The sequence below is a fragment of the Canis lupus genome, chromosome 18, assembly GCF_003254725.2.
Source record: "Canis lupus dingo isolate Sandy chromosome 18, ASM325472v2, whole genome shotgun sequence".
Classification (NCBI taxonomy): Eukaryota; Metazoa; Chordata; class Mammalia; order Carnivora; family Canidae; genus Canis; species Canis lupus.
Genome location: NC_064260.1, coordinates 53,492,865 through 53,637,043, shown reverse-complemented (window position 1 = coordinate 53,637,043; position 144,179 = coordinate 53,492,865). Strand labels below are relative to the sequence as shown.

The following is a 144,179-nucleotide window of genomic DNA, read 5'->3' as shown; positions in this document are numbered from 1 at the left end:
ACAGAGAGAGATGGAGAGACAGAGAGACAGAGAGCACAGGCAGGGGGAGCAGCAGAGGGAGAGCGAGCTTGGTGTGGGACCCTGAGATCATGACCTGAGCCAAAGGCAGACACTTAACTGACTGAGCCACCTAGGAGCCCCCAGACTCCACTTCTTGATGGGAAGATCATGTCATATTACAAGGCTATAGTTGCAGAGTGGGTCGCGGGAAGGATTTGTGGTCATATTCACTGTCAACCACAGTGTCTTAGTCTGTGCAGACTGCTGTAACAAAATACCATAGACTGTGTGGTTTTAATAATAGGAATTTGTTTCTCACAGATTTGGAGGCTGGAAAGTCCAATGTCAGAATGGTAGATTCACTGTCTGGTAAGGACTCACTTCCTGGCTTGTAGACAGCTACCTTCTCTCTATGGGCTTACGTGGCCTTTCTTCAGTGTGTGCACTGAGGGAGGCAGATATCCCTATCTTCTTCGTGCTATAATCCCATCATGAGGGCCCCACCCTCATGACCTCATCTAAACTTAATTATCTCCTGAAGGCCCCACCTCCAAATACCATCACAATGAGAGTTAGAGCTTCAAACATATGAGTTTAGGGAGGATACAAACTGACACACAACATACAGGAACCAAGGAGGACATCCATATGTGGAGATAGAGTGATATAGTAGTTTCCAGAGGCTGCTGTAACAAAACACCATGAACTGCATGGCTTAAAACAATAGGAATTTTTTCTCTTATAATTTTGAAGGTCAGGAGTCTGAGATCAAGGCGTCATAGGGCCACACTGCCTCTGGAGGCTTTAGGACAGAATGAGTTCTTTGCCTCTTCCTGGTGCTCCCTGACTTTTGGCCACATCACTCTGTTCTCGGCTTCATGGTCACATTGTCAATCTTCTCCTCTACTTCCAGTGAAAATAAATTCAGGATACTTGTCATTGAATTTAGGGCCCACCTAGATAATCTAGATAAGCCCTTACTCCCAAAACCCTTAACTGAATCACATCTTTTGTCATATGAGGGAAGAGTAAGTCTTACCATATAAGGCAATAGTCACAGGTTTTAAGTCACAGGATGTAGACCTATCTTTCTGGGCACCATTCAGTTCACTACAAGTGGGTTTCAGAAAACTGGATTTATCTTGTTAAATTTTGTAAAGATGGAAAAAGAGGGTATAGGTGGGTGAGTGAGCAGGCACCAGGAGATTTCAAGGGGGGAGAAAGTTTGTCAGGGAGCCACTGGAAGGCTTTGTGAATGTGAATGTGATTCGGGAACTTTCCTCAATGGAGGAAAGCACACAGACTCAAAATGCATGCTTCATCATTTTACTGAAATTGCCTATGCTGCCCAGTACATCCTATATCATGAGAAAAGAAGTCTAAACTTTGGTCACCAAAATATACATTCCAGATCCTTCCACAAACTCAGATTCCCATGGAACCTATTCTATTAGTCACTTACTACTGTGGAGCAAATTGCCCCCAAACTTAGTGGCTTAAAATAACACATTTATTAGCTCACGGTTTCTGTGGGTCAGGATTCTGGTGGACCTGGCTTAGCTGGATACCTTGGGTTCAAGGTCTGTTATGAAGATGCAGCCAAGCTGCTGGCTAGGGATAGGGTCTCATCCGAAGGCTCTACTGGGGACAGGGGATTTGATTCCATGTGGTTGTTTTCAGGTCTCCATCCCTCACTATGTGGGCCTCTCCTCATAGCAACCTCACAATATGGCAGCTGGCTTCCTCCATAGTGAGTGAGAGAGAGATAGAGACATAGACTCAAGATGGAAGCTGTAGCTTTTTTATTATTTATTTATTTTTAAAGATTTTATTTATTTATTTGAGATACAGAGAGAGTGAGAGCAGAGGGCAGAGGGAGAGGGAGAAACAGACTTTGTGCTGAGTGTGATGCAAGGCTTGATCCCAGGACCCCAAGATCATGACCTGAGCCAAAGTTAGATGCTTAAGTGATTGAACCACCCAGGCAACCCTCTATAGCCTTTTTATAACCTAATCTCAGAAATGACAGCGTATCACTTTTGCTGCTTTCTGTTTAACCCAAATATTAAAAAACTAATGTTTATGTTCCTGAATCATCAATTAAACTGACCTCAATGCCTCTGCAAGACATTGAGTTAGACTGGATTATCCTCTCCTCCCTTTGCTTTTGTAGATGAGGAAGGACTTCGAGAAGTTAAAACTGTTTCTGAAGTAAATGTAGTCAGTAAGCCAGCATTTAAACCCAGGTCTGCTCAGTTCCCTACCCTAGATGTGCCCTTTCTATTGGGCTGTGATACTTCTTGAGGCGAGACTGGATTTTATCTAGAACCCTCAACTGCCTATTTGTCATCAGCTTCTTCTCTACTCACTTGACTGGGTATCAATCTACTGGGGCTGTTGTAACAAAGTACTGCAAGCTGTGTGGCTTGGAACAACAGAAATCATCTCATGGTGCTGGAGGCTATGAGGCCAAAATAGGAGTATCAGCAGGGTTAATTTCTTCTTAGAAAGAGTCTGTTCTATCCCTCTGGGCTTGTGGTGGCCCCAGGCATTCCTTGGCTTCTAGATGTGTCACCCACTCCTCCATCCTCACCTGACATCCTCCCTGTGTGTCTGTTTCTTCTTATGAGGATGCCACTTGTGCTGGGTTAGGGCCCCACCCTATTCCAGTATGGCCTCATCTTAACTAAATATGTCTGTAAAGACCCTCTTTCTTTCTTTTTTTTTTTGTATGTGTTTTTTTATTGGAGTTCGATTTGCCAACATATAGTATAACACCCAGTGCTCATCCTGTCAAGTGTCCCCCTCAGTGCCTGTCACCCAGTCACCCTGTCACCCTGCCCACCTTCCCTTCCACTACCTCTTGTTCATTTCCCAGAGTTAGGAGTCTCTCTTGTTCTGAATGACCCTCTTTCCAAATAAAGACACATTCTGAGGTCATTGGGGCTGAGACTTCCACATATCTTTTGGGTGGGGAGACACAACTCAAGCCATAACAGACTTTGAACAGAACTGAAAAGAATTTAAGACATTTGGACTCATTAAGAAAATTACTTTCATTTGACCTAATGACAGGAGGTATTTGAAGTTTTTCATTCAGCTTTATGTTTTTAAAAACTTTTGACTCCAAGGTGTGCCTAAATAGGTTAAAAGAGCTTCCAATTTCAGTTGCAGGAGGCATTTAATTGGGCTGCCATATGGGCGGATCAATTCACCTGGACTCTTCTTTGCCCTCTGGTATGAGACAAGGGCCCAGGGGCTGGAGGGGTATTTCCTTCAGCAAGGGTTCCTATCACAGAATCCTGAGCTGTTGACTGGGGCTGGGAGGAGAGGATGTCCTTAGGACACATGGGGAGGGTTTGTTCCGCAGCATCTTTAAAGTCTCTTGGGCCGTGGCGTTTTTGGATGAGGGCCAGAGGGACAGAAGCCCCTGCACAAGTGGAGGGTACTGGAACCCCGTGGAAGCTGGCTCATCTTACTCTGCTCCAGGCCAGGCGCCATATAGGCACATGCAGCAAAAATAAGCAGTTCTGGAAGAAGGCTTATCTGGCTTTGCCTGCTCTTGGATCAAGAATCATCTTGGTGTTAGGTGGGATCCACTCACTCTAGTCACCTGGAGAGTTCTTTGGATTGGGATTTTATTAAGAGAACAAGAGAATATATTGAGAGTGATGGGGGCACTGGCCTGAAATGAGAACTAGGCAAAAATCTTGGATTTCTCTCCCTTTCTCTCAGCTCCTCCCCATCTAATCAATCCACCAGCAATGCTATTGGCTTCACATCCACAGTGAAGCCCTATCCTTCCACTTCTTCTGTCCTTTACTGCTTCCTTCCTAATCCAAGTCATCTTCCTCCCTCCTCTGGACCTCTGCTATAATCTTCCGACTGGTCTTCCTGCCCCCATCCTTGCTCCCTGCAGTCCAGTATCCACCAAGCAGCTAGAGTGGAGTTTTAGAAACTTGATTCCAACCATGTAGCCCCTGCTTTAAAACGTCTACTCACTACTCTTGACCTCTAAAGTCCTACACAAACTGGTCCCTGTTAATCCTCATCTGACACCACTTGTATTAATTTATTTCTTATTGTGTTGACGCACGATGAACAAAACTTTTAGAATTCAAAAAAAAAAAAAAAAAAAAGAAGTGAGTTTTATTGGAGCTCAAGTGAGGACAGCTCCCCAGGGATATACAACCTGTACAAAGGAGTGTGCTCCGCAGAAGGAATGTGTCATACAGGGTTACATATGTTTTTTGTTACCTCAAGAGTTAAAAATCATTATGATGAAGGGCATTTCAGAAAACTTGAGACATTTGAGATCTATCTATCTATCTATGTATCTATCTATGTATCTATCTATCTATCTATCTATCTATCTATATATATATATATAGAGAGAGAAATGTATCTTATGCTTTTAGTTTGAGCATGGTTTTAGTATGTGCAGGTCTCAGAGGTGTGGAATGGAACTCAGGGAGGTTTTTTTTTCTCCCCGAGTTCTCTAGTTTGAAATGTTTCTTTTAGGTTATTTGCTAAGCTAACAGATGTACAATGTGTGCTCAGAGCAGAAAGAGAGCCCATGCTTTGAAGTTTGGTGAAGTCATTCTGGCCTTGGTTAAAGGATAGCTTTCCTGGGAGCCCAGGAGCAGATCCCACAAACATTAAAAGTTGAAGATTTCCTTTGTCCCTGGTCATCATCTCTGTTACTTCCCCCGTCTACTCCTCCCCTCATTAGAATGTAAATCTGAGAGCAAGCAGCTTATCTGCGTGTTGATCACAAGACAGAGAACTGTGCCTGGTGTCCTGTGGGTGCTCAGCCAACATGTTTACAGGGCAGATGACATAAATGAATTTAGGCGAGGAACCATGGTAATTCTGTACTTAGTTTTGACATTCGCTTTTGGTCCTTTCTCCTGAAGAAGTGGTAAAAGTGCTGAGCCAGGTGGTAGAGGGCATTATCAGGGTTCTTCTAGGTTCCGGCTGATATCCTTTTAGGTATCCCGATAATGGAATGCTAACTGACCAGTTATTGTATCCCCACAATGTTCTCGTTCCACACTGACCCTTGGTGCCCGGGTTCATTTTCACAGGATGTCCTGGGGCCAGAGCAGTGCCTCAACCATTACATCAAACACCAGATCTCTCCACTAGAGGGCAACAGCACAGTGTGAAGAGTTTGGGATCTGAAGGCCTTCCTGTTTGCATCTCTTTCCTTCCAGGTGAGGTTCTAGAATGCAAGACAGAGGAAGGATTCCTTTTGGATCATGATGATGAAGGAAGGCAACAGCGTGGCGATAGCAGAAGAGCAAGATGGAGCCAGTGGCAATGTAACAATATGACATATAACATGATGGTTCAGAATTAGGGGTTTTTCTATGTTTTGTTTTGTTTTGTTATGGAGGTGGGCCACCTAGGTTCAAAAGTGGGAGAGGAGAGGGCATATCTCTTCTCTTTGAAGACAGCCTAGAAGTTATGCACTATTTCTTCTCACATCTCATTGTCCAGAAAACACTGCTGCTAAGGATTCACATGGCCACACTTTTCTGCAAGGCAGGATTTTTAGCATTTTTCCCTGAATGGCCAAAATTCTGTAGTATGTAAGAGGGGGAAAATGGATATTGGAGGCTTACTGCCAGTTTTGACCACAAGTCAACCAGCTGAGGTTAAAGAAGCAATCTGGGTAACAAATGGGCTGATTTTTAGTTAGAGCAATGAAATGATTTTTAGTTAGAGCAGGAGACTCCCGAGGTGATTCAGATCCAAGACACTAGTTATTAGGCTTAGCTTCCTTCATTGTTTGCAGTTTAATGTGTTACATCAGGTAGATTTTTGGATTTTACAACCTGGATCCTTCATCATCCCTGCCCCATGTTCTTTTGGAATCCTCTTAGCCTGGCATCCTGTTGTTATGATTATGCAGAACTGGTCTGTTAGCATTATTTAAATCTCTTATTTGTCCACTTAGCATCTTATTATATGTTAGTAAAGACACATGGAAATTTCATCTCCTAGGGCATGAACGATGAAGCCATCCACGTTGATGTACATGGTAGGTATTTATCCTTTCTGATGGCTGAGTAATATTCCATGGTATATATAATCATCACTAAAGGCAAGGGAAACAACAGCAGAGATGAGCTATTGAGACTTCATCAAGATAAAAAGCTCCTGTACAGCAAAGGAAACAGTCAACCAAACTAAAAAGTCACCTACATAATGGGAGAAGATATTTGCAAATGACATATCAAATAAAGGGCTAGTATTCAAGGTCTATAAAGAAGTTATCAAACTCAACACCCAAAAACAAATAATCCAGTCAAAATTGGGCAGAAGACATGAACAGACATTTCTTCAAAGAAGACATCTGACAGACATGAAGAAACATTCCACATCACTTGTCATCAGAGAAATACAAATCAAACCCACAACGAGGTATCACTTTACACCAATTAGAATGGCTAAAATGAACAAAACAGGAATCAACAAGTGTTGGCGAGGATGTGGAAAAAAGGGAACCCTCTTACACTGTTAGTGGGAAAGCAAGCTGGCACAAACATTCTGGAAAATGGTATGGAGATTCTTCAAGAAGTTAAAAATAGAGCTACCCTACGACCCAGCAATTGTACTACTACGTATTTATCCAAGGATACAGATATAGTGAAATGAAGGGGCACCTGCAACCCAATGTTCGTAGCAACAATGTCCACAATAGCCAGACTGTGGAAGGAGCCATGATGTCCATGGGCAGATGAATGGATGAAGAAGTTGAGCATCTTTTCATGTGACCGTTGGCCATCTGGTTATCTTCTGCAAAAAAAATGCCTATTTGTTCTTCTGCCTATTTTTTAATTGGATTTTTTCTTTTTTCTATTGAGTTGTGTGAGTTCCTTCTACATTTTGGAAATTAACCCCTTATCAGATATATGATTTACAAATATTTTCTCCCAGTCTGTAGATTGTCTTTTCATTTTGTTGACTATTTCTTTTGTTTCACAGAAGCTTTTTAGGTTGACATAGTCTCACTACATAGTGATGATGGTTACACAACTTTGTGAATGTACTTTGTGACACTGAATGTACACTTTTAAATGATTAACATGGTTATTTTTTTAAAGATTTTATTTATTTATTCATGAGAGACACAGAGAGAGAGGCAGAGACATAGGCAGAGGGAGAAACAGGCTCCCCGCAGGGAAGCCCGATGTGGGACTCAATCCCAGGACCCCGGGATCACGACCTAAGCCGAAGGCAGACGCTCAACCACTGAGCCACTCAGGTGCCCAACATGGTTAATTTTATGTTACACATATTTCACTGCAGTGAAGGATAATCACTACACATACAAGCATACATTAATACATCACATTTAGGAGCCTAGTAACAATGAGTTTGGCTTAAGAAATTTATCCTCTCTCAACAAGATGAGATCTTCAAAAATCTTCAGATGTTGGAAGTTATCAGACACATGAGAAGAACAATGATCCTTACTATATCTAAGTAAAAACAAGATTAAAAATATTTGCAGGAATAAGAAAACTATAAAATAGCATAATTATGAAAAAAGTAGGGCTTTTAGAAGTGAAAAATATAAATGATGTATTTGGCAGCAGATTGGATTCAGAGTTCTCTGAGATCTTAGTGAAAAATAATGAGCCATCTGAAGGATACAGGAAGAAAACTGTATTAGTTAAGTTGAACTCTAGCAGTTCTAACAAAATTTTCGAATTCAAGAGATTTAATATTATAAAATTTTTTCTTGCTCACTCATAAAGTCAGTACTGTAGGTTAGGCAGCTTTCCCTGACAGCTCTCCTCAATTAAAGATCTGGACTTCTTTCTATGAATGACTTTGACATCTTTGAGTCTTTTTCTTTCTTTTCTCTAGACAGGTGGTGTGTGTGTGTGTGTGTGTGTGTGCAAGCAAATACACTTTTTTCAGTAAGAAATTTGAAAATAGTCTGGGGTTGTAATAGATATTATTAATATGATTTATAATTAATTTCATTTTATAAATTTATTTAAATAGGTTTTGGGGCATCCAAACTAGACATAAAGCTTTCAAAAATGATGTCTGGCATTTTTGCTTCAAAACACTAGAAAAATCACTTGGCTGATACTAATGGTTAAAAAAATAGTCTCTAAATGTTGAAAATAAAGAGACTTTCAAGATGCTATGTTCTATTCATTGCAGGTGTGGATAGAATTAATTCTCAACAAATGAAAAGACAAACTGGATGTAATCATTTTAGATTTTTCTTTCTTAGCATTGGATTTCAAAATACTTGGGACATCTGGCTATGTGCTGTGTCAGAATTTTGTTTAGATAATTTCCATGAAGATCTAGTTAAAATAATCTTGAAATGAATTTGCAAAATTACTATCATTATCATGCTACTTATTAACTTGTATTTCAACATCAGTTTCTCCAATGCTTTCTGTACTTGACCATCAGTCAATTATATGTATAAATTCAACAATGTATGATTAAAGATAAACAAAATGCCAAGCAATCCAAACCATCACCATCACTGGCAATTCAGCTGAGTGAGAAATCCAGTAAGTTGTGATTGCACTCATCTGATCTTGACCAACTGCTCTAGTTTATTAGGCGGAATTCTTTTTGTTACATTAAATAAAAAAACAAACACTTTAAAGCTATTGTGTTAATTAAGACAGAGGAAAATTAAAACGGGTTTCCAGTTTTAGATAAGATTTGAAACTAGTATGTCCTATTGGTATTATTTCTCAACTCCGCCCTTAAAGTGGACTAAGAAGTGTAAGTAAGAGAGGTAGGTTCATGGATAAACGAACCAATTAAACCCAATAAATCTCCCAATAAAACCTGGGAGAAACTCTTGAGGAGGCAAGGTGGCTGAATTACAGAGCATGAGTGTATAAATTCGCAGGCAAGTGCATGAATAGGCTCTGCCCAAGAAGAAGACACATATTATTTAGGGTGGATCGTTTCCCTGTCTCCACATCGTATCCTTCCCACCAGCTTTGTTGAGGTATAATTGACATGTAAAATTGTGTAAGCTAAAGGTGCAAAGTGTGATGATTGGGTATATGTATACATTGTTAAATGTTTATCCCAATAAGATAAATCTCATCTTGTTGAGAGAGGATAAATTTCTTAAGTTAACATATTCTCTACATAATCACTGTTGTGTAATTACTCTTCTTCTGATGAGAACATTAAAGCTGTACTCTCATAGCAATTTTCAAGTATATAATACAGTATAGTCATCATGCTGTACCTTGCTTGGATCCTTGGGATTTATTTTATAACTGGAAGTTTGCATCCTTTGACCACATCTTCTCATTTCATTCCACACCACCCCCCACTGCTGGCAATCATCTTCTGCTTTCTGTTTCTGAGATCAACATTTTTAGATTCCACATATAAATGAGATTATATAGTATTTATCTTCCTCTGTGACTTATTTCACTTTTGTAATGCTCTCAAGGTCCACTGTATTATCACAAATGGCAGGATATCTTTATTTTTTATGGCTAAATAATATTCCATTACATGCACATGCACACACACACACAGATACTATATATATATTTTTTATCTATTTACCCATCACTGGACACTTAGGCTGTTTCCATGTATTGGCTATTGTGAGTAAGGCTGCAGTAAACAGTATACAAATATCTTTTCAAGATAGTGATTTGATCTCCTCTGGTTATATATTCAAAAGTGAGATTTCTGGATCATGTAGTAGTTCTGTTTCACATTTTTTGAGGAACCTTTATACTGTTTTCCATAGTGACTGCCCCAGTTTATATTCCCAACAATAGTACAAAAGTGATCCCTTTTCTCCACATCCTTACCAGCATTTATTATAGCTTGTCTTTTTGAAAATAGCCATTCCAGGAGGTGTGAGTGATATCTCATTGTGGCTTTGATTTGAGTTTCCCTGATGATGAGTGATGTTGAGCTTTTTTTTTTTGTATACTTTTTGGCCACATTTATGTTTTCTCTGGAAAAATGTCTACTTGTGTCCTCTGCCCATTTTTAATAGGATTGTTGTGGTTGTTTGCTACTCAATTGTATAAGACTCATATATTTTGGATACTAATCCCTTGTTAGATGTGTGGTTTTCAAATCTCTTCTTCCAGCCAACCAAGAGTTTGCTTTTTCACTTTGTTGATTGTTTCTTTTGCCGTTCAGAACCTTTAGGGGATCCCTGGGTGGCTCAGTGGTTTAGCACCTGCCTTCGGCCCAGGGCGTGATCCTGGAGTCCCGGGATCGAGTCACACATCGGGCTCCCTGCATGGAGCCTGCTCCTCCCTCTGCCTGTGTCTCTGCCCGCCCCCCTCCTCTCTCTGTGTCTCTCATGAATAAATAAATAAAATCTTTAAAAAAAGAACCTCTATAGTTTGATAGAATCCTACTTGTTGATTTTTTTCTTTTGTTGCTCATGCTTTTAGTATCATATCCAAAGACCATTGTCAAGGAGCTTTCCTCCTCTTTTCTTCTAGCTAATGTAATCAAATAGAGATAGGTCATACTGGATTAGGGTAGGCCCTAATCCAATGACTGGTGTCCTTATGAGAAGAGAGAAATTTGGGACATAGAAGCACATTGGAAAAATACCATGTGGGGACGCCTGGGTGGCTTAGTGGTTGAGCATCTGCCTTCTGCTCAGGATGTGATCCTGGAGTCCTGGGACTGAGTTCCACATTGGGCTCCCCCCGGGGGAACCTGCTTCTCCCTCTGCCTCTCTCTCTCTATTTCATGAATAAGTAAGTAAAATCTTAAAAAAAAATTACCATGTGATGTTGGTGGTTGAGAGGGCTGTGTCTACAAGCCAAAGAAATAAAAAAATTGCCAGCAACAACCAGAGGCAATGGATGATTCTCTCTTAGAGACTTCAGAAGGAGTATGGCCCTGCTGACACCTTGAATTGGACTTCTAGTCTCTAAAATTGTGAGAGAACAAATTTCTCTGGTGTTAAGCCACCAAGTTTGTAATACTTTATTATGGAAATTGTAGGAAACTAACACAACCTTTTCTCTTTCCCTAGAGCCAGCTCTAGTCATTCTCTCTGCATCCCACATTCTAAACAGTGACTTCTGCCAGAAATTCAAATGCCCAGTCTCTCTCTCCCACCTTTGAACCTTCAAACAACCTGCTTCTCTTAGCTGAGTAAGGTTACCCCACCAACTCTCAATACTTCAGTAACTGACAAATATCTTTCAAGTGTCATCTTAAACATACGTTTTTCCAGGAAGCCATCCAGGCTCTGTAGATTATATTAGGAACCCTACTACATTACCATTTTAGAATCCATCTGTCATGTAGCACAATGATTCCTAACTCTGGCATATTTCATTTTCCTAGGTAAATTTCAAAAATTCAAATCCTTGAGCCCATGCCCAGTTTCTTATTCAAATGATATCACTCGTTGATGTTTGGGAAGATCCCATTCAGATGAAGGAGCTGCCACTGGAGATGGAGGAAATAGTGACACTTCTTCAGAGGGAAGGGAAACAAAAGCAAGAATGAATGATTGGGACTTCATCAAGATAAAAAACTTCGGGCAGCCCAGGTGGCCCAGCAGTTTAGCACCGCCTTTAGCCCTGATCCTGGAGACCTGGGATGGAGTCCCACGTCAGGCTCCCTGCATGGAGCCTGCTTCTTCCTCTGGCTGTGTCTCTGCCTCTCTCTCTCTCTCTCTCATTAATAAATAAATAAAATATATAAAAAAGATAAAAAAAATTTCTGCAGAGCAAAGGAAAATGTCAATAAAACTAAAAGGCAACCTACAGAATGGGAGAAGTTATTTGCAAATGACATATCTGATAAAGGGTTATTATTCAAGATATATAAGTAACTTATCAAGCTGAACACCTAAAAACCAAATAATCCGTTAAGAAATGGGCAGAAGACATGAATAGACATTGTTTCCAAAGAAGACATCCAGATGGCCAACAGACATGAAAAGATGCTCAATATCACTCATTATCAGGGAAATACAAATCAGAACCATGATGAGATTCCATCTAACACCTGTCAGAATGGCTAAAATTAACAACACAGGAAACAACAGGTGTTGGTGAGGATGTGGAGAAAGGGGAACCCTCTTACACTGTTGTTGGGAATGCAGACTGGTGCAGCCACTCTGGAAAACAGTATGGAGGTTCCTCAAAAAAGTTAAAAATAGACCTACTTTGTGACTCAGCAATTGCACTACTAGGTATTTACCTAAGGATACAAAAATATAGATTCAAAGAGGCACATGCACCTTGATGTTTTTGGAGCATTATTAACGATAGCCAAATTATGAAAAGAGCTAAATTTCCACTGACTGATGAATGGATAAAGATGTAATATATAAAACATATATATATATATATATATATATATATATATGAATATTACTTAGCTTTAAAAAGAATGAAATCTTGCTATTTACAATGACCTGGATAGAGCTAGAGAGTATTATGCTAAGAGAAATAAATTGGGCAGAGAAAGACAAATACCACATGACTGCACCCATGTGTGGAAGGAAAAAAGAGGGAAGCAAACCATAAGACTCTTAACAATAGAGAATAAACTGAGGGTTGATGCAGGGAGGTAAGTGGGGGATGGACATTAAGGAAGGCCTCGTTTTGAGATTTAGGTGTTAGATGTAAGTGATGAATCACTAAATTCTGCTCCTGAAACCAATATTACACAATTATGTTAACTAACTAGAAATAAAATTAAAAATCGGAGGGGAAAAAAGGAACACAGTGATATACAGAATATGTTGAGTGTCCTTAATGGTCTCCTGGTCCATCACCAGAGAAAGAGTTAATCAGAAGTGCCATGTATGATGTATTCTCAGCGTGCTGTAGAAGAGTTAGACAGTGTTTAAGGCTACTGAGTAAATGGCATAAGGCAAGAAGTCTTAATTTTACCAACATCAGTGTAGAACATCTTAGCACTTTCCACTTCATACTATATTGAATTAGTGGTTTATTTCTTTGTTTAAAAATATTCCTTTTTTTTTCTTTGTTTAAAAATATTCTTGCCTTAGTTGTGTGATGGGCAGAGGCTGAAAAAATTTTGAGGAGGATGATATGAAAAGTGGAAATTGGGCAGCCTGGGTGACTCAGCAGTTTAGCGCCACCTTCAGCTCAGGGTGTGATCCTGGAGGCCCGGTATCGAATCCCACGTTGGGCTCCCTGCATGGAGCCTGCTTCTCTGCCTGTCTCTCTCTCTCTCTGTCTCTCTCTCTCTCTGTCTCTCATGAATAAATAAATAAAATCTTTTTTTTAAAAGAAAAGTGAAATTGCCTTCAGTATTAGTTGAAATATGGATGTTAATGAGACTTCTGGTGAGGACTGAGCATGTGAAGAACATGGTGGGAAAAACCTGTGTCATCTTAGAAAACTCCTACTTTCTTATAAACAGACTTTGATAGGAATGTAGCCAGACTCAGAATGGAATGAAGAACATGTTACCAGAAATGGAAGGGAAGGGGATCCTTCATGTGTGGCGTCAGAAAGCTTAGTGGAGTTGTGTCCCACGGTTATGTGGAAGCAGTATTTGTAAGTGACAGACTTGGGTATATCAATGAGGGGATGTCCAGGCAAAATGTTTAAGGTACTTGCTGTTTTCTTTTTGTTGCTCATAATAATGAGGGGGTTGGGGGTGGGAGGGAGAGAGAGAGAGAGAGAGAGAGAGAGAGAGAGAGAGAGACTGACTTAATCACAGAGGAGCCAGGTCTTGATAACTATGGACATTCTCAGCCTATCTAGATTGAAAAAGATGCTGAAGTTAGGAAATTCACAGTGAGAAAACTTTTGTTCCTGCCTTGGAAGACCCACAAGGCCAGAGTTGGAGCAGATAGCTACAGAAAGGAGAGACCTGCATGAAGAGATAGCTCTAGAGATCTGCATAGGATCCATCACAAGTATTCAGCGGAGGGCCCCACAAGGATTCAGCTCTCTCTCCCCCTCTCTGTGTCTCTCATGAATAAATAAATAAAATCTTAAAAAAAGAAGAAAAATCAAGCATCTAAGTGAATAAAATCATTAAATAAAAAATTACTAGGCAAACAAATAAGCCAGAGCAGATGACCTTTAATGAGAAAAGTCACTGAAGAAGCAGTCACCTGAATAGTCTAATTCATCTCTTAAAGATGTGAAATTTGTAGTTTAAAAAACTCCTCTTATTCTTTTAAAAAAAGAATACAAAACAGGGGCATCTGGGTGCCTCAGTCAGTTAAGTGCCTGACTCTTGATGTCAGTTCAGGTCTTGATCTCAGGGTTGTGAGTTTGAGCCCATGCTCCCCAGCCTGGAGCCTAATTAAGGAAAAAAAAAAAAAAAGACAAAACAAAATGTAACAAGGCAACTCTATGGGGCCAGATATATTCACTGGTGAATTTTACAAAAAACAAAACAAACAAACAAACAAAAAACCCCCAAAAAACAAAAAACAACAAAAAGTAAAGAAGAAATAATTTCAAGTCTATACAAATTCTCACAGAGGGGAAAACACTTTGAAATGAATTCTGTGAAGCCAGAATTACTGATACAAAAACAAGATGAACATATTGCAAGAAAAGGAAGTTGCAGAGCAATACCTCATGAATGTTCATACAGAATATCTCAATAGAATTTAAGAAAAGAATATCCAGCATTGTGCAAAAATAATACATCATGATGGAGTGGAGGTTATCCCAGAGTCACAAAGGTGCTTTAACATTTGAAAATGAAGCAGTACTATTTGCATATTAGGACACTAAAAAAGAAAAAAAAATCATTTCAACATACCTGGCAAATTACATTTGTTTCTGATAAAAACTTTGAACCATGGTAGGAATAAAAGGGAGTTCTTCAAACTGATAAAGGGAACCTACAGAAAATTTACGAATATCATAGTAAATACTGAAAGCTCCCCACCCCCCACCCCACAAAGATCAGGAATAAGGTAAGGATTTCATTTTTTAAAAAAATTTTTCTTTCTTTCTTTTCTTTTTTTTTTTTTTTTTAAGATTTTATTTATTTATTTGAGAGAGAGTGAATGAGCATGAGCCTGGGGAGGGCCAGAGGGAGAGGGAGAAACAGGCTCCCCACTGAGCAGGGAGCCCAACACCAGGCTCAATTCTAGAACTCTAAGATCATGACCTGGGCAGAAGGCAGATGCTTAACCAACTGAGCCACCCAGGTGCACCAAGGCAAGAATTTCTACTCTCACTTCTATTCTATATTGTGCTGGTGTTTCCTACCAGAGCAATAAGGCAAAGAAAAGAAAGGGCATCTGGAATGAAAAACTATTGGTGGGTGAGCAGAACTAGCATAGTGGGTTGTACAGGTTCAGGGTTTGCTGAGTGAATAAAGATTGTATTGAAGCTTTTTTTTTTTTTTTTTTTGCATATGTATTGAAGCTTTTGATAAGAATTTCACATTATAGGGTGCCTGGGTGGCTCAGTCGGTTAGGTGCCCAGCTCTTGGTTTCAGCTTAGGTCATGATCTCATGGGTCTTGATCTCTGAGATCAAGCCCCACCTTGGGCTCTGCACTTAGTGGGGAATCCGCTTGAAGATTCTCTCCCTCCCCCTCTCCCCCCACTCTGTCTCTCTCTGTAAAACATAAATCTTAAAAAAAGAATGTCACATTACTTTTTTAAAAATTATATTTTAGGGGATCCCTGGGTGGCGCAGCGGTTTGGCGCCTGCCTTTGGCCCAGGGCGCGATCCTGGAGACCCGGGATCGAATCCCACATCGGGCTCCCGGTGCATGGAGCCTGCTTCTCCCTCTGCCTATGTCTCTGCCTGTCTCTCTCTCTCTCTGTGTGACTATCATAAATAAATAATAAAAAAAAAATAAAAATTATATTTTAAATTTTTACTTATTTTTTTAAAAAAGATTTTTATTTATTTATTCATGAGAGACACAGAGAAAGAAGCAGAGACACAGGCAGAGGGAGAAGCAGGCTCTATGCAGGGAGCCGGATGTGGGACTCGATCCTAGGATCCCAGGACCCCAGGATCCACAACCTGAGCCAAAGGCAGACGCTCAATCACTGAGCCCAGGAGTCCCACTTTTTTTTTCAGCTCTATCCCATACTTCGCTTTCTACTTCCCTCAGTAACATCTGAGTGACCATATTGTACTTCACCCATTCTGAGAATGAACAGCATATTTAAGTCTTTGCAGCTTGGTAAATGAAAAATCTTTTTTTTAAAAAGATTTTATTTATTTATGAGAGACACACAGAGAGAGAGAGGCAGAGACACAGACAGAGGGAGAAGCAGGCTCCATGCAGGGAGCCTGACGTGGGACTCGATCCCGGGTCTTCAGGATAAGGCCCTGGGCTGAAGGTGGCACTAAACCGCTGAGCCACCTGGGCTGCCCGGCATTTCATTTTAATGTATATTTCTCTTATCACTATTAAATTTGAACATCTTTTCACATGATCATTATTTGTGTGGTTTTTCCTTCCTGAAAATTATTTGTTCTTGCTCTTTGTTCACTTTTTGTGTTGAAGTAGGATTTTATTTGTAATGATATTTATTAAATATGTACACATACATATCCTTTTACATTTTAAAATCATTTATTGTGTTAATTGGCCTTTAATACTTGATAGTATTCATACTATTTTTAAAAAGATTTTATTTTATTCATGAGAGACACACAGAGAGAGGCAGAGACATAGGCAGAGGAAGAAGCAGGCTCCATGTGGGGGGCCCGATGTGGGACTGGATCCCAGGACCCCAGGATCACACCCTGAGCCAAAGGTAGACGCTCAAACACTAAGCCACCAAGGCATCCCAGCGTTTATACTATTTTAAAACAATTCACGTTGTTTAAAATACAAATCCAGAGAGAATGCAAAGGAAAAGCAATGCAATTTTGTAAGTTTATTTATATAGAGCTAAGTAATACTGTTTATTGCATAATCTTTTAATTTGTAAATAATTTTGGGCCTAAAATTTTATATATTAAATGTTTATGCATACTTGGGTGTGTTTCTGGAATAATTTTGATTTGTGGTTGTCGCTGTTACTGTTGTGATGATTGCAGTTTTACAACGAAGTCTTCCATATGCTTCATCATATACTAGCCAGCTCCACTATTACCTTGTGGTGCTCCTTTTCTAAATCTTTATTTTGGTTATTATTAATTTCCAGATGAATCTGGAATGATTTTTGCAACTTCTTTCCAAAACCATGCAGTCGTTTGGTTGAAGTACTTACACTCATAGTTTATTTGGGAAAAATGGATATATTTAGTGCTACATTTTAAATAGTATCCATCTGTCTACTATATTTTTGGTTAGTATTTCAGGTATAAAGCTGCAGTCTTGATTTTTTACCCCTTATTTGCTCTGATTTTGATTAGCTCTTGGGAACACTTTATTTTTTTATTTTAACTTTAAAATTTTTTCATGTTTAACAATCTTTAATTCAAATGTGAAAGTTCAATACAAGCCATTTGTAGCGCTTGGGACTTGTTTTTTTAAAAAATAAGAATGGAGGAATGCAGCAGAATGATCTTTCCACTTTTTCTTCAGAACTTTCAAGGAAAGGAGAGATTATGGGGCCATAAAGATACATTTAGTCATACCCACCTTTTCCCATGTCTTTCACCCATTCCATAATCTTAATACATACTCCTGAAGGAAGATTTATAGTTCTGCTTGCTTACGTAATCATTTAAAAATACTTAGCACCAGCTTGCTTCCTATAATGCAAACAAGTCAAATCATGAAACTACTTAAATATGAATGTCTTCTTCTTTTTTAAAAGATTTTATTTATTTATTCATGAGAGACACACAGAGAAAGGCAGAGGGAGAAGCAGGCTCCATGCAGGGAGCCTGACGTGGGACTTGATCCCAGGCCCTGGGCTGAAGGTGGCGCTAAACTGCTGAGCCACCCAGGCTGCCCTGACTGTCTTCTTTTTAAAACAAGGGGATACTTATTTGTAGAAAGCAATACACCTTAAAATTGGGTTACTTTCATGTAAGAATCCTCCTGGTTTCTCTTGAATCTTTACTGCTGTGAAAAAGAAATCTAAGAAAGAAAAATAGAACAAGACAAACAAACAAAAAACCAAAGATCTAAAATAAATGTACATGTGCTACATGCCCGAAGACCAGCTGATCCTCTGCCTGCCAGCTTTGTAACCCAAGAGGCCTTGATACCTGGGCATACCTGAGAAGACAGCTCTGAGCATTGCTATTATCAACACTGTCTCTTCAGATCTTTGACCAATGATCTCTTAGAAAAATCAAAGGGACAATTAAAAGTTTTAAGGGCATTTTCTTACATTTCCTCATTTCAAATTCTGTTTCCCATTTTCTTTTTTTTTTTTGTATATTTTTTTATTGGAGTTCGATTTGCCAAAATATAGTAATAACACACAGTGCTCATCCCATCAAGTGCCCCACTGAGTGCCCATCACTCAGTCACCTCATCCCCACCCCCCCCAATCCCCTTTTACTACCCCTTATTCGTTTCCCAGAGTTAGGTGTCTCTCATGTTCTGTCACCCTCTCTGATATTTCTCACTCACTTTCTCTCCTTTCCCCTTTAATCCCTTTCACTATTTTTTATATTCCCCTTATGAATGAAACATATAATGTTTTGTCCTTCTCTGACTGAGTTACTTCACTCAGCATAATACCCTCCAGTTCCATCCACCTTGAAGCAAATGGTGCGTATTCGTCATTTCTGATGGCTGAATAATATTCCATTGTATATCACTTGCCATCAGGGAAATACAAATCAAAACCACAATGAGATACCACCTCACACCATTGAGAATGGTGAAAATTAACAAGACAGGAAACAACAAATGTTGGAGAGATGTGGAGAAAGGGGAACCCTCTTGCATTGTTGGTGGGAATGTGAACTGGTGCAGCCACTCTGGAAAACTATGTGGAGGTTCCTCAAAGTGTTTCCCATTTTCTTAATTTCTCTCTCTTCTCCAAACTTCCATTACTCATGGCAGAAAATTTAGCTAAATTTCACAGTTACCCCAACAAGATACACTATCATTTTTACAAGAAGGATCTTCTTCTATGCTCTAGTTCCTGCATTCTTTCTTGCCTGAAGCAATGATCAGGTTTGTACCTATGAGACAATCTCATTCCCTTCCCCATAATTTATCAGACCCCCTTTGGGCTGATGGGTGATAAAACTATAGGGATGATAACGAGGCATACAGTCTTAGCAGATTGATGAAAAAAAAAAACATTAGGAGCCTCTGTTTCCTATGTGAGAGGGGCAGGAAGTATGCATCATTCACAATAGGATTAGTTTTGGCCTTTTCTAACTAAACTTACCATTGGTAGGTGGTCTGTAGGGTCTAGAGAGCCTCAAGAGGAGTGTGACACCATTGTGAGCAGGGATGAAGGTGCTACTGAGTTAAAGGACATGAACACAATTGGAAATAGCCCAGGTCTGGGCCAGCATGAAGAACAGAGGGTTCCAAATGGTCCTTTGCCTTCCCTATCACAAAGCTACAGCACACAGCCTCTCTGGAGCAGCTAGAGGGTTTACTGACCCCTTTTCTACATTCTGGAAGAGGCTGATTTCTGGTTTTAGGAAAGAGGATGACAAGACCAGCGAGGATGGAGGAAGACTCCATAGATGATCCAGGGCAAAGAGGGGAGCCAGAGTTGCCCCACACCCATTGACCATTACACTGCTTTTTTGAAGCTGTTAATCTCAGGGTGAAGATAATAATACAAAGAAAATATTGTAAAAATCTGTCCATGTAAGTTCTTATTTACCATTTCCTTATCGGGGGTCAATACAGCAGAGCTGTTAAACACTTGTGCTTTGACATCAAGCCCTAAGTTTCACCTCTATTGTTTCCTAAACTGTTCAATAGTATCATGGAAGTAACTGCTCCAAACCTTGGTTTCATTGTTACTAAAATAGGGATATCCATCTCATAAGTAATGTAGAGTGGTTTTCAAGGTTAAATGAGATGGTGGCCTTAAAGGATTTGGTACAGTGTTGGCTGTCAGTTGCTGTCTTAATTTCTATTGTAATTCATTCTTCTGATACCTAAGCATTCTATTTTATCCCTACAATAATTGTCAATTAGTTTAGGAAATCCTATTTATTGACTGATCAATAGAAAAAGATATATTTATAAATATTTATTTATATATAATACATATTATATATACACAATGGAATATTACTCACCCATCAAAAATAATGAAATCTTGCCATTTGCAGTGACATGCATAGAGCTAGAGTGTATTATGCTAAGCAAAAGGAGTCAATTGGAGAAAAACAGTACCATATAATTTCACTCATATGTGGAATCTAAGAAATAAAACAGATGAACATAGGGGAAAGGGAAAAAAAAAAGAGAGGGAAACAAACCATTAGAGACTCTTAGTGATAGAGAACAAACTGAGGGCTGGTGGAGAGAGGTGGTTGGGAGATGGGCTGGTTGGGTGATGGGTGGTAAGGAGTGCACTTGTGATAAGCACTGAGTGTTGTATGTAAGTGGTAAGTGATGAATCAGTAAATTCTACTCCTGGAAAGCAATACTACACTATACGTTAACTAACTAGAATTTAAAATAAAAACTTGAAGGAAAAAAAGAAAATTCTGTTTTGAAACCAGACAGATGATCTATTAGTTCATGTACCCTATCATGGTGGGCATGAGTTCCATCTGGTGGATGGCAGAACTGGCGAGATCCACAGCCACAGAGGTAGCACTAATTTCCAACACTGCTGAAATGTGGTGAAGGGTCTGTATTTCTGAAGAGAGGGAGACCAGTGAGATCCAGAACATTTTGGCTGAACAAATCTGTCAATCTCCAAATAACTGTGAAAAGATCGTATTGAAAAGGTTTGCAAGTGTGAAACACAATAAACAAACTGCAACATGCTAGACCTTATGGAATGGCTAATAAGCTGGGAAAGTGCTGTAGAAATAACTTTTGGTTTCAACAATGAATGAAAAGATCTAAACCAATCTCTTTGTGAATTTGAGTAATGCCAGTGAAAGAATGGGTAGAGAGCATCAGGAAATATTTATGTATTCTGTCTAATATTTTGTGTACTTTCTGTAGGACATAAAACTATATAGAGATAATAAGTGAAGAGATTATGATCTACGCCTTAAGCTGTTTAGAATCAAGTGTGAAGGGGCGCCTGGGTGGCTCAGTGGTTGAGCATCTACCTTCAGCTCAGCGTGTGATCCCAGTCCGGGGATCGATTCCTACATCAGGCTCCCTGCGAGGAGCTTGCTTCTCCCTGTGTCTGTGTCTCTGCCTCTCTCTGTGTGTCTCTCATGAATAAATGGATAAAATCTTTGTTTTGTTTTTTTGTATATTTTTTACTGGAGTTCGATTTGCCAACATATAGTATAACACCCAGTGCTCATCCTGTCATGTGCCCCAGTCAGTGCCCGTCACCCAGTCACCCCGTCCCCCCTCCCACCTTCCCTTCCACTACCCCTTGTTCATTTCCCAGAGTTAAGAGTCTCATGTTTTGTCACTCTCTCTGACTTTTCTCACTCTCATTTTCTCTCCTTTCTCCTTTAATCCCTTTCACTATTTTTTTACATTCTCTGTATAAGTTAAACCATAAAATGTTTGTCCTTCTCTGATTGAGTTACTTCACTCAACATAATACCCTCCAGTTCCATCCACATCAAAGCAAATGGTGGATATTCGTCATTTCTAATGGGTAATATTCCATTGTATGTGTGTGTATATATATATATCCTCTTTATTCATTCATCTTTCTATGGACACCAAGACTCTTTCCACAGTTTGGCTATTGTGGATATTGCTGCTATAAACATTGGGGTGTAGGTGTCCTTGCACTTTACTGCATCTCTATCTTTGGGGTAAGTCTCCAGTAGTGCAATTGCTGGGTCATAAGGTAGCTCTATTTTTAACTCTTTGAGGAACCTCCACACAGTTTTCCAAAGTGGTTGTACCAGCTCACATTCCCACCAACAGTGCAAGAGGGTTCCCCTTTCTCCACATCCTCTCCAACATTTGTTGTTTCCTGTCTTGTTAATTTTCCCCATTCTCATTGGGGTGAGGTGGTATCTCATTGTGGTTTTGATTTGTACTTCCCTGATGGCCAGTGATGCAGAGCATTTTCTTATGCGCTTGTTGGCCATGTGTATGTCTTCTTTGGTGAAATTTCTGTTTATGTCATTTGCAAATATCTTCTCCCATTCTGTAGGTTGTCTTTCAGTTTTGTTGACTGTTTCTTTTGCTGTGCAGAAGCTTTTATCTTGATTAAGTCCCAATAGTTCAATTTGCTTTTGTTTCCCTTGCCTTCATAGATGTATCTTGCAAGCAGTTGTTGTGGCCAAGTTAAAAAAGGGTGTTGCCTGTGTTCTCCTCTAGGATTTTGATGGATTCTTGTCTCACATTTAGATCTTTCATCCATTTTGAGTGTATCTTTGTGTATGGTCCAGTTTCATTCTTCTGCACATGGCTGTCCAATTTTCCCAGCACCATTTATTGAAGGGACTGTCCTTTTTTCCAGTGGATAGTCTTTCCTGCTTTGTCAAATATTAGTTGACCATAGAGTTGAGGGGCCATTTCTGGGTTCTCTATTCTGTTCCATTGATCTATGTGTCTGTTTTTGTGCCAGTACCACACTGTCTTTATGATCATAGCTTTGTAGTACAACTTGAAATCTGGCATTGTGATGCCCCTGGCTCTGGTTTTCTTTTTCAATATTCCTCTGGCTATTTGGGGTCTTTTCTGATTCTACATAAATCTTAAGATGACTTGTTCCAACTCTCTGAAGAAAGTCTATGGTATTTTGATAGGGATTGCACTGAATGTGTAAATTGCCCTGGGTACCATTGACATTTTCACAATATTAATTGTTGCAATCCATGAGCATGGAGTATTTTTCCATCTCTTTATGTCTTCCTCAATGTCCTTCAGAAGTGTTCTGTTAAAAAAAAAGTGTTCTGTAGTTTTTAGGGTATAGATCCTTTACCTCTTTGGTTTATTCCTGGGTATCTTAAGCTTTTGGGTGTAATTGTAATGGGACTGACTCCTTAATTTCTGTAGTTTTTAGGGTATAGATCCTTTACCTCTTTGGTTTATTCCTGGGTATCTTAAGCTTTTGGGTGTAATTGTAATGGGACTGACTCCTTAATTTCTCTTTCTTCAGTCTCATTGTTAGTGTATAGAAATGCTGCTGATTTCTGGGCATAGATTTTGTATCCTGCCACACCGCCAAATTGCTGCATGAGTTCCAACAACCTGGGGGTGGAGTCTTTTGGGTTTTCTTTTTTTTTTTTTTTTTTTTTTTTTTTTTTTTTTTTTTTTTTTTAATTTTTATTTATTTATGATAGTCACAGAGAGAGAGAGAGAGAGGCAGAGACACAGGCAGAGGGAGAAGCAGGCTCCATGCACCGGGAGCCTGACGTGGGATTCGATCCCAGGTCTCCAGGATCGCGCCCTGGGCCAAAGGCAGGCGCTAAACCACTGCGCCACCCAGGGATCCCTCTTTTGGGTTTTCTATGTACGGTATCATGTCATCTGTGAAGAGGGAGAGTTTGACTTCTTCTTTGCCAATTTGAATGCCTTTAGGGGAAAGGATCTCAGTTTTTCCCCTTTAAGAATGATATTTGCTGTGGGCTTTTCATAGATGGCTTTTATGATGCTGAGGAATGTTCCCTCTATCCCTACACTCTGAAGAGTTTTGATCAGGAATGGATGCTGTATTTTGTCAAATGCTTTCTCTTCATCTATTGAGAGGATCATATGGTTCTTGTTTTTCTCTTGTTGATGTGATCTATCACATTGATTATTTTACGAGTGTTGAACCACCCTTGCATCCCAGGGATAAATCCTACTTGGTCATGGTGAATAATCTTCTTAATGTACTATTGTATCCTGTTGGCTAGTATCTTCTTTTTTTTTTATGGCTAGTATCTTCTTGAGAATTTTTGCATCCATGTTCATCAGGGATATTGGTCTATAATTCTCCTTTTTGGTGGAGTCTTTGTCTGGTTTTGGAATTAAGGTGATGCTGGCCTCATAAAATGAGTTTGGAAGTATTCCGTCCCTTTCCATCCTTCGGAAAGCTTTAGTAGAATAGGTTGTTTAAATGTTTGATAGAATTCCCCTGGGAAGCCATCTGGCCCTGGACTTTTGTGTCTTGGGAGGTTTTTGATGACTGCTTCAATTTTCTTGCTGGTTATAAGCCTGTTCAGGTTTTCTATTTCTTCCTGTTCCAGTTTTGGTAATTTGTGGTTTTTAGAAGTGTGTCCATTTCTTCTAGATTGCCTAATGTATTGGCATATAGCTGCTTATAATATTTTTTTTTAAATAAAAAACTGGCAGATTTGTTCCATAGGGGACCATTTTCAAGAAACTAAAGGTGAAGGTGGGAGAGGGGAGGTTTCCACCCTCTTTCCTTTCTCCCTCATCTTATTTTCCCCAGGTGGACTCCAAAACCTACCCAAATTAAAAACCAAAAAACTGAGGTACCTAAAAGTTATAGCATCTTAATTCCTCATAGAAAAGGGGAAGGAGCCAAAGGGAAGGGAGCTCCCTGGGATGGGGGTGGGGTGAGGGAGATGCCCCCAGCCTGGTGGGATATCCCCTTACATAGCTGCCCAAAAGGGGACAAGCTCTGGGTGCAGCATTTAAAAACTTCCCATACTGTTTGTCCTTCTCCGATTGACTTACTTCACATTATATGTTCTCATTCATTTGGGGAATATAAATAATAGTGAAAGAGAATATAAGGGAAGGGAGAAGAAGTGTGTGGGAAATATCAGAAAGGGAGACAGAACATAAAGACTCCTAACTCTGGGAAACGAACTAGGGGTTGTGGAAGGGGAGGAGGGAGGGGGTGGGGGTGAAGGGGTGACGGGCACTGAGGGGGGCACTTGATGGGATGAGCACTGGGTGTTATTCTGTAAGTTGGCAAAGTGAACACCAATAAAAAATAAATTTATTATAAAAAATAAATAAAAATAAAGTCTATGTCTGAGAAAAATAAATAAATAAAAACTTCCTATACCCCAATTTTATCAAAATGAAAGAGAAGCAAAATTTCCCTTCTCCCCCAAAACCTAAATATATACATTTTTTCCTTAAAAAAAAATTGAAGGCATTAAGCGTTAAAGTGAATCTAGAACAAGGGAATGTGGAATTCCCTCCTTCCCTCCCCCTTACTGTGGGGTCACTTGGTACATCACCAACAGAGGATCCAGCCCCAAGGGATGGCAAAGGGGAAGGACCAAAGGGAGCAAAGGGTGGGGTTCTCCCTAGCCAATCAGCAGCCAGTATGGCTGTGACCCTGGGGGGAGACCAAGGAAGCCACACCCCTTGATTTTCCAAGTAGGAGGTGAGTGGGGGAGATGCATTCCTGTGTGGTATTTAGCCAATTCCAAGTCGAGTTGAGGCAGAGAAAGCGGGTGACAGCGAGGTGTGCAGAAAGGAGATACAGGATCTTCTGAGGCCCTGTGGTCAAGGGGAACCCGGCTTCCTCAGCTCCTGGACAAATGCTTCAATGATCTCTTTTTTTCCTGTTTTCAGTTCCTTCCTCACTTCTTCCAGAAGCTCCTGTTTCACTCTCTCCACTCGTCACTGGAGCTGGGAGTGGAGGGGTGGGCCTCAGAAGTGGTCAGGAAGAAGAGGACTTCATCCTTGGCAAGGTTGTGCTGTTCTTCTCCCAGGGTCTCCGCACAGATTTACTCTGGGCTGGGACTGGGACTCTGGCCTCTGGCCTCTGGCCTCTGGCCTCTGGCTCCTCACTGGCAAATTCATCCTTGGGGGTTTCTTCCCAACTTGTGTGGCTTTTCTTCTCCCGGCCAGCATGGCGTTCATCTCTTCCATTGGCCCCCCGCCCGTGCTACGAGTGCTCTCTGCTTTAGGGGCTGAGGGCCCCCCTGAGGCCTCCTCTTGCTTGCTGACTTTCCTGAGTTTGGCTTCCGCAATGGCTGCTGCAAGGCCGGGGGCCCCGTTCCCCCACCCCTGGGGCCTTGTGCTGTGGGAAGAGGGGACGCAGGCGGTGGGCCTGCCCCTGCTCTGTGCCCTGCCACGGAGCCTCCTGAGAGGGACATACCAAGGGAGGAGGAGGAGGTCCTGGAGGGGGGCGTGATCCCCCAGCTGGGTGAGCAGGAGACCCTCCTGCATTGGAGACTTGGCGCTCCAGGTGCTCTGGCGGGCTGGCTGCTGCCTTTTCTGCTGCTCCATCTCCTCTGAGGCAAGACCGTTCTGGACAGACCAGGTGGAAGGTGCCACAGGTGGCGGGGGTGGTGGAGGCTCCCCTCCTTCCAAAGTCTCAAGGGCACTGGTTATGGCTGCTGCGGACTGTGCATCATCCTCCTTGCTCCCAAAGTTGAGGCCCCAGACCTGGCGGGTGTTGCACCACCTATGGAAGGTGGGGGTGGCCTGGTTGTACTTGATACCCCAGACAATGGCACAGTTGATGACCACCTGCTGGTCTGGCTGCACCTTCCTGCCCACAACCTGGAAAGAATTGGCTGTGGTGTTGTGGTATATCTGGATGCACTGAAACCCTGGGGGACCCGTTCCTGTCAGCAGCCATCACTTGTTGCTGTCATCCTAAAGCATCACAGTGGCCCAACTGGAGCAGACTACTCTCACTTTACCAACAACTTCTCCATTTCTTCACATTCTGCTCAATTGGGGAGAGGGGTGTGAAAAGGATCCTCTGGTTAAGCATAGATTCTCTCAAATTTCCTCCCTTAAATGCTACCCCCCCCCCCATAATACGTTTTTAAAATCGTTTGTATTTCCTTGGTATTGGTTGTGGTCTCTCCTCTTTCATTAATGATTTTATTAATTTGAGTCTTTTTTCTTTTTAATTAGGTTGGCTAATGGTTTATCTACCTTATTAATGCTTTCAAAAAACCAACTCCTGGTTTTGTTGATCTGTTCTACAGTTCTTCTGGTCTCTATTTCATTGAGTTCTGCTCAAATCTTTATTATTTCTCGTCTTCTGCTTGTTGTAGGTTTTATTTGCTGTTCTTTCTCCAGTTCCTTTAGGTGCAAGGTCAGCTTGTGTATTTGAGGTTTTTTTTCCAATTTTTTGAGGGATGCCTGTACTGTGATGTATTTCCCTCTTAGGACTGCTTTTGCTGTATCCCAAAGATTTTGAATGGTTGTATCTTCATTTTCATTAGTTTCCATGAATCTTTTTAATTCTTCTCCAATTTCCTGGTTGACCCATTCATCTTTCAGTAGGGTACTCTTTAACCTCCACATGTTTGAGTTTCTTCCAAATTTCTTCTTGTGATTGAGTTCTAGTTTCAAAGCATTGTGGTCTGAAAATATGCAGGAGACAATCCCAATCTTCTGGTATCAATTGAGACCTCATTTGTGACCCAGGATGTGGTCTATTCTGGAGAAAGTTCCATGTGCACTTGAGAAGAATGTGTATTCAGTTGCGTTCAGATAGAAAGTTCTGTATATATCTGTGCAATCCATCTGGTCCAGTGTATCATTAAAGACCCTTGTTTCTTCGGTGATGTGCTTAGAATATATGTCATTTGCAGAAAGTGCCATGTTGAGGTCTCCTACTATTAGTGTATTATTATCTAAGTATATCTTTTTAAAAAAAGATTCTTTATTTATTTATTAGAGAGAGAGAGAGAGAGAGAGAGAGGCAGAGACACAGGTAGAGGGAGAAGCAGGCTCCATGCAGGGAGCCTGATGTGAGACTCGATCCTGGGTCTCCAGGATCAGGCCCCAGGGGTGAAGGCAGCACTAAACCACTGAGCCACCCAGGCTGTCCTCTAAGTATATCTTTACTTTGGTTATTAATTGATATATTGGTTATTGATTGATATACTTGACAGCTCCCACATTAGTGGCATAAATATTCATGATTGTTAGGTCTTCTTGTTGGATAGACCCTTAAGTATGATATAGTGTCCCTCTTCATCTCTTACTACAGTCTTTGGGATAAGCTTTAATTTTTCTGATATGAGGATTGCTATCCCAGTTTTCCTTTGAGGATGATTTGAATGGTAAATGGTTCTCCACCCTTTCATTTTCAGGCTGGAGGTGTCCTTAGGTCTAAAATGAGTCTCTTGTAGACAGCAAATAGATGGATCTTGCTTTTTTAACCAGTCCGAATCCCTGCGTCTTTTGATGGGATCATTTAGCCCATTCACGTTCAGAGTAACTATTGAAATATATGAATTTAGTGTTATTGTAATACATATTCAGTCCCTGTTTTGTGGACTATTTCTTTGGGCTTTGTCTTTCTTTTACAGGGTCCCCCTTAATATTTCTTGCAGAGCTGGTTTGGTGGTCACATATTCTTTCAGTGTCTGCCTATCTTGGAAGCTCTTTATCTCTCCTTCTACTCTGAATGAGAGCCTTGCTTGATAAAGTATTCTTGGCTGCATGTTCTTCTCATTTAGGACCCTGAATATATCCTGCCAGCCCTTTATGGCCTGCCAGGTCTCTTGGAGAGGTTTGCTGTTAGTCTAATATTTCTCCCCATATAAGTTAAGAATCTCTTATCTCTCACTGCTTTAAGGATTTTCTCTTTATCTTTGGAATTTGCAAGTTTCACTATTAAATGTCAAGGTGTTGAACGGTTTTTATTGATTTTTTGGAGGGACCACTCTATCTCCTGGATCTGAATGCTTGTTTCCCTCTCCAAATTAGGGAAATTCTTAGCTATGATTATATGATTATATGATTATATTATATTCTTAGCATTCAAATATGCTTCCTGGCCCTCTGTTCCTCTCGGCGTTTTCTGGAACCCCAATTATACGTAGATTCTTCCTTCTGAGGCTATCATTTATTTCCCTTAACCTTTCCTTATGGTCTTTTAATTGTTTTTCTCTTTTTTCCTCAGCTTCCTTCCTTGCCATCAACTTGTCTTCTATGTTTCTCACTCTTCCAACTTATTAATCCTCATCGTTAGGACCTCCAGTTTCAATTGCATCTCATGAAGTTAATTTTTAATTTTGGCCTGATTAGATCTAAATTCTGCAGTCATGAAGTCTCTTGAATCCTTTATGCTTTTTTTTCTAGAGCCACCAGTAGCTTTATGATTGTGCTTCTGAATTGGCTTTCTGACATCAAATTGTAATCCATATTCTGTAACTCTGTGGCAGAGAGTACTGTTTCTGATTCTCTTTTGTGGTGAGTTCTTCCTTCTAGTCATTTTTCTCAGTCCAGAGTGGCTGTATGAGCAGGCTAAATCAAGACTATCAACCACGACCTAAGTAAATTTCACCCTAGATGATTCTGATGAGTCCTAGAGGGTGATCCTCTTGGTTCTGAATGTATTAAGTTCTGTATGTTAGAAGATGCTCAGTCCCAAATTTATATAAACCAGAAATACTTGTAGAAAGCCCTCACATTGATCACCAAAACATAAATGAGATAAAAGAGGGGGGCAGAATGGGAATGAAAAGAGAATATAATGTCACAGAATGAACCAGCACAGTATACCACTTGGTTCTGGGTGCATGCTCGTCATGTTTTAGAAATATTAACTTCCACCCTTGTAAAAACAAAATGAGGCAGAGAAAACAAAAAATACAAAACAAAACAAAAAATCTCATATATCTCCCAAAATTAAATTGAGTATGTTGAAGGGAATCCAGAAGTGGGAAATATATCTCAGACATGTAATTGTAGAAATATGAAAATCAAAGATGAAGAAATTTGAAAATGAAGAGGTAGGGATCCCTGGGTGGCGCAGCGGTTTGGCGCCTGCCTTTGGCCCAGGGCGCGATCCTGGAGACCCAGGATCGAATCCCACGTCAGGCTCCCGGTGCATGGAGCCTGCTTCTCCCTCTGCCTGTGTCTCTGCCTCTCTCTCTGTGTGTGACTATCATAAATAAATAAAAATTAAAAAAAAAAAGAAAATGAAGAGGTAACAAAATATTGTAGTTGAGATGGGAAAAAAGAAAAAATATTGGAAATTTTTAGTCTAATATAAAACAAGCTGTACTGAAAAAAAGGAAAAAAAAAGGGGGGGGAGAGGTACCTTCTAGTTCTATATACTATAAATCCCTTGACTTCCCCTGGAGCTTTCCAGTGTTGCTTGCTCAAGAACTTGCTCTTCCCCTGTCCTTCCAACTGACCTTCTGGGGGAGGGGCCTGCTGTGCTGATTCTCAGGTGTGTGCACCTGGGGGAGCTGCCCTGTGCCTCCCCCGCCCCCCTGCCAGGTGCCGGGCTCAGTGGGAGCTGTTTATCCCGTGAGGCCCCTGTTCCCTGGCGGCCCGGCTCCATCCCAGGCACAGGGTGACACCAGGAGGAACAACCACACTGGCGGCAGCCGGCCTTCCAGCTCTGGAGTCAGCTCCCGCAGTCACTGCCGCAGTCTCCCAGTCCGCACTGGCCTGGATGCTCCGGGGGCGGGGTGCTGATCTGCACGGCTCGGGGGCGCCCTGCGGCAGGAGGGTCCTCGCTGCCCTGTGTCCTCCTGGCCTCCGCTTGCCCCGGGGGTGAGCATAGGATCCTCGCGGTGCCCCTCCCCCACTTGATTCATTTTTATTTAATTCTTTTCCGCCTTCCTACCTTGCAAGAAGCCAAAACCCTTCTCTCTGTAGCGTTCCAGCTGTTCTCTCTTTAAATCTCAGGTCGAAATCGTAGGTGTTCAGGATGATTTGGAAGTTATCTAGGTAAGTTGGTGGGACCAGGTGAGTTGAGGACCCCTAATCTAATGCCATCTTGCCCTGCCCCCCTTAATGGATAAAATCTTAAAAAAAAGAATCAAGTGTGTAGGAGCAATTTTTGACTAGGGACAGGTATCATATGGTGGTAAAAGGACTGGACTTTTCGGGAGTGTACAGTGTGAAGAGAAACAAGCTCTAGAGTAATAATTCAGTATTAAAGGAACCAGCATTAGGAATTCTGTTTGGAAATAATGTCATCCTGGGAACCAGGGATGGGTACATGAACAATATCTGGCTTATTTGATGACCCATATTATTTGTTGTCAAAAGAGCAGCATATCAAGATGTGAGGGCAAAAACTCCAAAGAGAAACTGGAGCAGAAAAATATTGCTCCCAAGTGCTGTAGGATTTCTAAGACAAGTCTTAGAGTTGATGACAACACCGGCTCAAGTGGTTTATGGTCAGTATTCAAGAAAGACGTTCATCCTGTTTTATAAAACTTAAAAATAAAACCGGCAGTTATTTTATCAGCAAGAATGGGTTTGCTCAAGAATAGCAGAGGATTGCAATCTGGGATAAGCAAGCTCTGGCAAAACTATAGGGAAATCCAACAAATAAAGGAGAAGAATGTTATTTTCTGGAGAAAGAAGAGGAAGTTGAGAGAGGCTGTTTAGAACGAAGTCCATTGAAGAGAAGCAAGAATTCAGGGTGACGATAGTTTCTCATTGGCTGAGTTGCAGAGGTGGTCAGTTTCTTATAGAAGATGCCATGTACATCTTTCCCTGTTGGGGCCTGTAACTGGTGATTCTTTCCTGTTGAGATTCTTCTGTTAGGGGATCTGTAATTGACACTGAGCAGTACAGGTCCCCCTTCCAGCCTTCCCTTCTAGCAGCCTGAGTCCACTTTAGTGAGGGTTCCCTTTATTAAGTTTCACTGAACTTTTATTTTTAATGCAACAATTTTAAATTAGCATAAAATTAGTATGGAATATCATGTTAAAATATGCTCTTTATGGTTATAATTTCTACTGAGGCTGTGAGAAAAGAGATGGCAAATACATACATATTCTAGTGAAGTTATAAAACCACCCATGCAGAAAAAAGTAATATGAGATCTGAGCTCATCACTCAACTGGATGGTATAAAGTGCTGAAAATGATAGGGCTAGATATTGAAAGTTAGGAATATCTTTACAGAGGTTCAGCATTGTGTGATTCTTTTTCTTTTGCTTCCCAGTATGGAGGCCTTCTTAACCTTAATTTGAGTGAGTGAAACGTCAAGGATACTGTAGGGGAGAGCTTGATATTTGTTTCCTGGCTTTAAGAGTACACTGGCATTACATTTCTGAGTAATAAGAGCTAGAATCAATTGGCTCTTAGATTGAACTGGCATCTAACTATATTTCCAGTGACATAGGCAAGGATGCATGGATTTGCTATTAGGTTAGTTTAGGCTTCCTATGGAGGGGAGAGCTAGTCTGGAGTCATTTTAATTTCTGTGTGAGAAGAGGGAAGGGGAAAGGGAGTTGGAGTGGGCAAGGTGACCAATAATAGGGCACTACATAGACAAATTTGCAGGGTTTAGAGGGAAGATGTATGCAAAAAATGCAGAGGAAAATGCATTTTTTACAAGGTAGGAGATGGGATAAAATGCCAAATGGTCCCAATGGAAAGCTCTAGAGAGCCTACATAAAAGTACCCCAAGGAAAGGAATCTGCTTTGACTGTTCGTCATGTCCAGCTTCTGACATTTACCAATACTCACACCTGTCCTTCCCATCAACTCTTCTTTCCCAAACGCTGAGTATGTGGAATTCAGAACCCTAGCCCATAAATTAGAGGGGTGGAGAGGCAGCACAGCACAACTAAATGTAGAAATAATCAACAGTATTTTTCCCCATTGCCTTATTAAACTCCAAGGCTTCCAAGGGAGGCCCAAGCTAGAAAGATAGTGAAGCCAAAACTCCGAACAAAGGCCTTAGGTTTAATTTTTATTCTTGGCTGAAATATATTAGTTACTAAAATGAGGCTATTCTTGTGAGCACAAGGATGGGGGATTTTTATTACTGAATATAGCTTGTCAGAGGTTTCATCCAGAGATAGGGAAAGAAACAGCAAGTTTAAGATGAAGGGTTAGGAGGTATGAGGTGAGGATTATGCTTTTTTAATATGACTATCTGTATTTGATTATGTAATATGAATTATTGTGATAACTGTCACTGAAAAATTTAAGTAAAAAGAACATGTTTTAGAAAAATACATAGACTATGATAGAATTTACACAAACATTTTTTATAAATATGAACAAATACTGCATATTACTTATGCATAAATATCCATGTAGAAAGGAAAGGTATAATTGAAGGTTTAGGAGTAATTAAAAAAATGATATGCTAGTTTTAGAGGAAACCTGCCTCAACATAATAAATGCCATATAGGGCATTGTACTCAATGGTGAAAACTAAGAGCTTTTCCCCTAAGGTCAGGAATAAGACAAGGATGTCCACTCTGGCCTCTTTTACTCAACATAGACTGGAACTCTTAGCCACAGCAATAATACAAGAAAAAGGAATAAAAAGCATCCAAATTGGTAAGGAAGAAGTAAAACTTTCACTATTTGCAGATCACATGATAATATTTATAGAAAACCCTAAAGACTCCACTAAAAAACTACTAGAACTGATAAATGAATTCAGTAAGGTCACAGGATACAAAGTTTTTGTACAGAAATCTGTTGCATTTCTATACACTAATAATGAAGAAGCAGAAAGAGAAATTAAGAAAACAATCCCATTTATAATTACACCGAAGATAATAAAATACCTTGGAACAAACTTAACCAAGGAGGTTAAAGACCTGTACTCTGATAACTATAAAACACTGATGAGGGGCAGCCCAGGTGGCTCAGCGGTTTAGCGCTGCCTTCAGTCTAGGGCCTAATCCTGGAGACCCAAGATTGAGTCCCAAGACAGGCTCCCTGCATGGAGCCTGCTTCTTCCTCTGCCTGTGTCTCTGCCTCTCTCTCTCTCTCTCTCTCTCTCTCTGTCTCTCATGAATAAATGAATAAAATCTTAAAAAAAACCCCAAAAAACACTGATGAAATAAATTGAAGATGACACAAACAAATGGAAAGATATTCCATGCTCATGGATTGGAAGAACAAATATTGTTAAAAAGTCCACACTATCCAAAGCAATCTATAGATTTAATGCAATCCCCATCAGATTACCAACGGCATTTTCGCAGAACTAGAAAAAACGATCTTAAAATTTGTATGGAACCATGAAAGACTCTGAATTGCTAAAGCAATCTTGAAAAAGAAAAACAAAGATTGTGGTATCACAATTCCAGATTTCAAGTTACACTACAAAGCTATAGTAATCAAAACAGTATGGTACTGGCACAAAAACAGACACAAATGGTGCAGCCACTCTGGAAAACTGTGTGGAGCTTCCTCAAAGAGTTAAAAATAGATCTGCTCTATGACCCAGCAATTGCACTGTTGGGGATTTACCCTAAAGATTCAGATGCAATGAAACGCCAGGACACCTGCACCCGGATGTTTCTAGCAGCAATGTCCACAATAGCCAAACTGTGGAGGGAGCCTCGGTGTCCATCGAAAGATGAATGGATAAAGATGTGGTTTATGTATACAATGGAATATTCCTCAGCCATTAGAAACGACAAATACCCATCATTTGCTTCAACGTGGATGGAACTGGAGGGTATTATGCTGAGTGAAGTAAGTCAATTGGAGAAGGACAAACAGTGTATGTTCTCATTCATTAGGGGAATATAAATAATAGTGAAAGGGAAGATAAGGGAAGGGAGAAGAAATGTGTGGGAAATATCAGAAAGGGAGACAGAGCATAGAGACTCCTAACTCTGGGAGGGGGTGGTGGAAGGGGAGGATGGCGGGGGGTGGGGGTGAATGGGTGACGGGCACTGGGGGGGGCACTTGACGGGATGAGCACTGGGTGTTATTCTGTATGTTGGTAAATTGAACACCAATAAAAAATAAATAAATAAAAAACCAGACACATAGATCAATAGCACAGAACAGACACCCCAGAAATAAACCCACAATTATCTGGTCAGTTAATCTTTGACAAAGGAGGTAAGAATATGAAATGGGAAAAAGACAGTTTCTTCAACACATAGTGTTGGGAAAATTGGATAGCAACATGCAAAAGACTGAAACTGGACCACTTTTTTTTTTTTTTGGACCACTTTCTTACACCATACGTAAAAATAAACTCAAAATGGATTAAGGACCTAAATGTGATACTGAAACCATAAAAATCCTAGAAGAGGGCAAAGGCAATGATTTCTCTGACATCAGCTGTAACATTTTTCTAGCTATCTCTCCTGAAGCAAGAGAAACAAAAACACAAATAATCATTGGGACTACATCAAAATAAAAAGCTTCTGCATAGCAAAGGAAACTGTCAACAGAACTGAAAGACAACCTACTGAATGAGAGAAGATATCTGTAAATGACATGTCCCATAAGGGGTTAGTATGCAAAATATATAAAGAACTGATATAACTCAACACCCAAAAAACAAAAAATCTAATTAAAAAATAGGCAAAAGATATAAGCAGACATTTTTTCCCAAAGAAGACATCTAGATAATCAGACACATAAAAAGGTGCTCAGCATCACTCATCATCAGGGAAATACAAATCAAAACCACAATGGTATATCATCTCACACCTGTCAGAATGGCTAAAACAAAAAACAGAAGAAACAAGTGTTGGTGAGGATGTGGAGAAAAAGAAACCCTCATGTACTTTTGGTGGGGGAATCCAAATTGGTGTAGATACTATGGAAAACAGTATAGAGGTTCCTCAAAAATTAAAAAATAGAACTACCCTATGATTCAGTAATCACACTGGTGAGTATTTACCCAGAGAATATGAAAACACTAATTTGAAAGGATATATGCATCCCTGCCTTTATTGAAGTATTATTTAAAATAGCCAAACTATGGAAGCAGTCCAAGGTGTCCACTGATGGGCGAATGGATAGAGAAGATGTGGTATATATACATAACATATTATTCAGCCATAAAAGAGAACAAAATCTTGCCATTTGCAACAATGTGGATGAATTTAGAGGGTATAGTTGTAAGCAAAACAAGCCAGTCAGAGACAAATACTATATAATTTGACTTATCTGTGGAACTTAAGAAACAAAACAAATGAACAGGGGGAAAAAAAAAAAGATAAACCAAAAATGGACTTTTAACTATAGAGAACAGAGGATCACCAGAGGTGAAGAAAGTCAGTGGGGAATGAGTGATATAGGTGAAGAGGATTAAGAAGAAACTCATCTTGATTAATATATGGAATTTTGGAATCACTATATTGTACTCCTGAAATTGATATTACACTATATGCTAGCAACACTGGAATTAAAATTTTAAGAAAGTTAATCATCACCAAATGAAGCTTATGTCACAAAAGACCGCACTTTTTTTTTTTTTTTACAGTTTGGGTGTACGGAATAAATCAAAAGGCAATACTTTGATCTGGACTGCATCCAACACCTCCTGCATGGTAGATTCCATAAACTGCAGCAACAAAAATAACAATAAGGCTTTATGAGATGCTAGTAAAGTAACAGGTACGGTGGTTAAGTGTTAGAAAAAGAGATGAACAAGTCATTCCCTATCCTCAAGTCAATTTCCATCTAGTGGGAAACATCATTAAACTATCTTCTGTGAGGAGAGTTACAAAAAGCCTAGGGAGAACTGGGAACTTGGAGGAATTAACAGGAACAAGGCCAGTTTAAATACTGAGCTAGTGAAAGGTTAAAGAGCATTGTCAAGATGATTTACACTATAAATTGGAACCAATGGCAAGGTATTTGTTTAAGGGTCCCAGGTTTCTTTCCTACCCAGAGGGCATGAAAGAATTTGTTCTTCCCTTGTTGGAATGGGGAGTTTGTCTTCCTAAGTCAACGACTTTCCTGAAAACTGGTCCGCTTGATGATTTCATTCAGAGCAATCTTCTAGGTATGCCAGGTGATCTGTTTCCGTTCATGATTGGAGTATACAGGGTAGAAGGCAGAGGGAAAATCAGAGGTAGGTTGTTGGATATGATTTGTGCCTATCCAGATGCTATGAAAAGTGAAGTATATTGGTTGGAAAGGATTTGGTTTTAGAGTTGAACAAATCTGGCTTGGCATTTATTTCATCCCTACCACTTGATAGGTCACTTTATACCCCAGAGCCTCAGTTTCCTTATCATTAAAAAAAAAAAAATGAGATGAGTACCTTTCTCACAGCGGGTATCTAAGGATTACCTGAAGTCACACATATAAATCTGAAATATACCCAGCAGAGGGGGTAAGTACATATTTTTTTTCTCAAAATAATATTATTTCTTATACCAAACCTACAGTGATTCAGTGCAGGGGATGTCACACACTTCCTGTACAGCTCCAGAAAGGAAATATTTTAGGTGGGCAGGCAATAGTTTCTGTCACAATAGCTTAATTATGATATTGTAGCACAATAGCAGCCATGGACAGTACATGAACAATATACATGGATGTAGCTATGTTCTGATAAAATTTTACTCACAAAAACAAGTGTTAGTTTGGATTTGGCCCCCAGGTCATAATTTTTTAATCCCCGATTTCATGGATGCTGTTGTATGCTGCTCAGACTTCCCACTTAGGACTTAGGCGTTCAAAGTTTCCCACTTCTGGGGATGTTGCTGGCTGATGGCTCTCAGTTGTGGCCCTCTCTGGGTTGTAGTAGCTTTCAAAAATAATGAAATGCTTAGGAATAAACTTAATATTTAGTACCATGCTGGTACACTGTTGGTATGTTAGTGGTTTTAAATTAATGACTGAGAGAGTGGTTGAATAAGCCATGATCTGGCTTCCAGGCATGAGGAGAGAACTTAAAAAAAAAAAAAAAAGACTTCTTAGAGACTTTCTATTCAGGCACAATCTTAGTACTTTCTGATAAGGAGATTGTAAGTGACAAAAAGGACTTTTATGTATTTGTTCCATCTTATGTATTTAGATGTGCCATATAATGTTTTATAGAATAGCATTTGGCTTATATTTGCTCCTCAATAAGTATTTATTAAATTACTGAATATTAAATACATGAAGGCTAAAACCATGTTCTTGAATTCACCATGCTATCTTCTGTGTTGTGAATTTTTTAAAGATTTTAAGTAATCTCTACACCCAACATGGCACTTAAACTTACATGCTCCAGCGACTGAGCCAGCCAGGTGCCCCAAATTGCCCTTCCTTTTATTGACTTTTAAATTTCCCCTTAATAGGACCATGAATTAGTGAAGTAGTGAGAAATGAGTTGTGTTTTGAATATATGAATAGGATCTGTTTATTTATGATTTATATATATGTTTATATTTATATATATAATTTATCATTACATGAATAGGACCTGTTTATTTAAATAATTAAGGTCACTTCTGCTGCCAGTGAATTGCAATATCTAGGTCCAAATTCATGACAAAGGTAAGATACATTTGTTTTCAATGCTTCTCCATAGGGAACTAGGACAAAGATGTGAGACCTCATCACAGTATTCTGGTTCTGACCCGATCGTCACCATAGAAAACCAGACTAATGTGATTGTCAGGTCATGTCTTCATCTCATCTCAATAACCAACCCCCTTTCTAGATCACCTCAATGGTCAGGGGCTCCTTAATGTTTTGTTTTCCATTTATGTGTGCAACTCTTCTAGGTTCCTTAGCTTTCGTCTAGCTGATTGGTAATAATCAGCCACCTTGCAGAATGCACCAGCCTCTTTTTTTTTTTTTACTTCAAAAAAAATTTTTTATTGGAGTTCAATTTGCCAACATACAGCATGACACCCAGTGTTCATCCCGCCAAGTGTCCCCCTCAGTGCTCATCCCCCAGTCACCCCAACCCCCTGCCCACCTCCCCTTCCACTACCCCTTGTTCATTTCCCAGAGTTAGGTGTCTCTAGCATCAGCCTCTTGAAGAAAGAAGATGACACGAGGGAAATAAACAATTATCTTTCACATAACCTTTAACTTTAGGTTCCTTTCTCCTTTCATCTACTACAGACCAATGCCCAGGCTTTAGTCTTGGATAGAAACTTATGTTCTCATTAGGAAAAACAAATTGACAGCAGGAAAATATTGGAGACGTCCTCAGGCAGTATAGGGGATAATTAAGTATGATTAGGATTGCCAACTGTGGAGTCAGTCAGATCAACACCACCACTTATCTCCAGATAAGAGTTATCAAAAAGCACACAGGGCATCTGAGTGGCTCAGTGGCTGAGCATCTGCCTTTGGCTCAGGTCATGATCCCGGGGTCCTGTGGTTGAGTCGTGCATCAGACTCCCTGCAGGAAGCTGCTTCTCCCTCTGCCTAGTCTCTGTCTCTCTCTGTGTGTCTCTCATGAATAAAAAAAATAAAAATAAAGCACATAATGGTGGATTTTGAGGGAGTCTTATTTTTATAGGTCCCTTTCAAGGACATAAGAGGAGTCTTAGGAAATTGTATTCATAATTTGTATCATTTCTTTCTTATAGGAGGGCCTCCAAATTATGGTAAGTTTCTGCCCTACAAACTTTGGACTTACGTTTCTATCATGTATATTGGAAACTTCCTGCATGAGCAAATTACTTGTCCTGTGTCTATCGAGGTGTTGAGGATTGAGGCTTCTCTTCTGCCATCTTATTGACATCTACTCAGCTATATTTATTCAAATATAGTTTCTATACTTTGCTCTCTCCTTCTGGGACTCCCATTATGTGTATATTGATACATTTGATGGGTCCCACCAGTATCTGAAGCTCTGTTCAATTTTCTTCATTCTTTTTTTTTTTAAATTCCTTGAACAGGATAATTTCAATTGATCTCTTTAAATTCACTGTTTATTTTGTGCCTGCTCATATCTGCTTTTGAGACCCTCTAGTGAATTTTTCACCATAGCTATACATTTCGACTCCAAATTCTTCTTATTTTTTTAAACATTTATTTGTTCATGAGAGACACACATGAGAGACAGAGAGAGAGAGAGAGAGAGAGGCAGAGGAAGAGGCAGGCTCCTCACAGGGAGCCCAATGTGGGACTCCATCCTAGATCCCAGGATCATGCCCTGAGCTCAACCACTGAGCCACCCAGGAAGATGCTCAACCACTGAGCCACCCAGGTGCCCAGATGCAAAACTTCTTAACAAAATACAACAGTGTGTTCAACAGTGTATTAATTCAATGGTGTACTAAAAGGATTATTCATCACAATTAAGTGGTAATTATTCCAGGGATGCAAGGATGTTTTAATATTCACAAATCAATCAAATCCACTGCATTAACAAAATTAAGGAATCTTTGGGATAGTTTGATGTACAACCAAGATTTAGTAATAAAAAAATGTATGGTATTGGAACAAAAATAGATACATGAACCAATGGAACAGAACAGAGAGCTCAATAGTAAAGCTTATATGGTCAACTGATCTATGACAAAAAAGGCAAGAATGTACAATTGTAAAGAGAAAGTCTCTTCAAGAAATAGTGTTGGAAAAACTGGACAGCTACATACAAAAGAATAATGGGCATTAAGGAGGGCACATGATGTGATGAGCACTAGGTGTTACACTATTATGTTGGCAAATTGAACTTAAAAGAAGAAAAAAAGAAAAATATTGATAAAATCAATTATATTAAAATGAAAAAGACCCCAGAATAGACCCCAAAAGAATAAAACTGAACGACTTTCTTATACCATTCACAAAAATAAACTCAAAATGAATTAAAGACTTAAATGTAAGACCTGGCAGCATAAAATTGCTTAAAGAAACCATAGGTGGTTTTGTTTCTTAAATTCTACATATGAGTGAAATTGTATGATATTTGTCCTTCTCTATTTCGCTTCACATAATACACTGTAGTTCCATTCACAGTGTTGCAAATGGCAAGATTTCATTCTTTTTGATGGCTGAGTAATATTCCATTATATATATATAATATTCATATATATATATCTCACATCTAAGAAATAAAATTGATGAATATAGGGTAAAAGAAGGAAAAATAAAATAAGCTAAAAATAGAGGCAAACCATAAGAGACTCTTAACTATAGAGAAGATATGGAGTTGTTGGAGCATGTAGTGGGTGAGGGGATGCAGTAACTGGGTGATGGGCTTTAAGGAGGGCACTTGATGTAATGAGCACTGAGTGTTCTATGAATCACTAAATTCCTCCACCCCTGAAACTAATAATACACTCTATGTTGACTTACTTAAACTTGAATAAAATAATAAAAAAAAGAAAACGGTAATCTCTTGGACTTTGGTCTCAGCAATATTTTTCTGGATCTGTCCCTTCAGGCAAGGGAAACAAAGGCAAAAATAAGCTATTGAGGCTACATCAAACTAAAAACCTTTTGTTGTTGGTGTTTTTTTTTTTTTAGGATTTTATTTACTTATTCATGGAAGACACACAGAGAGAGAGAGAGAGAGAGAGAGAGAGAGAGAGAGAGAGAAGTAGAGACACAGGCAGAGGGAGAAGCAGGCTCTCTGCAAGGAGCCCAACCTGGGACTCCATTCGATCCTGGGTCTCCAGGATCACATCCCGGGCTGAAGGTGGCGCTAAACCGCTGAGCCACCCAGGCTGCCCTTAAAAACCTTCCGTACAGTGAAGGAAACCATCAACAAAATGAAAAGACAACCTACTGAATGGGAGAAGATATTTGCAAATGATATATCCAATTAGGAATTAATATCCAAAATATATAAAGAACTCATAAAACTCAACACCAAAGGACTCCATAAACAATCCACTTAAAATGGGCATAGGACCTGAAAAGGCGTTTTTCCAGAGGGCATACAGATGGCTAAGAGACACATTAAAAGATGCTCAACATCATTAATTATCAGGGAAGTGGAAATTAAACCACAATGATATCTCCTCACACTAGTCAGAATAGCTAGTATCAGAAAGACGAGAAATAACAAGTGTTGGTGAAGATACGGAGAAAAGGGAACCCTCATGCACTGTTGGTGAGAATGTAAACTGGAGCTGCCACTATGTAAAACACTACTGAGTTATTTTTTAACTTAAAAAGTTACTGTATTATACACCTGAAACTAATATAAGGGTGTATGTTAACTAATTGGAGTTAAAGACTTAAAAAAACAGAAAAAATTAAAAATGGAATTACCATATGACCCAGTAATTCCACTTCTGGGCAAGGCTAATATTTTATGGCTAATATTCCATAAAGGCTAATTTTAATTTTGTTGATGTTTCCTTCACTGTACAAAAGGTTTTTAGTTTGATGTAGCCTCAATAGCTTTTTTTTTTTTTGAAGACCAACACATTATATTTACACAAACCAGGCCACCTGGCAATCACCCAATCAGCTATTTATGAAGACCTAGAAAACCCAGACAAATACAATCACTAGCAGGGGCAGCAAGCAGGGGAGACAAGAACCCAGGATCAGACACACATCACCCAATGTGTTCTACTGCATCTTCCCCATTTCAATACAGTGAGGTAGGTTTGTGGTGATCTCCCAGCATATTAAATAAAACCTTTTATCCTTTAGCTACCACGACACTAATCACTGCTGCAGCAGGGCAGGACACTTGCTCTGGGCACACTGCAAAGAAGCCATGGCTTATGGTCTCTTTGGACGCCAACAAGAAAAGCCCAGAATTTATAAAGGTTAAGAAAGTTAGCCTTTGCTTCATACACCACATCCCTGGGCAGCTCAAGATGGGTTCCAGAGTTACTATTCTTAAACCTATCCTTACTAACTCATCTTTAAAAAACATGCGTGCGTGCGAGCACACACACACACACACACACACACACACACACACACACACACCCTGTTGTGCATGGCAGGCCAAGCCCAATCCAGAGAAGGACAGATCTGGTATGTAAAGTGAGTACCATGCCCTGGGATTAGAAGTCTAGAACAGGAATCCCTTATTACACATATAGACAACCCTCGACTAATCCTGGCTTCCCCTCTGCACCTTTCAGCTGGTGCGGCCTCTCCTAACGTTACTTCCTGTACTAGCTTTTCCTGTTCAGACCAATTTCCAATATTCCAGTAGAAGGAGATCAAGTCATGGGGCAACTGAGTTAAAACCTCATCTCCCATGGAACACTGAAGATAGAGGGGTTTCAAGAGAACACTATGGCAGAAAAGCCAGCTCTAATTGGCAAAAATGAGGCAGTTCAATAGGCTATGCACTCCAAATAGTTGTTCTCCCTGGTGATAAAACAAAAAAGTATTCCTGCTGTGCAGACCTGGAGCTGCTGCTGACTTATCCCTGAGATTGCTCAGTGCTCAGGGAGAACACAGTGCAGGAACGAGGGCCTTAAGATTAAAATACAAAAGCCAGAATATTTATATTATGAAAAAAAAGTTAAAATACACAAGATACGTTATTCGCACACAGCTAGTGCAGTCGGCATCCTGGAAAAAGTGGGGCCCAAGGTGCGGTTGTCCAATGGGGCAAATAAATAAAATCCTATCGGCCCTGAATGGGGTGGGATTAAGCTTAGGAGCAGGAGGTCTGTAGCTATTACCCTCAACAATCCCTGTGGCTACTGTCACAATCCATTGCTTGGGACAGTCCTCAGCACCCTATCCCAAGAGTGGGTTATGAGACAAGATGTGGAAAAACCCTGCCTTACCCCTTAGAGATTCCCTCTCCACAGGATATAGTGGTTCGTGGGTTGGGCCCATCAATCTGGTTTCATGCTTCATCTCTACACTCTGGCATGGGAAAAATTATTATTACATGTCCTTTTTTGAAAGGAAAACAACTTCCCTATCCAGGCCACTTTCAAAAGCTGGAGATCTGAGGGTGGAGACTCAGGTAAAGCACATGGGGAGGGATTTTCTCTAGAACCCTCACAAATATTTGGTTAGAGCACAGTTGTAGTTCATTTGCCTCATCCCTTGACCCCTACCCTGCCAAGAGGGAAGAGGGGGTGATGTTGTGGGACCCTGGCCTGAGATATATGGCAGAGCCAGCTGCTCCCTACCCTCACTTTTCCTCACTTTTCTCCACTCTGCTGATTGATGCCTCCTCCTCCAAACTTCCTGATCACAAAAGAATTGCCCCACCCACTGCAGCTCAATTCTGGGCCTCTGGGAGTAGGGCAGGGCTATGGATCTCTTCTTCTTCCTCCCTGAAAGTAGGCTGGCTCTCCTCTCCCTGTGAGCTGGGGGCCTGCTGGGCCTTCAGTGGACACGAGGCCACCATACGGCTGATGCTCTCGCAGAAGTGGCACTTCTTGGGCTGGGGTGGCAGCTTGCGTTCCTCGGCATGGTGGTCTAGACCTCCACAGTTGTAGCACCTGTCTCCCTTTGATCTGTGCGTCTGCATGTTGTTCCCTTTGGGCCACCTCTCACTCCCAATACAAAATACCCCACCAGGCCGGGTCACCCGGATAGAGTCTAAGCCTTTAGCAGACTTCTTAAAGGTGAACTCCACCCTCTCCCTCCTTCAGGCTCCGGGAGCCCTCCAGGTGCAGCTCTGGTGCACAAAGACATCCACGGGGTGGGGGGTGGGGGTCAAGCGCGGCCCCAGCGAACCCCATGCGCACGTTGAACCACCTGCAGATGCCGGCACCCGCCCGGTGCAGCAGCTGCGGCTCCTCTGCCACCGGGGCGGTGTCCTCCTGCCTCCTCCTGCGCCTTGGCGCAGCCACCTGCAAACTGCTGGTTTGACACAGAGCCCATGGGGGTCGACTGAGCCCGCAGCCCCGGGCCCCTGGTCGGGTGGCTGCTGGCTCCAGCTGAGTGGAGGCCTCAATAGCCATTTTTGCCTTTATTTCCCTTGCCTGAAGGGACAGATCCAGAAAAATATTGCTGGATCAATATTAGAGGCATATATTAGGCAATTATAGGCATATTATCAGGCAATTTTATATGCCTAATTAGGCACAAAAGTGGAATATTAGCCATAAAAGAGAATGAGATCTTGCCATTTATGACAACATGGATGGATCTAGATGGTATAATGCTAAGTTAAATATTAAGTTAAAGCTAAAGCTAAGTTAAATAAGTCAGACAGGAAAAGACAAATACTATATGGTTTTACTTATATGTGAAATCTAAAGATAAAACAATGAACAAATAAAAAAAGATAGAAATCAGAAATACCAGAGAATAAACTGGTAGATGCCAGAGGAGAGGAAGGTAAAGGATTGGTGAAATAGGTGAAAGGGATTAAGAGGTGTAAATTTCCAGTTTAGAATAAATAAGCCATGAGGATGAAAAATACAGCATAGGGAATATAGTCAATAACGTTGTAATAATTTTGTGTGGTGACAGATGGTAGTTACATTTATTTATTTTATTTTTTATTAGTTTCAGAAGTAGAATTTAGTGATTCATCAGTTGCCTATAACATTCAGTGCTTATTACATCAAGTGCTGTCCTTGATGCCATCACCTCAAATATCCCTTCCCCTCACTTGATAACTACTTTTATTCTGGTGAGCATCTCATAGTGTATAGAACTGTCAAGTCACTATATTGTACTCCTGAAACTAATATAATATTATATGTCAACTATACTTCAATAAAAAAAGACCTAAGAGAAAGAGATTTGTACCTAGGTCTGTGTTACCAAGATAAAGACTAAACTTATTTGAAAGGAATGTGGGGTTACAATAAATCCAAGTTGCAGATAGATTGCATAAGAGCCCCTCAGCTATGTCTGGGTTTAAAGGTTTTGAGGAATATGTTTCAGCTTAAAAAGAAGATAATCCCAAAAGCAGTCCTTTCAGTGCAGGAACTGATAGAAAATTCACAGTGGAGAGACAAAGAATAAGGGAAAAAAGGGAAGATAAATAAAAAGAAGAAAATTCTATATTGTCAAGGAGTGGCCGGAAAGGGATGCATTCTGGAGTTAGCTTGGACAAAATCACATGAACTGATACAAGATTCCTGGTAATATTAACATATGGACAAACCTTAGTTTTGGATATTTGCTCTGAAACATTCGTTGATTTAGTAGTATATTTAAGTCATTCTAAGTCTTGTAAAATGTGTTACTTTTTGAGTATTTTTACTATATATATTATATTAGTGTGTTTGTTTGGGATAGGGGCAGCTAGGTGGCTCAGTGGTTGAGTGCCTGCCTTCTCCCAGGGTGTGATCCTGGAGTCCTGGGATTGAGTCCCACACTGGGGTCCCTGTAGGGAGCCTGCTTCTCCCTCTGCCTACGTCTCTGCCTCTCTCTGTGTGTCTCTCATAACTAAATAAATAAAATCTTAAAAAAAAAAAAGAACTTGGGATAGAATAGAATTGTCTTTTTTATGTTTATTTTTTTATTTTTAAGAACTTTAAAAAATATTTATTTATTTATTTTAGGCGGGGAGGGGCAGAGGGAGAGAGAGTCCCAGGAAGACTCTTCGCTAAGTGTGGAGCATGACACAGGACTTGATCTCATGACCCCGATATCTGGACCCCAGCCAAAACCAAGAGTTGGATGCTTAACTGATTTTGCCACTCAGATGCCTCTAGAATTTGCTTTTTCAAAAGGGCTATGATTGGGGACATGATGGAAAGGCAATCATTGGAAAACTGAGAAATAAAACTACAGTAACTATAACAAGAGTCTATATGTCCTAAATAAACTCTCATGGATCAGAGGGAAGGATAATTAGGTGTGTGTATTTTTAGAGAGACACTGTGATAGAGGATACATAACATTATACATTTACCCCTAAGACTGTACAACACAAAGACTGTGCCTATTAAACTGTCAACTTATTCAATAAGGTATCAGTGTTGGTCTGTGAATTGTAACAGATGTACCATACTAATGTAAGACATTAATAATAATATGGGCAAGTATGAACGAGAGGGGAATGAGAACTCTGTATTTTCTACTTAATATTTCTGTGAACCTAAAATTGTTCTAAAAATTAAAGTCTATTAGTAAAAAAAGTTCTCATGGTAAAGGGACATGCATCAAGAGATATTATGTAATAGATATCCCTATTAGAGATAGGGATGGTGTTAGGACTGTCACTATCGTCTCCTACTCAATTATCCTTCCAATCCAGCTATCACATCTCCATTATATTATATCCCTTATTAAACATTTCATTGAAGTTTATTTAGCAGGAGTCTGAATACTGAGGAAAGTGGTATAGACTGGCTTAGAGGCTAGACTCTGATCCAAAGATCTACATAGATAATATTTATTTATTTATTTTTTCTTTTTTTTTCATAGATAATATTTAATTGTGATCAACTAAGAGGTCATAATTTTCAGCTAAGACTACCAGATGGCATTGGGCTGAAGGACCAATAAAGTACCCTAGTGCCCTCATGTGTGACAGCAATGTTTATCTACCTCTTTCAGAGGCAGGAAGACTCAGGAAGTCTCAAACTTCTCATTCTCTCAAGCCATGTCATTTTAGGTTCTTAATATTATTTGCTTTTATGGTTACAAATATTACCTATTAAAGCCATTTCACAAAGATCAGCAGTGAGGTGACAGGTACAATATCTTACCATACCATCTGTGCCACATTGCTACAGAACCCACGGATTGTGCAATGATGATTACTTATTGTACATGTGTGCCTGCTTTGCAGGTAGGCAGTGATGACCAGGCTGGAAGTATCCACAACCATTGATCTTATTGGTCTAGGTAGTTCATAACATTGTAGGTACTTTCTGCCTCAAAATCCCATCCTCTCCCTCCATTGAACTAACTCCTAGTCATAAACCTTGTATCCTGGCGTTAGCTTTGAAAATCCTTCCCTGAAGAAGATATTTGCAAATGACATATCAGAGAAAGGGCTAGTATCTAAGATCTATAAAGAACTTCTTCAACTTAACAGCAAAGAAATAAACAATCCAATCATGAAATGGGCAAAAGACATAAACAGAAATTTCACCAGAGAAGACATACACCTGGCCAACAAGCACATGAGAAAATGCTCCACATCACTTGCCATCAGGGAAATACAAATCAAAACCACAATGAGATACCACCTCACCCCAGTGAGAATGGGGAAAATTAACAAGGCAGGAAACAACAAACGTTGGAGAGGATGTGGAGAAAAGGGAACCCTCTTGCACTGTTGGTGGGAACGTGACCTGGTGCCGCCACTCTGGAAAACTGTGTGGAGGTTCCTCAAAGAGTTAAAAATAGACCTGCCCTACAACCCAGCAATTGCACCACTGGGGATTTACCCCAAAGATAGAGATGCAGTGAAATGCCAAGACACCTGCACCCCAATGTTTATAGCAACGATGTCCACAATAGCCAAACTGTGGAAGGAGCTTTGGTGTCCATCGACAGATGAATGGATCAAGAAGATGTGGTCTATGTATACAATGGAATATTCCTCAGCCATTAGAAACGACGAATACCCACCATTTGCTTTGATGTGGATGGAACTGGAAGGTATTATGCTGAGTGAAATAAGTCAGTTGGAGAAGGAAAAACATTATGTGGTTTCATTCATTCGGGGAATATAAAAAATAGTAAAAGGGATTAAAGGGAAAATGAGTGGGAAATATCAGTGAGGGTGACAGAACATGAGAGACTCCTAATTCTGGGAAACGAACAAGGGGTAGTGGAAAGGGAGGTGGGCAGGGGGATGGGGTGACTGGGTGATGAGGGGGGGAACTTGACGGGATGAGCACTATATGTTGGTAAATACTATATGTTGGCAAATCAAACTCCAATAAAAAAATATTCAAGGGATCCCTGGGTGGCGCAGCGGTTTGGCGCCTGCCTTTGGCCCGGGGCGGGATCCTGGAGATTCAGGATCGAATCCCACGTCGGGCTCCCGGTGCATGGAGCCTGCTTCTCCCTCTGCCTGTGTCTCTGCCTCTCTCTCTCTCACTGTGTGCCTATCATAAATAAATAAAAAAAAAAATTAAAAAAAAAATACTAAAAAAAAAAAATATTCAAAAAAAGGAAAGAAAATCCCTCCTTGAAACTTCTTTGAATCCGATTTAGATGTCTTTTTCTGTTTCTTTTAGTACAATATAATGAAGACATTTGTCACACCATACTATAATTTATCAAGCACCCTTATTATGTTGTGGCTCCCTAGAGTCAGAGACAGAGGTTAGCACATAGCACAATGCAGAACCTATAGTTAGAGCTCAGTAAACATTTCTAAAATAAAAGAGTGAATACAACAGCTGATAAGAAAAAAAGTTAGGTAACACTCACCTGTCTGAAAAATGGTCATATATCAGACTTCCCAGCAGCACCCTCTCCATAAATAGGAATTGAGTCACTGACTTTAGTAACTGAGATTCACATGCCAGGTCCCACTGGAAGAGAAGGAAAGCAGCACAGCAGTTATAGAAGAGCTTAAACTTTTTAGTTGACCTCGACTCCAAACTCCTACATGTAATGAATGTGATCCTTTCCCATATGGTCCTGCCTTCCTCTCCAACCATTCTTCCCTGGTGTCTCACAGCTAAAATACTGAGCTTACTTTAATACTTCAAGGAGGCTGGTTCATTCTCTTGTGCCTCGTATCCTCAGAATGATCTGCATCCATATGTCTGTATATCTTTATTCATTTTCCTCTTACACCACCAATTCCCTTTGTTGCATTAACTTACATGCATTCTTCCAGTACTGCCTCAAACTATTTTTTCAGGAAACCTACCCTCCTTCTATAGGTAATACAGAGGCTCTGCCTTTGACTTCACTTAGCAGTCCGTATTCAACTACTACAGTAACTCTTAACTTTGGCCACACATCAAATCACTTGAAAAGCTTCAAAAATACTGATGCCTGGACCCTTCACCCAGAAATTCTGATTTGCTTTACTCTGGAAACCAGTTTTCAGTGAGTATTGAGAACCACTGACCTGGTGTAGCGTTGCTTTTTAAATTATAGGTCTCTTTCACTATCTTGAATGATGTAATAGCAGGTTATAGATGGGTTATTGTTGTTGTTGTTGTTGTTTTGTTTTGTTTTTTGCTTGTTAACCTTGATACCCATACTCTTGGATGTCATAGTGTAGATAAGCAATTACTGTCTGCTGAAGGAATGAAGAAAAGGTGCACTGCAGGGTCTATGTGGGAACTAAACACATAAGGCAAGTCTACCTTTTGTGTTGACTCTGAACACTTCTATCATATAAGTGGAAAATGTAAACAGGACCTCTTACCCCAATCATGATGGTGAAGGAGAAGGAGCTTTCGTTGTATACCCAACTGTCCACACAGGGCTCTGTGTCTGGTTCACTTATGTTGGGGAAGGTCCCATTCAGGAGAAGGAGCTGCCACTGGGGACGGATGAAGCGACTACATTTCTCTGGCCTCAAGTTTGAGTCCAGTGGGATGGAGATTCTCAAGAGGGCATCTTGGCTATGGATCCTAGTGCTGTTAGCAGTGACAGTGTCATTGTCAAGGATGTGGACCCAGCAGCAGTGACCAGAGATAGCTGCAGTGAAGTTCTCTAATAGAACATGAGGGTACACTATGAGGTTGGAGATACAAAGGAAAACCATCAGAAGGATCTGGAATCTTCCCAGGCCTCCAACTTGATCCAGGATGTCCTGAAAGGCCACTGAGGCTGAAGAGTTGATCACCAAGAGAAGGCACAATGACTTTACTGAAATAAGTCCAAAGGAAGAAAATATTTCCTTTCATTACATCACACTAAGTGCATCCTGATCCTGACCCCACTTTCTCCTTAGTGGGTCCTGACTGACCAAAACAGAAAAGCAGCAGGAGGACTTGTCCTCAAATCTTTTGAGGCAGCTAGATTCAATAAAGTCACAAATATAATTATTGGGCAAAACACTTTGACTACTAAATTTGCTTAAAATACTGCTCAGTGAATGCCCATGACCTCATAGGCTCCTGAGAAGTCAGTAGACTTTAGGTGGAAATACACCTGTTCAATAAGCTGCTACTATTTTCAGAAAAGGAAGGAATGTATGGAGATTCAAAGGTGAACTGCTTTGTGATGTTTCTGTGCAAAGAGAGTACAGAGAAAGCATTTTTCTTCATTAAGACTGAATTTTAGGGATGCCTGGGTGGCTCAGTGGTTGAGCGTCTGCCTTTGGCTTAGGGAGTGGTCCTGGAGTCCCGGGATCGAGTCCCACATTGGGCTTCCTGCATGGAGCCTGCTTCTTCTCCTGCCTGTGTTTCTGGCTCTCTCTGTGTGTCTCTCATGAATAGATAAATAAATTCTTAAAAAAAAAAAAAAGACTGAATTTTGGTTAAAGGTTAATTTAGAACCAACCTTAGTTAAAGTAAAGCAAACTGGAATGTTGTGAATAAATGCTAACTTTTGGTAACTGAAGTTCTGCTTTAGCTAAGATCATACCATAACAGTGATTTTAAGCTTTTCAAAATAAGAAAATTTCAAAATAGAGGAAGGAAATAATATTTTTCTGTAACAGTTTATTTTACTAGATTTATTGAGTCATCCAAATACCATTTGGGGGACGCTTGGGTGACTCAGTGGTTGAGCATCTGCCTTCAGCTCAGGTGGTGATCTGGGGTCCTGGGATTGAGTTCCGCATCAGGCTCCCCACCTGGAGCCTGCTTCTCTGTGTGCCTATGTCTCTGCCTCTCTATGTGTCTCTCATGAATAAATAAATAAAATATTTTTTTTTGGAAAAAAAACACAACATATACCATTTGGGACCAACTTTCCTTAAATAAATAAAACAATGTCATGTGTTTATATGTATATTATATATTTATTTATGCTTATAAATGAAACATGAGGTCAATGTTTCAAGTTCTCATAGTCCAGTTAATAAGAGACAGGTACATAAGTACACTGCAATGTCATAAGATAATTATAAGGAACACACACAATGTGCTGTGGAAGAGTTAAAAAAAACAATGTTTAATGATTCCCAGGGAGGTTCCATGGGCCAAGGAAATGATCTTTATGGAAGTGAACTTTTAACTACTCTTGAAGGAAGATTCTTGAGACAATAAAGCAGTGGGTGAATGTTTGGAAAAAAGTTTCTAACCAAGGGAATAATAAGCTCACAATTATAGCAAGAAGTAAGTAATATTTGTGCCCTTACAAGATATTTAAAAGTTAGAAGCTAAAGAAATACAGGGAAATAATGGGAGAAGGTAGGTTTGTTTGTTTGTTTGTTTATTTATTTAAATAGGTTCCATGCTGGGTGTGGAGCTTGAACTCATGACTCTGAGGTCAAGTTTGAAATTCAATATATTTGGATAAATTCACATACTAGTGTGAAGCCACAATCCTACCAACAGTTCCATCATCTCAGAATTGTTTTGTTTTCATTCTTCAGTCGAGGTATCCCCTAGCCTTCACTTCTCCACTATAAATTTTGTTAAGAATTAATTTTGTTTGTTTGTTGCTGGAAATAGTATATGTGAGATTCATGTATATTTTTGTTTGTATCAGTATTTTATTTCTTTTTTTGCTGAATAGTATTATATAGTGTGGATGGGAAAATACTTGCAAATCATGTATCTGATAATGGGCTAATAATCAAAATATATAAGGAACTTAGACAACTCAATAGCAACCCCCCGCAAATAACCCAATTTAAAAATGAGCAAAAACCTGAATAAACATTTCTTCAAAGAAGACATAGAAGTAGATAGCAGGTGTATGAAAAGTTGCACAACATCACTAATCACCAGGGAAATGCAAATCAAAACCACAATGAGATATCATTTCAACACTTGCTAGAATGGTTAAAATAAAACACAAGAAGTAACAAGTATTGATGAGGATGTGGAGAAAAAGGAATGCTCATGCACTGTTAGTGGGAATGCAAACTGGTGCAGCTGCCCTAGAAAACAGTGTAGAGATTCCTCAAAAAATTAAAATTGGACTACCATATGATCCAGTAACTCTACTACCGTTTAAATTACTCAGCAATCAGGAAGGATGAATATTTACCATTTACATCGATATGGATGGAACTGGAGAGTAATAGTCTGAGTGAAATAAGTCAATCAAGAGAAAGACAATTAAAGACCACTATCATATGGTTTCACTCATATGTGGAATATAAGAAAGAGCACAGAGGATCCTAGGGGAAGAGAGGGAAAACTGAATGGGAAGTCATGAGAGAGGGAGACAAACCATGAGAGACTCTTAACTCTAAAAAACAAACTGAGGGTTGCTGGAGAGGAGGTGGCGGGGGTGGGGGGGTGGGGGATGGGTAATTGAGTGATGGGGATTAAGGAAAAAAGAAACAAACAAATACTCTTGAATATACAGAACCATGTGTTATTTGCCAGAGGGGAAGTGGGATAGAGATATCACTACATATCTATCAGAAGAACTAAAATAAAACATAATGAGAACATCAAATGGTATTAAGGATGCAGAAAAACTGGAACATTCATATACTGCTTGTAGGAGTGTAAAATTGGACAGACATGCTGGAGAGCAGTTTGGTAGTTTTTTATAAAACTAAACATGTGGTTACTATTCCCCAACAATTTCACTTTAAGAAATAATATACACCCTCCAGTTCCATCCATGTCGAAGCAAATGGTGGGTATTTGCTTTTTCTAATGGCTGAGTAATATTCATATATATATATATATATATCACATCTTCTTTATCTGTCAGGTATGTCAATCAGAGAAGGACAATCATCATATGGTTTCACTCATACGGGGAATATAAGAAATAGTGAAAGAGATTATAAGGGAAAGGAGGGGAAATGAGTAGGAAAAACTAGAGAGGGCAACAAAACATGAGAGACTCCTAACTCTGGGAAATGAACAAAGGGTAGTGGAAGGGGAGGCAGGTGGGGGGAATGGGGTAACTGGGTGACAGGCACTGAGGAGGGCACTTGATGGGAGCACTGGGTGTTATACTATATGTTGGCAAATTGAACTTCAATAAAAAAAAGAAATAATATACACTTAATATGTGACTTAGCAATAGCACTTTGGGGAATTTGCTCCAGAGAAATGAAAAATTATTTCCACCCTGAAACCTACACATGCCTGTTAATAGCAGCTTTATTTATCAGTCAAAAATTAGAAACAGGAGTTAGCATCAGATAATAGGCAGACAGATATGCCTTAGTATGAAGTGTGAGATCTGTAGGAACTTGTGAACTGGCAACAATTCCTCTTAGATCTGGTTGAGGAAAACCAGGAGAGTGCTGATTTGGGCAGATATCCATAGATGAGAGAGCCTTTGTAGAAGTCCAGTCTTCCCAAAGGGAAATTCTAATGCAAACAAAACAAAACAAAACAAAATATATGAGTTTGGATGCAGTGGAGAATGTAAGAGGAACTGTGCAGAACTCTGCTAATGAAGCTGCTTCTCTCACACAGCATCCAGAATATTGAGGCATGAATTTCATGAAGAGGGTGAGGGAGATCAGGAAGAGGTAGATAAGAATATCAAAGGGCATTAAAAGGATACAGTTCCTACTAGCTGCTTTCAGCTCCAGGGGAATCCTGCCCCATAAGCCACTGGGAGAACATCACCCAAGGATCTCCCTCTTGGCCTTGGCTACCTCCCAGTGCCCCAAGTACTAAACCCATATCTCCTCAATTATGATGCCAACTGCTTGTGTGGCAGAAGAGTAAGCTCTGGTAAATGGGAGTACCCTCAGAAAATAGGCCAGGGCAACAAGCAAGAGAGAATCCATAAAATTCAGCTGTAGTGTCACTTTCAGGAAAACAAAATAGAGGTTTCCAGCAGCCAACCTGGTATGTTTGAAAAACCAGAGAAGACATAATGAGCTTAAGAATTCTGCCACAGAAAGAAGCAAGAAATGTGTGACAGATGTATCCATATAAGGTGGGAGATATAAGCAGGACCAATGGAAATATCTCCCACCAAGAGATAATAAATAAAGATTTGAGGTGTCTACTAATTGAAATTTGAAAATAGCAGTGCAAAACTTCAATGAACTTGAAGAGTCAAGAAACATGTTATCACCAGAAGATCAGAATGATTCTCCAGTACTAGAATTCAAAGGCAAAATTTTGCAAGTTTCCTTATGAAGAACTCAAAGTAGCTGTTTTGAGGAAATTCAATGAGCTGAAAGCAAACACAGAAAGACAATTCAACAAAATCAGTAAAACAATACATGAACAAAATGAGAAATGTAACAAAGAGACAGGAATGATTTAAAAAGAACAATACAGAAATTCTGAAGCTGAAATATTCAATGGATAAAATGAAAACTGCAATAGAGAGCAACTGCAGCAGAATAGATCAAACAGAAGACAGAATTAGTGAGACAAAAGATAGGAACCTTGAAAACCCAGGCAGAGGAGAACAATAGAAGAATGAAAAAGTCTTTCATACAGGAAGACTATATGATCTATAGGGCACCATCAAATGTACAAATACTAGAATAATTGGAGTTCCAGAAAGAGTAGAGGGAGAAAAAGAGGCAGAAGCCTATTTAAATAATTGGTAGCTGAGAACTTTCTAAATCTTAGGAGAGACTTGGACATCCAGGTTCACGAAGCTAATAGATCACTCAAACATTTCAATTCAAACTACCTTCTCAAGATGTGTTATAATGAAGTTGTCAGCAATCAAAGATAAAAGTGAATTCTAAAAGTATTAAGAGAGAAAAAAGAAGATTTTAACTTACAAAGAAACCTTCTTTAGGCTATCAACAGATTTTTCAGCATAAACCTTACAGGACAGGATAAAGTAGAATGATATAGTCAAAGTGTTGAAAGGAAAGAAAGCCAAATAAGGATATTCTATCTGGCAAAGTTGACCTTCAGATGTGAAAAAGAAATAGAGACTTATACAGAGAAACAAAGGCTGAGGCAATCTATTATCACTAGACCTACCTTCAAAGGAATACTGAAAGGAATTTTTCAAGCAGAAATGAGAAGATGCTTTTAGCAACATGGAAACATACAAAGCTGTTATCCATTTAAAATGGACTGCTTTATCCATAAGATATTTTATGTAAGCCTCATGGTAGCCACAAATCAAAAACTATAGTATAATCACAAAAGATAAAGAGAGGGGAATCAGAGATTACTACCATGGAAAATGATAGGAAAGAAGGAAGAAAGAGAGGCTAAAAAAAACCAACTGTGGAAATACAAAATAGCCAGAAAATAATTAATAAAATTGAATTAATAAGTCCTAATACCAGCAATTACACTAAATATAAGTGGAATAGATTCATCAATTAAAAGGCATGGATAAAAACCAAGACCTAACTATATTTTACCTACCAGACACTTACTTCAGTTCAAAATGAAGAAATGGAAAAAAGATATTCCATGCAAATGGAAACCAAAAGAAAGAAATATAGCTATACTTATTTCAGGCAAAACAGACTTTGAACCAAAAAGGGTAACAAGAGACAAATATATATGATGATATAGGGGTCAAGCTCATCAAGAAAATATAATAATTGTAAATATATATGCACCCAACATCAGAGCAACTAAATAATAAAACTGAATGCAATCCCAATTAAATTCCAATGGCATTTTCCACAGAAATAGAAAATACAATCTTATAATTCATATGGAACCAAAAGGACCCTAAATAGCCAAAGAAATGCTGAGGAAGAACAAAGCTGGTGGCATCACACTTCCTAATATCAAACTATACTACAAAGAGAGGGTAATTAAATTAGTATGGTACTGGCACAAAAACGGACACATAGTGACCGTGGAATAGAATAAAGTCCCCAGAAACAAGCTCTCTTACACACACGGTCAACTAATACTTGACAAGGAAACCGAGAATACTCAATGGTGGAAGATAGTCTCTTCAACAAATGGTGCTAAATAACCAAGTGCAGAAAAATGAATGGACCCATATGCCACTCACAAAAATTAACTTAAAATGGGGCAGAGATTTAAATATAAGACCTGATAATTTAATACTTTTAGAAGAGATCATAGAGAGGAATCTCCTTGACAAAGATCTTTGGCAATGATTATTCGGATATGACAACAAAAGTACAAACGCATAAGCAAAAATAAACAAGTAGGACTACTCTAACAATTTTCTTCACAGCAAAAGAAACATTAAACAAGATGAAAAGGCAACATATGGAATAGGAGAAAATATATTGGATAAAACATTAATATCCAAAATATGTAACGAACTCATATAGCTCAATAACAAAAAAAAATTGAAAATAGGCACAAGTACTAAGCGGACATTTTTATTTTTTAAAAAGATTTTATTTATTTATTCATGAGAGAGAGAGAGAGAAAGGCAGAGACACAAGCAGAGGGACAAGCAGGCGCCATGCAGGGAGCCCGACCTGGGACTCAATCCCTGGTCTTCAGGATCACGCCCTGGGCGGAAGGTGGCGCTAAACCGCTGAGCCACCAGGGCTGCCCAAAGCAGATATTTTAAAAAGATACTCAAATGCCCAACAAGTACTGAAAAGATGTTCTACATCACTAATCATCAGAGAAATGCAAATTGAAACTACTATGGGATATCATCTCACACTTGCTAGAATGGCAATGATCAAGACGACAAGCTATAAACGCTGGTGAGGTGGGAGAGAAAAGGGAACCCTTGTACACTGTTGGTAGCAATGTAAATTGGTGCAGCTACAATGGAAAACAATATGGAAGTTCCTCAGAAAGTTAAAAATAAAACTACCATATCCAGCAATCCCACTTCTGGGCGTATATCCAGAAGAAATGAGATCAGGATATTGAAAAGATGTCTGCACTCCTATGTTTATTGCAGCATGATTCAAACAGCCAAGATATAGGAAAACCTAATTATTCATCAATGGATGAATGAATAAACAGATGTGGTATATATATCAATGGAATATGAGAAAGAAGAAAATTCTACCATTTGACAATATGGATGAATTTTGAGGACATTATGCTAAGTGATATTTCAGAGAATGGGTAGCTGTTGTGTATAACTTGTACGTTAAATCTAAAACAGCCAAACTCTTAGAAACCGAGACTGAAATGGTGATTATCAGGGGTTGGGTGATGGAGGAATTGGAGAGATGTTGTTTAAGGGTACAAACTTGCAAGTAGTAGATAAGTTCTGGAGCTCTAATGTACATTCAAGTGATTATAGCAAATACTGTGTTATAAATTTTTTAAATTTAAATTCAATTAGCTAATATTTAAATTCAGTTAGCCAAACATCATTAGTTTCAAAAATAGAGTGCAGTAATTTATCAGTTGCATGTAACACCCAGTGCTCCTCACATCATGTGGTCTCTTTAATGGCCATCACTTAGTTATCCCATCCCCCCAGCCACCTCCCCTCCAGCAACCCTCTGTTTTCTAGAGGTTTGTCTCCCTCTCTCATGACTTCTCATTCAGTTTTCCCTCCCTTGCCCTATGATCCTCTATGCTGTTTCTTATATTCCACATATGAGTGAAACCATATGATAATTTTCTTTCTCTGATTGACTTATTTTGCTCAGTATAATATCCTCCAGTTCCATCCATGTCAATGTAAATAGTAAATATTCATCCTTTCTGATGGCTGAGTGATATTCCATATATATATAAAATATCTTCTTTATCCATTCATCTGTTGGTAGACAGAAGAAGCTGGATTTTAAATGTTCCCAACATGAATAAGTAATCATAATTTTATGACATGAATGAGATGGTAATCATTTTGCAATATATAAATGTATCAAATCAACATGATCTACATCTTAAACTTATACAGTATTATATGTCAATTACATATCAATAAAAGACAAATAAATAAATAAAAACTAGAAACAATCCAGATGACCTTCACCAGGTAAATGGTTAAACCAAATTTTGTATATACATTCTATGTATTTAGCATTAAAAAGAAGCCAGTGCTGATATACATAGCATTTCTTGTAAGGCAGGTTTAGTGATGTTGACACCTCTCAGCTTTTGTTATTTTTGGAAAGTCTTTATCTCTTTAATTTCTGAAGGACGGTTTTTCTGAGTACAGTGTTCTTGGTAAATATTTTTCTTATTTTTTATTTATTTAAAAGATTTTATTTATTTGAGAGACAGAGAAAGATATGGAGAAAGCACAAGCAAGGAGAGGAGCAGAGGGAGAGGGAGAAGCAGACTCTCGGCTGAGCAGGAAGCCAGGTGCAGGGCTCCATCCCATAACCTTGAGATCATGACCTGACCTGAAGGCAGATGCTTAACCTACTGAGCCACTCAGGTGTCCTGGGTAATACTTTTCTTTCATTATTTTGAGTATATCATCTTACTCTCTGGCCTGCAGGGTTTCAGTTTAGGTTTCTGGTCATAGTGCTATGACAGCTCCATTGTATGTGATTAGTCACTTTTCTCTTGCTTTCAAAATTCTCTGTGTTTGACTCTCAACAATTTCTTCTTGGTTTTTAATTTTTAATTTTATTTACTTATTATTTATTTAAATTCAGTTTGCCAACATATAGTATAACACCCCGTGCTCATCCTATCAAGTGCCCTCCTTAGTGCCTGTCACCCAGTCACCCATCCGCCCCCCGTTTCTGCAACCCTTTGTTTGTTTACTTTCAACAATTTCATTATAATGTGTCTCAATGAAGCTTTTTTTTTAGGTTTAACCTATCTGGGGTCTTCTGGATCTCATGAATCTGACATTCATTTCTCTCCTCAGGTTTGGGACATTTTCATAATTATTTCTTTAAATTAACTTTTTCCCTTTTCTCTTCCCCTTCTTGGTTTCCCATACATATATATTACTTCCTTGATTGTTTACCGTAAGTCTCATAGGCTTTCTTTACCCTTTTCCATTCTTTTTTCTTTTTTGACTGGACTCACTTTCTAGTTCATTGATTCTTCTGCATGGTTGAGCCTTCTACTGAAATTTTCTATTTAATTCTTTAGTTTACTCATTATATTTTTTGGCTCTAGGATTTCTGTTTGGTTTCTTTGGTGGTTCCTATTTCTTTTTTTTTTTTTATGATAGTCACAGAGAGAGAGAGAGAGAGGCAGAGACACAGGCAGAGGGAGAAGCAGGCTCCAGGCACCGGGAGCCCGACGTGGGATTCGACCCCGGGTCTCCAGGATCGCGCCCTGGGCCAAAGGCAGGCGCCAAACCGCTGCGCCACCCAGGGATCCCTGGTTCCTATTTCTTCATTGAATTTCTTCTCTTCCAGATTTATAGGTTTACTTTGGCAAGTTTACTCTGCCAATCAGCTCAGCTTGTGGTACTGGATGGGTCAGTTGATAGCACACGTGGGCAGGTGGGGCCTGTTATTGGGATCTCTAGTTGACAAGACCACTGACTATTCTCTGAGGTTGGGACAGGGCTTCTTCTGGTTGGGTTCCACAGTTGGGCTGGCCTGCTTGTTGGACTCCACCTATAAGTGGAGATGCTGTATGGCCTCCCTATTTGGTGAGGTAGCTGGATTTACTGTGATCAGGTGAGGTCACTGGCTGGGTTCTGCAATCATCTCTGGTTGACTGAGGTCACAGACTGTTCTTTGGCAGGATGGTGCCACTCATTAGACTTTATGTTTGAGCAGGGCTCCAAGATGAGTTGCACAATTGCTCCTGATTGTTGGGATCTTAGGCAGTCCTCTGCAACTGGATGGTGTTGTTGGGTGGACTCTATTCAAGTGGACCACAGGCAGAGCTTCACAGTTGGATGAGGCCTCAGGCTGTGCTCTATGATTAAGCACTGCTGTAGGCTGTGCCCAAAGTTGATTGGGTTTGGAGGCTAGAATTCATGATCAAACAGGCCATTGACTTTGTTTGGTCTACTGCTAGGCAAGGTTGCTGGCTAAGTCTCTGGTTGGGGAAGGGTCGCTAGGTGTATCCCATAGTTGGATGGGATTAGAGGCTGTGTGCCATGGTTGGGCAGGTTTGAAGTCTGGGCCTCCTTGGTGAGTGAGGCTAAGGGCTATGCTCCACAATTGGGTGGGGTCACTAGATAAGGCCTACATGAGGCAAAGCCATAGGCTGGCTCTGCTGTTGTATGGAGTGTTTGTCTGTGCCCTGTGGTACCATAGTTAGGGCTTTGAAGTTGCCTAGAGTCCCTGGTTACCTCAGGCCAGAGGTTATTCTTAGCAGTTGAGAAAAACTTGGTCTTTTATCCCTGTTCAAATGGATGGGGTCCATGGCTATCTGGGTTCCCTTGCAAGGCTTCCTGGTTGATGGGAATGGAGGCTACACCCAGCAGTTGGGCAGAACTGTGAATTTGCTTCCCTGCCTGGGAAGGGCCACATAATCAGCTCCATAGCTGGTATAGTTTGTTAGCTGGAACCCAAATCAGGCAGAACTGCCAACTGATCTCCCTGTCAAGATGGAACCACCAGCTCAACTCTGCAGATGGGTAGAGCCCCTGAGTGGGTTCTCTTCTTGGTGCTGCTGCAAGTATGCAAGTAGGAATGTGTTCTGTCAAGATATATGCACCATTAAGTATTTACTCAAAGGATACAAAGATACAGATTCAAAGGGGCACATGCACCCCAATGTTTATAGCAGCATTATCAATAATGCCAAGCTATGGAAAGAGCCCAAATGTCCATTGACTGATGAATGGATAAAGAAGATGTGGTATGGGGTGCCTGGATGGTTTAGTTGGTCAAATGGTTGCCTTTGGATCAAGTCATGATCCTAGGGTCCTGGGATTGAGTCCTGCATTGGGCTTCCAGTTCAGTGGGGAGTCTGCTTCTTCCTCTTCCTCTGCTCTCGCTCCCACCTCTCTCTAGTAAATAAATTTAAAAAAATCTTAAAAGAAAAAGAAAAAGTAATATTATATATATATAATATTACTCAGCAATAAAGTAGAATGAAATCTTGCTATTTGCAATGATGTGGATGGAGCTAGAATGTATTATGCTAAGCAAAATAAGCCAACCAGAGTAAGACAAATCTCATACGATCTCACTCACATGTGGAATTTAAGAAACAAAAAAGATGAATGTATGGAAAGGAGAGAGAGAGAGAGAGAGAGAGAGAGAAGCAAACCATTAGAGATTCTTAACTATAGAGAGAAAACTGAGGGTTAATGGAGGGAGGTGGGCAGGGGTTAAATGGGTGTTGGGTGTTAAGGAGGGCATTTGATGTAATGAACATCGGATATTATTAAATTGTACTCCTGAAACCAATACTACATATGTTAACTAACTAGAATTTTTTAAAATTTTATTTATTTATTTATTTATTTATTTTTAAAATTTTTTTTAATTTTTATTTATTTATGATAGTCACAGAGAGAGAGAGAGAGGCAGAGACACAAGCAGAGGGAGAAGCAGGCTCCATGCACCGGGAGCCCGACGTGGGACTCGATCCCGGGTCTCCAGGATCACGCCCTGGGCCAAAGGCAGGCGCTAAACCACTGCGCCACCCAGGGATCCCCCAAAATTTTATTTATTTATTCATGATAGACACACACACACACAGAGGCAGAGACACAGGCAGAAGGAGAAGCAGACTTCATGCAGGAAGCCCGACATGGGACTTGATTCCGGGACTCCAGGATCACGCCCCAGGCTGAAGGCAGGCGTTAAACCACTGAGCCACCCAGGGATCACTACTAACTAGAATTTAAATAAAAATTTAGAAAAAAAAAATAAAAGATCTAAGCACTGGTTAATGTAAGTGCTGCCCCTTCATCATCTCCATCTGATTCCCAGTGGTTGAGCCCTGCAGTTTTCCCCAGTAATCTCCATTAGGTGAGATCTGACTGGGCCTTCTGGGAAGCAACTCCCATTGCTGAGGGAACTGATGTCTAGCTTGAGTTCTCTTTTTTTTTCACTGGAGACACTGTAGGCTCAGGATGGAGGCTTCTCTGTGTGGTGTTGTGCTTGCGTGGAGGAGGGGCAATATGACCAGAGTGTAGCCACTCCTCTTGCTCTTGTAATGTGATCCTGTCAGTCCCCATGCTTCAGCCTCACCTCTGGTTCTGGGATTTTCACAATGTTGTCTTTCTATGGACAGTTGTTAGAGCTGGTCTTCTTTTGAGGTGAACTGAAGGTAGGAACAACCTACATTACCATCTTGATGATATCACTTCCCCATGTTATTCTTTGTATACAACAGTTTTTAATTAGCAGAAATTGAAAAAAAGTAGTTCAGAAGTTGTCAAAGGTAGAAAAGAAAATGACAGGAGCAGGAGGGAGGTGAGTATACTTATAATAGTACACGAGGGACGCCAGTGGAGATAGAACTGTTTGGTATTTTGATTGAGGTGGTGGGGACACTAAGCTGCACATATGATAAAAACCATATAGTACTAAATAGAGAGAGACACACACACAAGTACAGGTATGACTGAGGAAACCTAATAAGATCAGTGGATTTATTTTTATTTATTTATTCATGAGAGACACACAGAGAGAGGCAGATATGTAGGCAGAGGGAGAAGCAGGCCCTTCTCAGGGAGCCTGATGCAAGACTTGATCCCAGGACCCTGGGATCATGCCCTGAGCCAAAGGCAGATGCCCAACCACTGAGCCACCCAGGCATCCCAGACCAGTGGATTTTATAAGTATCAATATCCCAATTATGATATTGTGCTATAGTTTGGGGGAACTATTACTATTACTATTACTATTGGGGGAAATGAGGAGAATTGCACAGGGATCCTCCTTATTTCTTAAAACTGCATGTGACTCTACAATAATCTCAATAAATAGTTCTTTTTAAAAAATGTTTTATGTATTTATTTGACAGAGAAAGAAAAAGCCAGAGAGCACAAGCAAGGGAAACGGCAAAGGGAAGGAGAGAAGCAGGCTTCCTGCTTGATCCCAGGACCCTGAGATCATGACCTGAGCTGAAGGCAGACGCTTAAACAACTGAGCCACCCAGACACCCCTCAATAAACATTTCAGTTAAAAAATACCTAAATGATTAGAAGTTTATACCACAAAAATTGTAGGCGCAAGAAACTTGGAATTGCTATATCAGCATGAGAAAGACATGTTTGGCAAGGAACACTATCAGAGACAGAACAAGAGGCCTTGTTCATAATGATGATATCACCAATTAAGGACTCTAAACATGAGCACAGAAAAGATCCTCAAATATATTAGGTAACTGAATAAATAAACCTGAGAAAATAAACTCTTGCATGGGCTTACTACATCCTTCCTCTTACCACATCCAATTCACATTGCAAGGAAATCTAAAGTCATCACAAGCTCCTGGTGTGATTTAAACAGAAGTGCAATATCAGTCACCAAAAGGTAGTAATTGCACCACTTTCTACTTTGTTCTAATTAAAAATAAAAGGTTGTATTTCTTAATTATTTTAATCTAAATTCAGCACCAAACAAGATAAACACTTGCTTTTTGTTCTTTCCACAGAAAAATCACACAGCCATTCACTTTTTGTCTCTCAAAGTCCATATCCTGGAAATGATTGAAGACTGCATGGCAAGTTTATTTTAGTTTATTTGGAGAGTTATGTACATGCCAAAGTCCAGTGCTCTTTCAGAAGATCACTTAGGACAAGCACATTTGGAGATTAAAATTTTAAACAGATTTCTTTGTCAACAGAAGTATTTCTGGTAAATAATTTTCTCTCTGACTTTACTAAAAAATTAACACCTCCTGATTCCAGTAGGACTGGGAATACTGCTTCCACTGCTCTGTTGCAGGAATGATTGATAAGAAACTGGCATGAGGTCAGCTTGACTTATTGTGAATTAATAGAAGGAAACAATTTTCTCCCTTTGAACTTATCTCCATAAAGTCTCCTCTTGAGGATCACCTGTTTGTACTCAATGGCCTTTCAGGAGCTCCTAGATCAAGTTGGTGACCTGGGGAAATACCAGATCCTTCAGATGGTTTTAATTTTTCCCACTTTGATGATGCTATTATGTCAAATATTTTTGGAGAACTTCACTGCAGCCATTCCTGGTCATCGCTGCTGGGTGAACATCCTTGACAATGACACAGTTTCTGACAATGATACTGAGATCCTCAGTCCTGATGCCCTCCTGAGAATCTCCATCCCAATGGACTCAGACTTGAGGCCGGATAAATGTCACCGCTTTATCCATCCCCAGTGGCAGCTTCTTCATGTGAATGGAACCTTCACCAACATGACTGAGCCAGACAAAGAGACCTGTCTGGATGGCTGGGTGTATGACCAAAGTTCCTTCCCCTCCACCATCATTACTGAGGTAAGAGGCCTCATTTACCTCTTGTGAGTACTAGGTGTGGGCGTTTATTTATATATGGAATTTATTTTCTTTTCTTTTAAAATATTTTACTTATTTATTTGACAGAGAGAGCAGAGCAAGTGGGCCATCAAAAGCAGGGGAAACAACAGGGGGAGAAGGAGAAACAGGCTCCCTATTGAGCAGGGAGCCTGACATGGGGCTTGATCCCAGAACCTGGAGATCATGACCTGAGCTGAAGGCAGATGCCTAACCAACTGAGCCACTCAGGCACTCAGGTGTGTAGAATAACAGGATAAACATAGTTCAAGTCTTCGTTTTTTTGTTTTTTGTTTTTTAGATTTTATTTATTTATTCATGAGAGACACAGAGAGAGGCAGAGACATAGACAGCTGGGGAAGCAGGCGCCCCATAGGGAGCCCGATGTGGGACTTGATCCCTGGATCCAGGATCATGCCCTGAGCCAAAGTCAGACGCTCAACTGCTGAGCCACCCAGGTGTCTCAAGTCTTCAGTTATTGTGTAGATTCTGTAGTTAGCTCTCTTTCATTCTTTCAGCAAATAGTGATTGCTTTATCTTTTTTTTAATTTAAATTTTAGTTAGTTAACATATAGTGTAATATTGGTTTCTGGAGTAGAATTCAGTGATTTATCACTTACATACAGTACCCAGTGCTCATCACAAGTGCCCTCCTTAACCCTCATCTTCCTTCTAGCCCATCCCCCATCCACCTCCCTCTATCAACCCTCAGTTTGTTTTCTATAGTTGTCACTTATGGCTCGTTTCCCTAGCTCTCTTTTTTCTTTCTACCTTTCCCATATGTTCATCTGTTTTGTTTCTTAAATTACATATATAAGTGAGATCATATGGTATTTGCCTTCATAACTTCTAAGCACTTACATTGAATTGGAGGCTAGTGAAATCAACTAACTAGACATGAATTCCACTAAATATAATGTGAATGCTGATGATTAGACAAGTAAGTACTTGATATAATGTGTGCAAAGTTATTTTTTGGTCACTTGTTCTCAATCTAGTTGCAAATTGGAAATGCCTGTATTAATTAAAAAGAAAAATCTCCATGCCCTGACTACTTCTCAGAGAAGAAAATCAGGTGTTTTGATCCAGGTAGGAAATGCAGGCATCAGTATTTTAGAAAATCTCTTCAGTGTTTTTAGTGTGTGGCAAAGATTGAGAACCACTGAGGTATGAAGTGCTAAGTGAATATAAGATTGGCCCTAAAATAACCTAGAAGATTTAGTTGAGGATTTCTAAAGAAAGTCATGCTTAAATTGAGACTTGAGTGATAAAGGTAAGTAAATGTAGGAAAGGGGAGGCTGTCCACTGATGGCTTTTACAGTATGTGACACTGAAGGATTTTAAGCTGCTGTAAAATTCCTCTGTGCTGGTTTTCTTCTCTTCCAGTGGGACCTAGTATGTAGTTATCAGTCACAGAAATCAGTTGTTCAATTCCTATTCATGACTGGAATGCTGGTGGGAGGACTCATAGGTGGTAATCTCTCAGACAGGTGAGTGCTCAGACAGAGACAGCAGACCAGATCACTGCTGCCCTTATTCTATGGTGTTTTCATAGCTTATGATTAAGTCTTTCATGAAGAAGTTTTTTTTTTTTTTTAAGATTTTGTTTATTCATGAGAGACAGAGAGAGAGGCAGAGACACAGGCAGAGGAAGAAGCAAGCTCCAGGCAGGAAGCCCGATGTGGGACTCGATCCCAGAACTCCAGGACCATGCCCCGGGCTGAAGGCAGGCGTTAAACCACTAAGCCACCCAGGGATCCCCCATGAAGAAGTCTTTATTGAGTTCCAATATGAAATTTATACTGTTGTGGGTTTCCTTGGTTCCCATGGAGCTAGAGATGGAAGTGGAAAATTAGTCTGTATGATTAAAATGCCACTTTAGTGCCACACATATCTCTGTACAGGACACAGAAATGACATCTCCATAAGACCTGTGGACATTTCAGAACAGTATTTATCAGGAGGTACCATAATACTTCATTTAGAGAGATAAGGAGTTACCTATGGGCAGGGAGAGAAAGATACTCCAGGACAGGGGGTTCAGCTTGTTTAAAGACACAGATATAGAGAATAACATTGAAAGCCTTCACCAGGGCTTCTGTGTTAAGTCCCTATGGACCCAGTGAGTTAAGTGCTTGTTAGTTTTCAGACTGATCATCATACTGTGGTTTCCCCACTGTAATTAGTAGACATTTGTGTAAAACCTGGGTACATAATGAGGTGGTATTGAAGTTACATGAAGAAATAATTGTGGCTAAATATGGCTGATTTTGTAAAAAAAAAAAAAAAAAGGCGGAGGTGGGTAGTGAGGTTTTTTAGAGGTAAATTTTTGCAAGCATATAAAGTAATGTAAAGACCTCAGGTGTCATAATTTGTACTGTGAGAAGTTTGGGGTATCCTGTGCCTGACAATGCCCATCCTGAAGTAGGCAGACAACCATGGCAGGCACACACTTAGGTCTCCCATGGAGGAAATGGGAGACTTAGAGTATCCCTTATTATTTATTAGCCTAACTTCATCTAATATTTCAGCTGGATATTGAGAGCTTTAAATGTAATTCATAAAATATTACAAGGTCAAAGTGTTGATATTGGGGACACCTGGATGGCTCCGTGGTTGAGTATCTGCCTTTGGCTCAGGGCCTGATCCCAGGATTCTGGAGTCGAGTCCTGCCTCGGGCTCCTTGCAGGGAGCCTCCTTCTGCCTCTGCCTTTGTCTCTGCCTCTCTCTGTGTGTCTCTCATGAATAAATAAATAAAAACTTTAAAAAATAAAGTTGATATTGACCAAACTTTTGACTGAGTCCTTTTTGATGATTCACCATAAAATGCTGGTTGATGAGTTTATATGTGCATAGGGTAGTAGGTGTGTGTGTGTGTGTGTGTGTGTGTGTGTGTGTGTGTGTGGAGGGGAAGTGCTTGACACGATAAGAGAGTACAAAATTTGACAGAGGACTGAGCCTTACAGCTAAACATAGATAAAAAGCTTCTGAACAATGGTATTGGCACCAAAAGCACAGGCAATGAAAGCAAAAATAGACTGTTGAGACTACACCAAACTAAAAAGCTTCTGAATAACAATGGAAGCAATCAGTAAAGTAAAAAGAAAATCTACAGAATGGGAAAAATATCTGCAATCCATATATTTGATAAAGGGTTAATATCCAGAATATCTAGGAAACCACTACAATCAAGAGCAAAAACAAAAACAAAACAAATAACTTGATTTAAAAAATGGGCAAAGGAACTCAACAGCTATTTCTCCAAAGAAGACATGGAAATAGGCAACAGGTGCCTAATGAAAAGGTGCTTAATATTGCTGACCATCAGGGAAACGGAACTAATAAACTTATAACCGTTTGAATGGTTATTATATCCAAAAATTTGTTGCCAAGACCAGTCAATGTCAAGAGCTTTTTCCCTGTTGTTTTTCCCCCACTAAGAGTTTTATGATTTCAAGTCTAATGCTTAGGTCTTTAATCCATTTTGAGTTAATTTTTGTAAGTGGTATAGATAGGGGTTGAATTTCTTTCTTGTGCATGTAATTATCCAGTTTACCCAGTATCACTATTGAAGAGAATATATTATCCCATTTTGTATTACTGCCTCCTTTATCAAATATTAGTTGACCATATTACTGAATTTTTAGATTCGTTTTAACAATTTTTTTTTGTTGAGTATTAAGGATTTTCACTCTATAAGATCATATCATCTGCAAACAGACAATTCTACATTTCCAATTTTATATCTTTTATTGATTTTTTTTCTTGCCTAATTGCTCAGGCTGGGACTTCCAGTGCTATGTTGAATAGGAGTGGTGCAAGTGGGTACCCTCGTCCTGAACTTAAAGGAGAATTTTTCAGCCTTTTGCTATTGAGTATAATGTTAGCTATGGAGTTGCCATATATAGCTTTTATTTATTTAATAGGTTTTGGTATGTTGTGTTACCATTTTTATTTGTTTCAAGATTTTGTTTATTTTTCTCTTGATTTCTTCTTTGACTCATTGGCTTTCCAGTTGTTTAATTTCCATAAATTTGTGAATTTTCCCTTTTTTTTTTTTTGTAATTATTTCTAGTTTCATTCCATTGTGGTTACAAAAGACACTTGATATAATTTCAATCTTCTTAAATTTGCTAAGGTATTTTCTTGACCTAACTGTCTTGAGAGTTTCCATGTGCACTTGAGGAAAATGTGTATTCTGTTGTTGGATGAATGTTCTATGTGTATTTATTGTAGTCTTTTTTTTGTAGTCATTTTTTTCTAAAGTACAGTTCAAGTCCAGTGTTCCCTTATTGACTACAGTCTCGATTTTTTAATTGTTGAAAACGAGGTTACTAGTTTTGTGTTTTTGTCTGTTTCTCCCTTCAGATCTGTTAGTATTTGCTTAATATATTTAGGTGCTCTTATGTTAGGTACATGTTTATTTATGATTGATATTTCTTGTTGGCGATGAGCCCTTTATAATTAATATAATAACATTCTGTGTATCTTCTTTTTTTTAAAGATTTTATTTATTTATTTAACAGAAAGAGAGAGCACAAGTGGGGGTGGGCAGTAGGCAGAGGAAGAGGGAGAAGTAGAATCCCCATGAGCAGAGAGCCATATGAGGGGCTTGATCCCAGGATCCTGGGATCATGACCTGAGCTGAAGGCAGACACTTAAGTGACTGAACCAATCAGGTGCCCCTGTCTCTTGTTTTTTTTTAATTCGAGAATTCAATTCATTTGTATTTAGAGTAATTATTGATGGGTAAAACTTACTAATTCCATCTTATTAATTATTTTCTGGCTGTTTTGTTATTCCTTATTCCTTTCTTCCTCTTTTGCTGTCTTCCTTTGTGAATTGATCATATTCCTTAGTGGTATACTTTGATTCCCTTCTCTATCCTTTGTGAATCTAATGTAGCTTTTTGTTTGTGGCTACTTTGGGGGTTACAAAAATACAGATATAACAGTTTATTTTATACTTATAACACCTTAAGTTCATTCACATACAAAAACTCTACCTTTTACTTCCTCTCATCTATGTTTTTGTTGTTAAGAGTTCTTTTTTTAAAAATATATTTTATTTATTTATTTATGAGAGACACAGAGAGAGAGAGGCAGAAACACAGGCAGAGGGAGAAGCAGGCTCCATGCAGGGAGCTGGATGTGGGACTCGATCCTGGGTCGAGTGTGTAAATAATTACACATCCTGTGTAAATAATTACACATCCTGGATGTGGGATCACGCCCTGGGCCAAAGGCGGTGCTAAACTGCTGAGCCACCGGGCTGCCCCAATTGTTAAGTGTTCTTATAAAAAGTAATATATAAGATAATGAAAGAAACCTTTGGCAGTTAATCTATATGGCATAGGTTGTAGTGATGATTTAACAGGTATATACTTATTTCCAAATTCTAGTTGTAAACATTAATTATGTACAGATTTTGTATGCTATAACAGAAAAGCAAAAAATTAAATAATTTATAGGCACTAAGTCTGCTCTTTGATCTGGAGTGCCATTGTTTCTAAGTCCTCTTAGCTGACAGAACAAGGAAATGCATGTGTGTATTCTATCCCATGTATATAAACATGTGTATAAATATTTCTACATGGAACCATCCGTGTGTATATTAATATACACGAGTTGATGCTGATGTTTCCAATTCTAATTCATTACTATAATGTCCATTCTAGCCTCCTTCCCTTGCTTATCTGTGAATTCCTTCTCCAAAAGTGAAAAACCTGTGTTCCACCAAGCACCATCCACATAGTCATTTGCTCAATTTTAGTATACATGTGCATCAGCATCAAAATTGTTAACCTGTATCCTCCTTGGGAAACAACTTTATCAACTAGATTATAGGGCTTATGTGTAGTTTCTTTAGTCTCATATATTTTACACATTTCAAAAAATCATCTAGAATGCTATTGATGTTGGCATCAATTCAAACCATATTGTTTTAAATTTGGAATATTAAATGTCATCACCATGGTAACCACAAAGAGCATATCTCACAATATACACAAAAGGAAACAAGAAGAGCCTCAAAGTGGTTCATAACAAAAAATCAGCCAAATGTAAATGAAGGCAGCAATGGAAGAAATGAATGATGGAAAGGGTGTAAGACATACAAAACCCCCAGCAAAATGGCGGAAGTAGTTCCTTATAAAAAACTAATTTAAATAAGAATAGATAAAATCCTAACAAAAGGCAGATTAGCACAATGGAAAAACAAAACATGATCCAGACACAATAAAACATGGTGCAACCATATGCTTTGTACAAGAGACTCATTTTAGATCTACACATATAGATTCAGAGTGAAAGGATGCAAAGAGATATTCCTTAAAAAATAGTAATCAGAAGAGAACTTGGTTGGTTATAATAATAGACAAGATAGACTAATCAAAAGTTGTTGCAAGAGACAAGGACATTATATACTGATACAAGGGTCAGTTCATCAAGCTATAACAATTATAACCATATATGCATCAAAGAACCCCCCCATATATGTAACGATCATTGGCATAATTGGAGGGCAAATTAATTCTCTAGTAGTAGTTGAAAACTTCAATGCCTCAGTTTTATTTTTTTTTGTGTATTCTAATTTTAATTAAACAAAGCAGATTGAATATTATGTATATTGTGACATCTTTTTAAAAAGAATAATTAATACATAACATGTACTAAAAAATGCACAGACAAAAAACAAGAACTGCATTATAACTTTAATACCAGTTGTCATAGAAAGAGAGAAATACCAAAGGATTTTACTTTCCATGCCCTATATTTGTGTACCTATATTTTTATTTTATTAAAAATTTTTAAAATTTAAATTCAATTCGCCAATATATAGTATAACACCCAGTGCTCATCCCATCAAGTGCCCTCCTCAACGCCCATCACCCAGTTACCACAACCCCCCACCCACCTCCCCTTCTGCAACTCTTTGTTTCTCGGAGTTAGGAGTTTCTTATGGTTTGTCTTCCTCTCTAAGTTTTCCCGCTCAGTTCCCCTCCTTTCCCTTATAGTCCCTTTCACTATTTCTTATATTCCACGTATGAGTGAAACCATATGATGATTGTCCTTCTCTGATTGATTTATTTCACTCAGCATAATACCCTCCAGTTTCTCGGTTTTAATAATGGAGTAAACATCTAAGCAGAAGAACAGTAAGGAGATAGAGGACTTGAACATAAACTAGCAGGGTTAACAGACATGTGCAGAACCCTTTACCCGACAACAGCAGAAGACACACATTTTTCAGGTGTACATGGCATTTTTAGACCCGACTGCATTATTAAGGCTCAAAACAAGGAATCAATGGATTTCAAAAGATCAAAATTATACAAAATATTTTCTCTGATTACAATAGAGTGAAACTAGAAATCAATAGGAGAAGCAAAACTGGAAAATTTACAAATGCATGGAAATTAAACAGCACACTTACAGACAACCAATGGATCAAAGAAATCACAAAGGGAATTAGAAAACACTCAGAGATAAATTTAATTTAAAAAATTCAACATGGCAAAACATATGGGATATAGTAAAGTCAATGCTCAGTGGGAAACTTATAGCTATAAATACCTACATTAAAGAGAAAAATATGGGTAACATGTCAGCATGAGGACAGAATAGGAGATCCGCAGCCTTATCCCCATATAGAAACAATGATTTAGCAGTCATCCACAGACAAAAATGCCTCTGTGGGAATCTGGGGATTTAGATCAGAGGTTTCAAAAGCTTGGTGGAGGCCAGATTTGAGAAAGGCAGCCTTAAGAAAGCAGACCTACATTCTAGTAGCAGGCCCACTGATCATAGTCTTGGCTGTGGACCTGAAAGGAGCCTGCCTCCTACAGATCCAGTTCCAACCCAAACTTTTCTGTGACCCTGCCACAAGCCCCATTCATCAAAGGATCCAGGAACTGCCATTCTCATTGGTGACCCTGATTATAGACCCACTGATCCAGGCCTTACTGTAAACCTTGAAGCAGCCCTGTGACCCTGTACACCAAGGTTCAGGGATATTGCCAGTCCAGAGACCTTGCAGGAGCCACACCAGCCCATACCACCAGTAGAAGGTGCACTAACTGGGCCTGACCTTGGACCCCACAGTGGCCACATGGCCCAGCTCCAGCCTCACCCAACCATGATCCCAGAGGCAGTCCCATCAGTCTGGAGACTCAGGAGGAGAAGGTCTTTTCCTGCCAAAACCAGTCTATAGAGTCAAGAAGTGTCTGCTCCTTCAAATGCAGAGACACCAATGCAAGGCTATAAGATCATGAAGAATCAGGCAAACATGACACTGCCAAAGGAAACTAATAAAGCCCCAGTAACTGCCCTTGAAGAAATGGAGATCCATCAACTTCTTGAGAAAGAATTCAAAATAATTATCTTAAAGAAGCTCAGTGAAATACAAAAAAGCACAGATGGACAACTAAATGAAACCAGGAAAAACAGTACATGGACAAAAGGAGAAGTGTAATAAAGAAACAAAAAAAAACATGAAAAAAGAACCAAATAGAAATCCTGGAACTGAAGAATACAGTAACTGAACTGAAAATTCAATAGAGAGCTTCAACATCAGACTTGATCACACAGAACAAAAAATAAGTGAACTCCAGGAGAGGTATTGTGAAATTATCCAGTTAGAGGAACAGAAAGAAAACAAAATTGAAAAAGTTCAGAAAGCATATGAGACTTATGGGACAAAATCCAGTGAGATAATGTATGTATTATGGGTGCCCTAAAAGAAGAAGAAAGAAGAAGGAGAAGGAGAAGGAGAAGGAGAAGGAGAAGGAGAGGAAAAAGAAGAAAAAGAAGAAGAAAAAGAAAGAAAGAGAAAGAAAAGAGCAGAAAGCTTATTTAAAGAAATATCTGAGAACTCCCCAAATCTTGGTTGAGAAATGGACATCTCGATTTGTGAAGCCATACAGTTCCCAAATAGGTAGAACCCAAAAGGGTCTATGCCAAGTCCTGTAGAACCAAATAATCAAATAATCAAAACTTAAAGAGAGAATTTGTAAAACAGCAAGAAGAAAGTCATTTGTCAAATACAAAGGAGCTCCCAGAACACTTTTAGTAGATTTCTCAGAAACCCCACAGTCCAGAAAAGAGTGGGATGATGTATTCAAGATATTGAAAGAAAAACCTGCCAACCAAGAAGAGTTTCTCTGGCAAAATTGTCTCTTTATAACATATGATTTCACTCAAATGTAGAATTTAGGAAACAAAACAAATGAACAAAGGGGAAAAAAAAGAGATAAACCAAAAATCACACTCTTATTGGTAGAGAACAAACTGATGGTTACCAGAATGGGGGATGGGTGCAGGGATGGATGAAATAGGTGATGGGGATGAAGGACTACACTTGTTATGATGAGCACTGACTAATGTATAGAATTGGTGAATGACTCTATTGTACACCTGAAGCTAACATAACACTCTATAACTGACACAAATATATTGGAATTAAAAAAGTTAAAAATGAATAAATGAATGAATGAATGAGAGATAAAACAAATAAAATCTGGGAAAAAAAGAATGAGAGAGAAATAAAGACTTTTGTAGACAAAAACTGAGGGAATTCGTCATCACCACTAGAATTGCCTAACAAGAAGGGATTTCTTCAAGTTGAAACAAAAGGGCATTAAACAACAGTCTAAAGTTTATAAAAGGGTTGGGGGGGGGGTTCTGGTCCAGGATGGTGACATAGGAAGACCTTGAATTCACCCCATTGGAACACACCAAAGTGCACCTATATACAGAACAATATCTCCTGAAGAACTGAAGGCCACTGAAGAAGACAGAGAAAGCAGCAGAGAACAAGAGAGATAGAGACATGGTAACAAAGGGAACCTCCAGCCCCACACTGACAGAAAGAATAGTGCTGAAGGACAGGGAAGAGCTTTCTCTATCCTCCAGCACAGAAGGAAAAAAAAGGCAACTAATATTACGCTGTATGGTAACCAACTGGAATTTAAAGAAAAACTTGAAAAAATAATTTAAAAAATAAAAGAGCAGCTAGCATAAAAAAAAGAGAGAGAGAGAGACAGCAGTAGACTTTCACCAGCTAAATGGAGGAGGAGCTCCAGGAACACTTTCCAGGTCAGAGGGACTGGAGAGTGACATGGTTTAGTGCTGCCCATCCACCTTAAAAGCCCAGACCAGTGCAGGGTCTGGATGCCATCACTGACTTGCTGGCTTGCTGCCTCAGAAAGCCCTGGGTCCACAGGCCCATGCTGGGGTGGAGTTGGGGTACAGAAAATGAGCTGATGGAGCTAGGGTAAAGAAAATGAGCTGCAGGTTTTTGTTTTTTGTTTTCTTTCTCCTTTTATTCTTTTCACCCTCCCTCCCTCCTTTATTTCTTACTTTCATTTATTTTTTCCTTCTTTTCTCTTTGAAAAGCCATGGTTTAAGAAAACAACTAGCATATCAAAGAGCCAGCCCTAGAACTTTGCCAAACACAGCGGAGGGGAGCTGCTAGAATGGTCTCCACTGTCCACACTTCCCCTTCCACCTTAGCAGAGAGTACAGTCTGGGCACACTAACTGACATGCTATCTCAGTGAGACCTGGGTCCATAGCCCACATCAGCCCCAAGAATCCCACCAAGGTGGCCACAGGGCAGTGCACACTGGGACGCTCCTGGTTAGTGCTCACTATAACCCCAGCCTTTGTGCCAAGGGAACACAGGAGCAAAGTGCCCCAGAACACTCCAGGCCCATACCACCTTGGCTTCAGTTGGCTTGCTAGGATATCCCTGGTGCAGAGCACTCTAGAATCTGTCAGCTGATGTATGTTTCAGATTCAGCTGCCCTGCTGGGGTGCCCCCTGCATGCAGTGCCCAGGGAATCCCAGGCCCATGCTTGCATCAGTTTCAGCCATCCTGCCAGGGTGCCTCTTGTATGGAGTGCCCCAGAACACTCCCACCCACACTGTTCTCAGCTCCAGTCACCTGGCCAGGCGTTCCCTGCACTGAGCACCTTCAGACTCCCTGGTTTGCACCCAATTAAGCTTCAGCTCTCCTGCCAGGTTGCCCTCTGTGTGAAGAGCCATGGGATAACCTGGCCCACATACCACATCAACTCCAGCCACCCTGTCAAGACACTCCCTGCACAGCATGCTCGAGACACCCTGGTTTGTACCCATTTCAGCTTCAGCTGTCCTACTAGGGTGCCCTCAACACATAGAACCCCATGTTGCATCTACTTCAGCTTTAGCTGTTTTGAAAGGGTGCTTGCTATGTGGAAAATCCCAGGACCCTCAGCCCACACCAGCCACAGGTCCAGGTAGCCAGCAAAAGTCACCAGGCATCTGGTGACAATCTACACTGGGGACAACCACACACAAGGTTATTCCTTCAAGTTGAGGAGAAGTAGCTCTTCTGCCAAATCTATAAAGACAAACACAACAAGTCAAGCAAAAATAGGGGGACAGAAATAGATGCTCTAAAAGAAAAAACAAGAAACAAACCTCAGAAAAAGAACAAAATTAAATGGAAATAAGTAATATGCTTGATAAATAATTTAAAGTAATGATAGTAAAGATAGAGATTGGAGAGAAGAGTGGAAGAACTCAGTGATACTTTCAACAAAGAGATAGAAAAAATAAAAAAAGAAGCAGCCAGAGCTGAATAATACAATAATTGAAATAAAAAACACTTCGAGGGAATCAGTAGTAGATTAGTGGGTCAGAATATATCAGTGATCTGGAAGACAGAATAATGGAAAGGACTCAAGCTGAACAGCCAAAGGGCAAAATAATTTTTTAAAAATGAGGATAGGTTGGGGCACCTGAGTAGCTCAGTCAGTTAAAGTGTCTGTCTCTTGATTTCAGCTCAGGTCAGGATCTTAGGGTTGTGAGGTTGAGCCCCATGTCATGGTCCATGCTGGGCGCGGAGACTGCTTAAGTTTCTCTCTCTCTCTCTCCCTCTCTAAAGAGAAAAGAAAAAAAAAGGGGGGGGGATTAGGGAAGACCTAAATAAATGGAAAGGTATCCCATGTTAATGAAGTAGGAAGATGTAATATTATCAATAACTCAGTAGTACTTAATGCAATCTATAATTTCAGTGAAATCCCTATCAAATTCCAACATTTTTTTTTCAGAAATAGAAAAGCTGAATCAGATTCATGTGAAATTGTGAGGGGCTCCAAACAGTCAAACAATGTTGAAAAAGAAGTATAAATTCAGAGGACTTATGCTCTCTGGTTTCAGAATTACTCAAGCTACAGTGACTAATTACTATGGTATCAGCATATGGATAGAAATACAAACCTATGTAGTAGAACTGAGAGTCCAGAAGTAAACTCATTCATTTATAGCCAACTGACTTTTGAACAAGAGTGTCAAAAACCATTCAGTGTAGGAAAGAACAGGCTTTTTAGCAAATGGTGTTGAACAACTAAATTTTCACACAAAATAGAATGAGGTTTACCCCTACCTGATATTCTACACAAAAGTTAACTCAAAATGAATCATAATTTATAAAACTCTTAAAAGAAAGCATAGAAGTAAATTTTCATGATCTTGTATTTGGCAATGATTCTTGGACCCCAAACCCACAAACAACGAAAGAAAAATAGGTAGATCAGATTTCATAACAATGAACATTATCAGTATCAAGAACGTTGAAAGAAAACCTATAAATGGGTGAAAATATTTGAAAATCACATATCTGACAAGGGCTTAATATCTAGAACATATAAAGAACTCCTACAACTCAACAACAAGATGATAAACCATCAAAAATCAGCAAAGGACTTGAATAGATATGTGGAGAAATTGAAGCACTTGTGCATTGATGGTGAGAATAGAAAGTGATGCAGCCACTATGGAAAACAGTTTGGCAGATCCCCAAAGATCTAAACAGAATTGCCATATGAACCAACAATCCCAGTCCTAGGTTTATACTTTAAAAAATGGAAAACAGGGACTTCAACAGGTAGTTGTACATTGGTGTTCATGAAAGCATTACTTATAATAGCCAAAGGTGAAACAATCCAAGTATCCATCAACAGATTAATGGATAAACAAAATATGGATATATACCCAATGGAATATTATTCATCCAGAGGAAATAATGGCACATGGTACAACACGAATAAACCTCAAAACAATTATGCTAAATGAAATAAGACAGGTACAGAAGGACCAATGTATGCATTGCCTTCTATGAAATATCTAGATCTGGCAAATAAATGGAGACAGAAGGTAGATTAGAGATTATTAGAAGGATAAGAGTGAAGGGTAGAATGAGGAGTTATTGCTTACAGAGTTACAGAGTTTTTGTCTGGGGTAGATTAAAATGTTTTGGAAATAGTAGTGATGATCGTGAAACATGATGAATATAATTAACTAAGATGAATTGTACATTTACAAGTGATTAAAATAGCAAATTTTGTATTATATTATATATATCTTATCACAGTAAATATATTCAAAACTGTCTCCAACTATTATTGTGAATTATATATCTAATTTTGTCAATTTTGTTTCATGTGTTTTTGTAATTTTGTTGAGTTTATATACATTTGACATTTTAAGCATTATTCCTGGAAAAGTATTCTATTTTGAAATTTATTCTACTTGATATTAATATAAAGACTCCAGGGAAAGCAGAGTGGGGTGGGGGTGGGGATCTTTCCTGTATTCAGAAAGAATACATCTTTCTGAAAGTTTGCTTAATCCAAACATGATTCCTAAAAAAAGAAAACAAACAAACAAACAAACAAAAACCCAAACAAACATGATTCCTAACTAGTACAGTGGGTTTGGTCTTGCTTTTTAAAAAAATAACTGCTGGGATCCCTGGGTGGCGCAGCGGTTTGGCGCCTGCCTTTGGCCCAGGGCGCGATCCTGGAGACCCGGGATCGAATCCCACATCGGGCTCCCGGTGCATGGAGCCTGCTTCTCCCTCTGCCTATGTCTCTGCCTCTCCCTCTCTCTCTCTGTGACTATCATAAATAAATAAAAATTAAAAAAATAAAATAAAATAAAATAAAAAAATAACTGCTTAGCAACTATTTATCAAGTCACTGAGTACATTCTCATGTGTAAGAAATGATTACGGATGAATTCTTAACAATTTAACCGTTTATATTCGAAAAACACACAAATTACCCTGTCCAACGATCAACCCAAGATGGGCCTTTTTAGCACAGCTTTTCTGAGCTAACTAATCTTCCTTTTTTTTTTTTTTTTGGTATATTTTTCATTGGAGTTCGATTTGCCAACATATAGCATATCACCCAGTGCTCATCCGGTCAAGTGCCCCCCTCAGTGCCCATCATCCAGTCACCCCAACCCCCCCCACCTTCCCTTCCACTACCCCTTGTTCATTTCCCAGAGTTGGGAGTCTCTCATGTTCTGTCACCCTCCCTGCTTTCCCTGAGCAGCGCTTTGGTGTCATGCCCTCAATTTCCAGCATATATCGTTCTCAGAAAATAGTTGTAGGTAGTGGGAGGGGCCTGGCCAGGGTGACCCCGCTGGAGCCACCTCTGTCAGCAACATGTTCAAGGTAATTCGGAGGTCTGTGGGGCCAGCCAGCCTGAGTCTGCTCACCTTTAAAGTCTATGCGTCACCTAAAAGGGACTCACCTCACAAAACTTCTGTGAAGGTTAATGAACTTTCACTCTACTCGGTTCCTGAGGGTCAATCTAAATATGTGGAGGAGCCAAGGACCCAGCTTGAAGAAAGCATTTCACATCTCCGACATTATTGGGAGCCATATACAAGTTGGTGTCAGGAAATGTACTCACAAACAAAGCCCAAGATGCAGAGCTTGGTTCAATGGGGGTTAGACAGCTATGAATATCTCCAAAATGCACCTCCTGGGTTTTTTCCAAGACTTGGTGTTACTGGTTTTGCTGGCATTGTTTGACTTCTTTTGGCTAGAGGGTCAAAAATAAAGAAGCTGGTGTATCCACCTGGGTTCATGGGACTAGCTGCCTCTCTTTATTATCCACAACAAGCCATTGTATTTGTCCAGGTCAGTGGGGAGAAATTACATGACTGGGGTTTACAAGGATACATAGTCGTAGAAGATTTGTGGAAGGAGAACTTTCAAAAGCCAGGAAATGTGAAGAATTCACCTGGAAATAAGTAGAATGCTCCATGCTCTGCCCATTTTAATCAGTTATAGGTAAACATTGGAAACTCCACGCATTATCTACAGAAAAATGGCAGAGAAGTCAGTACTGAATGTAGTAAATTGGCTTTCTTCTTCAGGAAAAACTATACCAGGCTTCTTTGTTATCTTGGGTGATGCCATACTACCAGTGAACTAATCGGAAATCCTTTCACCTAGAGATAATGTCCAGCATTAGAACTCCTGGTTCTCATGTTGCTATTTATGTACATAATTAAAAGTCTGAATTAAAAAAAAAGAAAATAGTTGTATTTTTCAGCATTCCATATATATAAGGCCCCAGGCCTCCAAATATCTGTAACAATATACCCATGCATATGTGGATATTTTTTATAACAAAACGCTGGGAAAAGCTTTGCTTTACCTGGGGGACTAGCTTGTAGGCTCTGCAGGAGCAAAGTTAATCTTGTAGCTGACTGTGTTTTCTTGGTCAGCTTGGCTGTCAGTGAGGTCAGCATCTAACTCTCAACTCAGTTGAAGTAGTTATGCTCAACCTACTTGTCTCCATTTATTATTTTTCCTCCCTCATCTTGGTCTTCTTCTTTTAGTTCTATTTTCCTTGGTTGTGATATTTATTTACATACATATTTTACCTAAAAGCCTCCTGATTTTTTTTTAAGAATATGCCAGTATAGAGGTGCCCAGGAGGCTTAGTCAGTCTGCCTTGGGCCCAGGTCAAGATCCAGGGGTCCTGCGATTGAGCCCCACGTTGGGCTCCCCAGTCAGTGGGGAGTCTGCTTCTCCCTCGCCCCCTCATTCCCCCAGCTTGTGCTTACTTTCTCTCTCTTTCAAATATGTAATTAAATCTTTTTTTAAAAAGTATATGCCAGTATATATACATATACTTGGATAAATAACTGTGAAGAATTCCCATTATGACACTGAGCTGGTAATGGGACAACCAAAATGTAGATTTAACTAACCAACACTTCTCCTCAGTGATACAGTATTGCAACCATTCCTGGAAAGAATATGTGATAGCTTCTGCCTAACCTCAGACTGTTTCTCTATTAGATATAGATTAAACCTTATCGTGTATATGAATTGCCTGGGAATCCTGTGAAATTGCAGATTCTGATTCACAAGGTCTGGGGCAAGCTGAGAATCCAAATTTCTATCAAGCTCCCCAGTGATGCCAACACTGCTGGTCCTCTGAACTCATCAGAACAGCAAGGGACAGGATAATAAGGAGCCAGGGGCATGATGATCAACTCTGTGACATTTAGGCTTGACTGATTTGCCATAACCATTTGGTAAATATGTGTGGGATTGATACTGGAGAAGTCAGTTCAGAAAGCAGATGGATCCATGCCATTCTCACTCCCGCACACCAGGCTCTGCTAATCCTCAATCAGTGCCATCAACATCACATTTGTCGAAAACTGACTCCTAGATTCTTTTTTTTTTTTTTGACTCCTAGATTCTCTCTGTAGTGTAGACCTGAATTGCCATCCTACTCATTAATCCTGACATGGCCTCATAGAGATGAGGCTCCTAGGAAATCACCTTTTTCAGCCTCCCACCCAGGATGAGGAATCTCCCTGTCTCCTGCCCCTGTCCCATGGTCCCAGCAGGCTCTGTTTGATTACCTTCATTGGCAGGGACTCATGATCCCCAAGGCAGCCTATGACATTAAGAAATAGCTCTTATGAAAACAAAGCTTGTCTTCCTGCTGAGTCAAAATCAACTTCCTGGTAACCTCTACCCACTGAGCCTTGTCTGCCGCTTGCAGCATTTCAAGTTGGCTTCTACCTGCGTCAGACTTTCCAGTACTGCAGATAGCTGCTGTGCCTCCTGTCCACGCTTCTCCAACTAGATGCTCCCAAGTCCTCCAATTGCTGGGCTGAAAGGTCCAAAATGCGAATCTTCTTCTGAGCATGGCCTAGCTGTCAATATGACTCTTAAAAATGGTGCCCAGCATGTATCCAAAATAATTGAAAGCAGGGTCTTGAAGAGATCTTTCTAGATCCATGTTCACAGCAGCATTGTTCACAATACTCAAAAGATGGAAACAACCCAAGTGTCCAGCAGTGGATGAATGGAGAAGCAAAATGTGGTGTGTACATACAATGGAATATTATTTAGTCTTACAAAGGAAGGAGATTCTGACACATGCTATGATATGAACATTGAGGACACTATGCTAAATGAATGACACAAAAAGATAATTGCTGGGGTTCCTGGGTGGCTCAGTCAATTAAGCATCTGACTCTTGATTTCAGCTTAGGCCATGATCTCAGGGTCCCGGGGTGGAGCCCCGCAAGCGGCTCTGTGTTCAGCAGGGAGTCAGTCCACTTGAGATTCTCTCTCCTTTTGCCCCTCCCCCATCTAGTCTGCTGCACCACCCATCCCCCCTCACCAAATAAATAAATCTTAAAAAAAAAAAGGCTCCAGTGTTGTTCTTTAAAAAAAAAAAAAGATTTTATTTATTTATTCATGAGAGACACAGAGAGAGAGAGAGAGGCAGAGACACAGACAGAGGGAGAAGCAGGCTCCATGCAGGGAGCCCGATGTGGGACTCGATCCAAGGTCTCCAGGATCACACCCTGGGCTGAAGGCGGCGCTAAACCACTGAGCCACCCAGGCTGCCCTGTTCTTATTGCGATATGAATTGTGTATTTTTTTCCGTCACTTTACTCTCAATCTATACTATTTTAAGTATGATTCTTGACAGTATATAGTTCCTTTTTTAAAAAAAATATTTATTTATTTATTTATTTATTTATTTATTTATTTATTTATTCATTCATTCATTTATTTATTCATGACAGACAGAAAGAGAGAGGCAGAGACATAGGCAGAGGGAGAAGCAGGTTTCCTGTAGGGATCCAAATGTAGGTCTTGATCCCAGAACTCCGGGATCACACCCTGAACTGAATGCAGATGCTCAACCACTGAGCCACCCAGGTGTCCCTATAGTTCCTTTTTTAAATGTATTCTGGTTATGTCTATTATTTGGTAGTGTTTGGACCATTAGAAATTAATTTGATTAACTATAATTATTGCTCTGGTTTTGTTTTAGTCTCCCATTTTTTTTTTTTTTGTTTTGTTTTGTTTTCTATCTTGTTTCTTGGGTGATGATAATGATCATGACTTGGGATCATTTGTTGCTTTTGTTTCTATGTTTCACACCTTTTATCTTTTGGGGGGAATTATTTGAATATTTCCCCAAACATTCTTAAAGTCCAATAGTCCATAGAATTTCCGTTTCCTTATTTGTTTTTCACCTTCTTTCTCCCTTCGTTCTTCATCTTATGTAATTATTTTCTCTGAGAAATTTCCATTATTTTCTCTGTTTGGGTTGTGGCACTCTTACATTCTGTTCTACATAAAGCACATTGCATGAAGCCTATAAACCCACATTCAACAGAGAGACATTATTACACAACCCTTAAGCAACTTTGATTGTTTTACTGATGTAACAATCAGTCCTGCATCAGTCTAACCTTAGCCTGTAAGGTCCTAGAGACCCAAGGACATAGCTCTCCTGCATTCTAGACACTCTACAGCCTCTCTACTATATATGGTAGTACAATGGATGCTCATAGTATATTACAATTTCCAATATTTTGTTCTCTTTTATATGGTATCACTTGGTGTCAGAGGCCTACTGGTGATTGGATGATAGAGTTTTGTTACTGTTTGTCTACATTATAGATACAGATATTGCTTTCGAGATTTCTGTTGTTTTTAGTTCTTGATTTGTCAAACTTTTAGGTACAAAGAATCACTTGTTAAAATATTCTTTAAATTTCGGAGTATGCTTTTGGTTTTCTTAAGTTTTTGTCCCCCCCCCCGCCCCCAAATTCTTATTGCTTTCATAATCTAATCTGACTCTGTTTTTTTAGGTTTGGGAGAAAGTTGATTCTCAGGTGGTGTTTACTGCAGCTTACCATCTTTGGGACCAGCGCAGCTTTTGCCCCCACCTTCCTCATATACTGCTTACTATGCTTCTTATCAGGTTGTGCTTCCGTAATCATCCTGATAAATGGCCCTCTGCTCAGTAAGTCAGATTTTGATCTTCTCCATTTTCCAAGCTTGAATTTGACCTTGAAATTTCACCTTTATCTGACATTAATATCCCAGTTGGGTTTTCTTTCAGTTATAGAGTGGATAAGGCCCTCGTCTAAAGTCATGGCAATCACCCTGATGAGCTGTGCCTTAAGTTTGGGACAGATGATCCTGGGAGGACTGGCATTTCTCTTTCGAGGGTGGCGCACTCTGCAGCTGGTGGTCTCTGTACCTTTCCTTGTCATCTTTTTCTCCTCAAGGTATGAGCCTTCTTTCTCCTCTTGCCTTTATGGGAACCTGGGGTGAAAATGAAGATTGAATTGGAATATATTGATTTTCTTATTTCCTGGACCCTTTCTTATTGTCTGAATCTAAAACCCATGCTTCGCATCTATTCAGTCTGTGCAGTTTGATAAGCAGAACAGGAATTAGTAATGACCTTTCTGGAAGTTCTGGGGGTTTTTGTTTGTTTTGTTTTGTTTTGTTTTAAGTCTTAACCAGCAGAGCAGTCAAAGTTATTCAAATACTATTTTCTTTTATACAAAATATAGACGCAAATATCTAAAAAAGAAATACTTTTAATTCTTTTTTGGCTTTGGAATGAATCAGGTTTGGTAAAAATTTTCAGATTTTCATTTTTGTAGGTGAAGTAGGATAAAAGGAAGAGTCAGCAAATTTATTCATAAAAGAGCAGCATGGTTTATTCAATACTAAAAATTGGTATGCAGATTGAATGATTGACATCATGTATTCAGCACTCCCTTTCCCTTAAATATTTTTAACAAGCATTTATGGATAGCTTCATCCCTGTACTTAAAACCGTCTAAAGGAGAGTCAAATTTAGCTCATCATAGAGACACAACTATAGATTTAATACAATGAGATGAGTTCAGAGAGAGGAGAGTATAATTTATGCCAGACTCATCCATTATGTCATTATATCCTTATAATAATCCTACAAGGAAAATGGTACTACTGTTCCCATCTTATTGAAGAGAAAACTGAGGCAGATGTAAATAAGTGACTGACTTATGTAGTAAGTTACCAACATAGCTGGTAGTGGCAGGAGTACTTCTAATATTTTTTGGGCTTTAAGCTTACATAATTTGGGGACTTCTTTTTTTTTTTTTAAAGACTTCTTAATTATGCATAAGGAACTCTCAAGCTTAAGCTTCACAAGCTTCTTTGAGAAGTTGCTGAGTAGGCAGAGAAGAAGTTAACTCCGAAGTCTGTGTGTTCCTGACCATGAAGATGCACTTCAATGTATTTGGTCTTTCTCATATTTTCCTAGTATTTCTGAAATAAACCTTGAGTTTCTGTTCCTAACCCAGTAAGTGGTGGATATTAGATGGAAGGCTAAAAGCGTCTGTAGTCAATAATCATATGACAAATAAATAAGAGAGAGTTGACTGTACTTGTATGCTGTTCTTCCATCAGGTGGCTGGTGGAACCTGCTCGGTGGCTGATTATCAACAATAAACCAGAGGAGGGCTTAAAGGCACTTAGAAAAGTTGCACATATAAATGGAATGAAGAATGCTGGAGACATCCTGACCATGGAGGTGAGCAGGAAACGGAAGATGGTTACTTAGTGACTTGGAGGAAAGACATAAGCTGACTCCACATTCTCCTTATTGAGATAGACAAACTGTTTTCCTAAAAAGGGCAGCAGAGGGATCCCTGGGTGGCGCAGCGGTTTGGCGCCTGCCTTTGGCCCAGGGCGCGATCCTGGAGACCCAGGATCGAATCCCACATCGGGCTCCCAGTGCATGGAGCCTGCTTCTCCCTCTGCCTGTGTCTCTGCCCCTCTCTCTCTCTCTCTCTGACTATCATAAATAAATAAAAATTAAAAAAAAAAGGGCAGCAGAGAAGGTAAGCTCAATTCTCTAGTCTTTCATGGCCACCTCACACCGAAGGAGCTTTGAGCACTGTGCAACTACCTCTTCCTTTAGTTCACTTCCTGATCTGAATCTATAACCTATAACTCTTGTGGATGACCTGCACCTCTCCATGATCTCATTTTCTATTTTTTCTTTTGCTTTTTTTCAAATTTTTATTTATATTCTACTTAGTTAACATATAGTGTAATACTGGTTTCAGGAGTACAATTTAGTGACTCATCACTTACATATGACACCCAATGCTCAACACAAGTGCCCTCCTTAATATCACTTGTGCTGTCAAGATCAAAGAGGTTTTTCTGCCTTCATTCTCCTCCAGGATTTTGATGGATTCTTGTCTCATATTTAGGTGTTTCATCCATTTTGAGCTTGTTTTTGTGTATGGTGTAAGAAAATGGTCCAATTTCATTCTTTTGCATGTGACTGTCCAATTTTCTCAACACCATTTGTTGAAGAGACTGTCTTTTTTCCATTAGGTATTATTTCCTGTATTGTCAAAGATTAGTTTATCATAGAGATGAGGGCCCATTTCTGGGTTCTGTATTCTGTTCCATTGATCTACGTCTGTTTTTATTGAAATCTTGCCATTTGTAATGACATGGATGGTACTAGAAGGTATTATGCTAAATGAAATAAGTCAGTCAGAGAAAGAGAAATAACATATGATTTTATTCACATGTGAAATTTAAGAAACAAAACATACGAACATAGGGGAAAGAGAAAGAAAAAAATAAGGTGAAAATTGAGAAAGAGGCAAACCATAAGAGATGCTGATCTCTAGGAAACAAATTGAGAGTTGCTGGAAGGGAGGTGGGTGAGGGGATGGGATAATTGGATGATGGACATTAAAGAGGGCACTTGATGTAATGAACACTGGGTGTAATATGCAACTAACAAATCATAAATTCTACCTATGAACCTAATAAAAAAATATTTTTTGCTGTTTAATACCCTGGAGTCTCCTTTAACTCTTTACAGCTTCATATCCTTTTCACACCTGTGATTTATTATACATACCTGTATAATAAATTATGCAGGAAAGAAAGGGAGCACATTTATTTTGTCCTATTGGGTGCAGGTGCTTGCCACAATGCCTGGCACTGTGTTGACAAATGATACATGTATGTTGTTTAAGGGTTTAAGATCCAGCATGCAGGATGAGCTGGAGGCAGCACAGACCAAAACTACTGTGTGTGACTTGTTCTGCACCCCTGACCTGCGTAAGAGAATCTGTCTCCTGCTATTTGTAAGGTGGGCTTCACACAGTGCATGACAATGTTAAAAAGGTGGAGACATCTATTTATTTCAAAGGTTATAACAGTGTTATGGGCGTGGGGGTGCTGATTTGGAGATAGAAAATGAGGAAAACATACTGAATGTTGCTGTGCTGGGAGATGGGCAAAGTATTATAAAAAGATGCACCATATGAAGAGGACGTAATTGTGTTATATCGCTTCATAGTCTCACTCCTGGAGATTGATGTTGGGGTTCCACCACAGTACAGATTTTGGCATTTAGTTTCCTTCATTTTTTTCTTCCAATTTTTTTCAAATTTTTATTTAAGTTCTAGTTAGTTAACATCAGACAGTGCAATAAAATCTTACTAACAGTAATGTGAAAAGGTAGTGAATATATACAGCTTGAAAAACATTTCAATGTGTAAAAATGTAACCAGCACCTAGATCAAGTTAGAAAATCCTAATTCCCCGGAAGGTTCTCGCATAGTTCCTCTACAGTGAGAACCACCATTATTATAGTGGCTCAACTCTCATCCCCTCCTCACTGTTTGCTTGCACACTGCATAACTCTTACCAGCTGTCCTGCTCCCTATCACCCCAGAAGAGTGTTGCCTAGTCTTGACTTTCACATAATATAAATAATAAAATGGTTTCGTGACAGCCCCCTTTCCTCAAGCTTATTTATGTAAGATTCATCCATTTTGTCATAGGTAGCAGTAGGTGGTTATCTTCCCTAATGTTTCAGTATTCCATGAGATGAACACTCTACCATTTCTTGATGTACTTCAATATCACTGGACTTGTACTTGTTTCCAATTTGGGGTGTTAGCACTAGGACTTCCCTAAAGGTGTTGTACTTTATCTCTTGAGACATATAAGTGCTTACTTTGGTAGGGCTGAGGGGGATTTTAAATTTAATTCTGAATTTTTGAAGATATTTAAAAAAGCATATAGGACAATATATGCCAAATGCCAACTTAAGAAGGTAACTGATTGTATTTCCTCTGGTACAGCTGGTGCATGTTTGCTTGAATTCTGACATTTTTCTTTTAGCCCTAGGAAATCATATATGAGCTTTAAATTCCCTAGAACTGTGTCAGACTCCAGAATATGGTGCCTGAAGATAAAGGGGACTCAGGTAGTCTCTTGAAAGCTTAAACGCTAGTTGAGCGAAAGGAAAGTTCTTCACAGTATTGGGGTTGAAGGAGAAGAGGACTCACAGCATACTGACAACATTCAAAAAAGAAATTTTTCCCCCCAGGTGTTTTTTTTTTTTTTTTGAGATTTTACTTATTTATTTTGGCGTTTTGTGCAATGCTGCAGCCGGGAGACCCGGAGCTGACCCAGAGACACTTGAATTAACTTTGGCAGAAGAGAAATGGAGGAGCCAAAGAACATTAAGGATGAATTCAGGAAGACCCGAGACCATGGAGCACTTGCCTGCTCTCTACATTATTTTCCAAGGAGAGATTGCTATGGTTACAGACTATGGAGCCTTCATCAAAATCCCTGGCTGTCAGAAGCAAGGTCTGGTCCATCGAACTCACATGTCATCCTGTCGTATGGATAAGCCTTCTGAGATAGTGGATGATGGAGGCAAAGTATGGGTGAAGCTTATTGGCCGGGAGATGAAAAATGATAGGATAAAAGTATCCATATCCATGAAAGTCATCAACCAAGGAACTGGGAAAGACCTTGACCCCAACAACGTTATCATTGAGCAAGAAGAGAGGCGGCTGCAGTCCTTCCAGGATTACACTGGGCAGAAGATCACCCTCGAGGCTGTCTTGAACACCACCTGCAAGAAGTGTGGCTGCAAAGGCCACTTTGCAAAGGATTGTTTTATGCAACCAGGAGGGACCAAGTATTCTCTGATACCTGATGAGGAAGAGGAGAAGGAAGAGGCAAAGTCAGCAGAGTTTGAGAAGCCTGACTCCACAAGGAATTCTTCTAGAAAAAGAAAGAAGGAAAAGAAGAAAAAAACCCATGGAGACAGGAAGTTGTCTGAGTCTGACAGCTCAGACTCTGAGAGTGACACAAGCAAGAGGGCAAGGCACACATCAAAAGACAGCAAGGCAGCAAAGAAGAAGAAGCAGCACAGGGAATAAGAGTGGAAAGAGTAGAGGGGGTGGTGAGAGGAGGAGGAACCAGGAGCCTTGTGCCTTGAAGCCCTGGCTCCCGGAAAGACTCAGTAGTGTGAATGTGGCCTCTCACCCCACTGATTTCACCCGCGGGAGATGGCTTGCCCTTATGCAGCAGGCAGGTTTGGGAGTTAGATGTCAAAGCATCTTCCTGAATGAGTTAACTTATCATTCCTGGTCCCTTTGCAAGTGACCCCTGCAGCTCACCCATTCATTCACTCAACTTCCTTCATTCAGCAGGAGTTCCTATTACCCTCTCCAGCTGCCACTGCCAGAGCCAGATTCACAGGACTCCTGCACGGGGGTCCAGGCTGCAGCCACAGGTACTGCTGTGGAGGCGAGTCTGGCTGTAGTTGAGAGAACAGTGACGGGGCCCCCTGTCGGGTCTGCCCTGGGTTGATTGGTGAGTGATCCCTGCGGCGTCCGACCCAGGGGCCCCAGGGGCCGAGGGAGACCGGCAGGCGGAGGGAGAACGGGAGAACGTGGTAAGAAGTGGTGCTCACTTTCTCCATTCCCCCAGCGTGATTCTACCAGGCTACAAGGACAGCCCGAAAACAATTGTTTGCAGCACCTGAGCTTGTGTGGGACACTCGGCCAGACCACTGAACCACATAGCTCAAGCCAAGATCATTGCTTTACTTTGTATTTACTACTGTGTGAGTCAATCGGTTCCACTGCAGGTCTCTGCCTAAATTCCTGGCATAAATGGAAAAAAAAAAGATTTTATTTATTTATTCTAAGAGACACACAGAAAGAGAGGCAGAAACATAGGCAGAGGGAGAAGTAGGCTCCATGAAGGAAGCCTGATGTGGGACTCGATCCAGGCATTCAGGGATCATGGCCTGACCCAAAGGCAGATGCCCAAACCACTGAGATACCCAGGCATCTCTTACCCCCAGGTTTTAATCGTTCTATGTATCATGCGATTTGGTAATTGGGTCATGTTATATTTCCCAGTCATTATCAACTCTCCGCTTAGGGACTCAAATGACAGAATGACAGAAGGGATGCCTGGATGTCTCAGTAGTTGAGCCTCTGCCTTTGGTTCAGGGCGTGATCTCGGGGTCCTGGGATCAAGTCCTACATTGGGCTCCCTGCATGGAGCCTGCTTTTCCCTCTGTCCATGTCTCTGCCTCTCTTTCTGTGCCTCTCATGAATAAAGAAATAAAATCTTAAAAAAAAAAAGAAAGAATGAATGACAGAAGGAGTATTGTTTTATAAATTGCCAGGCAATTATTTATGGTAACTTTAAAATTATCACTTTAAAATATGTATTATACAAATCAGACTGGACCTTTATTCTTTAACACTGACCACTAGCTGTCTGGATTAATATAGTCATCAATTGCAGCATGTAGGCCTTGAATCTTATGGAATGCATCTTTCTCCTTTTGTTCATTTCAGATTTGCAACCATAGTACCCTTTTATGGCATCACAATTAATCTACAGCATTTTGGGAGCAATATTTTCCTGTTCCAGGTAGTCTTTGGAGCTCTCACTGCGTTAGTCCGATGTCTTCCTCTTTTAGTACAGAATCATATGGGCCGTCGAACAACCCAGACAGTTTTCATGTTCCTGGTGGGACTTTCTATTTTGGCCAACACATTTGTGCCCCAAGGTGAGAAAAGGGTGTGAAAAGAGGAGAGAAAAGAGGTGTCTTTTCCCCATCCTTTAGGGATTGTATTGGTCACACTTGTCTGAAGCTAGGAGTAATGAGATACATCAATTTTAAGAGCCACATATGCCCCCAAACGAGGGTTTAAAGAAAATCCTGCTAAGAAGCTGTTAGGAAAAGAGCCAAAGGTCCACAAGGGGCAGCTCAGACATATATTTCTCTTCATCACATTCTGGAAGTATCTAGAAACTGGTGCCATTTATTCCTGACAGTTTCTCTAGGATAGCAATTGATCACTTGTCCTTTGGCCTTTCACATTTTTAGTAACATGCATGAAGGGCCTAGGCTCTGCAATTATATATCAACATGAGGACACAATGTGGTCACTTGCTCTGGTTAGGCTCTTTATTACCAGCTTTGAAGATTAGTCTACTTCCTGATTGCTCTGTAGCCATGTGTGAGTGTGATATTAGGTCACCATGACCAGCCCTTGCTGGGGGAGTCTTCCTGGCTTACAAGAAATAAAAATTTCCCCTTTCTTCAAGTAGTGAAGGAGTGAACAATAAGAACAAGGAATTGAGCAGATTAAAACCCTAGTCCATTCCCTGTTAGATGACTTTGTAAGTTAATAGAATGGATATGAAATGACCAGGAGAACCTTAGTGGGCGCTATGCTTCAGCTATGTCCCAATGTATGTACCTTACAGCATTACAGATTGGTGGACTCTACTCCTCAGAAGATCACTAATGATGCAGGCTTACTCCCTATAATAGAATCTTGACCAACATAAAACTACAATTTGATTTCTTTTTATATTGGGCAGAAAATCGATTATCTGAAACTTCTCCTTATTGGTTCCCAAATTCTGACATTTTTTCCCAAAAAGAATTTTCTATTCTTGTTTTCTTATGTCTAACATTTTTCTAGATATGGCTTCTCTTCAGCCTGTCCACTAACAGAGTAGTCCTGTTCTTTACTACTCTATCATGCTTTACCCGCCCCGTGACAATGCGATATCTATACTAGGTTGACTGACACATCCAGGCTTACCAGGGATTTTCCTGGTTTTATCAGTGAAAGTCCCTATTGCTAACCCCCCTAATTCACAGGAAAACCAGGATGACTGGTCACTTTAAATTCTGCACTTTAATTGTAATGTTTAGACAACTGTAATGCTGTCAACTTTAGAGCTGAGTCTTAGACTCAGTAACTGTCCACATGGCTGTCCCACCTTCTATAATAGGGATATAATATGGGACAGAATCAGTAAAAGCAAATTTTTGCCAGACATACCTCTTTTCTCTTTCTTTAGAAAAGCTGAAATATGCTGAGAGATTCGCTGCAGTTAACCCAGATAATTTTATGTGCTTATTACCACCTGTGTTGACAATTCTACATTTCTCAGCTTATCAACCACTCCGTGCTCTCTGACACTACAAAATTTTCTACAGTATATCTTAAACAAACCAATACTTACAAGGTCTTTTTTTCTGGCTAAATTTGGTGGATGCTGATTCCTTCAGCCCAGAATTCTTAGTCTCACTGGTTTTTCTGTCTCCAGAAATGCAGACCCTGCGTGTGGCTTTGGCAAGTGCGGGAATCAGCTTTGCTGCTGCTTCTTCCACTAGTTTTTCTATCCACTTGATTGAGCTCATCCCCACAGTTCTCAGGTATGAGTTTATGAATGTTATTCCAGGTTTATAAAGCAGGACACTCTCAGCTAACTGGCATTTATTGCAGTAATAAACACAATAAGACCTGTTTATTATAGCGGTGTCCGGGGGGCTCAGTTGGTTGAGTGTCTGACTCTTGATTTTGTCTCAGGTCATGATCTCAAGGTTGTGAGATCAAGCACCACATAAGGCCTGCTATGGCTCAGCATGGAGCCTGCTCAAGATTCGCTCTTTCCCTCCTTCTGCCCACCTTCACACACACACTCACACACACACAAACACACACTCTCGCTCTCTCTCTCTCAGAAAAAGAAAGACTTATTATAAAAGCAAAATTTGTAATTACAACATTAATAATATGCTAACAACATTTTAGCCAAAGTTTATTGAAAGCTGACTTTATGCCATGCACTGTACTGAACAATAGTTTAATGCATCATCTCATTAATCTTTTGGATGACTCATCAGGGTAGGTGCAATGTATAACATTTTGTGTAAAATTACAAAAATGAGTCTTAATACACTTTGAATCTGACAAAGATAGCTAGAAAATCATAGGGCAAATCTAAAATATGAGTGCTCATCATCAAAACCTATGTATTTAACAATGTGTTCTAGTGTCTTCCATCTTCTATCAAGTCAAAACAATGTATCACAAATTACATGTGCAGATTTTTACCAGATTGTTATGTTTACCCCTCAGGGCAAGAGCTTTAGGATTAGACACACTGGCTAGTAGGTGTGGGGCAGTACTGGCTCCCCTCCTGATGACCTTAATGGCATATCTTTCCATTTTGCCCTGGATCATCTATGGAGTCTTTCCCATCATGGCTGGTCTTGCTGTCCTCCTCCAACCTGAAACCAGGGAAATGCCTCTGCTTGACACCATCCACGATGTAAAAAATAAGTAAGTGAACCTTCTAGCCACGTCCTCAGAGGAACCATGCGCCTTAGGTCTGTGGATGAGAAAGGCACACCACCACATGAGTCCCTCAGATCACTGAGGAAGTTCAGCCACTAGTTTTTCTGTCCACTTGTCTGAGCTCATCCCCACAATCCTCAGGTATGAGTTAATGAATGTTATTCCAAGGCTTATAAAATAGGACACTCTCAGCTAACTGGCATTTATTGCAGTTACTTCCTGAGATACTTCCATCTCCAGTAACTGCCTTTCATTATTAGTGGCAAGGTCACTTCTATCCCCTGTGAGTTCCAATCTAGATTGCAGAAATCCCCTCTGCGCACGTCTCATTGGTAATTAGAATGATGAAGAGATGAAAATTATCTCTATTATGATGGCACATACTACCTGTCCTCATAAGAGACACACATTCATGGTGGTATTTCATGATTCTCAGATCCATAGGAAACTTGGATATGAAGGGGAAAGAAATGCCCTGGCTAGTAAAAGAATAATGTTAGGAAGATCACATAGAGTTAAAGTTGTTGTTTTTTTTTTTTTTTTTTTGATAATAGAAGAAAAAAATCTTGTTTAGGTGTCTTGGTACTCAGACAATTTCACTGCCACAAGTAATGAAAAGATTGAGGCTACCCTCAAGTAAGAAACTAGCAAAATATTTAAAATGAGAAAAATAGTATGTTAGTTTCCTAGGGATTCCATAATCAAGTTCCACAAACTAAGTGACTTAAATAGCAGAAATTTATTTCCTCACAGTTCTAGAGGCTGGGAGTCTGAGCTCAAGTGTCAGGAGGACTACACTCCCTCTGAAGGCCTTAGGGAAGAGTCTGTTCCAGGCCTCTCTTCCATCTTCTGGTATATCTTTGGCTTGTGGCAACATAACTCCAATCTTCATATGGCATGCTTCCAGGCATGCCTACGTGTTGTAATTTTCCCTTTTGTAAGGATACCAGGCATATTGATTTGAGGCCCATCTGACTGCGGTATGACATTATCTTAATTAATTATATCTTCAACAACTGTATCCAAATGTGATAATTTCACATTCTGAGATATTGAGAGTTAAAACTTCAACATATGAATTTGGGTGGAGGGAACACAATTCAACTCAAACAAATGGGGGAGTTCCCTTAGGATTGTCAATCCTCCTCTTGAGTTTCCAAAGATGTCACTGATCAGAGGTCTGAAAAGACCAAGTGAGAGTAGCAACTTTTAAAACTGTTTTCTTGGGTCTTATTGCAGGAATTTCTTGGATCTGCACAGGCAGCAGGGACTTTTCCAACATTAATATCAATGCGTCATGAATGTTATTGGATTATAAAAAGCTGATAGGTGGAGAATCAATTTGTATTTGTGCACAGAAAGCACACAAACCTATTTTTTATCTTTTCTGTTTTTAAAAAAATATTTGTTTTTTTGGTTGACTGGTTGGTTGATTGGTTGTTTCTGTTTTGTTTTTCCAGCAAAGAATTCTCAAGAAAAGTAAAAGAAATAAATTCCTCTGTAAAAATGACAAAAGTTTAAGATATTTTCAGGAACTGACTGGTGAGGAAAAAGAAAACTATGAAAGAAAAACAAAATACAGAAATTTCCTTTTATATCTACAAACTAGCAAGAAAATATTACTGGAAAATTAATCTCATTTACATTTATTGCATTAATTTGCAGTTTAAGAAATAATTTTTGGGAACACATAATTCTATGAACAATCTAATATCTTTGGGAAAGTTTCAAATTTATGGGTAAATCATTAATACACAAAATAATTCAGAAACAAAGTAAAACCATGGAATTAATATGTAGCTGGCTGGGAGAGAGAAAAGGGGTTACGTAAATGTGGATATTAAGGAGGGAACTTGTGATGAGCACTGGCTGTTGTATGTAAGTGTTGAATCACTATATTGTACATCTGAAATTAATATCACATTATATGTTAATCAACTGGAATTTAAATAAAAGCATGGAAGAAAAAAGAAAAGGGGGCAGAAAATTTATTTGAAAAAATAATAGCTAAAAACTTCTCAAATCTGAAGATATCCAGATCTAGGAGAAACAGAGATCCTCCTCCCTCCCCCCAAATTCAACCCAAGGATGTCCATACCAACACACATAGTAATTAAAGTGGCAAAAAGTAGGGATAAAGAAAAAAAATTAAGGCAGCAAGACAAAAGAAGACAACTACCTGCAAGGGAAACCCCATCAGGCTATCAGTAGATTTTTCAGCAGAAACTTTGCAGGTCAGAAGAAAGTGGCATGATATATTCCAAGTGCTGAAAGGGAAAAATCTGCCAAAAATACTCTATCCAGCAAGGCTATCAATCAGAATAGAAGGAGAGATAAAGTGTTTCTCAGACAAACAAGAACTAAGGGGGTTCATGACCACTAAACCAGTCCTGCAAAAAGTATTAAAGAGGACTCTTTGAGTGGAAAAGAAAGATCATAAGTGATATTATGAAAAGTAAAAAACACAAAAGCAGTAAAAGTATTTCTGCAAAAATCAGTCAAGAGATTTATAAAATAAAAAGTTGTAAAATATGACATGATATACGTAAAACATGGGTCAGTGGAGGGGGAAGTAAAGAATGAGTTCAAATTTAAATGACCAGCAACTTAATATAGACTGCTATATGCAGGTGATACTATATACAACCTAATGGTAACCACCATTCCAAAACCAATAATAGATATGAAGAGAATAAAGAGACAGGAATTCAAGTATATCACTAAGGAAAGCCAACAAACCATGAAAAAGAGCAAGAGAAGAAGGGATCAGGGAAAATCTATAGAAAAAACCACACAACACAAATGGCAATAAATATGCGTCTATCAATACTAACTCTGAACGTAAATGGGCTAAATACTCCAGTCAAAAGACAATGAGCAACAGAGTGGATTAAAAAAGTGACCCATCTTTATGCTGCCTACAGGAGACTCATTTCAGGCTGAAAGACACCTGAAGACTGAAATGAGGGGATGGAGAACCATTTATTATGCAAAGGACATCAAAAGAATGCCAAGGTAGCAATACTTATATTGACAAAATAGACTTCAAAGCAAAGACTGTAATAAGAGACAAAGAAGGGACTATATAATAATAAAGGGAACAATCCAACAAGAGGATAGAAAAATTGTAAATGTGCTACCAATATGGGAGCAGACAAATACATAAAACAGCTATTGACAAACATAAAGGAGACAGTTGATACTAAATACAATAACAGTAGGGGACTTTAGTACCCCACTTACATTAGGGTACAGATCATCTAAGTGGAAACTCAACAAGGAAACGGTGGATTTAACAGACATATTCAGAACATTCCATCCTAAAACAGCAGAATACACATTCTTTTCAAGCTCACATGGAACAAGTTTTAACAAATTTAAAAAATTGAAGTCATACCATGCATTTTTTCTGATCACAATGCTATGAAACTAGAAATCAACCACAAGAAAAAGCCCGGAAAGACTACAAATATATGGAGGTTAAAAAACATTCTACTAAACAATGAATGGGTCAAATAAGAAATTGAAGAAGAGGAGGAGGGGCAAGATGGTGGAAGAGTAGGGTCCCCAAATCACCTGTCCCCACCAAATTTCCTAGATAACCTTCAAATCATCCTGAAAATCTATGAATTCGGACTGAGATTTAAAGAGAGACCAGCTGGAATGCTCCAGTGAGAAGAGTTCGCGCTTCTATCCAGGTAGGAAGACGGGGAAAAAGAAATAAAGAAACAAAAGGCCTCCAAGGGGGAGGGGCCCCGCGAGGAGCCGGGCTGAGGCCGGGGCGAGTGTCCCCAGGACAGGAGTGCCCCGTCCCGGAGAAGCAGGAGCTGCACCAACCTTCCCGGGTGGAAAGGGGCTCGCAGGGAGTTGGAGCAGGACCTGGGAGGGCGGGGATGCCCTCGGGCTCCCGGGGACACTAACAGACACCTGCGCCCCGGGAGAGTGCGCCGAGCTCCCTAAGGGCTGCAGCGCGCACGGCGGGACCCGGAGCAGCTCGGAGGGGCTCGGGGGCGGCTCCGCGGAGGGGGCTGCGGGGCGGGAGCAGCTCGGAGGGGCTTGGGCAGAGGAAGAGGCTCCGCGGAGGGGGCTGCGGGGCGGGAGCTCGAATCCAACAGCGCAGACCGGGAGCACAGGGCACCGGGACACAGCCCGGGATCCGGCCTCCCCCGGGACAGGCAGAGGCCGGGAGGGCCCAGGACAGCAAGGACGCTCCTGCCCCGAGCTGAGCAGATCAGCGGCCCCGCCCGGAGCCTCCAGGCCCTGCAGACGGAGAGCTTCAGAGTTCCTGTGGGGCTGATCCAGGGTTCCAGAGCTGCCGCAGCCACTGGGGTTGTTCCTCCTGCGGCCTCATGGGGTAAACAACCCCCACTGAGCCCTGCACCAGGCAGGGGGCAGAGCAGCTCCCCCAAGTGCTAACACCTGAAAATCAGCACAACAGGCCCCTCCCCCAGAAGACCAGCTAGACGGACAAGTTCCAGGGGAAGTCAAGGGACTTACAGTATACAGAATCAGAAGATACTCCCCGTGGGTTTTTTGTTTTTTTCTTCTTTTTGATTTCTGATTGCTTCCCCCACCCTTCTTTTTCACCTTTCTTTCTTTTTCTTTCTCTTTTTCTTCTCTTTTTTCCTTTTTTTCTTCCTTTTTTCTTTTTCTCTTTTCTTTCCTTCTTTCTCTCTCTTTTTCTCCTTTTCCCAATACAACTTCTTTTTGGCCACTCTGCACTGAGCAAAATGACTAGAAGGAAAACCTCACCTCAAAAGAAGGAATCAGAAACAGTCCTCTCTCTCACAGAGTTACAAAATCTGGATTACAATTCAATGTCAGAAAGCCAATTCAGAAGCACTATTATACAGCTACTGGTGGCTCTAGAAAAAAGCATAAAGGACTCAAGAGACTACATGACTGCAGAATTTAGATCCAATCAGGCAGAAATTAAAAATCAATTGAATGAGATGCAATCCAAATTAGAAGTCCTAACGACGAGGGTTAAGGAGGTGGAAGAACGAGTGAGTGACATAGAAGACAAGTTGATGGCAAAGAGGGAAACTGAGGAAAAAAGAGACAGACAATTAAAAGACCATGAAGACAGATTAAGGGAAATAAACGACAGCTTGAGGAAGAAAAACCTTTTAATTGGGGTTCCCAAGGGCGCCGAAAGGGCCAGAGGGCCAGAATATGTATTTGAACAAATCATAGCTGAAAACTTTCCTAATCTGGGAAGGGAAAAAGGCATTCAGATCCAGGAAATAGAGAGATCCCCCCCTAAAATAATTTAAAACCGTTCAACACCTCGACATTTAATAGTGAAGCTTGCAAATTCCAAAGATAAAGAGAAGATCCTTAAAGCAGCAAGAGACAAGAAATCCCTGACTTTTATGGGGAGGAATATTAGGGTAACAGCAGACCTCTCCACAGAAACCCGGCAGGCCAGAAAGGGCTGGCAGGATATATTCAGGGTCCTAAATGAGAAGAACATGCAACCAAGAATACGTGATCCAGCAAGGCTCTCATTCAGAACGGAAGGAGAGATAAAGAGCTTCCAAGACAGGCAGGAACTGAAAGAATATGTGACCTCCAAACCAGCTCTGCAAGAAATTTTAAGGGGGACTCTTAAAATTCCCCTTTAAGAAGAAGTTCAATGGAACAATCCACAAAAACAAGGACTGAATAGATATCATGATGACACTAAACTCATATCTGTCAATAGTAACTCTGAACGTGAACGGGCTTAATGACCCCATCAAAAGGCGCAGGGTTTCAGACTGGATAAAAAAACAGGACCCATCTATTTGCTGTCTACAAGAGACTCATTTTAGACAGAAGGACACCTACGCCTGAAAATAAAAGGTTGGAGAACCATTTACCATTCAAATGGTCCTCAAAAGAAAGCAGGGGTAGCCATCCTAATATCAGATAAACTAAAATTTACCCCGAAGACTGTAGTGAGAGATGAAGAGGGACACTATCTCATACTTAAAGGATCTATCCAATAAGAGGACTTAACAATCCTCAATATATATGCCCCAACTGTGGGAGCTGCCAAATATTTAAATCAATTAATAGCCAGAGTGAAGACATACTTAGATAATAATACACTTATACTTGGTGACTTCAATCTAGCTCTTTCTACCCTCAATAGGTCTTCTAAGCACAACATCTCCAAAGAAACGAGAGCTTTAAATGATACACTGGACCAGATGGATTTCACAGATATCTACAGAACTTTACATCCAAACTCAACTGAATACACATTCTTCTCAAGTGCACATGGAACTTCCTTCAGAATAGACCACATACTGGGTCACAAATCGGGTCTGAACTGATACCAAAAGATTGGGATCGTCCCCTGCATATTCTCAGACCATAATGCCTTGAAATTAGAACTAAACCACAACAAGAAGTTTGGAAGGACCTCAAACATGTGGAGGTTAAGGACCATCCTGCTAAAAGATGAAAGGGTCAACCAGGAAATTAAGGAAGAATTAAAAAGATTCATGGAAACTAATGAGAATGAAGATACAACCGTACAAAATCTTTGGGATGCAGCAAAAGCAGTCCTAAGGGGAAAATACATCGCAATACAAGCATCCATTCAAAAACTGGAAAGAACTCAAATACAAAAGCTAACCTTACACATAAAGGAGCTAGAGAAAAAACAGCAAATAGATCCTACACCCAGGAGAAGAAGGGAGTTAATAAAGATTCGAGCAGAACTCAACGAAATCGAGACCAGAAGAACTGTGGAACAGATCAACAGAACCAGGAGTTGGTTCTTTGAAAGAATTAATAAGATAGATAAACCATTAGCCAACCTTATTAAAAAGAAGAGAGAGAAGACTCAAATTAATAAAATCATGAATGAGAAAGGAGAGATCACTACCAACACCAAGGAAATACAAACGATTTTAAAAACATATTATGAACAGCTATACGCCAATAAATTAGGCAATCTAGAAGAAATGGACGCATTCCTGGAAAGCCACAAACTACCAAAACCGGAACAGGAAGAAATAGAAAACCTGCACAGGCCAATAACCAGGGAGGAAATTGAAGCAGTCATCCAAAACCTCCCAAGGCACAAGAGTCCAGGGCCAGATGGCTTCCCAGGGAATTCTATCAAACGTTTAAAGAAGAAATCATACCTATTCTACTAAAGCTGTTTGGAAAGATAGAAAGAGATGGAGTACTTCCAAATTCGTTCTATGAGGCCAGCATCACCTTAATTCCAAAACCAAAGACCTCACCAAAAAGGAGAATTACAGACCAATATCCCTGATGAACATGGATGCAAAAATTCTCAACAAGATACTAGCCAATAGGATCCAACAGTACATTAAGAAAATTATTCACCATGACCAAGTAGGATTTATCCCCGGGACACAAGGCTGGTTCAACACTCGTAAAACAATCAATATGATTCATCATATCAGCAAGAGAAAAACCAAGAACCATATGATCCTCTCATTAGATGCAGAGAAAGCATTTGACAAAATACAGCATCCATTCCTGATCAAAACTCTTCAGAGTGTAGGGATAAGGGAACTTTCCTTGACATCTTAAAAGCCATCTACGAAAAGCCCACAGCAAATATCATTCTCAATGGGGAAGCACTAGGAGCCTTTCCCCTAAGATCAGGAACAAGACACGGATGTCCACTCTCACCACTGCTGTTCAACATAGTACTGGAAGTCCTAGCCTCAGCAATCAGACAACAAAAAGACATTAAAGGCATTCAAATTGGCAAAGAAGAAGTCAAACTCTCCCTCTTCGCCGATGACATGATACTCTACATAGAAAACCCAAAAGTCTCCACCCCAAGATTGCTAGAACTCATACAGCAATTCGGTAGCGTGGCAGGATACAAAATCAATGCCCAGAAGTCAGTGGCATTTCTATACACTAACAATGAGACTGAAGAAAGAGAAATTAAGGAGTCAATCCCATTTACAATTGCACCCAAAAGCATAAGATACCTAGGAATAAGCCTAACCAAAGAGGTAAAGGATCTATACCCTCAAAACTATAGAACACTTCTGAAAGAAATTGAGGAAGACACAAAGAGATGGAAAAATATTCCATACTCATGGATTGGCAGAATTAATATTGTGAAAATGTCAATGCTACCCAGGGCAATATACACGTTTAATGCAATCCCTATCAGAATACCATGGACTTTCTTCAGAGAGTTAGAACAAATTATTTTAAGATTTGTGTGGAATCAGAAAAGACTCCAAATAGCCAGGGGAATTTTAAAAAAGAAAACCATATCTGGGGGCATTACAATGCCAGATTTCAGGTTGTACTACAAAGCTGTGGTCATCAAGACAGTGTGGTACTGGCACAAAAACAGACACATAGATCAGTGGAACAGAATAGAGAATCCAGAAGTGGACCCTGAACTTTATGGGCAACTAATATTCGATAAAGGAGGAAAGACTATCCATTGGAAGAAAGACAGTCTCTTCAATAAATGGTGCTGGGAAAATTGGACATCCACATGCAGAAGAATGAAACTAGACCACTCTCTTTCACCATACACAAAGATAAACTCAAAATGGATGAAAGATCTAAATGTGAGACAAGATTCCATCAAAATCCTAGAGAAGACCACAGGCAACACCCTTTTTGAACTCAGCCATAGTAACTTCTTGCAAGATACATCCACGAAGGCAAAAGAAACAAAAGCAAAAATGAACTACTGGGACTTCATCAAGATAAGAAGCTTTTGCACAGCAAAGGATACAGTCAACAAAACTCAAAGACAACCTACAGAATGGGAGAAGATATTTGCAAATGACATATCAGATAAAGGGCTAGTTTCCAAGATCTATAAAGAACTTATTAAACTCAACAGCAAAGAAACAAACAATCCAATCATGAAATGGGCAAAAGACATGAAGAGAAATCTCACAGAGGAAGACATAGACATGGCCAACATGCATATGAGAAAATGCTCTGCATCACTTGCCATCAGGGAAATACAAATCAAAACTACAATGAGATACCACCTCACACCAGTGAGAATGGGGCAAATTAACAAGGCAGGAAACAACAAATGTTGGAGAGGATGCGGAGAAAAGGGAATCCTCTTGCACTGTTGGTGGGAATGTGAACTGGTGCAGCCACTCTGGAAAACTGTGTGGAGGTTCCTCAAACAGTTAAAAATATACCTGCCCTACGACCCAGCAATTGCACTGTTGGGGATTTACCCCAAAGATACAAATGCAATGAAACGCCGGGACACCTGCACCCCGATGTTTATAGCAGCAATGGCCACGATAGCCAAACTGTGGAAGGAGCCTCGGTGTCCAACGAAAGATGAATGGATAAAGAAGATGTGGTTTATGTATACAATGGAATATTACTCAGCTATTAGAAATGACAAATACCCACCATTTGCTTCAATGTGGATGGAACTGGAGGGTATTATGCTGAGTGAAGTAAGTCAGTCGGAGAAGGACAAACATTATATGTTCTCATTCATTTGGGGAATATAAATAATAGTGAAAGGGAATATAAGGGAAGGGAGAAGAAATGTGTGGGAAATATCAGAAAGGGAGACAGAACGTAAAGACTGCTAACTCTGGGAAACGAACTAGGGGTGGTAGAAGGGGAGGAGGGCGGGGGGCGGGAGTGAATGGGTGACGGGCACTGGGTGTTATTCTGTATGTTAGTAAATTGAACACCAATAAAAAATAAATTAAAAAAAAAACACATCAGATTCACCCTAAGAGAAGCCAAGAGAAACTGCCTCCCATGGAGGGTATGGGTGGTGTGCATCCAGCCATGCCTTCCACATGGTTCCTTGAGAAGGAAGGTGTGATGGGGTGTCGATGCAGAGACTGGTGGAGAGGCCAAAAAAAAAAAAAAGATAGATAAACCATTAGCCAACCTTATTAAAAAGAAGAGAGAGAAGACTCAAATTAATAAAATCATGAATGAGAAAGGAGAGATCACTACCAACACCAAGGAAATACAAACGATTTTAAAAACATATTATGAACAGCTATACGCCAATAAATTAGACAATCTAGAAGAAATGGACGCATTCCTGGAAAGCCACAAACTACCAAAACCGGAACAGGAAGAAATAGAAAACCTGCACAGGCCAATAACCAGGGAGGAAATTGAAGCAGTCATCCAAAACCTCCCAAGGCACAAGAGTCCAGGGCCAGATGGCTTCCCAGGGAATTCTATCAAACGTTTAAAGAAGAAATCATACCTATTCTACTAAAGCTGTTTGGAAAGATAGAAAGAGATGGAGTACCTCCAAATTCGTTCTATGAGGCCAGCATCACCTTAATTCCAAAACCAAAGACCTCACCAAAAAGGAGAATTACAGACCAATATCCCTGATGAACATGGATGCAAAAATTCTCAACAAGATACTAGCCAATAGGATCCAACAGTACATTAAGAAAATTATTCACCATGACCAAGTAGGATTTATCCCCGGGACACAAGGCTGGTTCAACACTTGTAAAACAATCAATGTGATTCATCATATCAGCAAGAGAAAAACCAAGAACCATATGATCCTCTCATTAGATGCAGAGAAAGCATTTGACAAAATACAGCATCCATTCCTGATCAAAACTCTTCAGAGTGTAGGGATAAGGGAACTTTCCTTGACATCTTAAAAGCCATCTACGAAAAGCCCACAGCAAATATCATTCTCAATGGGGAAGCACTGGGAGCCTTTCCCCTAAGATCAGGAACAAGACAGGGATGTCCACTCTCTCCACTGCTATTCAACATAGTACTGGAAGTCCTAGCTTCAGCAATCAGACAACAAAAAGACATTAAAGGCATTCAAATTGGCAAAGAAGAAGCCAAACTCTCCCTCTTCGCTGATGACATGATACTCTACATAGAAAACCCAAAAGCCTCCACCCCAAGATTGCTAGAACTCATACAGCAATTTGGTAGCGTGGCAGGATACAAAATCAATGCCCAGAAATCAGTGGAATTTCTATACACTAACAATGAGACTGAAGAAAGAGGAATTAAGGAGTCAATCCCATTTACAATTGCACCCAAAAGCATAAGATACCTAGGAATAAGCCTAACCAAAGAGGTAAAGGATCTATACCCTCAAAACTATAGAACACTTCTGAAAGAAATTGAGGAAGACACAAAGAGATGGAAAAATATTCCATGCTCATGGATTGGCAGAATTAATATTGTGAAAATGTCAATGTTACCCAGGGCAATTTATACGTTTAATGCAATCCCTATCAAAATACCATGGACTTTCTTCAGAGAGTTAGAACAAATTATTTTAAGATTTGTGTGGAATCAGAAAAGACTCCAAATAGCCAGGGGAATTTAAAAAAAGAAAACCATAGCTGGGGGCATCACAATGCCAGATTTCAGGTTGTACTACAAAGCTGTGGTCATCAGGACAGTGTGGTACTGGCACAAAAACAGACACATAGATCAAGGGAACAGAACAGAGAACCCAGAAGTGGACCCTGAACTTTATGGGCAACTAATATTCGATAAGGAGGAAAGACTATCCATTGGAAGAAAGACAGTCTCTTCAATAAATGGTGCTGGGAAAATTGGACATCCACATGCAGAAGAATGAAACTAGACCACTCTCATTCACCATACACAAAGATAAACTCAAAATGGATGAAAGATCTAAATGTGAGACAAGATTCCATCAAAATCCTAGAGGAGAACACAGGCAACACCCTTTTTGAACTTGGCCACAGCAACTTCTTGCAAGATACATCCACGAAGGCAAAAGAAACAAAAGCAAAAATGAACTATTGGGACTTCATCCAGATAAGAAGCTTTTGCACAGCAAAGGATACAGTCAACAAAACTAAAAGACAACCTACAGAATGGGAGAAGATATTTGCAAATGATGTACCAGATTAAGGGCTAGTTTCCAAGATCTATAAAGAACTTATTAAACTCAACAGCAAAGAAACAAACCATCCAATCATGAAATGAGCAAAAGACGTGAACAGAAATCTCACAGAGGAAGACATAGACATGGCCAACATGCACATGAGAAAATGCTCTGCATCACTGGCCATCAGGGAAATACAAATCAAAACCACAATGAGATCCCACCTCACACCAGTGAGAATGGGGAAAATTAACAAGGCAGGAAACAACAAATGTTGGAGAAGATGCGGAGAAAAGGGAATCCTCTTGCACTGTTGGTGGGAATGTGAACTGGTGCAGCCACTCTGGAAAACTGTGTGGAGGTTCCTCAAAGAGTTCAAAATAGACCTGCCCTACGACCCAGCAATTGCACTGATGGGGATTTACCCCAAGGATTCAGATGCAATGAAACGCCAGACACCTGCACCCCGATGTTTATAGCAGCAATGTCCACAATAGCCAAACTGTGGAAGGAGCCTCGGTGTCCATCGAAAGATGAATGGAGGGGATCCCTGAGTGGCGCAGCGGTTTAGCGCCTGCCTTTGGCCCAGGGCGCGATCCTGGAGCCCTGGGATCGAATCCCACATCGGGTTCCCGGTGCATGGAGCCTGCTTCTCCCTCTGCCTGTGTCTCTGCCTCTCTCTCTCTCTCTCTGTGACTATCATAAATAAATAAATAAATAAATAAATAAATAAATAAATAAATAAATAAAAAGAAAGATGAATGGATAAAGAAGATGTGGTTTATGTATACAATGGAATATTCCTCAGCCATTAGAAACGACAAATGCCTACCATCTGCTTCAACGTGGATGGAATTGGAAGGTATTATGCTGAGTGAAGTAAGTCAATCGGAGAAAGACAAACAGTGTATGTTCTCATTCATTAGGGGAATATAAATAATAGTGAAAGGGAATAGAAGGGAAGGGAGAAGAAATGTGTGGGAAATATCAGAAAGGGAGACAGAACATAAAGACTCCTAACTCTGGGAAACGAACTAGGGGTGGTGGAAGGGGAGGAGGGGTGGGGGTGAATGGGTGACGGGCACTGAGGGGGGCACTTGACGGGATGAGCACTGGGTGTTATTCTGTATGTTGGTAAATTGAACACCAATAAAAATTAATTTATAAAAAATGTTAAATCATAAGAAAAAAAGAAATTGAAGAAGAAATAAAAAATTACATGAGAACTAAAATGAAAACAGAATGGTCCAAAATCTTTGGAATGCAGCAAAAGTGATTCTAAGAGAGAGATTTATAGCAATACAAGCTTATCTCAAGAAGCAAGAAAAATCTCAAGTAAACAGCCTAACCTTACACCTAAAGGAGTTAGAAAAAGGACAAACAAAACCAAAACCCAGAAAAAGGAAGAAATAATAAAGATCAGAGGAAAAACAAATGATACAGAAACTAAAAAAACCCAATAGAACAAATCAAGGAAGCCAGGAGCTGGTTGCTTGAAAAGATCAACAAAATTGATAAACCTCTAGCCAGACTCATAGACTCATCAAAAAAAGAGAGAGAGAGAGGACCCAAATAAACAAAATCACTAATGAAAGAGGAGAAATAACCAACATCATGAAAATACAAAAAATTTTAACAGAATATTATGAAAACCTATATGCCAAGAAATTCAACAATTTAGAAGAAATAGACAAATTCCTAGAAGCAAATAATCTACCAAAATGAAAGCAGGAAGAAATAGAAAATGTGAACAGAGATGACCAATAATAAAATTGAAGCAGTCATTAAAAAAAACTCCCCCTAAACCAAAAGTCCAGGACCAGATGGCTTCACAGGTGAATTCTACCAAACATTTAAAGAATAGTTAATACCATTCTCAAACTATTTCAAAAAATAGAAGAGGGAGGGAAACTTCCAAATTCATTCTGTGAAGCCAGTATCACCTTGATACTAAAAAATGGATAAGGAGACGGGGGTGGGGGAACGGGGAGAGACAGAGAGACAGAGAGAGAGATGGAGAGAGAGAGAGAGAGAGAGAGAGAGATTGGAATACAAGCCAATATCTCTGATGAATATAGGTTTGGGTTTCAAGTTAAGATGCCAGAGTAGAAAGGGGATCTTGTGCTTGCCTCATGCCTCAAACACAGCCAAATAAATACCAAATCATTCTGAATGTCCCAAGAGATCAATCTGAAGACTGAGAGAACCAACTGCCTAGCTAGAAAGAGAAAAAGGGCCAAATCATGGAAGTAGGAGCCCTGGAGAATTGATTTGAAGGGAAAAGAACTGTGGGTGCTCTGAGGGAAGGAGCCCTCATCATGGAGAGGAGTATGAGGAGAGAGAGAGAGAGAGAGAGAGAGAGAGCATGCACAGGGGATTGTACAAGAAAATTTCTTCCCCAAAGCCATTGATGGGAAAAAGGAAAGGAGCTGACTACTGGAAGTCTTCAAAAGCAGCAGAGCTCAAAGTCTGAAGTTTTAGAAGTCCACATTACTGCCATGATCCTGCCTGGCAGGCTTAGTGGTGCTCCATTGGGGAAGGAGGGCGGAGGCCTGGGAGCGGACAGCATGGTCTGAGGATCCCTTGGATACTGAAGCACCAGGCTTAAGACAATACAGAACCTCTTAATATAGCTATTACTCTAGGAGCAGGAATATAATAGGCTATCCTAATATACACACACTCAGTGACCTAGGCAAAATGAGAAGATGGAGGAATTCACCCCAAAAGAAAGAAGAGGAAGAGATCACAGCCAGAGATTTAATCTGATGAATATAGATGCAAAAATTCTGAACAAAATATTAGTAAATCAATTTTGACAATATGTTAAAAATTATACAACACAATCAAGTGGAATTTATTCCCAGAATGCAAAAGTGGCTCAATATTTGCAAAACAATCAACATGATACACCATATCAATAAGAAAAGTAATGAAAACCATACGATCATTTCAAAAGATGCAGAAAAAGGATTTGACAGAGTACAACATCCATTTATATAAAAATCCTCTGCAAAGCAGGTCTAAAGGGAACATACCTCAACATAATAAAGGCCTTATGTGAAAAACCTATGGCCAACATCATACTCAATGGTGAAAATTTTTCAATGGTGAAAAATTGAGAGCTTTTCTCCCAGGGTCTGAACAAGACAAGGATGTCCACTCTCACCACTTTTATTCAATATAGTCCTGAAGTTCTCGCCACGGCAATTAGACAACAAAAAGAAATAAAAGATACCCAAATTAGCAAGGAAGGAGTAAAATTCTCACTATTTGTGGATGACATGACTCTATATATATAAAACCCAAAAACTCCACTAAAAAACTACTAGAACTGATAAATGAATTTAGTAAAGTCACAGGATACAAAATCAATGTACATACATATGTACAACATACATATGTTGCATACACTAATAATGAAGTAAAATTAAGAAAACCATCCCATTTACAATTGTACCCACAAAAATAAAATATTGAAGAATAAACTTAACTAAGGAGGTGAAAGACCTGTACTCTGAAAACTGTAAAACACTGATGAAAGAAATTCAAGATGACATAAAGAAATGGAAAGATATTCCATGTTCATTGGTTGGAAGAACAAATATTAAAATGTCCATAATACCCAAAGCAATCTACAGACATAATGAACTGTCTATCAAAATACCAATAGTATTCTTCACAGAACTAGAACAAACAATCCTAAAATTTGTATGGGAGCACAAAAGGCCCTGATTAGCCAAAGTAATCTTGAAAAAGAAAAACAAAGCTGGAGACATCACAATTCCAGACATCAAGTTATACTACAAAGCAGTAGTATTAAAACATTATGGTACTGGCATTAAAACTAGACACGTAGATCCATGGAATACAATAGAAAACGCAGAAGTAAACCCATAATTATACAGTTCATTAATCTTTGACAAAGGAGGCAAGAACATGTAATGGGAAAAAGATATTTTCTTCAAAAATGATGTTGGGAAGACTGGATAATTACATGTAAAAGAATGAAACTGGACCATTCTCTTTCACCATACATAAGAATAAAGTGAAAATGGATTAAGGATCTAAATATGAGACCTGAAGCTATAAAAACCTTGAAGAGGCAGTAATTTCTCTGGCCTCAGTTGCAGCAATATTTTTCTAGATATGTCTCCTGAGGCAGGGGAAATAACAACAAAAATAAACGATTGAAATAACATCAAAGTAAAAGGCCTCTACACAGCAAAGAAAACAATAGACAAAACTAAAAGACTACTACATGTGAGAGGATATTTACAACTGATATATTTGACAAAGGGTTACTATCCAAAATACATAGAGAAGTGATATGTTAGCACCCAAAAAAACCAAATAATCTAATCAAAGAATGGGCAGAAGACATGAATAGACAATTCTCCAGGAGGTCAGCTACAGTCCTCCGCTCTACCAGCTGAGCTATCGAAGGGACAAATAGACAATTCTCCAAAGAAGACATCCAGATGTCCAATAAACACATAAAAAGATGCTCAGCATCATTCATCATCAGGGAAAGACAAATCAAAACTACAATGAGATAACACCTCACACATGTCAGAATGGCTGAAATAAAAAAACACACAAAAAAGTGTTGGTGCAGATGTGGAGAAATGGGAACCTTCTTGCACTATTGGTGGGAATGCAAACTGGTGCAGCCACTCTGGAAAACAGTATGTAAGTTCCTCAAAAAATTAAAAATAGAGGAGCCCCTGGGTGGCTTAGTTGGTTAAGCGTCTGACTCTTTAAAAATTTTTTAATTTAAATTCAATTTGCGAACATACAGTATAACCCCCAGTGCTCATGGAGGGTATTATGCTGAGTGAAATAAGGCAATTGGAGAAAGACAATTATCATATGGTTTCACTCATATGTGGAATACATGATGAGAAGCATCTGACTCTTGATTTTGGCTTAGGCCATGATCTCAGGGTTGTGAGATCAAGCTCCTCATTGCACTCCATGCTGGGTATGGAGCCTGCTTAAGATTCTCTCTTTCTCTCCCCCCCCTCCACCATACACTCTCTCTTTCTCTTTCTAAAAAAAAGAACAGTGGTTCTATGATTCAGCAATCACACTACTGGGTATTTATCCCTCAAATTCAAAAACACTAATTCAAAGGGTTACGTGTTCCTTTATGTTTATTGCAGCATTATTTGTAATAGCCAAATTAGGGAAGCGGCCCAAGTGTCCATGGATAGATGAATGGATAACGAAACTGTGATATCTATCTATCTATCTATCTATCTATCTATCTATCTATCTATCATCTATTATCTATCATCTCTGTATCTATCTAATATATATTTATATTAGAAAAAATATATGTACACACAATGGAATATTATTCAGTCCTAAAAAGAATGGAATCTTGCCATTTGCAACAACATAGATGGAGCTGGAGAGTATAATGCTAAGTGAATTAAGTCATACAGAGAAAGACAAATACCATATGATTTCACTCATATGTGAAATTTAAGAAACAAAACAAATGAGCGAAAGAAAAAAGAGAGAGAAAAACCAGGAAACAGACTCTTAACTATAGAGGACAAACAAATGGTTACCGGAGGGGAAGCGAGTTGGGAGGATGGGTGAAATAGGTGAAAAAAGTTTGTTGATTCAATTACCTATAGCTATTATATCTTTGGAGATTAATAAAAAAAGAAGTTAAAAAAAGATGTAGGTGGCTAAAGTATATGGAGCAGCATAGGGTAAACTCCATCATAAATCTACAACAATTAGAACAATGTAGTATCTACAACCATAAATCAGAAGATATTCAGAAACAGATACCAATATATATGCATTTAATACCTGATACTTGTTGTTATGGAGTAGAAACTGGTGTTACTTCTGACATAAGCTCATTTAAATTATTTAGGGTTGAGTTGACAACTTGTGTTTGTCTTGATACTTTTGACATCATAAAACCCTGCAAATAGAAAGATTTTGTGCCCTTTGGAAAAACAATCATCAAAATGAAAACCATGGTGATCTTTTAATGGTGGAATTTTAAGTGATTATTACTTTTTCTTTATAATTTTTCTTTTTCATAGCTTAAATAATTACCATATGCCAGTTTAGATATTTTGATATTATAAAAATATCAAAATTGAAGGGTAAATAATAGGATAAGCAATTTTCAAAAAATATATATTTAATAAAATCACTATAAATTAAAAATTATATTCCAAATGACGTAAATGCTCGTATGGAAAGTTGTCCAAATGTAATAGTAATTTAAGACAAATACACTTTGGATATAAGCTTTCATTTTCATGACAGCAGATTTTAAAATGCTAATAATTCTCATTGCGAGTGAGGGCATGCTGCAATGAGCATTCATAAAGGTGAAAGCATGCTATAATAACAAAACAAACATGCTACAAAGCTGCTAAAAACAGCATTATATTAAGAATTTTATTCAATTTTTAGTTCAGCAAATGCTTGTTGAGCATGTACAACTTACAAAGGACTTGGCTTGTTCCTGTGGATACAGAAATTCAATGAGACAAAAAACATAAAACCAGAAATATCAGGGAGTCCAAAATGTAATTGGGATGTTATATTATGATGTTCTACAGGTATGTGTGAGTTTAACTTGGAGGCTTAGCGCTCTTTAAGTTGGCAGGATTCCAGAGTGATTTGAAGGTTACTTCAAAACCTCTCCATCTAAGGTATCAAGATTCTAGCATCCCTATATAACTCCAAAATTATAGGCCAGAGAACAAAGAGGAGGTGTCAGTAATTTTCACTCGTTTGTTCAAAAAGATTCCTAGGTCTCCAGAAAAGCACCCTTTGTCTAGCTTCACTTTGCAGTTTTATAACTCTTTACCTTTCCAAGTAGATTTTGAGACAAGATATTGAGATGAACATATGGATTTTCTTGCTTAGTCTCAAGTGGGGAATTACACTGATACATTTTTAAATCTTAAGCTAATCACTAAGATAAACCTACTTGGTCAGGATGTAGTAAACTTAAAGAAAAATGTACTATTTTATTTGATTTGCTAAGATGTTAGTGAGAAGTTTGTATCCATCTTAAAAAGAGTTATTGGTCTGTGCTTTATTCTTCTATCTTCACCAACTTTGGCTATCGGAATAATTCTGGCTACATAGAATGTTGGGGAATATTCTCTCCTCTTCTACCCTGGAGTTTGGTTACAATTAGAATTATGCCATCTTTCTTTCTTTCTTTCTTTCTTTCTTTCTTCTTTCTTTCTTTCTTTCTTTCTTTCTTTCTTTCTTTCTTCTTTCTTTCTCTTTCTTTCTTTCTTTCTTTCTTTCTTCTTTCTCTTTCTTTCTTTCTTTCTTTCTTTCTTTCTTTCTTTCTTTCTTTCTTTCTCTTTCTTTCTTTCTTTCTTTCTTTCTCTTTCTTTCTTTCTTTCTTTCTTTCTTTCTTTCTTTCTTTTTTTACTTATCTTATTTAAATTTGTTTAGTTAACATATAGTGTATCATTAGTTTCAGATGTAAAGTTCAAAAATTCATCAGTTTCATATAACACTCAGTGCTCATTACATCATGTGCCCTCTTTAATGTCCATCAGTCAGCTACCCCACCTCCACCCCATTTCCCCTCCAGTAACCCTCAGTTTGTTTCCTACAGTTAAGAGTCTCTTATGGCTTTTCACCCTCTTTAATTTAGTCTTATTTTATTTTTCCCTCCCTTCCTCTTTGATCCTCTGTTTTGTTTCTTAAATTCCATGAATGAGTGAAACCATATGTCTTTCTTTAATTGACTTATTTTGCTCAGCATAATACCCTCCAGTTCCATCCACATCGATGTAAATGGTAAGATTTCACTAAATATTTGGTAGAAAATTTCAGTGAAGATATCTGTAGTTTTATTTGTAGGACAATGTTAAACTATAAACTTATTTCTTGTGCTAGATATAGGACTATTCAATTTATTTATTTCTTTTTGAGTGATTTTTTTTTCCCCCTTACCATGGATCCTATTTTCTTATTTCTTTGCTTGCCTGGTAATTCTTTATTGGAAGCCAAGCACTCTGACTTTATCTTGCTGGGTGCTGGATATTTTTATATTCCGAAAAATATTATTGAACTGTATGAAAGATACTTAAGTTACTTTAAAATACTGATCTTGTTGGGTCTTGCTTTTAAACATCTTTAGGTGACACCAGAAGAGCATTTAGCTTAGGGTTAATTTTTTCCACTTCTGAATCAAACCCTGAGAATGCTACCAAAATTCCATGTGAACTATAAGGTATTTTTACTCTGGATGATGGGATCAGGCATTATTCCCACCTTGGTATGAAATCCAGGGAATTTTACCTCTAATCATCTAGGGTGGATCTCTCTCCATCCTTAGATATTTTTCTCACATGCACAAATACTTAACTGAGTACTTGTGAGGGACCCTTTGCTGAATACTCAGTGGAGTCTCTATAAATCTCAGAATCAAAATAGTTTCTAAGAAATCTAATGGAATAATTTTGTTCAGAAAAAACCCTGGTATATATAGAAGAATTTATGAATATGATATTGGTGAAATTAGAAAGAAGGAAAGTATAGTTCTAGAAAAAATATTTAAGTCTTTTGAGGAAATACAGCTTTATATTACATCAGAATAAATTCTAATTAATTTAAGAGCTAAAATTTTAAAGAAGAGCAAGTAATAAAAATACTATATAAAAATACAGATAAATATCACATCTTTAGAATGTGAAGTGTTTTCATATCATAAATGCAGTTTAAGTGATCAACAATGTAAAGATAAATTGCTCACATTAAGATTTAAATATTTTTGAAGAGGAAATACTTATTTAGAAATTAATTAGGAAGAATAAACAGACAAATACCATATGATTTCACTCATATGGGGAATTTAAGAAACAAAACAAATGAGCAAAGGGACAAAAAAGAGGAGATAGAGGCAAACTGAGAAACAGACTCTTGATTACAGAGAAAAATGTGATGGCTGCCAGAGGGGAGGGGCTATGAGGATGGGTGAAACAGGTGGTGGAAAGTGTGAAAGACACTTGTGATGTCTGGAACTGGATGTGTGAAAGTGTTGAATCACTACTCTGTACACCTGAAACTATTATGCTATATGTTAAGTCACTGGAATTTAAATAAAAACTTAAAATAAAACTATTTAAAAATACCAGTTTTAATTTATGTGTCATGGATATTTGGGTAATTTTTTTTAACATTCCTTGAACAATTTTTCTTAATTGTGTGACTTTTTAAAACACACATATTTTGTGAAATAAAAGTGTTAACAATTAAAAGCCAACAATTGATGAGAAAGCTACTTGTAACATTTGTAAGAAACTATTACTAATGTTCCAATATCATGAGCTCTTTCAAGGCAACAAGAATAACACACTGGATTAAAGAAAGTGCACAAGGAACATGGCTGCACAATTACTGAGAAAAATACAAGACACCAATAAATATGAAAATATGTTCAAATTAAAAAGAAAAAAATTAAAAATTTAAAAACTTTGTCGCTTAAAACTTAACAGGTTCAGTAAACAAAAGTGTAGCAGTATTATAGAGGATGTGGAAAAACAATCTTTCTGGAGCTTCTTGTGCCATCAACAGGCACAATCTTCATGAAACAATTTAACAAATTCAGTGGTCATAATCTCTACTTTAGGAACTGACCTGGAATATGGAAAAAGGGGAACTCTCTTGCACTGTTGGTGGGAATGCAAGCTGATGCATCCACTCTGGAAAATATTGTAGAGGTTCTTCAAGAAGTTAAAAATAGAGCTATCCTATGACCCAGCAACTACACCACTGGGTATTTACCCCAAAGATACAGATTTAGTGAAATGATGGGACATCTGTTCCCCAATGTTCATAGCAGCAATGTCCACAATAGCCAAACTGTAGAAGGAACCATGATGTCCTTGTATATATTGTATATATTATGTATTATGTGTATATATATGTATATATTGTACATATATATACACAATGGAATATTACTCAGCCATCAGAAAGGATGAATACCTACTATTTACATCGATGTGAATGGAACTGGAGGGTAGTACACTGAGTGAAATAAGTCAATCACAGAAAGACAATTATATGGTTTCACTCATATGTGGAATATAAGAAATAGAGAAAGGTACCATAAGGGAAGAGTGGGGAAACTGAGTGGGGAAAAGTTAGAAAGAAAGACAAATCATGAGAGACTTTTAACTCTGGGAAACAAACAAACAAAGGGCTGCAGAAGGGGAGGTGGATGGGGGGATGGGGTTACTGAGTGATGGGCACTGAGGAGGGCACATGATGAGATGAGCATTGGGTGTTATACTATTTGTTGGCAAATAAAACTACAATAAAAATATATAAATATATATATACACACACAAAATAAATTTAAAAAAAGAAACTGACCTGAAAGAACTTGATCTTTAAGAAATAAATAATGAAAGGCAATAAGATGCATATATTAGGCTGTCCATTAAAAATAGTTTCAGAAAAACTGGAAACTACCTTAGTTTTCAGGTTGAGTAAGTTAGGCTATATCCACTAAGCCTGCTTCCACTTCTACCAAGAGAAAGGATAAACATGACAGTATGCATTGAAGAGGAGGGAGAAAACAACATAAGTTAGGAAAGCAAGACAAAACTAAAATGGACACTAATAAGACAAAACTAATAGGACACTATTCTTATGGGGAAAAATAAAGGTCTAGATATTTAACCAAAATAACATTAGTATCTACGTGTGTTACATTGCTGAGGGCTCTTAATGAAGTACACTTTTATACTTTAAAAGTTTCCTGTATAGAACATTTAATTCTATAGTGAAAGGAAATAAAAACCCTATTTATCTGTGTGTGTGTGGGGGGGGGTGGATTATTTGTATGTATTTGCAAATGCCCTTGACCTTTGGGAAAGACGTAGTTTCCCATGGCAGGGGCTTTGGGCTGTGGGACTTAGAAAAGCCTCCATTTTACCACTTTACCCACCTCCATAAAGCTGAAGCTGGGACCCCCAAACCCCAGCATATAGGGAGATCCCGCCAAACTGGCTAGGTGCCCATTCCTACCAATGGCTTCTCACTTCAGCTTGTGGAGCACCCCTAGCCCTGATCCATCTTGCCTCAGGCCTTCATTAAACCCTCCTTGAATCAAGCTGTCATACCTACCAAGGTATCCCTCTGGGGATACCAAAACTAAGGCTAGGGATCACTCAAAGGCTCCTTGAATCTCACCCTCCACAATGAAAAAAAAAAAATTCTGAATAGACTGGCCTCACTTGTATGAGCTCTTCTCTGTGAGACTGGAAATTCCACGGAGTCAGGGAGGACACTGAGCAGGACGCCAATCCTGTCTCATCCATGCCTTTTTTTTTTTTAATTTTTATTTATTTATGATAGTCACAGAGAGAGAAAGAGAGAGAGGCAGAGACATAGGCAGAGGGAGAAGCAGGCTCCATGCACCGGAAGCCCGATGTGGGATTCGATCCCGGGTCTCCAGGATCGCACCCTGGGCCAAAGGCAGGCGCCAAACCACTGCGCCACCCAGGGATCCCTCATCCATGCCTTTTGAAACTGCCATGTCCCACCTAATACAACTCTGGGGACTTGGCTATGCTGTTTGAAGTAACTTTTCTTCATTTTGTATTTTGGACTCAAGTCTGTGAATGTAGTTGCTCATTTTCTCAGTAGATGTGAAACTAGAAATACCAAGTGAACCCTTGAAAATCACTGGCAATCTTACTATCCTTCCAGATAAAGGTACACTCTGAATTTAGAGGAGGACCAGTTTCCATACCCAGTCCTCTCTCCGCAAACTTATAACACTGCCTCTTCTGTGTGTGTACTCACTGCCGGAAACCCAGTTACTTACATCAATGAGGGGAAAGTAGCAGAGGAGAACCTCACTTCTTACTTTTATCTTTATCCTCAAACCCTGTCTTTTTTCCTATTGCACAGCATGATCTTCTCCTGCCCAAAGCCAACCCCTTCATTTTCACAAAAGGTGTCACTTCCTCCCGTCTATTCAAATACTGGACCCTCAAATACAGGGTCTATTCAAATACAGGACTCCTCAGGGAGTACCTGTTAATTTCTCCCCCTTCATCACCTTTCTCTATTTTGTTGCAAAACTCAATGAGTTACTCTGCTTCTTATTCTCCCTCCTGTTCCATTCTTTATATTTAAACATTTTAAATTATGGAACTTATTTATTGACAGAAAATATTTTTTTTATTTTCTTAGATTTTATTTACTTATTCATGAGACACACACAGAGAGAGACGCAGAGACATAGGCAGAGAGAGTAGCAGACTTCATGCAGGGAGCCTGATGTGGAACTCAATCCTAGGATCACACCTGGGCAAAAGCTAGGTGCTTAACCTCTAAGCTACCTAGGCATCCTGAGAGAAAACAGTTTTAAAAAGGCATTCATAGGTACACCACCTACAGATACTGCTAGTTTGCTGGGGTGTTGGTACAGGGCTTTCCTTAAGAAAGGAAGAGGGTTCTGATCCTGAGGGAGATGGACTGCATCCAGTCTCTTTAATTGAATGTATCTTGAAAATAGGAAAGAAGGCACAGAGTAACAATTTTAGACTGTGAAAAGTGTATTCTATTAATATATTAGTATGCCCCGGGGCATCTGGGTGGCTCAGTCGGTTAGGCATCCAAGTCTTGATTTCAACTCAGGTCATGATCTCAGAGTTGTGAGATTGAGCTCCAGGTTGGGATCCATGCTTAGTGGGGAGTCTGCTTGAGATTCTCTCTCTCTCTCTCACAGCCCCTCCCCTTCAAATAAACAAACAAATAAAATCATTAAAAAACCATATTAGTATGTCTAATAATAGCAATAGCATAAATATGGTTAAGGGAAGAAATAGAGTTACAGCAGAGTGAAGTTTCTATGTCATATTGGAATCCAATGGGAAGAAACACAAAATCATTTCTGATAGCTTATGACAAGTACTGTAAGCTCTAGAGCTACTTCTGAGAAACCACTGAGAAAAAAAAATGGTTCAAACTCCTTAAATTAATTTATTGATACACTAGAAATATTTGCTCAAAACAAAAGGTGATTTAGAAAGAGGAATCAGAGGAACAGAAGAGTCAGGAGACATAAAAAAAAAAAGAAAAGAAAAGGACAGTAATTGATGTGATTCCAACCATATCAATAACATTTGTAACTTAATCAAAATGGATAAAAACAATACCCAGCTACATGCTGTCTTACAGAAAATATGCTTTTGATTGAAAGATACAGATTGATGGGAATTAACAAGATGTAAAAACGACATACCATTCAAACAGCAGCTACAAGAAAGGTGATATGACTGTACAAATATTATAAAAATAGACTTCAAGACAACAAATAAAGCAAAGGAGGGACATTTTAGAATGATAAACAGGTCAATTCATTAGGAAGATATAATAATTACTAATCAGAGACTAAAAGGCATGAAGAACCCTAAAACACACGAAGAAAAATCAACAACATGGAAAGGGAGAAATAGAAAATGCAACAATAATAGCTGGAAGCTTCCATAACCCACTTTCTGTAACAGAGAGGACACTTAGGCTAAATATCAGCAAGGGCACAGAAAAAACTTAATCCCATAAACCCACTAGACCTAACAAATATAACAACACTTTCCCTGATACATCACAATATTCTCAAAAACACATGAAGCATTCTCTGGAATAGATTATAGATTAGCCATTTAAAGAAGCCTTTATACATAGTAAAGGACTGAAATAACACAAAGTATGTTCTCTGACTGCAACAGAATTAAATTAGAAATCCACCAGAATTAAATTAGAAAATAAATTTTGAGAGATTCACAGATACGTGGAGACTAAGAAATGTGCTTACCCATTAGCTAGAGGGGAAATAACAAGGAAATTCGAAAATTCTTTGAAATTAATGAAAATGAGAGCACAACATACTAAAACTTATGAAATGCACTAAAACTGTGCTCAGAGAAAATATATAGCAATGAATGACTATGCTGAATAAAAAGTGCAAATCAATAACTTAACCTTCAATCTTTGAAATTAAAAAAACAAAAGAGAAAGTGCAACCCAAAGCAACCAGAAAGAAGATAATAAAAATAGTGAAAGTCATTACAGGGTAAAGGAGAGAAAACGAGTGGGAAAAATCAGAGAGGGTGACAAAACATGAGAGATTCCCGACTCTGGGAAACGAACAAGGCGTGGGGGAAGGGGAGGTAGGTAAGGGGATGGTGTGACTGGGTGACGGGCACTGAGGGGGGCACTTGACGGGATGAGCACTGGGTGTTATGCTGTATGTTGGCAAATCGAACTCCAATAAAAAATATACAAAAAAAAACCAAAAAAATCCCAAGATTTTATCCATTTATTCATGACAGACACACAAAGAGAGGAAGAGACACAGACACAGGGAGAAGCAAGCTCCTCGCAGGAAGCCCGATGAGGGAATCAATCCCGGACTGGGATCACACGCTGAGCTGAAGGCAGATGCTCAACTGCTGAGCCACCCAGGCACCCCTTCACACTTGATTCTAAACAGCTTAAGGCATAGGTCATAAACTCTTCACTTATTATCTCTATATAGTTTTATGTCCTACAGAAAGTGCACAGAAAATATTAGAATACATAAATATTTGTTGGCAAATTGAACTCCAATAAAAAAATATACATATAAAAAACAAAACAAAATAAAAAATATTGATACAAAAATAAAAAAGACAAAATAGAGAAACAATAGAGAAAAGTCAATGAAACCATAGTAGGTCTTTGAAAAGATGAATAAAATAGAAGGGAAAACAAGAAAAGACTCAAATATCTAAAATCATAAATAAAAGTAAGGAGAGAGGAAATGCTCTGAACAACTGGATGCCAAGCAATAAGATCACTGATGAAATGGGCAAATTCCTAGAAAGAGAAGATCTACTAAAACTGACATAGAGAAGAAATAGAAAATTTCAATAAGCCTATAAACAAAAGACATTGGGACTCCTGGGCAGCAGTTGGACATCTGCCTTCAGCCCAGGGCAAGATCCTAGGGTCCCAGGATTGGGTCCTGCATTGGGCTCCCTGCATGGAGCCTGCTTCTCTCTCTGCCTGTGGCTCTGTCTCTCTGTGTATCTCTCATGAATAAATAAATAAAATCTTAAAAAAAAAAAAAGGAGAAGTGTTGAAATAGTAATTTAAAAACTTTTCACAAAGAAAAGCTGAGGCCCATGGAGCTTGACTGCGGGGAATTCCACCAAACACTTAAAAAGAAATGAACCCAGGGGCACTTGAGTGGCTCAGTCCATTAAACCACTGACTCTGGGTTTCTGCTGTGGTGCTGCTCTCAGGGTCTTAAGATAAAGCTCTGCTTTGGGCTCCTTGCTTATTAAGAAGCCTGCTTCTCCCTCTCCTTCTGCCTCTGCCTGCCACTCCCCCTGCTTGTTCTCTCTCTCTCTCTCTGTGTTGAATGAATGAATGAATGAATGAATGAATGAATGAATAAATAAATAAATAAATAAATAAATAAAATCTTTAAAGAAAAAGGTTAGTTCCCTTATAAAAGGGACTCCAGAGAGCCCCCTCACCCCTTTCTCTACATGACGACACAGAGAGAAAGTGACTATGAACCAGGAATGGGGTCTCACCAGACACTGCATCAGCTGGCAATTTAGAAGACTTCCCAGCCTCCACAACTGTAAGAAAGAGATTTCTGCTGTGTATAAGCCATGGTATTTCTGTTACAGCATCTGAACAGAAATTGTTACTGAGAAGTGAGGTGCCACTGTGACAAATACTAGAAATGTGCGTGTGGCTTTGGAACAGGGTAATGGGGAGAGGCTGGAGGAGTTTTGAGGGGCAAGCTAGCAGAAGTCTACATTGCTGCAAATAGAATTTTATTTTATTTTATTTTATTTTTTTGCGAATAGAATTTTAATGAGAAAAGAGGACAGCTTAGAGAAAATATCAATTTTAGAGAATACCTAAGTGATTCTGAACAGAATGTTGATAGAAGTATGGATGGTACAGGGCATGCTGATGAGGTCTCAGGGGGATATGAAGAACATGTCATTAAAAATGGGAGGAAAGGCCATTCTTACTTTAAAGGCCATTCAAAGAACTTGGCTGAATGGTGTTTGTGTTGTAGTGTTTTCTGGAAAGTAGAACTTGGGGGTGATGAAGTTGGCTATTGAGCTGAAGCTATTTCTAAGCAAAGTATTGAGGGTAAGGGTGAGGCATGACTTCTCCTGACTGCTGATAGCAAAATGTGGGAAAAGAGAACAGACTTACAGATAGGATCATTAAGCAAAAAAGAAGCAAACCTTAAAGGTCTGAAAATCCTTCGTCTGCCTGTTTTTTTTAAAAAATGGAAGCGCACCATTGGAAGAGAATAGGTGTGTGGCCAAGTGAATGTTTGATAAGGAGTTATGTGGGTCAGCCATCTCAACAGAAGCTAGAAGCTATTGTCTAAGACAACCTTCAAGGTGATCCAGATCATCACAACTGCCGCTCCTAATACAGGATATGCTGGTACCTGGTGCCACCAGGTATTGAGGACTCAACTCCTAGCATTCCAGCACTGAGCTTCTTGGCCATGCCAGGTATCTGATGGCCTCTGGTGGGGCCTAGGCTAGGCCCAGCAGAGCCATGGGAGTACGCTGTCTCCACCTTATTTCAAAGGTTGCAGCCTCCTGTTAGAGCTACAGGTTTATGACTCAACCCCAGACAACTGGAGAGCTGCAGAGCCCACACAGAGAACTACCATGGGGGTGAGGCCCAAGAACAGAGCTACTGTGGGGGAGGGATTGCCCAAAACCATGAGGGATCCAATCCCTGCCCAGCAAAGCTATAGGAGTAGGACTATCCCAGTGGGTCCAGAAGGCAAAGCATTGAGCCAAAGAATTATTCTTTAAAAAAAAAAAAAGATTTATTAATTTATTCATGAGAGAGAGAGAGAGGGAGAGAAAGAGAGAAGCAGAGACATAGGCAGAGGGAGATGCAGACGCCTCACAGGGACCCCGATGTGGGACTTGATCCCAGATCCCAGGATCACGTTCTGAGCCAAAGGCAGATGCTCAACCGCTGAGCCACCTAGGTGTCCCAAGAATTATTCTTGAATCTTAAGGTCTAATGGAATTTGCCTTATTAGGTTTTGAACTTTAGTCAGGGCCTATCACCCCTTTCTTCTTTCTCAGTTCTCTCTTCATTGGGAATGTCTATCCTATGCTTGTCCCATCATTATATTTTGGAAGCACATTGCATGTGGATTTCATAGGACCACAACTGGAGAACAATTTTTTTTAAGACTTTATTTATTTATTCATGAGAGACACAGAGATAGAGCGGCAGAGACACAAGCAGAGTGAGAAGCAGGCTCCCTGTAAGGAGCCTGATGTGGGACTTGATCCTGGGATTGTGGGATCATGCCCTGAACCAAAGGCTCAACCGCTGAACCACCCAGGCGTCCCTCTGGAGAGCAATTTGCCTCCGAATGAATCATATCTTGAGTATCACCCATACCTGATTTAGATGATATTTAGTTCAGGCTTTGGACTTTTTTTTTTTTTAAGATTTATTTATTCATTCATGAGAGACACAGACCGAGAGAGAGAGAGAGAGAGAGAGAGAGAATGGCAGAGACACAGGCAGAGGGAGAAGCAGGCTCCATGCAGGGAGCCTGATGCAGGACTCAATCCTGGATCCCAGAATCACAACCTGAGCCAAAGGCAGGTGCCCAATCGCTGAGCCACTCAGGCATCCCGAGGCTTTGGACTTTAAAGTTGATGTTGGAATGAGTTAAGACTTTTGGGGCTGTTGGATGGAATGAATGTATTTTACATGGAAGAAAGACATGAATTTTGAAGGGTCAGGGGTGGAATGCTATATACTGAGTGTTTGTTGAACATTCAAATTCATGTTGAAACCTAATCTCCAATGTGACAATATTTGGAGTTGGGACCTTTGGGAGGTGAATTTGGGAAATGATACCAGTATATGTTATTCTGTTACAGTAGCCCAAATGGACTAAGACAGACCAATTTCTTTTTCTTTTTTTTTAATTGAAGTGTAAATTGACATATAACACTGTGTAAGTTTAAGGTGTACAATGTGTTGATTTGACACATTGTATATTGCGGTGTGATTTGCAGTATAATGTTAGCTAACACCTCTATTATGTCACATAATTATACTTCCTTTTTTGTGGTGAAAACAATTAAGATCTAGTCTCTTAGCAACTTTGAAATTTATGGTCCAGTTGACTAATCACTATGCTCTGCATTAGATCTTCAGAACTTACTTATCTACTAGTTGCAAGTCCGTGCCTTTAAATGACTTTTATCTAATCCCCTCAACTCCCACCCCAGCCCTTGGCAATCGCCATTCTACTCTCTGTTTTTATGAGTTTGGCTTTTTAAGATTCTACATATAAGTGATATCATAGTGTATTTGTCTTTCTCTTTCTCATCTCACTTAGCATAATGTCCTCAAGGTCCATGCATGTTATTGCAAATGGCAGGATTTCTTTCTTTCTTATGCCTGAACATTATTAGTCTGTTACACACACACACACACACACACACACACACACACACACACCACATTTTCAATACCCATTCATCCACTGATGAACACTTAGGTTTTTCCATATCTTGACTATTTTGAATAATGCTACAATAGACATGAAGGTGCACTTATCTCTTCAACATTTTCCATTTCCTTCAGATATCTAACTCAGAAGTTGGATTACTGGATCCTATAGTAATTCCATTTTTAACTTTTGAAAGAAACTTCATACTGTTTTCTATAGTCAATGCACCAATTTTTATTCCTACCGATAGTGTACAAGTGTTCCTTTTCCTCCTCATCCTCACCAACACTTGTTATCTTTTGTTTTCTTGATGATAACTATTCTTGCACGTATGAGGTGATATATCTCATTGTAGTTTTGATTGAAATTTCCCTGATGATTAATGATGTTGAGCATATTTTCATGCATCTGTTGGCCATTTGAATGAATTCTTTGGAAAAATGTCTGTCTAGTTCCTCTGCTCTTTTTAAAATTGGATTGACACTTTTTTTTTTGTTATGAGTTGTATGAGTTCTTTATATATTTTGGATACTAACTCCATGACTGATGTATGGTTTGCTAATATTTTCTCCCGTTCCATAGATTGTCTTTTCATTTTGTTGATTATTTCAGAGAAGTTTCCTTTTGGAGTGTAGATGCAAAAATCTTCAGCAAAATACTAGCACACTAAATCTACCAGCATACAGAAGGATTATAAATCACAATTAAGTGCTATTAATCCAAGAAGTACAAAATTGGTTTAAACAATACATTTAAGTAATATAATATAGGATATTAATAGAAAGAATGTTAAAAACCAGACAATCATGTCAATAGACACACAAAAACATTGAATATTTGAAATCCTTTCATGATAAAAATGCTCAGTAAGCAATAGAAGCAACTTCTTCACCCTGATACAGAGTATATATACCTTCTCATTCTGTTGATTATTTCCTTTGCTATGCAGAAATTTTTCAATTTGACTTAGTCCCATTTGTTTATTTTTGCTTTTGTTTCCCTTTCCTTTGGAGTGAGAGCCATGAGGACATTGCCAAGACTGATATCAAGAGGCTTTTTACTGCCTATGTTTTCTTCCAGGAATTTTATAGCCTCAGGTATTCTATTCAAGTCATCAATCCATTTTGAGTTAATTTTTGTGTATGGGATAAGAGAGTGGTCTGGTTTCATTCTTTTGCACATGGCTGTCCAGTTTTTCCAACACCGTTTGTTGCTTGGCTATTCAGGATCTTTTGTGGTTCCATAAAAATTTTAGAATTACTTTTTTCTAGTTTTGTGAATTATGCCATTGGAATTTTGACAATGTTACACTGAATTTGTAGCTCCATTTGGGTAGTATGGACATTATAATATTAATTCTTGCAATCCATAAGCACGGAATATCTTTCCATTGATTTGTGCTTCTTCATTTTCTTTCATCAGTGTCTTATAATTTTCAGTATATGGGTCTTTCACTTCTTTGGTTAAATTTATTCCTAGATACCTTATTCTTTTTGATGCAATTATAAATGAGATTATAAATGAGTCTTATTGATTTCTCTTTCTCTTTCTCTTTCTGTCTGCTTTGTTATTAGTATATAGAAATGCCACAAATTTCTGTATATTGATTTTGTGTCCTGCAACTTCACTAAATTCGCTTATTGGTTTTAAGAGTTTTCTGCTAGATTTTTAGGATTTTCTATACATAGTACCATGTCACCACTGAGTATGACATTAGTTGTAGGATTGTCATGTGTGGCTTTTGTTATATTGAGATACATTCCCTCTAAACCCACTTTGTTGAGAATTTTTATCATAAATTGATGTGGAATTTTGTCAAATGCTTTTTATACACCTATTGAGGTCATTTGATTTTTATCTTTCATTTTCTTAATTTGTTGTATCACGTTGATGGTTTACATTGTTGAACCCTGGAATAAATCCCTGTTGATGGTGATGTATGGTTCTTTTGATGTATTGTTGGAATCTGTTTGGTAGTATTCTATTGAGGATTTTTGCATCTATATTCATCAGGGATATAGGCCTGTAATTTTTGTGTGTGTTGTCTTTGTCTAGTTTTGGTACCAGAGTAATGCTGGCCTCATAAAATATGTTTAGAAGTTTTCCTTTTTCTTCAATTTTTGGAAGACTTTGAGATAGATAGGTATTATATCTTCTTTGAATGTCTGGTAGAATTTGCCAGTGAAGCTGTCTGGTCCAGGACACTTTAGTTTGTTGGGAGGTTGTTTTTTTTTTATTTTTATTTATTTATGATAGTTACACACACACACAGAGAGAGAGAGAGAGGCAGAGACATAGGCAGAGGGAGAAGCAGGCTCCATGCACCGGGAGCCCGACGTGGGATTCGATCCCGGGTCTCCAGGATCGCGCCCTGGGCCAAAGGCAGGCGCTAAACCGCTGCGCCACCAGGGATCCCTGTTGGGAGGTTTTTGATTACTGTTTCAACCTCCTTACTAGCCATCATCTATTCAGATTTTCCATTTCTTCATGTCATTTTGAGTTAATTTCTGTGAGTAGTGTAGGGCTAGGGTCCAATTTCATTCTTCTATGTGTGGTAATTCCAGTTTTCCCAACACTGTGTATTGAAAGTTGTCCTTTCCCCATTAAGTATTCTTGGCTCCCTTGTCAATATTTTGTGACAGTATAGATGGGGGCTTATTTCTGGCTCTCTACTCTGTTCTATTGGTCTGTGTGTCTATTTTTATGCCAATACCATACTGTTTTAATTACTATAGTTTGTAGAGTATTTGCAATCAGGAAGGGATTCTTCTGTCTTTGTTCTGTCTCAGGATTGCTTTGACTATTCCTGATCTTTTGTGGTTCCATATAAGTTTTAGGGTTGTTTTTTCTAACTCAGTGAAGTACGCCTTTGGAATTTTGATAAAGATTGCATTGTTCTATAGATCCTTTCAAATAGTATGATTTTTTTAATGTTAATTTTTCTGATCTGTAAACATGGTATATCTTTTCATTTGTTTGTATGTTCTTCATTTTCATTTATCAAGTCTTATAATTTTCAGTGTACAGATCTCTCACCTCCTTGGTTAATTTTATTCCTAAGTATTTTGTTTTTTTTTTATGCTATTATAAATGGAATAGTTTTCTTTGTATCTATTTCAGATATTTTGTTAGTGAATAGAAATGAAACTGATTTCTCTGTGTTGAATTTGTATCCAGGAACTTTACTGAATTCGTTGATTAGTTCTTAACAGTTTTTTATTCAATCATTAGGATTTTCTATATTTAAGATCATGTTATCTGCAAATAAGGACACTTTTATTTCTTTGTTTCTGATTTTGAAGTATCGTATTACCTCTTCTTGCCTGATTGTCCTGGCTAGGACATCCAGTACAATATTGAATGGTAGTAGTAGTGGTAAGAATGAACAACCTTGTGTTGTAACTTAGAGAAAAAGACTTCAACCTTTCACATTGAGTATGATGTTAGCTGTTGGTTTGTTATATATGACCTTTATTATGTTAAGGTATGTTCTTTCTATATCTACTTTTTGAGCATTTCTATAATGAAAGGATGTTGAATTTTGTTAAGGGTTTTTTCTGCATCTATTGAGATGATCATATGATTAGCTTTCACTCTCTTGATATAACGCATGACATTTATTGATTTGCATATATCTAATCATCTTTAAATCTCAGTGATAAATCCCAGTGATGATGATATAGGATCTTTTAATGTGCTTTTGAGTTCACTTTGCTAGTATTTTTCTGAGCATTTTTACATTTATATTTATCAGGAATATTGCTCTGCAGTTTTCTTTTCTTGTAGTATCCTTATTTAACTTTGGTATCAAGATAATGGTAGCCTCATAAAATGAATTTGGGGTTGTTCCCTCCCTTTCAATTTTTTGAACGAGTTTAAGAAAAATTGGCATTAATTATTCTTGAAATGTTTTCTAGAATTTATCAGTGAAATAATCTGATTTTGGGCTTTTCTCTTTTGGAATTCTTTTGATTACTGATTTAGTATCCTTAGTTGTCATTGGTTTGTTCAAATCAGTCTTGATAGTTTGTGTATTTCTAGGAATTTATCCATTTTTTCTTTTTATACAGTTTGTTGGCACATAAATGTTCATAGTAATTTCTTATGTGTCTTTTCTGACTGGTATCAGTTTTAATGTCTTCATTTAAAAAATTTCAAAGACTTCATAAATGATCCAGGGAAAAAGAGGAGAATACATCATTTGGTCTATGGAAAGGGGAGCCAGTGCTGGCCCTACTGGCCATTAAATTAATTACTCCAGCTGTTCCCGTAGGGCATGAACAACAATCCAAAATAAGTTGGCAAAAAGCACACATGTAATTTACTGTTATTATTTTGACAGAACAATTGGTAGGTACATGGGCTTTTATGTCAAACTCCTGCTTTTGAGATTTGCTCTGTCACTTGAGATTTGCTCTGTCACTTGGTAGTTTATCTGTTTCTTATTTTGGGAGGGATCAGGGGTACAAGTAGATGGAGGCTAATTTTTTCATTTTATATTTTTAAAATTTATTTATTTATGATAGACAGACAGAGAGAGAGAGAGAGAGAGAGAGAGAAGCAGAGACACAGGCAGAGGGAGAAGCAGGCTCCATGCAGGGAGCCCGAGGCAGGACTCGATTCCAGGACTCCAGGATCACCCCCTGGGCCAAAGGCAGGTGCCAAACCACCGAGCCACCCAGGGATCCCCTAATTTTTTCATTTTAAAAATACTGGAAATCTTTATGACAATACTAATATCAGACAAAATAGACTTTAAATCAGAACTGTTACAAGAGACAGAGGAGAGCATTGCATACTGATAAAACTGTCAATTCAGTAACAAGATGCAAATATAATCATATATGGCACAAAACAATGAAGACCCAGAATATATGAAGCAACATTAACAGAAATGAAAGGAGAAATAAATATTTCTAAATAATAATTGGAAACTTAATATCCCTCTTTCAATAATAGATAGAATCTCTAGACAGAAGGTCTGTAAGACAATAGGAGACCTTAAGTAGCACTACGTGTCAACTAGATCTAACAGGTATACACAGAACACTCCAGTTTCTCAAGTGCACTTGGAATATTCTCTAATATAGGTCATATGTTAGGCCATAAAACAGTCTCAATAAATTTTAAAATATTGAAATCATACAAAATGTCTTCTGAGACCACCATGGAAGAACGCTGTAGAAATCAATAAAGAAGAAAAACGGGGGCACATATGTGGCTCATTTGGTAAAGCATCTGCCTTCAGCTCAGGTCATGATCTCAGGGTCCTGGAATTGAGTCTCACATTGGGCTCTCTGCTCTCTCCCCCTGACCACTTCATGCTCTGTCTCACTATCTTTCTCTCTCTCAAATAAATAAATAAAATCTTTTTTAAAAAAGAGAGAGAAGAAAAATGGAAGAATCACACTTGTGTAGAATTAAACAACACAGTGTTAATCAAGGAATCAAAAAAGAAACCACAAGGGAAATTAGGAAATACTCAAAGACGAATTAAAAAAAAAAAAAACACAAATAACCAAAACTTATGAGGTGCAGTGAAGCAATTCTCAGAAGGAAATTGCTATTAATGTCTATATTAAAAAACAAGAAGTTATTTTTTAAAAAGACCTAAATTTACACCTTGAAGAATTAGAAGAAGAAAAACAAACACAACACAAAGCTAGCTAAGGCAATAATAAAGATCAGAGTAGAGTCAAATAAAACAGAGAACAGAAAAACAGGGAGCATCAACAAAACCCAAGGTTGTTTCTTTGAGAAGAATAACTCAATTGACACGTATTTAGCTAGACTGACAGAGAAAGAATGTGCAAATGTAGGGTCATACTAGTAGTCTGTACCATTGCTGAAATGCAATGATAATAATGCTTTATCTGTTTTTTTTACTACTTAAAAATCATAGCTTGAGTACAATCATGAGAAGAGTTCCAGATAAATTCCATTATTCTATAAATTCTTGATCAGTACTCCTAAAAAATGGTAAGGTCATCAAAAACAAGAAAAGCCTGCAAAATCATTGCAGCCTACAGTAGCCTAAAGAGGCATAACCACTGAATAGAGTGTGGTATTACGGATTGGATCTTGCAACAGAAAAAAGTGAAAGCAAAAGAAATAGGGACTAAAATGTGGACTTTAACTACGATGTAGCAATATTGGTTTATTAATTTTGAGAATACGCTGTACTTGGGTAGGGTGTTCATGATAAGGGAAATTGGGTGTGCAGTCGGTCTATGGAAATACCCTGTACTATCTGGGGACTTTTTTCTATAAATCTAAAATTTTTCATCTTGAAAAAAGTGATAAAGTGATTAAAGGAAGTTGGATTTTGATCCTCAAAAAAAAAAAAAAAAAAAACAAGAGGAGGGGGAAGAGAGAGAGTTAATGAAAACAGCCCTAGGCTAAATTTTTTAAAAGTAAAATTTTCACTGTAAACATTAACTTTTGCTAACTTACCTTCTATCTTAGGCCGAATCACACAGAGAACTTCCAATGACCTCAGTCCCTTGAATTGAGGGACAGGGATGAATGGCCAAAGAGGAAAGAAGCTATAAACTCACATAGGACTTTCTTTCCTCAGAGTACTGATCATTTGTATAACTTTTTTTTTTAGATTTTATTTATTTATTCATGAGAGAGAGAGAGAGAGAGAGAGGCAGAAACATAGGCAGAGGGAGAAGCAGGCTTCCTGCGGGGATCCTGGTGCAGCACTTGATCCCAGGACCCTGGGATTATGACCTGAGCCAAAGGCAGATGCTCAACCACTGAGCCACCCAGGTACCCCCATTTATATAACATTTTTTTGAGAATCTTTTCTTATCTTTTTTATTTTTTTGTATATTTTTATTGGAGTTCAACTTGCCAACATATAGTATAATACCCAGTGCTCATCCAGTCAAGTGCCCCTCCTCATCACCCAGTCACCCCTGCCCACCTCCCTTTCCACCATCCCTTGTTCGTTTCCCAGAGTTAGGAGTCTCTCATGTTCTGTCACCCTCACTGATATTTCCCACTCATTTTCTCTCCTTTCCCCTTTATTCCCTTTCACTATTTTTTATATTCCCTGAATGAATGAAACCATATAATGTTTGTCCTTCTCCGATTGACTTGCTTCACTCAGCATAATACCCTCCAGTTCCATCCATTGAAGCAAATGGTGGGTATTTGTCTCTACTGATGGCTGAATAATATCCTATTGTCTATAGACCACATCTTCTTTATTTATTCATCTTTCAAAGGACACCGAAGCTCCTTCCAGTTTGGCTATTGTGGACTTGCTGCTATAAACATTGGGGTGCAGGTGTCTCGGTTTTTCACTGCATCTGTATCTTTGGGGTAAATCCACGGTAGAGCAATTGCTGGGTCGTAGGGTAGCTCTATTTTCAATAGAGAATCTTTTCTGTGCTAGTGCTAGGGATACAGCAATGTGGAAGACAAGGCATTTGGAGGTCTTATTATGAGTGAGAAAAAGACATATATGTGACAATATTATAAGATACATATATAGAGAAAGGCTCAATGTACTATGGAAGAATCGAGGAAGCAACAAGGGAGAAAGAGAGGAGCAAATGCTTTGAGTAAGTTACACAAAGATGTGTGTTCATGACACCACTTTCTCCTGAGCAGGTGCTCTGAGCACCAGAATGGTGAAGACTGATTCACAAAATGGAGTGGTGGGTGACAGTGTGGGGAAAGGGAGTTTCTGGAAAGGTGGATAACACATAATGATGGTAAAGGAGCAGGGCACATTTTGGAACAACAGATAAGCCACTACTGGACACTTACTTTAGCACATCCATGAGATTATAGAAGAGAAGATTTTAAGAAACTGCCAAGTCTCTTTGGTGCAGCCCATGGCACCAGCAGGATGGGCAAGTGTTGCAGTCTTTGTACTGCCAGAAAGCTCCATAGCCCACTGACGAGATCAGAAGCGGCATCATAAACAGTACAAGCAAGAAAGCCCATTTGGAGGTGTTTCCCATGCAAAGGGAATTGTGCTGGAAGAAGTAGGAGTTGAAGCCAAAGAGCCAATTCTGACACCAGGAAGTGCATCAGTGTCCAGCAGATCAAGAATGGCATAAATAAATAAATAAATAAATAAATAAATAAATATCACAGGCTTTGCACCCAATGGTGGTTGTTTAAATTCTGTTGATGCTGAGGTTCTAGTTGCTGCATTTGGCCTCAAAAGTCATGTTTTGGTGACATCCGGGGTTTGCTTCAACCTGGATGGAACTGGAGGGTATTATGCTGAGTGAAGTAAGTCAGTCGGAGAAGGACAAACATTATATGTTCTCATTCATTTGGGGAATATAAATAATAGTGAAAGGGAATATAAGGGAAGGGAGAAGAAATGTGTGGGAAATATCAGAAAGGGAGACAGAACGTAAAGACTGCTAACTCTGGGAAACGAACTAGGGGTGGTAGAAGGGGAGGAGGGCGGGGGGTGGGAGTGAATGGGTGACGGGCACTGGAGGTTATTCTGTATGTTAGTAAATTGAACACCAATAAAAAATAAATTAAAAAAATAAAATAAAATAAAGTTGTCAAAGTTGCCAATGGCTCTCTTCTAACCGTAGACAAAAGCAAGAAGGAAAGACCCAGCTCCTAAGCTCTGATGGTAAAAACATGACAATAAATTTTCATAGACCAAAAATAAGTAAATAAAATGGACAAGAAGAGAAAAAGGCTCTTTTAGTAAAAACAGAGTTTGAACTTTGGGAGAAATTTCAAAGTTGTGCACACAGTGGAAGATGAGGCATATGGTCGAGGGTAGACAAGGGAATAGAAGGAAAACGTACAAGTTTACAAACAGCTATTTTAGTTGACTGGGGCTGCAGTAATAACAAAGTAGCACAGACTGGATGGCTTCTAGTAATGGAAATTTATTACCCACAATTCTGGAAATTTAAGTCCAAGACCAAGGCACTAGCAGTTTCAGTGTCTGCTGAGTGCCGGCCTCCTGGTTTGTAGATGGTTCTCTTGTTGCTGTGTCCCCCAAGGTGGGAAAGAGGCCAGGGACCTCTCTGGGGTTCCTTTTATGTGAGCTCTAATCCTATACATGAGGGCTCTGTCCTCATTAGCAAGCTAGTCACCTCCCAAAGGCTCCACTTTCAAATGCTATCATATTGGAGATTAGTTTTCAACATAAGAATTTAGGGGGAAGACAAACGTTCAGCTTATAGCAAGAGCCACTCAACGAAGTAATGATGGCGTCAAGAGGGTATGAGAAGAGTGCTGTGAAGGTGCCATGAGGATTATCTGTCTCATTCCCAGGATGGAAGCTGTGGGAGATGCCTGTTTTCTCACCATGAATGATCTCCTGCCAGTTTCCACTGCCTTTTGTACATCTGGGTTCTGGGGGTGCTGGCTCTGATTATGCTATGCTGATACGCTCTGCAGTCTCCTTGTTGTGTAACAATCAAAACTACCTGTTTTAAAAAAAAAAAAAAAAAAAAAACTACCTGTTTTGATTCCTTGGATTAGGGTTCCACAATAGGACTTTTGCCTGTCCCATCCATTTCTTGGTTCCCTCCAAAATCCTCCAATATTGTGGGAGATGAAGCCAGTATTCAAACACAGGTTCACTGAGGGGACAAAGAATCAGTGCACTGAACTGTTGAGAAACTTCCTTTAAGGAAAAAGGCTGCCCTGAAAACCAAGGCTTCTGGCAAACCTTCCTGGCAAAGTGGATAGAAATTGTCTCTGCTCTCATTCTGGAATATATGCCTTCCCCTCTCCAGGAAACAAGACAATCCAAGGCATGGAAACAAGAATCTGATGTAAAAGATAAGTTCTATTCAAGAATCACTAAGCATCTGAAAATATAAAAAGCTTGTTAAGACTCCTTTGCTGACCCCCCCCAAAAAAATACCCCTAGGAAACAAAAGTTTTTAAAAATATTTTATTTATTTATTCATGAAAGGTACACTGAGAGAAAGGCAGAGACACAGGCAAAGGGAGAAGCAGGCTCGCTGCAGGGAGCCTGATGCAGGACTCGGTCCCAGGACCCCGGGATCAGGCCCTGAGCCAAAGGCAGGTGCTCAACCGCTGAACCACCCAGGTATCCCAGAAACAAAAGTTTTTATCTTACTTGATTTAGTTCTTTTTCATACAAACGTTTTCTTCTTCTTTAATTGTTCATTAGCGTTCTGGGTTTTTTGTTTCTCTTCCTTCCTTACAAATTCATCATCCTCTTATCTCTGTGCTAGCTGAGTACTTGGATCTCTTTTCTTCTCTATTTACAGTCATTTCCCAGGGACTCTCATCCAGTTCCATATTAAATATGTGTCTTCAGTGATGGATGATAAACCTACATTTTCAAGCTGAATTAACACACTGGAATCCAGATTTGTCTGTCTGACTCCCTAATCAACACCTCCACTTGGATATTTTAGTAGGTGGCCCCAGTAATGATTTCCATGATCTCCACCTCTTGGTGTTCACATCTTTGTGAAATCCCTTCCCTCTCAGGATGTGCTCTCTGGACTTAACTTGCTTCTAGTAAATAGAACAAGACAGGAGTGATGGGACATCAATTCTTGGATTAGGGTTTACAAAGACTCTGGCTATTGTCTTGAAAAATTTCTCTTCCTCTCTCTTGCTGAGATCATACTACTGAGCACCTCTTTCATGCCATGCTATAAATTACCTTTTGGCTTATGAATTAGCGATACTTCTTTTATGTATCACTTTGTTCTAGGAACCTGTGACTAGATTCTAGGAAATTCTTTTCATATAATTAATAGAGTCATGCTTTAAATGTCATGAATATTAAAAATTTGTAGCCACTTTGCTCAGTAGATTGTTGACATGGCTTCCTTTCAAGGGGTTTTGCATAATCCTGTGTAGGAAAAAACTCTAATTTGGCAATTAGGATGGAGAATTTGCCATAATTTCTAAGATTTCTTCTTCAATTTGAAAAGTCACCTTCAGTTATTAGACTTATATACTTTTCTCTTATAAAAACCTATTTGAAAAATATCGTAGGGGTTCCTGGGTGGCTCAGTCCATTAAGCATCTGCCTTCAGCTCAGGTCATGATCCCAAGGTCCTGGGATGGAGCCCCATGTCAGGCTCCCTGCTTGGCTGCTTCTTCCTCTCCCTCTGCCCTCCCTCTGCTCATGCACTCTTTCTCTCTCAAATAAATAAATAAATAAAAATCTTTTTTTAAACAAATAAAAGCTTGAAGAGTATGTCTTTGAGTAGGCCATTGTGTCTCTCTGTCTGGCCGTGGTTGGGCCCATAAACTAGGCAGGAGGTCCCATGTTCTAGAGCCCATGATTGAACAGTTGGGAGGTAAAATGGGCACCTAGGAATCTGAATAGATCTGAATCTATAATGTCTGGTGGGTCAAAGAGGATGAACATATATCTGGTTAAGAAGGAGATTACATGATGGGAGGCTGCGTGTCTGGAGAGAGAGCTGCCAGGCAGGAGTCCAGCTAAGGTATCAGTGATGGTGAGTACATACCTAAGAGCTCCAGCAGAGGACAGCAGTGGCCCAATAAAACAAATTTGCCATTCTTAGCAGAGTCTGTCACCCTGGGGTCCAAGTTTCCACCTGGACGACTCTCAGGATTTTGTTTGGGAGCAGAGGAGGTAATTATCTACACTTTGGCTGGACCTGGTGAGGGCTCCATACAGGCCATACTTTATACCCAGTCAGTGAGGGCTGTCACTCCCCAGTGGCCTGATATGATATGGGCTCACTCCACTAATGGGTATGCTATCTCTGTAGGAATAGTTTTGTCTGGGGCCATGTCTGGTACTCTGGGAGGTCGTTCATGTGAGGTTCTGAAACAGGCATGTCTTTTGGGTAAGGATCTGCAATGTAGTTATGTTTCTGCTGTCTGTTGGTGTGTGTATGTGCAGACACCAATGACCATAATCTGCATGGGTGAGTTGGCTATTTCTCTCCAAATGGAGGCACCCCAGATAGGCTTTCCCCAAATCATGAAATTATCCTTTTGCCATTGTCTAGGCCAGACTATGAGACCATTGGCTACTGCCCAGAAGTCAGTAAAAATGAGGGTTCTTGGGAATCTCATTTTGTGGTCTATGTAGAGCCAAGCATACTGCTACTGATTCTGCTAGGTGGACTAAGTCAGGAGAGCCTTCCTGACTGGATGTATGCCCCTAGGGGATGTATACCCTAGGAGGGTATGCTGCAGTCTTCCAATGGGCTGCCTTGCATATAAGGATGTTGTTGCTACCAGCAAAAAACACCAATTCCCTTTCCACTTCAGACAGTTGGTTCCAGTGGGATCCCCAGCCTGCTAGATGGGTGGGCAGTGGGGATGGTGCTAGCTCTACCTCAGTGTCAATGGGCAAGGGGCTCAACATGGGGGGGAAGCCACATCCTCCTGTAATTTGGAAAGGCCCTTGACATAAGGTTTAGCCCTTTCCTGAAGATACCATTTCCTTTTTACCAGTGGGGGCCTTAGTGTTTGTGCCAAGCCTCCGCTAGGTGAATCTCTGACCCAAAGTAGGCTAGGACTTGTGTGTGAAGCACTGAGCACAGTAATGCTTCTTTAAAAGGGCCCAGCAGGCTGCCAAGATTTGCTGCTCAAGTGGTGCTTACCAGGCTACTGTCTAGGGCAGAACCCACGGGCAACCAGGTAAAGCCACAGTTAGACCAGCGACTCCACAAGGCATCATCAGGTGTTGCCAGTAATTCAACTCCAGTGTCTAAACCCAGAGGGACTAATGGTGGGGCCTGCTGTACGGCAGCTTATTAAGGTTCTCCCCAGTGGAAAGAGGCTGATTTGCTTGCAACAGCATAAATAGGCCTAAGTAGAATGGATATGGGTAGAATGTGTTGCCCCCCAAAGGTGAAGAGACCTCACATGTGTTGTGCCTGCTGAAGTGTAGCAATGAGTTTTGATGGTGAGGGGTTGATGTGATCCAGAGAGAGTGACTCCATGGCCCTCAGCTGACAACACTAGGCCCAGAAACCTGACAGAGGCGGCCAGTCCTTGGAGTTTACGTAGGGCAATGGGACATCCTCTCTGCTGTAAATGTTGTGTTACCAAATGTCAGTCTTCCTGCACCGCTTTCTCAGAATGCCTCTGTGGTAGAATGCCATCTATATAATGTAGAAGGTGGCAGTGGGTTAGTTTATGTGGATTTGGATCTTGTCTGCAGGGGCTATGGGCAATGGGGAGCTATTCAGACCCCCATGGGCAGCTGAGGAAAGATATATTGGGTGGCCTCAAAAGCAAATTAAGATTTTGAGTCTTTGGTAATTGGGACCCAATAAAGCACAGTGGCTATAGCTAGGGCAGCAGAGAGAGGCTCTGAGCCTTTCCATACCATCTATTATCTTTATGATACTGGGAATGGGGCCTTAATGGCAGGAGCCTATGCATTTAAGTTTAGATAATCAAATGTCAGTCTCCATTCATTAGTGGTGGGGTTTAACAGTATCCAGGGCTCTTAAAGGGTGAGATGGTAGGCCTAATGACCCCAGGGTCAAGCATATCTCTAATGAAGGGTCAAAGGCTTTCTGTACTTTGCTTCAGCCAGTATTTTGGTGTATTTAGCATTTTTACTAGAGGAGACAACTGAGCGGGTTCTCATTTGTCAACTTCCTCTAAGAGAAAAGCCAGGAATTTGGGTTTGTTCCCAGACATGTCACTGAGTAAGGGCCTTTGTACTTCTCACAGAAAAAAAGAGAGCTAGAGGAACCACCACTGACAACTGTTTTAGAAATATGGTGCCAATAGACACATCCAGATTAGTATTTATTCCCTTTGCAGTTTTACCTGCCATGTTTTGTAGACTGTGTGAGGTTCCCTTGGGGAATAGAGGAGAGTTATCTGGAATTATCATGACTTGAGCTCCTATGCCTAATAGGACCACCAGAGTTGTAAGTGGATGTTTGTCCCTAGGAGGTGGGACAAGCTCTGGGGAGGCTGTAGGATAATGCTCTGAGGATTGCTAAGCTGCAGTGGGAGAAGTTATTTGAGGCAGAGGGGACCTTGAGACCTTAGGCCATTGAAATTGGGCTCTATAGTGAGATAATTGCTGTTTTAGGGGGTGGAATTTGCACCAGAACCATCTAGATATAAGGTCTTTAGAAACCCCAATTGTCAGAGCTGCCAGTATAAGGTGCTCTGCTGTTTAGAATCATAAGTTTTGTCTCCAATGGGGTTAGCATGGGGCTCTGGGACCAGGAAGTGGGAACGGTATTCTACAAGGAGTGTTTCAAGGCCCAGAACCCAAGGGTTGGCTTTGGGGTTGTGGGCTGCTGAGGCACTGTAAAATCTGGGAGTCTGTGTGAGTATCTCCTTCATGGCAGATCACCATGTATATTCCCTCCAGGACTCCTGAATAGTATAGGAGAAGTAAAGGAGTCTAGATTTGTAATTGTGGGCAGGGGCAGGTCCCTATAAGAAGAACTTTCTGGATTTGGGGTCGGTTTGGGGACTTTTCAGCATTAGATATAAAATCCAGATCATCTGGGTTGTTGTGTTAAAAAAAAAAAAGAGAAACCCATTGGACCATACCAATCTTATGGAGAAAGAGTTGGGCCTCATCTAGTGTTTTCCGTTGGTTTTGAGCCTTTGCAGTGAGGTGGGCGGTTTACATTTAGTGGGGAGCATACCAACTTCCTTGAGTGTTTTAGGTATAAGCACCAGGTGTTCAAGCAATTCATGGTTTGGACCATTAGATCTTGTACCACAATGCTCTGGGGGGTGGGACCCATGATATCCCAAAGGGCTGGGATGGGGACTAAGGTGTGACAGCAGGAAGGTATACAGCAACAGGAACTGCAGACCAGGCTGCACTTCCTTTGTGAGGAGCCATGCCTTCCCTAGCCAGGGTGATCCTACTGTACTGGTCAGGACTTGGAGTCCTGGTGCAGCCCACCAACACATGCAGTCAGAGAAGAGAGGTCTTCCTTTCCTCTTTCTAAGAACACTGCCTGGCACCTTTATACTGCAACCCAAACTTGGACATGGGTTGCTACTCACATGTCCCAGCCATGATCTAATGCAACAGGACCTTGAGAAGATCATGGTTAACTTACCTAAGAGTTGGCCGTGCTTGGAGTTGTGAAATATACCCAAAGTCTATTCCCTACTGGGGATTTCACTCTCTGTGGGCATTAGCAAGCAGAAGACACATCCACCAACAATCTCTGAACAGAGTTCAGGGTATTCCTCCCTTCTCTTTAAGGATAATGCACATTCATAGCCAGATAGTTTCATTGACCAATCCTGTAGAATCCCAGAAGTCCAGCAGCATTCTTTCTTTCCTCCATCTTTATTGCATCTTCAAACCAGGCTGGCAGTGTTTCTGCTAGCATAAAATTCTGTAAAAATGTGTTGGCTTCCCAAGCAATTTACAGGAGTCCAAGCCATTAGACAACCTGTCCTACCCATATCTTTCCTTGTTAACCACATCTTTCCCCTGACATCTGCAATGATGGTGATTGATTTTAGGAGTCACATCTGAAATCACTTTAGCAAGTGACAGCCCAGTCACACTCCTGATGTTCTCTCCAGAACATCCTTTCTCGGATGAGCACTGGGTGTTATACTATATGTTGGCAAACTGAACTTAAATAAAAACAATTGTTAAAAAAGAAAACATTCTTTCTCATTTTGTGCAATATGCTTATGCTAAGAGTTTTCCAAATATTCAAGTTTTGGTTACTGTTTACTTACTGCTTCTTCTATGTATCACTGTCCTCTTCCATCTTACTGTAAGAAGCAAGGAGAATCCAGGTCACACCTTTAACACTTTGCTTAGAAACCTCCTCAGTTAAATAATTCAAGTTCATCACTTACTAGTTCTACTTTTCACAAAACGTAAGAACACAATGCAATCAAATTCATTGTTATTTTATAATAAGTTTTTTTCTCCTCCAATTTCTATTAACATGTTCTGTCCATCTGAAACCTCACCAGAAGCATCTTTAATGGACACATGCCTACCAATACTCTATTCATGATGGTGTATGCCTTCTTAAAGATCATAAAAACTTTTTCTAAAGTTTTCTTTCTGCCTTAGCTCTCAAAAGAATTGTGTTTAACACACATATTTCTACCAACAGTCTCTTCTAGGCAATCTAGGCATTTTCTAGTGTGCATTTCAAAACCCTTCTAGCCTCTACCCATTACCAACTTTTAAGGCCACTTACTTCTATACTTTTAGGTATTTGTTACCCAGAGGTAGAACTCCATATTACAGTACCAAAATCTGTACCAATACTGAGTACAAAGAACAGTAAGGATAGAAGCTATGCATGAACCCAACAACATGGGCTCCCGCTAAGTCCAAATTAGCTACTGCCACTGCCGAGTGTCCAAATGCTGAGTCAATGACTTGTCAATGCTGAATCAACAACATGATGCCATTTCTCAAGAAGACCAATTAGAATATGGATACCAAATTGGTCATATTAGATCTCTTTAATTTTTTAAAAAGATTTTATTTATTTATTTGAGACACAGAGAGAGCAAGAGGCAGAGACACAGGCAGAAGCAGGCTCCATAAAAGGAGCCTGATGCAGGACTTGATCCCAGGACTCCAGAATCATGCTCTGGGCTGAAGACAGGCTCTAAACCACTGAGCCACCCAGGGATCCCCATTAGATCTCTTTCAAGATCAAAGGGCAGTGATTCATCTTGACTGGAATCAACCCATACTCTGGCTAAATATTTCTCTTTCTTGCTTTTTTTTCTTTCTTGCCTTTATGACTCAGCTAGAATAACTGTTTAAAGACACAGAGAAACACTTGACTCACCAACATTAACTTATGAAGTGTTATGACACTTCATTGAGCCAAAGAAGACATGTAGTGTGAAAAAAAGGCATGGCAGTGGGTTCATGACAACCAGATCCCCTGGTTCAAATTCACAGTCTACCACACAGAAACTGTCAGTACCACAGAGCAATGGGATAGCTTTGTTCAATTTAAAGTGCACCAAGTCTGGCTATTGTGGACATTGCTGCTATAAACATTGGGGTGCAAGTGTCTCAGCTTTTCGCTGCATCTGTATCTTTGGGGTAAATCCCCAGTAGTGCAATTGCTGGGTCATAGGTAGCTCTATTTTTAACTCTTTGAGGAACCTCCACACAGTTTTCCATAGTGGCTGTACCAGTTCACATTCCCAACAACAGTGCAAGAGGGTTCCTCTTTCTCCACATGATGAGCACTAAGGGGGGCACTTGACAGGATGAGCACTAGGTGTTATACTATATGTTGGCAAATGTAACTCCAATAAAAAATAAATAAATAAATAAAGTGCACCAAGGACCCAGCTAGGAGATGATACTATGCAAAAACTGGAAATTATTTCCAAATTGAATTACATACCCTAAATCAATGACCACTTTATGGTTTTTTATTTCTCATAGGTAGAATAAACAGTTCTGGGAACAAAATGGAACAAGTTTACCAAATTCCTAGTACTCCAATTGGGGTTTTGTTCCCTTAGTCCCTGCAAATCAGGGTAGGTATATGAACATTGAAGTCCTGAGAAATGGAGACATTTCCACCAGGAAACACAGGAAGAGCATCATATATTAAGTTATGCCTATCCCTCTGTCATGTCAGTTTCCTGGACTAGGAGGCCAGGACTCAAGGAAAAGAGTCATCAACTGGACTGGATTAACAAACCCTCAGCATCAGCAGGAGGTACAGCTGATCTTTCTAGTATACCTACATATTCTTTTCCTCCAAAGTAGTCCCACTGGGGTATCTCATGGTACTTCCTTGCCCAACTTTGATGGTAAAGGGACATGGGAACTTGCCAGCACCTGAAAAGAGAAGATCTGACCTCTCAAACATTAAGGCACTCCTCCTGGTGTGAGTCTTAGACCAGAACTGTAAGGGGTACCTAGAATATGTTATAGCAGAGGGAGAGAGAGAATGAGAGAGAATGAATAACACTCATAGACCTGAGATTAGCTGCAATGGTGGCATCCGTAGTTTACAGACTAATTTCCTCTTGCAAGTTTTCCCTGAAGGAGTTATTCTGTGGTGATTGAATTTATTACATATATCATGCACGTTGACTCAGCACAAGAGTTGGGCAGTGCTGGTAGTTACGGTATACCACCTAGATACCCCGAACTGCTGGGAGTTTTGACAGATGGTACTCATGGCAGGATTTATCTCTTGGGGTTGCCCTTGGTCAAAGGAAGGTATACTGTTCAACATTACACCCCAGGGACACCGCCTATGTCCAATCATTGGTCAATGTGGGGTTGCAATGGCTTGTTCTGTAACCGAGTCACAGAGTGACTTAGAGTCACTCTTCACAGAGTGAAGAGTCAAGCTTGCCTTAAAAAGAGCAAACATCTAGCTGTAAAATAAATAAATAAGCAAAAAGTAAATAAAATAAACTTCCAGCTATAAAATAACTATTTTGCAATTAGAACTGGTGGATAGTGAGTAAGGAAGAAAATAATTACAACTAAAATATTTTTTCAACAAATTATTACCCTTTCAAAAGTATAGCTGTTGCTGACATTTGAGTGCTCTTACCATTAAGGAAAACTGGTGCCACTGTTCTGACCATGAAATCTTGTTCATTTCATGAATGCAGCTGGGCAGAATCTAATCTTCGGTTCATAAATCAATGTTGTCAAAGGAATGAATAAAGTAGAAAGTAACTTTGAATAAATAACACAATTTCATTCTATGTGGCGCGATCTATCATGACCATCCAGAATTTTTCTAGTTTTCTTTGCACAGGATGTTATGTATTCTGGCTAATTTTCTAAAAGCAAGCATTTAAATCTTACTAACTAAAGTTATACATCAATTTTTAATGCACTAAGATTTTTTTCTCAGTCATCTATCAAAATGACTTTAATTATATACTTACATGGTACAGAAGCTGGATTACTTCTGAACAGAGGACTACTTTCACATGAATACTATTACAAGCGTTTAGGAGTTTATGTTGTAGGAGGTATTCTTAGAGGTAATAATGAATAATCTAATATTACAAATTTAGGGATTATTTGACTTCAAATGCTGTTAATCATCTCTAAAAATCTAGTGGAAACATTTGGTCTAAGTCGGGCCATTAGGGTCGGATTTATTTCAATGCCACTGAGCAAACAATTGCATTTACTTTAAGTAAACTGCAAAAATTGCCAAATCTACTGTTTGTATTGTTGAACAAAATACGTTGTAGTCGTCAACTTTGAATTTCACATGGGCTGTTTTTTGTTTGTTTGTTTATGCTTCTGGAACTCAGTCTAGCAAAATTAAAGGAAAAGACTTCAGGTTTCTGCTCTGACATTAAAAGCTATGAAAGAAAAAAGGCTATGAAAGATGCCATTTGTATCAGAAAAAAACTACATAAATGAAAACAACTATTCCTAGATCCATAAGAGAACTGAGGTCAAAGAGCACCCACCATCCCCCCAAACTGGAGAGACAGAAAGTTATATAGAATCACAGCTTATCAGGAGCAGAAGCACCCTGTGTAGAGCTGGCAGGAGCATTTAAACCCCAATTGAAAAACTACCACAGTGTCAGTGTAGACTAGTTTGGGATTTAAAAGCTCTGGGACTGTGAAGCTCCCACACATTAATGGGGCCCCACCAAGTTCTCCTTGTGCAGATCAAAATAAAATGCCTTTTTTTCAAGAGGAAGAGAAACAAAACAAACATTTTGAAATATATCCAGAGTAACTGCTCTTGGCTCTACTCTCTGTAAAGAAGGGGGTCCTGAAGAGAAACTAGGTTACAAAGCTTTATCTGATGTGGAAAAAGGCAATCAACCAGCTTCAGCCCCTCTAGCCTTTCAATCTCATATAAAAGGAGAGAAAAAGAAAAAACAACAACAACAATGAAACTCATCTGAAGATCACAGCATAGGGACTCCCCCTGCCCCCAACAAGGAAAAAGAAATAAGGAAATGTATTCATAATAGTATGTAATGTTCTCCTTGCCTGATATCCAGCCATCACATCAGCAGGGCTCTGGGACAATAAACAGCAGATTACCAGGGAGACACAGATTCCATATAAGGGGTTTCTAGGAGATTCCATATAAGAATACCCAAAGGCATTAAGAGAGAAAGACAAAGCTAAACAAAACCAACTATGCTACAGGATATTGAAGCCTCTGGCACATACAGATACAGAAAACATTACTACAGCCCATCATCTAGCCAGATAGACATTAAATCTCACACTAAAAGCCTATTTGCCTCAATCTGACTATCTGATGCATCAAAGACAGAGTGAACCTCAGAAACAGACACAGAGAGGGCATCGATTTTAGAATTTTAAGACCAGGAATTTAAAATAACTGAGATTAACATGCTAAGGGCTCTAATGAAAAAAGCAGGCAATATGCTGGAATCGACAGATGCTATCTGCAGAGAGCGGGAAACTTTAAGAAGCAATAGAATGGCAATGCTGGAAATTAGAAACTCTGTAATGGAACTGATGAATGTCTTTGATGAGCTCAACAGCAGCCTGGGCACGGCGAAG

At 39.5% G+C, this 144,179-nt stretch overlaps 3 protein-coding genes, 1 long non-coding RNA gene and 3 pseudogenes across 13 annotated transcripts; 3 read left to right on the top strand and 4 right to left on the bottom strand.

Moving 5' to 3' along the window:
• Positions 1 to 25,439: 25,439 nt before the first annotated feature.
• Positions 25,440 to 33,823, bottom strand: LOC112659263 (vasodilator-stimulated phosphoprotein-like; annotated as a pseudogene).
• A 9,892-nt stretch (positions 33,824 to 43,715) lies between these two features.
• Positions 43,716 to 44,323, bottom strand: LOC112659552 (protein lin-28 homolog A-like; annotated as a pseudogene).
• A 4,466-nt stretch (positions 44,324 to 48,789) lies between these two features.
• LOC112659264 (solute carrier family 22 member 9-like) lies at positions 48,790 to 51,837 on the bottom strand. The gene is made up of 3 exons (XM_025445857.1): positions 51,804 to 51,837; positions 49,749 to 50,155; positions 48,790 to 48,897 (listed from the first exon to the last, which is right to left on the bottom strand). The coding sequence occupies exons 1-3, from the start codon at positions 51,835 to 51,837 to the stop codon at positions 48,790 to 48,792; spliced, it is 549 nt and encodes a 182-aa protein (XP_025301642.1).
• Positions 51,838 to 63,352: 11,515 nt separating this feature from the next.
• On the top strand, positions 63,353 to 95,356 carry SLC22A10 (solute carrier family 22 member 10). 10 transcript variants are annotated; one of them, XM_025446275.3, is made up of 11 exons: positions 63,531 to 63,683; positions 63,805 to 64,625; positions 66,048 to 66,151; positions 83,644 to 83,798; positions 83,898 to 84,066; positions 85,244 to 85,367; positions 86,842 to 86,957; positions 90,490 to 90,704; positions 92,264 to 92,372; positions 93,192 to 93,282; positions 94,758 to 95,299. In XM_025446275.3, exons 2-10 carry the CDS (start codon positions 64,224 to 64,226, stop codon positions 93,232 to 93,234), a joined length of 1,437 nt encoding a protein of 478 aa, XP_025302060.3. In that variant the 5' UTR covers positions 63,531 to 63,683; positions 63,805 to 64,223; the 3' UTR covers positions 93,235 to 93,282; positions 94,758 to 95,299. The 10 variants fall into 10 exon arrangements, 9 of the variants coding, with proteins under 9 accessions (XP_025302063.3, XP_048952400.1, XP_035557643.2 ...); XM_025446272.3 differs by having other exon boundaries at positions 63,532 to 63,683; positions 93,079 to 93,282; positions 94,758 to 95,290; XM_025446274.3 differs by lacking the exon at positions 93,192 to 93,282 and having other exon boundaries at positions 94,758 to 95,292.
• LOC112659457 (MICOS complex subunit MIC26-like) lies at positions 79,130 to 79,901 on the top strand (annotated as a pseudogene).
• Positions 88,348 to 90,444, top strand: LOC112659456 (zinc finger CCHC domain-containing protein 17-like). Its single transcript, XM_035701752.2, has one exon. It carries the CDS (start codon positions 88,348 to 88,350, stop codon positions 89,050 to 89,052), a length of 705 nt encoding a protein of 234 aa, XP_035557645.1. The 3' UTR covers positions 89,053 to 90,444.
• On the bottom strand, positions 92,756 to 142,306 carry LOC118351376 (uncharacterized). Its single transcript, XR_004806743.2, has 4 exons — positions 142,214 to 142,306; positions 141,390 to 141,483; positions 139,386 to 139,421; positions 92,756 to 93,331 (listed from the first exon to the last, which is right to left on the bottom strand). It is a non-coding gene; the product is annotated as an uncharacterized LOC118351376 (long non-coding RNA).
• Positions 142,307 to 144,179: the final 1,873 nt, after the last annotated feature.

Coding starts and splice junctions, on each gene's coding strand:
- LOC112659264 (XM_025445857.1), bottom strand. CDS start 51,837: ATGGAACTGTTGGTAGGATTGTGGCTTCACACTA. Junction 50,156..51,803: donor AGGATTGTGGCTTCACACTA/GTATGTGAATTT, acceptor TCAACTCTTCAG/CCTCAGTGGCCTTTCAGGAC. Junction 48,898..49,748: donor CCTTCACCATCATGATTGGG/GTAAGAGGTCCT, acceptor CTTCTCTTCCAG/TGGGACCTGGCATGTGAATC.
- SLC22A10 (XM_025446272.3), top strand. CDS start 64,224: ATGGCCTTTCAGGAGCTCCTAGATCAAGTTGGTGACCTGGGGAAATAC. Junction 66,152..83,643: donor GGTGGTAATCTCTCAGACAG/GTGAGTGCTCAG, acceptor CTGTTTTTTTAG/GTTTGGGAGAAAGTTGATTC. Junction 92,373..93,078: donor CTCATCCCCACAGTTCTCAG/GTATGAGTTTAT, acceptor TTTACCCCTCAG/GGCAAGAGCTTTAGGATTAG.
- LOC112659456 (XM_035701752.2), top strand. CDS start 88,348: ATGAATTCAGGAAGACCCGAGACCATGGAGCACTTGCCTGCTCTCTAC.